We start from the raw sequence: 143,093 nt of genomic DNA, 5'->3' as shown, positions 1-143,093 counted from the left end.
TTAGCATCACATTCAAAAAACAATCAAACTCTTTTCTCTTTCTCTAAGCATTAGTTCATATAGTTGCACTACTTTGAATAAAAATGAATCTTGACAATAGTAATACTATAAACACTGGAAATGCTTATTATTTTTCTTGTGCTCACTGGAATCCGTATATAATACAAAACACTAACAGTCAGACCACAGAGGATGCCAAGTGATTTGACATAATGAGTAACTGCTTTAGCTGTCTTTGTCCAGGTGTTACTGTACAATACAAAATTTGCATGTGAGTCCAAAGAACAGCAGACATTGGTGTTGGGATGCTGCATATTCAATTGTTCCACTTCAATAATGAGCTAAGTCGATGTCAGGAAGAATTTCTCCAGATAAAACCTTAAATTTACCAGAGGAGGGACCTAATTTGGCAGACTTTTAGTTACCACTCATCCTTTGTTTTTTTCTGTGTTCCCAAAGCCTTGCTGATGTTACAGATTTTTTGCACTTGAACATGATTGTGAACAAGAGTTGGCCATCAGGCCACAGATCAATAGGCAGTACTAATGAGAGCAAGAGTCAAGTTGATGTTGGTTCAGTCAGATTAAGCTTGCTCTTTGCTTAGCATGGTAAATGTTGATCTGCATCGATCATCAAGTTGTGTTCAGCAATCCTCTCAATTCCTCAGGACCGCTACATTCAAACAGACTTTGTGCAGGAATCTTCAAACAAACCAACCCAAAACCTCCAATCCAAACAAAACAAAACTTTCATCACTTCCAACTCCCTAACGTTTGGAGATTGTGTTAAGATATTTTTAGATCTGTGGGTGAAAAATTGGCACAGTGGCGCAGAGCGTCATCACAGATGAGTTATCTTATATGTCTGATTTTTTTTTTTTTTTTTTTTTTTGGTCTGCTTGCAATTTCAGATTTTCCAGAAAGGAAATTGGTTCAGTATGTCTTCCAAACATTCTTGCTACTTGACACAGTGCTTTGCAAAGAATGATGAAAACACAGTCTATGCCATAGGGGGCAGATGATTAAAAAGAAAAGAAGCTTTTATCTGTTACTTCTGTGTCATTCAAGAGTAATACCACTGTAAATACTACTAAGATGTTACAAAAGTGTACATGAAATCAGAATATGCTACAAATATCAGAGGTAGAGACACAATAAAGCATCAAAGAGCAATGAGAAAAAGGGAAATTGATAAATGTAAAAAGAACTTTTGAGGTAGACTAATGTTAGCACAAAGCAGATTAGTAGTTCTTAAGGTGGTGGGAGAAAAGATTCTGTTTAGTAGTATAGCATGTTCCAAAATAGAAATATTTTTGTGGCTACAATTTAAACTCGGTAAAATAGATTCATTAGAGCTATTTGTTCATCTATGTAAGTGCTTTGTGAGCCACGTAATTTTAAAAAAAAGCTTGATAGATATCAAATATATCTTGAACCTATGAGTTAGTAAGATCTATCCGATAAGTCACGTGTACCTAATTGCATACGCGTAGTTTAAACCAAGCCTCATCATTGCTGTTGGGGCAATGCACAGGACCTTAACGAGCTGCAGGTGAAACCCCAGGATGAGTTGTGGAGTTTGTGTTTGCTTTACAGAGTCCATGCTGACTACCCAAACATCCCAGCTATTTCTGCAAAGCGGTGTTGGGGTACGCTTCCAACAGAAACCAGCCTAATGGGTATTTTCTCGGGTAACAGAGAGAGCGGCGTGTGCTAATCAGCCGCCACTTTCTGAAACTCATTATAGTTTAACAGCTACGTTGGTAACTGATTCCAAATCTTTAGCTGCTGCTTCTGAAATGCTGAACTGCATTTCAATCTTTTGCACCTTGTTAGCAGCTCCATCTTCATCGTGGTACAGGCCAACAAATGCCCAGATACAAAGTTAAATCTCCACTAGTAGGTATGGGAAGCATCCTTTCTTTTTCTTTTTTAAATCTGCAGTTCCATTTTTCCAGAAAATATGGTTCTTGATTTTTTATTCCTAATCCTATCAATCAAGTGAAATATTTTTCCCACTCCTTATTCCAACAATTTAAGGAAGTGATCATGAATAATTTATGCTGGCAACACACATTCCTTGACAACAGAAGTTACTGTCCATGTGCGTTTGCAGTAAAATATGTCTACCTTACAGAACACAGGAAATGAATCTTTTTCATCTTCTCACGTTGAGCAAATCTCACGTGAAATATTTAAAGAGGTACATTGGAAAAGGATCTTGTTGAAGTAATCCCTTCCAGGAGGAAGTGATCATTACCTGGAGGCCACCCCCTTTATAGAAATACCTATATAGATTTCCACATATATATATATGTGGAATATATACATATATATTACACACACACACATATATATTTCCGCAAAGAAATCTACAGGTACACACGGCTTATATCACAAGCACATATAGGCACAAAAGTTCAAGGGGACAAGGCACTCCCTCAGATTACAATAGCAATGATGGTAGCGAACCTGATTCTAAATATGTTATACTTCCTGCATACTCTAACTTTTTGTAAAACTCCATCCTCGTACACGCTTAGGCAATGTTGGCTGCTCTAAGTGACATAGTTTAACATTAGCAAACGTATGCAGGCAGAGTATGAAATTATTGAAGGGGATTCAAGGAAAGAATGGGCTACACTATGCAGAAAATGCGGAGAAGTAGGGGAAACATGCAGAATTATTCACAGGGTGAAAAGGGGAAGCTATTTCAGGCACTCTGTTTCAGAGACAATTCAGAGAAATATTTTAACAGTCTGCTTTGATAAATAACATCAAGCATACGCACATAAAAAGCACACTAAAAAAACACACTCAAACATACTCCTGGAAGAAGATGCATTTTGGACTTTCATACCTCAAACAGCCACACATACGTTAGTAATTACATATGCATTCTCAAGTTCATATGCGTTCTGCTGTGTTTTGGAGGTTTACCTGATGAACTCACTATGAAAAAAAGGTATCATATAGGGGCTGGGATCTGATCTTTATTGTTTATTGTGATAACATAGTGTATTTTCACAGAGGTGTCTGGTTTTGCACTTTCTTAAGAAAGTCTCCAAACTATTTCGACTAATTTTGTTTTTCTAATCATCCTTTGTTACGACTTGTAAACAGATCCCTAGCTCCAAACATAATTTAAATATATTGGGCTGCAAGTTCAAAATAATCATAATAAAAAAAACCCCAAACAACCAAAACCCCCCAAAAAACCCCAAAACTGCAAGGAAGGAAAATTGAATTTCAGATAGTCTTTACTTACTACTAGACAAGGACTGTTCATCCAGCTTTGAGCAGAATAGTGGAGTAGATGGCCTACTGCAGTTCCTTCAGACCTGAATTACCCTGTAGTCTTACAAGATTCTTGGGTTTGGGTATGTTTTCAGAAGTCCCTTATGATTTAATTTACATGGAATATCTTATTACTGGCTTCCTTCAGACTGAGTGGAAAGTCAATGGCTTTGTGACCTGTAAAATCACTCTCAATGTATTGTTGGAAATGATTTTAATCAGTTCTCTGGGATGTACATCTTATTTTTCTTGGATGAAAGCCCATGATTAGGAAAAAAAAAAAAAAAAGACATGGACCTGGAGGAATCAAGACTCAAAGTCTAAAACTCATAATAGAAGAATGAGAATTCTTAGCCTGTACAGACTAATCTTCAAGTGTGGTTCTCAAAGGATATGGCAATAAGAATTCTTTAACCACTGTGCCCGAAGCCAAAAAACCCCCACAACAAAACAGGTTTATTAATATGCAGACTTCCCTCAAACACTGCATTTTGATGCAGTTTACACTGTATACAAAAAAGTTATTTAAGCTATTATTAGCAGCAGAACATATATTAGTGCAATTGTATATGACTTTACCTTATCAGGAAATGCATAACTAAAAGCAGCAAAAGCTATAGTTCAGATGGCTACTTAATTACTTGCTATGAATAGATCCATAAACAGCTTTGATTCTGATTTGTTTGAATATGTTAATTGATCAATTTATCCCTGAGCAGGAATGATTTTGCAAAATGCTATGATCCCCAAGAGACAAAAAGGTGCAAAAAGTTGAGTTGCTGCACTATTTTCTGAATTTTCTGTTCTCTCTGATGCAATTTTATACAAAAGGGCTAGTCTATTCTAAGTGGTTGGTTGAACATCTGAAAGTTGTAACAGAAATGGTTCAACCTAGAAAAGCACCGGTGGTCAAGGCCACAAATGCTATCCTGACCCCAGGAAATCTATAGAGGTTTTACCACTGGCTTCAATCCAACCAGGATTCTGCTTCCTGAGGAATACAAAAATGTAGATTTTTTTTTTTTTCATTTGCTTGTGTGGGCACCATAATGGAAAAATTTATATAGAAAGCTCTGTGGTGGAAGAAGCCATATGAGCACTTGGAGCGGTGCTGTGAGATGAATAAGGTGTCATATTTAGCAAATAAGGCAATCCTCCGGGGTGGGGAAAAAAAAAAAAAAAAAAGAAACAGGTATGAAAAATTAGTTCCTTAGCTTAGAAGCTATAGACTGAAACCAAGAATACGTAGCTTAGAAAGAAAATGTATTGGCCTCTTCCCTATGAACACACAAGTCATTGCTGTACTATATGTACAAACTATTACAGGTGTTACGCAAACACTGCGGTGCAATTTTTTGTTACTGTCTAGCTTAAAATGCTTTGTTGTTTCTTTCTCTCACTTAAAGGAAAAAAAAAAAGAAAAAACAAAAAAACCCCCCACAAACAACCCATCTCAGAATGTCTCCAGAAACCTACTTTCCAGCCCAAAAAGCTGGCTTAGAAGGAGTTTCTAAGACAATTTATCTTTCCATATAAAAGGTGAAAATGTGGAAAGGTATCTGCAAAATACACCCAACCAATTCTAAGAAGCTTAAAAATGCAAATATCTGGAACTGACTATTCCTTAAAGAAATCTTCAGTAAGTTATTATTTTGTGTGCTGCTTAATTGGTCTTTTAAATCTAGAAGCTAGGGCAAACTCCTGCAATTACAGTATATATTTCTTTTATTATAATATAAATACATACTAACAAGTACAATTTGGTCCTGAAATAATAGTCTTATACATTTAGAGGAGAATCTAGAATCTAACCCTGTACTCCGTGCAAACGACGAGCTTTCTGTGAAAATCATCTCCAGCTCTGTCCCCAGGTGAATTCAACTTCTAAACACCTGCCAAAGATACATCCATATACTACTCTTTTGAAACATATGCAGGAGGGGAGCTTGTATCCATCCGCAGAATCTAATCACAATACTTCTAGTTTATTAACATGATTCAGGATCCTATATGTTAAGGCCCAAGAAAGAAGAAATCATTTTCCACTTGCAGAGTCTCTGTGCTACGCTAAATTAAGCAAAATAATAGCAACAGAGACAAAGCATGCGTTAGAAATAGTCCACAAACAGCAGGGAGGAGGGAGAGGAGTAACAAGCATTACAGTATCTCTTAACTAACGGAATGCTTATGGAAATAGGGATAAGATGCGCATGCATGCCAAATGAATCCTTATCTATAGCACCGTAAGAAAATATACCAAAATAAATCCATGAGGGACAGCAGTTTAAAATATAAGACTGTAAGCATACAGCCATTAGTTTCATCTGAAATGCATTTTAATTGCTCCCATCCCAATGAACTCATTTCACATCCATGAAAATGTGTTCTATGTTTCCACTTATAACCCAGTCTTTGTTCAGTACCATTAAGGATTTATATAACATCAAATGCACAAATACACAATTAGAGCATAGAAGAAGTACTGGGTGCATATTAAAAGAGTTTCTAAAACTGATTCCATCTTTGGCATCCCTCTTGGCCTGTGTCCCTGCTGCTCCTCTCCGTGGCTCTGTGCCTTTCCTGTGCCAGGCTGCAAGGGATGGCTTTTCCAGCTGAACCGAGGGATGCACCAGCCTGCTCCTGGCTACACATGTGCGTTGTCTTAATGCTTGTGAACACGTGCTTCAAAGCAGCTTCAAAAGAAAAAAGTCCTGCTTCTACTTGTAACCTTTCTGATTTGTGTCCTTGAAAGTGTTTACGGAGCCAAGAAACCCCTGGCATTTTAGGGAACTAACAGTCTCGTTGTTATTGAACTCATGGTGAGAACAAGGAATGGAATGGAATGGGAGTACACTAGTTGTGTTGCAGGGTACCTACAACAGCCATCTCCTTGAACTGCCTGATGACTTCAGGGATGAGTAAAAGCAAAGCACGGTGTTATATAATGGTATTATATATTAATGGGCATTATCCAAATATCTCCTAATCACTGAAAGGAATGGGGTAATGTCCACTTGGCCAGGAAGCCTGTTCAGGGGTTTAACCACCCTCTTTGTGTTGTCAACGTAGCTTTGAGCCATTCCCAGGCATCCTGGCACTGGGCACCGGGGGAAACAGCTCAGCACCTCCTTCTCCATGTCCCTTCCTCGGGCAGCCGTAGAGATCACCGAGGTCACCCCACAGCTGCCTTCTCTCCAAACTAGACAAACACAGAGCCCTCAGCCACTCCACAAAGGATGTGGGACATGCCTTCGAGCCCTACTTTGGGCACAACCAAGGACCTTAACAGCCTTCCTAAATGGGGGGGCCCTGCACACAATGCTCAAGGTGAGGCCGCCCCAGCACTAAACGCAGCGGGATGATCACCCTTTGGACGGGCCGGTGACGCTGTGCTTGGTGCACCCCAGGTGGGGTTTGCCCCCGTGGCTGCCCGGGCACACAGCTGACTGCTGCTGAGCCTCCTGTCAGCCAGCACCCCCAGAGCCCTTCCTGCAGGGCTGCTCTCCCGCCACTCCTCTCCCAAGCTGTACTTGTGGCCGGCTTTACTCCCTCCCAGGTGCAGGATCCGGCATTTGGTCTTGTTATATGTCATGCCACTGATGATTGCCCATTGCCCCCGTCTATCCAGAGCGCTCTGCAAATCCTGCATCCACGTCACTGACACAACTATTGAAGAGAACTGGCCCCAGAACTGAGCCCCGAGAAACACCGCTGGGGACTGGTCACCAGTCAGGTATTGCCCCGTGCACTACTAACTCCTTGAGCCATTCATCCAGCCTTTCACCCCATGCGCTGTGTACCTTGTTGTTGAGGGTTTTCGTGCTTTTTTTCTCTTTCTTTTTCCTTTTTTCTTTTCCTTCTCCTCCTCCTCCTCCTCTCCTCCCCTCCATTCCCTTTCCTTGTCTTCTGTCTTTTTATTGTGCTTCTTAATTAGTGGACAAGTCTATTGAAGAAGTACAATGAAACCTTTGGCCCATTGAATTAATTGGGGAATCTTTTGTGTGTTCACTGGTTTCTTTCTGCACGTAATTTTTATGTGTGCATGTTTGGAATTGTTTAGATAGTATAGAAGAAATAAATATACGTTGTCATGCAAGTTTCAGAGCTGCATTTGGAAGTCTGCAAGCAGATGGATTTCTGTAGCTACACAGTATGCAATGAAGTCAGTAGTCTTCATGAAGTTTCAGTGTTTGGTTAATGGATTTCATCTTCTGTAGTGGGTAATATTTGAAGGTAAACAATGAGGATAATTTGTCATAGTGTAGGAAATTCTAAAACTGAATGTTGAAGTGTAAATAAATACATGTCTGTTGGGCAAGAAAAACTTCAGAGACCTCTTGGATGTCATTAGTTTAATTTGATCCATAGATAATTTAATGTTCTTGTGTTTACAGAGAACTCTAGAAATCAGAAGGTTGCCTGATTATAAAAGATGGTATCATCTGTTTCTCTTGCTCAAGGAAGTCAACTTTCTATTTGTTAAATATGGGGAAAGCTAATAAAATAAATAGGAAACTTGCTAATATTTAGACGGTTTCCGTTACAGTCAGTACTTCCACTTGAGACTTATATATTTTATTCCAGATGTCATCTTTTTATATTATGATGGAGAAATCTTTTAAAGTGCTATGTAAAATGTAGTCAAACAGCTAAACGTCCAGCAAAGCTGCATGAAATGCGAGTGTACGTGCCTAGAGAAAAGATGATGTATGTGTAAAGAAGAGTCATGGAGGGAGGCCAAAGTGCAGGCCCAGACTGAATATGCTGGAGCATTTGGGGAAGCTTTTGCAGTAATCCACTTGATCACATGTGGGACCTTGCCTGATCCAGCGTAGTATTCTCTATGATCCCTAAATATCAGGCTATCTCTTGTGAATTGCGGTGTTTCATTGCAAATAAAATTTCTCGTTGCTCTGGAAAGCAGTTAGCTGTTGTCATGGTTGGCTTCTGTACTTCCTACTTGAAACCTCAGTAGGAGCAGAGATGGTGTAATGAATCTTGTCCCTGATAAGGATGGAACAAAACCACTTAGCCATTCAGTCCTCATGGAGCCAAGCTACGAAGTCCAACTATGCACAGTCACAATTGTTTTGGCTTCTCAGAAATACTAATTTAGAATATATCATCTCTGCATAATGAAATGTATGTTGAATATATTAATAGTCTGAGTATTATTGGAGTAGATGGGACAGTATTTATAAGCCTTCAATGAAAAGGAAAGCAATATTAGACATAGTAAAGCATCTTTATTTTCATGTATTCCACCCTCTTCTCCGAATTCTGTGGTCGTTTCTGTGCATGATCTGACTTCTTTATGAATGCATAAAAAGAGTATGCAGGAGAAACAGGTTTATGGAAATAACACCTTTCTCTGCTTTTCTTCCCATGAATCCTATGCCTGCTGATGCTAGAAAGAATCTGTTGGATATCTGCTAGCAGGAAGCCACGGGGCAGCTGGTACAACACTGGGGTTTCTTGGAGTGTTGCTTCTGCACAGCACTGTTGGAGGTACGTGACACTCCAGGTAGCACTTTCACAGGATGCAGACTGCAAGGGTAGTTGGAGTTTCTGAGAATGCTGATTTGTGTTTCCTTAACAGAACCACTTGTATAAAAGCACTCTGTCCCTTCAGGTGGAAGTAGTGTCCCCTGCAATGAGTTAGGGTGTGTTTAATGATGGTTGTGTAGCTCCTGAGATGAGAGGGAAAGAGGTCACATTGTTTGGTTATGTGGAAGTGAAAATTTTAAAACATTCAAAAATCTCTGGAGGTTGAAAGTTTCTTGTCAGTCTAGCATGATCTTTATTCCTTTTATCGTAATTTTAATTTTTTTCATTAAAAGAATTAAACTTGTGACCTTTACTATTCATATGTGGGACTTTTGTCTTAGGACCAAGCTATGCCTTTTTCTGTAATTTGGCATAATAAATTATGATTTCTCTCTTCTACCTTATGAGCTGACTGAGACAGAACCAGATCACAACATCCACACAAGGGAAAACTTTTAAACTGGCTTCATTAAAGATGCTTACTTTAACATGAAGTCTAATTAGCTTTTTCTTTTCTCATAATGTCATGTTTCAAACCACAGGTTTGCTAAAAAGCTATGTATAGAATGTGTTTTAAAACAATGATCGGGGTTTTTATGATAAATGAAATCACTGAAGTACCGTGATGTACTGTGGAGTTCTATGTTATGCTTCATTTGAGAGATTAGTAACAGAGAATCAAGACATCAAAAATTGTCTGTCACTCACAGTGTAACTAAACTGCATTCTTCTATCTTGTAGCATCTAATGGCAGTGGGGTTTGAATTTCCTGATGAACAAGTGCTGAAATGTCAAAACCACAAGAAACACGATATTACACTGAACTGCATATGATAGCAGTGTTTGTTATGTAGTTAGGCAATGCCTCAGGAAAACATGCTTAGGTTTACATGGCAGACTTCAAATGGGATTCCTAAATGTAAGTGTGGCCGATGTGATTTGGGATAATGATGAAATTTTTACAAACTATCAGGAGTGTTCATTATAACTTTGAACTGTAACTTCTCCAATCCGGAGACACCTTTTGAAAGCAAAATGAAAAAGAATATTGGTTAGGAATGCAATTGTCCAGATTTCTCTTTCTAAGTGTTCAGTTGCAAATGGCCAAAAAGCCAGTATCAAAAGGAAGCTACGTTCTTGAAAATGAAGCAGGGTACTTAATGAAAACATGTGGGTTTTTTAATGCCTCACACCAATATTATTTTTTTTTATTATGAAATAATTCGAAAGGCGACCTCAGTGCACTATATTCCTTTTCCTGTCTCTCCGAGGAGAGGAGTTAGCAAGATGTGAGAGTGGAGGACATTGTTCTTGAGAGAATTAAGTTGGATCAGTGAAGACTATGTCGAGGATTCAAGCACTCAAAAGCTGATGAAAGAAAAAAAAGGTGAAGTTTGTCTAGTGGTAACAGCAGTGGTAACAGGTAACTGCATTAGTCTTCTTTCTGCCTCTTCAGGAGAATAGAAATTAAAACTGATCTAATTTTTTAGTCAAGATAGTTCAGGAAACGGTTTCTTAAGGTTCAAGCTAATGCAGTGAAAGCTTTGAAGACCCCTTTACTTCAAGATAGCCTTTCAAATATTTTTTTTTAAACTGTGGTACCTTTTTTCAGTGATTCTAGGAAGCGCTGTTTAGAATCATAGCTAAAGAATTGTGCTATGTTTTGTAAAAGAAAAAAAATTAGGCACCAACTGTTTTAAGTTCATATGCTGCCATGATACGATAAAATGAACTGAAAGACACTTTAAGGCAGACGCACGCATTTCATTTTTCCAGTTGTATAATACCAGGTTATAGATTAGTCTAGTCCTCAGAAGGTAGAATTAGTCGTCGATTCTTCAGTTATTGAACTGAAAAAAAAAAATAAAAAAAAATCCAAACTGCGGCGAATGAAGAGACGGGACGCAGCTTGATGCAAGCAAGTTATCCATTTATTAGTGATTTTCTTACAATTATATACGTTTCTACCTTCTACATATTACACACTGATTGGTTAAATCTTAAGCGTAAAAAACACTGATTGGTTGACATTTAAGGCACACCGTTAGAACAATAGGAACTGATTAGTTTACCTTGTCATAGCAACAATTCCTGTTCTAAGATTAGGGGGTTTCTTCCTACGTGACTTTCTTAATTAATAAAGTTCCTTATCGGCACCATCCATTCCCTTATCTGGCTACTTGTTTCTCTGTCCGTCTGGTTGCCTCCTCAACTGTGACGGCTCAGGGGTCTGCAGTTAGCTTGCTCCTTTGTTCCCAGGGCTTGTGCCCTGCAAGTTCTAACAAGTCTCTATTCATCAGGCTATCAGTACTTGGACTCTTGTCCTTGAGGCCTTGTCCTACATCTCCCCCTTCCTGTTGCACAAAAAGAACCCCTGAAATCGAATGAGTTGTTAATTTTCGTAAGCATTGTAAAAGACAAGGTATAAGTAATAAAACAAACAAAAAAGCAACTAAAGCATATATAATCATCTTCACTAAACTTCTTAACCATCCTGAAATGCCCCAACCACTAAACAGTTTATCTAACCAATCCCAAGTATCACTTTGTTGAAGATGAGAAACTCCATCCTTCAGTCTTTGGATGCTAGCATGAATTGATTCCGAATGATCTGAAAGGTTCATGCAACACATCCCTTCAAACTCTTCACAACCGTGACCTTGTGCCAGAAGCAAAAAATCTATTGCAGCTCTATTCTGTAATGTCGCGTGGCGAACACTATCAACATCTAATAAAAGACCAGACAGGGCACTGCTTGTGGCATTAGTTTGTTTGGCAAGCCAACAGCCAAGCTTATCTAATGTCGCTAGAGCCTTTCCTGCAGCAGCTCCAGGCAACAGAAGAGATGCAGTAAAGTGTTGGCCAAAGGACCAAAATTGCATGTTATCACAATCGGAGGCAAATGCATGAACGCCACGCTTTGTCCTTCGAGAGTAGCGATGTTGTAAAATCATAGATGTGTTAGGAGTCAGGACGGAAAGTCGCCCTAAGCTACACAGACCTCCTTTTATATGAGAAGGAATGACAGGCCATGCTCGATCACCACAAATAAAAAATACTCCAGCAGGTAGTGAGAGCGGAGCATTGCTAGATTTAGACAAGTTGTTAGCAGTGTAATTACACCAGATACTTGCATTTCTAAAAACAGGATGAATAGGGGAAATGTCCCATGCCCTAGATTGATTCTTTTCCGTGTAGTTAAATTTTGTGCAAAAATCCATTTTTACTGAACCAAGGAGTTCAATTTCTTGTGGTTCCAAAGTGGCCAGTGGGAGATGGGGTATCCATACATCCTAATTGTCTGTCACATTTTTTGATACGTTTTTGGGTGGAAAAAGACTTTGAAGGTCCCTAATACAGGCCATTCATCTAATGGTAAGCCCGCAAGACAGGTGGAAAAAGGCTGATCCAGAGAGGCCATAGCAAGACACAGAGTATCCTGTCCAGTCAAGTTCGCCAACGTGACCCAAACATTTACCTTTGGTAGAAAAGGGGGATAAGAGCTACCTTCAATAGGCCAAGGTCCAGATGTGAACATCATTATCCATATTACTGACAATGCTTGTTTCTCCTTTTCTTTTTCCATCGTCTTTTTACAACCAGCCATTTTTCTGGTCGTACTGTCCATGACCGAGGCACTGCAATTGATTGTCCACACTCTAATCCTACAATAATGTTCTTGTTAATAATATAAATTCTGCTTGCTAATGCAATATATTGAAACAACAACCGTGCAATAGCCCGTACTTCTAGGCTTCCAATCAATGATAAAAAATTTGCAAACACTAAGTTTGGCAAAATCTCAGAACCTAACCCTGTAACTCCCTCTAATTCCAAAAGAGGTTTTCCCATAAAACATTCAGCCCACTGTATCTGATTAAACCTTAATATTTGATTATTACACCCAGAACACATCCAATGACCCCATCTGTCCTTTAGTCTTACAACTCGCCAGCGATCCTGATCACAGAGTTCACAATGAATCTTGATCCACGGTCGACAGAATGGTCCGTGTTCATAGCAACATAACTGTAGAAATCGAGACGCTGTCCAATCTGGCTCATGACAGTGTCGTTGAAAGTCGATGTAAGGGAAGATAATATCTGCTAGTGGTGCCGTCAGCGCGTTGGGGATCTGGTCTGGTCCAATCGTATTACCTTTGTTAAGTGGTTTAATCCAGGGCGATATTGTCCGTTCCAAGCGCTGTAAAAAGCGAAATCTAGATGCTATATCCTGAATTTGTTTACCTGACATTAATGCAAAACAGAAATCCTCACGCAGTTTTTATTTCATTCTGTAGGGTCGGTGTCGGTATCAGTTGTCTGCGGTAAAGGTTCACGGAAAGGTCGTACATTCTTCGCTGGGATCCATATGGGTCCTTTTTCTGTGGAGACGCAAGCATAACCTTTTCCCCATGTAACAAGAGGATGTGGTCCCATAATTTTACCTGTTTCTGGATCTCGGACCAATACTGGGGCTTTAACCCGTGCCTCGACAGAGGTATTTGCAGTGAAATGTCAAACTATTGGTGGGTTGTTATCTATTAAAGAACAATTTAAAAAATTAAAAACATACAATGCTTTCTGTAACCGTTCCTCCGGAATAGCCATTCCCATTCCCCCTTTTTGTTGTTGCAATAGACGTTTTAGAGACTGATGAGACCGTTCAATGAGAGATTGACCAGTGGGGGAATGAGGAATGCCAGTAATATGAGTTATACCCCATAGGGCAAAAAAGGTTTTTATAGTTGTTGAAACATAAGCTGGACCATTATCTGTCTTTATCTTTGAGGGAATACCCAAAGTAGCAAAAGCACGCATTAGATGTCTATGAACATCTCGTGCCTTTTCGCCTGTGTGACAAGAGGCAAACAAGGCACCTGAAAATGTATCAATGGAAGAGTGGATATATTTAAGGTTACCAAATTCAGAATAATGTGTGACATCTGTTTGCCATAACGGTAGGCTTTGTAATCCTCTAGGGTTAACTCCTGCAGCAACTGATGGGAAAGAATGTTTTTGACAATCAGGACAGACAGCAGTAATATTTGACGCTTGTTGAGAAGGAAGGTCAAACTGTCGTTTAAGAGCTCCAGCATTTTGATGGAAAAAAGAGTAACTTAGTTTAGCTTGTGCAATGCGGTCTGGCAGTACTTGAACTGGTAACGGCAATAGATCAGCTCGTCGATTGCCTTCTGCAAGAAAACCAGGTAGCGAGGTGTGAGATCGATCTAATATGCATAACAAAATAAGGCGCAGATCGAGAATCCAAAAGGAAAATAAGTTCCTGTAACAGGGTAAAGAGTTGTGAATGTGAAACACTCCGCAGCACAGAAGCTTCAGCTCGTGTAACAATACCTGCAACATAAGCGGAATCAGTAACAAGGTTGAGTGGTACGTTCCATTTTCGGAAAACACGAACAACTGCATTCAGTTCTACTATTTGAGGTGAACCGGAGACTGTCTCTATGTCCGAATCCCATCGTCTCCGTTGATCATCCCACCATAGGAGAACAGATTTATGTGATTTGCCTGATCCATCTGTAAACACAGTAAGTGCCTGTAAGGGTTGTTTGCTTCTTTTGGGTTTTAACATCAGACGAAAGTCAATGTTAAACAGTTTGTGTGAAGGTGGATGGGAAGTTATTTCACCTGTATAGTTGGCAAGTGCCATAACAAAGGTGTCTGATTGCTGAATTCTTCATTTACAAATATGAGGCAGATTTCCTTAGTTGTTCTTCAAAAAAAAGTGAGTGTATGTAGGTAGGCCAATGCAGTGTGGCAACAGATAAGCTGCCAGTTCACATACTAGTTGCTCTTGGGTCTCTGTTTCTGTATGTGTGAATTTTGGTATCTCAGACTAGTGATGTGCGGATATACAAAAAAATATAAAGTACACTTTTCAAAGATTTGTGTGTGTGTGTGTGTGTATGTGTTGGTCTGTATCCATTTGTTATTTTGGTGTATACGGATTGCTTTATTCCAGGGATTACCTGTTTGTTGCATAGTGTTTAGCATAGTGAGGCACGTTCTTTGTGCCTAGTCAACGTGGTGATGAAAAATATGTTATTGGTAATTAAAGAAGCAGAAAAGTTTCACCTTCTTTTGATTTTGTAATTTCATTAATAATGTGTGTGAAGAAATAACAATGTACATGATATTATCTTGGGAGAAATATTGGAGGCTTAGGAAGGTAGTATTGGAATGTAACATTTTCTTGGTATTTACAGGGAGAAATGACCTAACACGAAAGACCTAATACAAAACCTTGTGAATATAAATTGGAAGTGCTACATGTAAAGGTAGACATGCTCATAGGTACAATATATAAGTAAACACGCAGTGCGGCATTTAGAAGTACCTTGCAAGTTACAGGTGACAAGATATAGATAAATATTTTGCATTTTCAGGAAAGTAAAATGTGTTGGTGTTTATGGCAGAATTATGGGGTGGTTTGGCTTCACCTGGCAGTGGTGAGGATAGGAGCTCATGTAATAATATATCCCCTTGCTGGCGGTGCAGTAGAGAGGTACAAGCAGCTTGGAGAGTGTTGTGCCTGGAATATGCCAAACGCATAGCAATGCATATTGATGGTGTCTTGGAGATAAGGAAAGAAGAGTTAGGCCTGGATTGAAAAGTAAATATGGGAGAGGACAAGGCTTTAAGATAGTTTCATTCCAATAATCGTAATGCCTTAAAAACATGATCTGTGCAGTACTTTTTTGATATGGAACAAGTATGTACCTGCAGAAACAGCCTCGTATCGTACATTTTAATTCTGGTAGGGTGGAAATGCTGAGATGTAATAATGAAAGAAAAATTCTTAAAAAATTGGCCATTACCGCCATTTAAGACTACTTTCCGTTCCAACAGCATGTCAAAATACTGAGACAAAAGAACAGCCCCTTGAGTAGCTTGGTGCCTGGGCGCATGTCTGAATCACCATGTGTCTGCCAGCCTAGGCGTTGGTTTCTGTCAGTCTGGCCTGTTATCAGAACATTCTCATTAATAAAAATTAATATCCCTTAGATATTATGATTCTATAACTTGATTTTTAGGCTGGTGATGTAATGTTTGTTTTATCTAGGCTGGTTTTATGCCATCTGATTAATGGTTAATAAGGGCTGTTCCCTCTTTGAAATTGCACCTTAGAGGAAAACATTTGTTCCCACACATCCATCCCCCACCCCAAGGGGCTGTATGGAGTGTATGGGATTACAACTGATAAGATCTTAAATGTTATCTGTTTGTTCCTTCTCATATCTTTTAATAAAGATGGGAATTGACAGTTGACCATAAATCCATATAATTTTTTTCTTCATTAAGATTATAACATGGAATTTGTATTCATCTTCCTTTGGACAAGTGACTAATGCTGAGCAGGAATGGTTAATCCATTTTTTAGTTTCATGAAGTATATCTGCAGAAGAAGGTGGTAATTAATGGCATTCAATGTAAACAAAGATTTTAAAAAATAATTGTCTAACAACCTTTTTTGGACAGGTAAGTACCTGGCATAGCATTTGAAACTTCTTAGTAGCTGCTACTATAGTAGACTTAATACTCATTATTACGAAGCTCAAATGTTGTTTAGGTACCTTAACTGTGAATTTCAGAGCTTAATTTAAGCTTAGATTTTTTTTTCTAGGATTAAGGTTGCTGTCTAGAATCTTTCCACCATAGAATTTAACCCCTTAAACACGCAGAGTGGAAAATTTGGTTTATACTGTGGACTCTATCACAAAAGTACAGTATTGGGCTAATGAAAAGTTAAATAATGTACCACTATCCTATGAGTTAATAAGAGGAAAAAAAGCTGCTTATCAGTATGTTCTGTCTTAGCTTAACAAATGAAGAGACAGACTGAGTGACAGTTCACTTAACTAATTTTCTGTTAACTAAAGTTTTAGCTGTCATCATCGGGAAGTCCCCATTCTCTCATATTCTGGCTGCTTGTGGTTTAGCCTAACAAACTGGAAGCAACCTTTATAAAGGAAAGTAAATGGTGTATCTAAATCTAGCTTTCATCATTAAAAAAACCAGAAAACACAGGAAATGGAAAAATTTAGTAAATAATTTATATTTTCCTGGATTTGTTTTACATAATGCTGATTAAAGACATTGAGTTGACCATGGTGTCCTCTATTTAAGACAGAGGCAGTACCAGACTTGCTACTGATTTGAAGAATCAGTCAGCAATACGCAGGCGAGCGGAGGTTATCTTTATTCGGCAGCGCTGGGTGCATGGGGGATCGCTCCGCCAAAGTCATGCACCCCGAGGTGACTTTTCAGTCCCCCCTTGATACAAGCTACTCAGACCTATTCATTAGTTTTCCAAGAAATTGTTTACATATTCATTCCAATTCTGGGAATTCATTTACGTATCTCGTGCCTGCAGAGTCTATTCCTCAGGGGCCATGTTTAAAGTCTTTGTCTTCGCCACGTTGCATGTACAACAGGAATCTAAGACAGAATGTCCCTTCTGAAGATAACCAACCCAAGGACTTAGCAGTCTGTGCATCCGTCATGTGGCAGTAAGGGTCCTCGGACATCTCCCGACTTTTAACTAAACGTAGGTGCGTCATCCTTTAGATAAGTGGTACAGCATTCGCTATTCATTCCCCCCTTTTCTAACAACTTCTGCAAATTCTTTTGCAACTACAAAAATCATTATGCCTTATGATCATTCCTTGACAGCACCAAACAAAACATTGAAGTAATATACATATTATTCCTAAAACTATTACAATAAGTATTATAACAAAAGCATGCTTTAACCATTCCAAATTAGGTAACCGCGAAGTCAGTTTGTTCCATATAGTTTCAAAACTCCATGAGAAATTGTCTTTAGTAATTTCATGCAGGATCTGCACCGTGTTCCATATCTTACGGATGTCTGTTTAATCATTCCATCCATCAGATTGGGAACAAGTATTTTGTCCTGGCTTTCCAGGACATGTTCCTCCTGTCTTGTTTTAGCTTTCTAATGACAGTTATTATCACTTTTCATAACTACTGTGGTGGTTAGGTTTAATATTTGTAAATCAAACCTGGGACCCAACTTATAAGTTTTATTATCAAATAGGTAATATCCTCCACCATAGGTTGGTTTTTTCCAAAAGTCTGGCCATGTAGGCCATTTGCCATCTAGATAATTCCAGTTTTGGGAGGCCACCCCATACAGGGGTGTTATCAGGCCTCCCTTAGGAAGAGAGGTACGTATCCAGCATTCCTTAGCTTTCGTGGCATTAACAATTCTTTGGAGTGTTGAAGACGGGTATTGTTTATCCATGTTTCAGTTTCTAACATCTCTACAGCTATTACAATTAAGATCAGAATAACTCTACACAAATATCCCTGATCCTTTTGACAGTCCATTGTGTTTCTAGAAGTTATTAAAATTAAAAAAATTATTACTATTACAATTATGATCTAATAAATCGTAGTTTCATGGGTCCTGCTGAGGTGACAGCCCATGATTTCTCAGAAGCCTTCTTTGTCCAAGAGTAGTGAATCCAGGCTGGTTGTTCTCTTATCCTGACGGCGGTGAAGGTTGTCAGCAGCACCTGATAGGGTCCTTCCCACTTTTCTTCTAAAGGTTTCCCTGAAGAAGTCTTTATATACATATAGTCACCAGTTTTAAAGGAGTGGATTGGTTGATCTAACCCCCTGGCCCTTGCTCCCAATATCTGTTTATTTATAACCTTTAATTGTCCCTGGAGGGCCTTCACATATTCACACAAATATCCCTCTCCCAGCTGTCTCAGATCTTGTTCAGCAAATTGTAACTGATATGGTCTCCTGTATACTATTTCGAAAGGGCTTAAATTTTCCTTTGTCCTTGGCTTAGTTCGGATTCTTAATAATGCTAAAGGGAGAGATTGTAGCCAAGTTAGATTTGTTTCTTGCCTTATTTTTGCTATTTGTTTTTAATTAAACGGTTCATTTTTTCCACTTGTCCACTTGCTTGAGGCCTATAAGGAGTATGTAATTGCCAATCTATTCCTAACACTGTACTCACTTGTATTGTTTTGTCACAAAAGTGTGAGCCTCTGTCAGAAGAGATTGTTGCCAGTACCCCAAAACGGGGAATAATCTCATTCAACAATCCCTTCATTACCTCTCTTGCTTTGTTTGACAAGGAAAAGCTTCTGGCCAACCTGAAAATGTATCAGTCATAACTAATAAATATTGGCACCCCCCTTTTTCTTGGGAGTTCAGAAAAATCAACTTGCCACTGTTATCCTGGATAATTTCGTCTACTAATGTTCACTAGTTTTATTCTATTTGTTACATTGGGATTATTATGTAAAGACACTTCGCGTTGCTGAGTCACCTGCTTTATTGTACTGTATAAGTTTTGCCCTATCAATTTTTGATTTAGCCTTTTATATAAAGTATCAGCTCCCCAATGAGTCTTATTATATTCTGTTAGGGCTGTGGTCCATATTAAATTGGATGGTACCACTATACGGCCATCTGCCAAATAAGCCCACTTATTTAATTTTATTTTACGATTCATGTCCTGAATTAGCTTTAGGTCTTCTTTAGAATAGTTTGGTTCCTGATCTGCACTTACAGTTTGGATTTTACCGTCTGGCATTAAGGATAATTCCTCTTTTCCTACTTTCTCTGCTGCTCGTCTGGCCCCGTGGTCAGCCAGGCAGTTTCCAATCTCCAAATCAGTGCCTCAATGGGTCATCTTACGTTCTTCCTTCCTGGATGACCCTCTTATAACAGAGGGGGCCATTCCTCACATCAGGGACTGGCATGGCACATGTTCCCACCGCTCAACGCCTACTGGGTTGCAGCCAACAGCGGAGCTCAAGATTCTTCTTGGTGGCAAACACAGAGGCCAACCCAGTCTTGCCCTTGACTATGGTAGGAGGCACCTGACCAACCTTATTCCTTGTACTTCGTTGTCAATGCAGTTTCATCTGCACATCCCATAACAAGTCACTGTCATGGCAAAACACACAGATTTACATTAGTAGAACTACTACAGAGTGTATTTTATTTCAGTTTTCATGCCAATATCCCCTACAGCCCCGCTGACCAAGGGATATTGTTTTACCTGAGCTAGACAGGCCTTCCCCTTATCATTTTTACTGTAGCAGGTAAAGCATTTTTTTTGCCTTACCTGGAATTTATTTCCAGATATACCTGGTTATAGATTTCCTTTACTTCAGGGAGGTCTTCTTTTCCACTTTTCTGTTGAATTAAAGATAAGCTCAAGATTTCAATTAATTGATTATTTTTAGCCTTTAGTTTCATTTCTCCTTCTTTAAACGTCCAGATCTTCTAATAAATCTCATCCCAACAAAGATTTTGGTGAATTTAGCATTCTTATTGTTTTCTTAGTTTGTATTTTAAAGGTTTCAGAATGTTTTCCTGGTGGCCAGCAGCTCCCCCACAACTGTAACAAATACTTTTCACTGAAGTTTAACATCAAATAAGTTGGTTTTGCATTCACTAAAAATTCCACCTCATTTTTCCTAGTCCCTAGTTCACCAGAACCCCTTGCTGGTTCTTTAGCTGAGGGCAATCTCGCTTCCAGTGTCCACTTTCCCTACAATATGCACAGTGATCCGATCCCATAGGAGAGGGATTCACTCTTTCACTTCTGCCCAGCTCTTCTTCTCTCACCTTCTATACGTGTTCCCTGTTCCTTCTATCAACTTTTCTACATCACGATTACCTTAGTAAAAATCAACTCAAACCTCTATCCAGGCCTATTCACAACCAACTTTCCAACATCTAAATTTCCCCATCCATCCGAGATTCACCTTCACTCTCCTCAGACCCGCTGCCTGCCCTAGAGGGGCCGTTACCGGTCCTGTTGTGCTGCAAATGCTGCAGCAATCGGGGTGACATTGTCAGGTCCTTCTGCTCAATTGTCAGCAAGAGCAACCCCCTCCTCCCCACCATCAGAGGGGTTCGGGGCAGGAGATGCTCTTCCTGCTCTGCAGGTTACACAAGCCTGCCTCTGCTACAGCACTTCTGTTTTAACTCTTTCTGACCCTGAATGCAAATCTGCTCCTTGTTGCTTTAAGTCTGCGTTCTTACATACCATGCCTTCGCAGGCAAACAGCAAACACCCTGCCATGCGTCCCGCAGGGCTCAGCCGCACCTTCGAGGGGCGACGGGGCTTTGTACAAACTCACCCCGATACTTTAACACTTTCACAGGGTCTAGATAGCGGCGGGAGGGGAGGGAGGGAGGTGGTAAGGGCTGCTGCGGGGGGGGGGGCAGGGGGGGCGGTGGAGGTATATACGCAGGGGGAGAGGTAGGGATCTCATCCTCACTTCTATTCTTCTTCTTTTCCCCCCGTTGTTTTCTTTTAACGGGAACAAAAGGGCCCTAGTTTCAGACCCTACCCATAAGGAAGCATACTCACTTTCCTCCGGGCTAAAGGGGTCTTTTGAATTCACATATCTATTCAAAGCCCGGCATATCCAGTCTTCAGGTGCCCCGAAGACTGGTCGGTAGAGGTGGTCGCCCCTGATTTGTTTCCCACCCCAAACTTCCATACAGTAGCGTATCAATCTTACTTTACTCTTACCCTGCCTAGAAGGGTACGCATCCCAAAATTTTATCATGAGTCCTAGCGGACTCTCCGGTGGTATCTGTGGGAGCCTAATCTGGACCCCAGAACCACCCATGGGATCAGAGGGCTTGCTTTTCCTCTGTCCCGTCTTCCGAGGCGCCTTCTTTCACTCACGCACTCGCTTCCCCTGGTTCGTGGCGCAGCCCCTCGCGGGGTCTGGAAACCGCACTACTGAGGGTCCGCACTCACTTCGCCCTCCCTGGGCGTCGCACACAAGCACGCTTCAGGATACCCAGCCCCAACCGAACGGTGAACCGGCCTATACTCACGCGTCCTGCGTCTTCATTCGGGCTTCGTGCACAAAGGTTATGGGGTAACCGGTTTTATTTGCGTACTGTCACATTTGAGGTTCGTCGGTAAAGGATTTGGCGTAGAAGCACCCTGACAAGGGCCGCTTATCCAGCGGGGCGCCTCCCCTGCCACGGACCTCAGGCCAGACTGCCCTTATCCGAGTCACGGCACCAAAATTGTTAGAGTTCACCTGTCCAATGAAATGACAGAGACTGGCCAATTAGAAAATGTGATTTATTAAAGCAAGCGACAAGTAAGCAAAACAGCGCTGGGCGGCCGGGGAGTCTCCTGCTCCACCAGCGGCGCGCAAATTCAAGCAAGCTGAGCAGCTCGTTTTATCTTCCCCGAGGTCGCTTCTGACACCTTCAGTAGCCCCTCTGCTGCTTCTGTTATCCTGGTTTCTCGTCAGACAGGACGTTCCCATGCTTGGTGCAGCAAGATAACATTGTGGAAACGTCTCTTCTTGTTAAACAGGACGTTCTTAAGGCCACCACGATGGGTTCCTTCCTCTTGCTTACCTTGGTCGGTCAGCAAATTCCCTTTAGTTACTTATTACAGTACCAGCCCAGGAGAGAGGGGAGGCTGCTGCAGCCCCCCCCGGCTCCGGCCAAGGAAGTGTGTTCCAGTGGGCACACGCGTGCCGAGCGGGCATGCCCGCCACACACACGTGTGCATGCAGGTAGGGTCAGCGCTGGGTTATGCGGTGTACACACCCGCACAGGCAGGCAGAGGCAGCCCCTAGCCCCTGGTGCCTGTAAGCCCGCCGCAGGGGGCTGCGCTTTTCCAGCGCCGGGTGGGCACCGGGGCCCGGGGGGCAGCGATCTCGCTCGGGCTCTCGGCAGCGGAGCTCGGCAGCAGCCCGGGCTGCGAGAGGGGGGCGGCTCGGGGGGCGCGGGGCCACCCGGGGCGGGGGGACACCCCTCCCGGCCGGCGGGCGGTCCGGCACCGGTGCCGCGGGCTGGAGCGACCCCGCCCGCCCCTCCGTCGGGGCCAGCCGGCGGCTGGAAGCCGGTGGCCGCCCCCCGCCCCCCCGCGCCGCGGTGCGCTCGCTGCGGGGTGCGCCGGCGGGGCCGCTGTGCCCGGGCCGCAGAGCCCGCACGGCAGCCGGGGAGGGCTCCGCCGTCCCCCCCCCGCCCTGCCCGGGGGCGGCTGCGGGAGCGGCGCGGGCGAGCCGGGGGAGCTGCGGGTGACGGGCGCCCCCCGAGCGGCTGCGGAGGACGGGCACGACCGCGGCAGAGGCCGCGAGTGCGGCGTGAAGGTGCCGGTCAGCCGGAGCCGCCTCCCGCGGGGGGCCCGGGCTCGCTGCCGGGTCTCCGCGCGGTCGGGGCTGTGGCTGCCGAGGTTCGAGACGTTTCGCCGCCGCCCCTCGGCCCGACACGCTCCTGCGACGGCGGCGCTGGCCGTGCCCGGCTCGGGGGAGCCGTTTGCCAGCCGGAGAGCGGACCCCTTCTCCGGGAGAGGCCGGAGCGAGGCGGCGAGCGCCGGGGAGCGCGCAGGGAAGGGAGCGGGCAGCCCTGCGCAGGGGGCGAACCCGGGGGCTGCGCCGCGGCTCCGCACTCGCGGCTCCGCCTCAGCCGCCGGCAGCCCCCGCAGAGCCGCCCCCGGCCCCGCACCGCGCCGCGCCGCAGGCAGCCCCCGGCGCCCCGGGAAGCGTTGCGGACCGACGGCTTGCACGTCGGTGGTCAGCAGAAGGCAGCTCTGCGCCTTAAGTGGCAGCGTAGAGGAAAGATGTGTCTGCAGCGAAGCAGCGGAGCGGGTCCGGGGGACAGCGCGTGTCGCAGGCGCTTGGCAGCACACGGCCTCGGGAGGGGGAACAGACGCCATGGGGCAAGCTGGGGCACGAGGTAAGCTCAAGGAGAACCAGTTGGTTAATGGGACCAAACAGAAATTACTTGAACTGTGCATGAACACTTGAGTGAAAGTAAAGACCGCTGTGCCTTTAAATGGGGATGAGGCTCGTAAGACCCAGTGAGGATTAAGTGTGACTAAAGGTCATCGTAAACGGTTTTTCCAGGGGTATAAAGTATTTTCCTGTCGCGAAGAGCTGTGCTAGCTTTGTGGGTTTGCCCCCCAGCTCCCGTCCCCGCAGACACGCGTAGCTGGTCCCTCGGCCGTGCGGGTGCTCGGTCCGTTGCGCGGCGGGCGATGGGATCCGGCCGTTGGACGGCAGCATCAGGTCCCGAGGAGACGGTCGCTGCCAGCCCCGGCCGGGCTCGGCGCTCGGAGGGGCTGCGCGACGTCCCGGTGCGGCAGCGGCCCTTCCCGGGGCTCGCCCCCCGTCTGGGTGCGAGGGGGGTGGCGGCCCGGCGGGTGGCGGGCCTGCCGGGGTGGGAGATGCGGCTCCAGGTGCTTTGCCCGCCGGCCCGGACGGTGCTTTCGCCTCTCGTTACGCGTTCGGGGGAGGCAGGAGGGTCGCCGTTACCGTCAGCGAGCCCGTGCTGCCGCCGCTGCCCGGCGCCGGGGCTGTGTGGCATCCCGGGGTGGCGGGGAGCGGAGCGATGCGCCTCGTCCTTGCAGGGTGCTGAGCTGCCCTTCCCCGGGGCCAGGGCTCGCTGCCGCTTCCAGCTGCACAGGATTTGGTCCCGCAGCCTCAGGGTGAGGGCTGGATTTTCGCGAAACGAGGAGGAGCTGCTGGCACCTTCTGTACTGGCGGGCGGCTTGATTTCTTGCTGTGCTTTTCATAGATTTTTAATAGCCCGGTGGAGTACAAATTGTAAAGGAAACTTGATACGCAGAGTTTTAGAGTTTGAAGAGAGATTATTCACCCTCCAGCTGTCGTGAGGTTTCACCTCTCCTTCCTGGCAGGACTGATCTTCCAGTTAGAAGTGAAACAAGGTCAAACGGTTAAGAAAAAAGGTTTCCTTCTGTCAGGGCGAATCTAAATCAATCAAATTCCCGGGCACCAAAGTGTGTTGTGTAACAAATGTGAGTGCAAAGGTAAGCACGTAGCTACCGGTAGCAGAAGAGCATGTGCGAGAGAAGTTGTGGGTCTTCTCTCTAACACCTTGCTCTTTGCGCTGTTCTGCAAATTTGCCTGGATTTTAAGTATGGACAGAAGAGGGAGAGACCGAACATATGCATTTGATTTACTTAATAGAAAATACCTTGGCAGAAAGACATGCTTGTGCTGTGTATTCTGTTAGAGTTTGGCTTTTTAAAATACTCATATGTTCTGTCTAATGAAAAGCTGGTAGTATCTCCCATTCACCTAAGAATATATGTTCAAACATAGCTTGAGGTATGCTGCTAATCACGTTAAGAAAAATGTCTAGCTTAATATCAAACTAGCTAAAGTGCAGTCACTGGGGAATATCTCGGTGCTTGTAAACTTTAATTTAAAGAGTGCTATGAGGCTGGATTACCCGATAACCAGAACAATTGAAACAGCAGTATAAACCCTCTTTTTTGAAGGAAGACTGCAGGTCACTTTGAACAGCATAGAATCATAGAATCATTTAGGTTGGAAAAGTCCTGTAAGATCATTGAGTCCAGCCATTAACCCAACACTGCCAAGCCCATCACTAAACTGTGTCCCTGAGCACCACATCTACACCTCTTTGAAATGCCTCCAGGGATGGTGAGGCCACCCCGAAACTTCCCTGGGCAGCTGGTTCCAGGCCTTGACAACCCTTTCAGTGAAGAATTTTTTCCTAATGTCCAATCTAAACCTCCCCTGGGGCAGCCTGAGGCCGTTTCCTCTTGTCCTATCCCTTGTATCCTTGTTGGATCTGGTAGAAATGATCCCCAAATGGCAGTGTGTAAAGGATTAATTTAAATTCCAGATTCTGGTTGCCTGGCATTAGCAAAAATAAAGCTTTTGTGTTATTTCTCTTAACAGTTAAAAATTAGATGCAGGAAAAATAAAGAGAAACACTAAATACTGCATTTCCACCCCCCCACCCCCCCCACCCCCCCCCCGCCCGCATTTACCTTTTGGTAAAACAGAACTAATTTGCTCTCCTATCTGCTGTGCATCCTGGTGCTGAGCTAATCTTTTCTGTGCCCTAGATTGTTATTAGCCTTGCTTGCTTATTACTGAAAGATTTACTTTCTAGGACTCCTTTTAATTCCATTTGGTCCTACACTGCCTTTTGTCTTAAATGTTATTTTTTTGTAGTGTCCTTTGAAAGATTCTTGGCCTTTTCTAACCTGGGACAAATTTATAGTAGCCTGGTCGAGTTTTCCTAATCGTTAATGATCTTCCCAGCAGGATATGTTCTTTGTCTTCTTCCTAACTTGATTCAGGACACATTCTGTTTTGAAGTGCCCTTACCCTTGAGCCATTGTGCTGGGATTTAGTGTATTGACCCAAACTCTAGTAGATTTTTCTTGAGGCTTTTCTGTGTCACTTTGCACAGCACTGGTAAGATACCTGCTGTCAAAGTGCCTGCATTTTAGTAATAACTCCTTGGCATTGTTAAAGTAAGTATGTTTAAATTTTCCTTTGGCCGACTCATCTGTTTTAATTCCTTAAGTATTCAGATTTGTTCTGAGACAGGTCGAGGAAAGGAGCACTTGTTCTTTACAGAGGATGAAATAGCAGAAATAAATGTGTAAATAGGCATGACCATTAGGCCGTTAGGGGTGTTTCTATGAGTATGCCTGCTATGCCCAGAATGGTGTAAGAACAGTAATCCGCTTTGCAGATTTGGCTGTATGACCATATCACTATGTTTAGAGGTGCAGGCATCAATAGATGCAAGTGTTTTCACAGAATTAAGAAAACCATCTTGTCCATGCAGTCCAGCCATAAATGATGCAGAGAACAACAAATAATAGAAAAAAAAATGTCTTTTCAGAGGCATATGAGTAAATAGAGTATTCTGTGCTGTCCTGTACACGCATGTGTGTACATGTATTCGTAGCCAGTGAGTCGTGGCTCCTAAGCCTGATTTAAAAACTGAATGAGTTCATTATAATCCCCTCCTCCCCCGCCCTCCCCCCCCCCCCCCCAAATAAAAATCTCTGAGGAATCAATCTAATCTGCTTTGCTAAATGAACATGTGAAAGTGCTTACCAGGGATAAACCTGGGGACTCTACATATTTCTCTCTTTTTCCTCCAACAGAATGAAAACACCTTTGAGACAATAAAGGAGTTGGAAGAGGAGCCAGTGTGTCCCATTCAGTATTCTCTGTGTATCTGCGTGCACCGCTTCCCCTGTTTGGTTTCTGATCGAGACGGGAAGGACAGGGAGGGTGTAAGGACATTGCAACTCTCAGAGAGAAGATAGGCTTTTGTGCTGGCTTCAGGCAGTTCTGAGCTCTTTGGGGCTTAAATCTCCCCAGGATGGGTGTGATGTTGTCTACTCCAGGGCAAATGGAGAGGAGGAGGGGCGCCTGGAGGGAGGACCCCTGGCGCAGGGGACACCCTGAGCATCAGAAGGTGTTGGAACCAGTGATGACTAGAGCTGTGACCAGGGGGGACCTCTCAGATTTCTCTGCATGTGGTACCCCAGTTGCTGGGACGTACATGAAGCAGAGGTTGTGCGGTGTGGTGGGAGGGTGACTTGGTTTGCAAAGGGGGAGCTCAGGCCAAGCCCCTGCAAGGCAGGTAGAACTGCAGATCCTCCCTGTGCTTCGTGTTCACCTTGCCTGTGACAACGTGCCGCAGAGAAGCTGAGCACAGCCCTTTGCTGACGCCCAGCAGCTTGTGCTCCCTGCTGTGCCCCTCTGAAATATTTTGGTTGATCGTCATTTCATGGCGAGCTCTATTGTCCCCACAGCCAGGGCTACTGCAGCAGTAGCAAACCAGGGCTTCTAGTTCCTCCCCGACGCCTGCCTTCCTCCCCCTCTGCATCTCCCCAGCTCTCACAGAGGAGGGGTTGCCAGTGGTGCCTTCTCCAGGCAGGGCACATCTGCAGCTTCCATTGAATACCCTCCTTCCCTTTGAAAGCCCTGCCTCTTTCTGGCGGGTGGGGTTTGCTCATTTCCGTGAGCGCTTTTGCAGGTGGTGGTGACATGGGAAGGAAAGGGACATACAGTGCTGGAGGTAAAGAGCCGCTGCGCGTCTGGTTACACCGTGTTTGTACAGCTGAGGTGGGTACAAATCGGGGGTGGCTTTGCTGGAGAACTTTGCCAGGGCTATAACTGACCGCCTGTTTGGGAGTCCCAGAGCAGCACGTTCGGTAACAGGAGATCGCTGCGCTGCCTGCCCTTGCCGTTGCTGTTGCGCATGCGGCAGTAAACACCTCCTCTGCACAAAACTGAGTCCGGGTAGAGTCCATGGAGACAGTGTTGGTAAGAATCCCAGGTGCTGCAGAAAAGCAGTCTGAGGTCTCAGCTGAGCTGTACTGCTTCAGAAGGGAGATTAGCCATAGATAGGTACGTGCTTTCTTTCTCAGAGAGGGGGAGGATGGTGTGGGATAGTCCTTTGCTCGGTGGTCCTGTGGGCATGTGCACTGGAGAGGAGCCATCACAGGCCACCTCTTCCTGAGCAAGCCACCACTGTGGGAGGCACCGAGATGCTCAGCAGAGGCAGTTTAGGAGCGACAGGGGTGATCTGTCCCGCTGCTTGGAGGTAATCCCCTCCATACAACCCTGAGATGCAACGTACCCAGCTAGAGGGAATCCCAGTAGAGGTGGACAAAAAGATGAACACGTGCAGGTATTGCTCCCCAGCAACATGCGGAAAAACTCATCAGCAGTACATATCCTGGCATGTATCCGTTCATATGGAAGGTGAAGATTTATGGTTTTTAGTGTAAGTCACAAGTTGTTGGACAGTCTGTTTTGCCTTGGAACGAAACCATACAATTAAATTTCGCGAAGCAACCCGTGTTTCAAATCCGTGGACAAGGTGAAATGCCATGTGCATGAGAGCGTTTCTCATCAGCGCAGATCTTTGCTGTCTCTAAAGCAATGCAGGCTGGGGCTGTGGGTGCTACTGGAGATATGCAGCCCGCCTGCACTGCAGGAAGGCCATTCTGGTCTGACTGTCAGATGGAGCTGTATGTTGTACAATATTGTACGTGTTGTGCCAAGCTTTCTGCAGGTAAAGAAAGCAGCTGTCATGTATTTGACAACAGCAATCATAGGTGATGCTGTGAAGAAATTCAGGGAAAATCTGCGGCGCATGTGATTTTGACTACAACCGAGCTGTAGTTCTGACTTGTCTTGGTCACTTTAATTAGTAATGTGTCATTAATTTAAAAATAACCGGTGCAGTTAAAGAGCATGGGTGTTGGTCAGAAAGGCCTGGTTTCTCATGTGTAAATTCACCAAGTCAGAGGCACTGATGCAAGTGCCTGGATGAATCGGTAAAACAGGGCTGGGCTAGCCAGGGTGGCACGGGCAGCGTGTGCAGCCTGTAGTGGTTTAGGCAATAGCTCTAATTCAGAGTTATGGTGGAGGTGCTGAATGTGCTTGGGTTTGAAAGCACACGGTCTTCGTTAGCTTCAACGGAAACTGCAGGATTCTGCTGTGCAAATCAACGAAACTGTGAGATACAATCCGCTGTTCAGGAAAGTCAGAACATGTTTTTAAGGAAGTCTCTGTTGGGAGGTAAAACCGCTGCTGAAGCGATAGCAGCGATGGAGCGTGTGTAAAAGAGCCTGGGGAGACCTGCAGCCTTCTGGAGCCAGGCAGAGTATTTCCTGTTCACTTGAGCTATTGGTCACGACGGGAAGATGCTTCCTACAAACTGGGGTTTGTTCTAATGGGAATAGGTGACTTGTGAATAAAGAGGGCAGTGGAGAGTTGTCTTTTTTCCCCATTTTTGGAAAACGGAATGCATTATTGTTCCAGTTTAACAATAGGTGGCACTTGGTTCCAGTGCAAGTAGTTATCTCTTCATTGCCATAAAAAGAAATCCATACAATTATATCAGTTCTGATTCTGTATCAAAGAATGAAAATAGCTTCTAAACAGGGTCCTGACTACTAATTCATGTGCTGTGCTATCTGCGTGGTGTGTCTTCATTGCCTTTCACTAAAATTCCTCTTTCCTGTGAAACCAGTTGTGTTTGTGGGTTTGGGATCTTTTTTTCTTTCCTCTCCTTGTTCGCAGATCCACTTGATTTTTTTCTGGTGGTGTTACAACGAACATTGTGCAGTCCTCCTAACGCTTTGTCCATCAGTAATGTTTTCACTTTTTTGTTGTTCCTGTTTTAAGAGACACTATTGTTTTCTTTCTAAGGGCCGTATTTTTGTTATGTCTTGCATGATGAGTGAATTCAAAGTACTTTCAATGGCATAATACACTTTGTAGTGTAATTTTGTGAAAATGCTTCTCTATGAATTAAAAAAAATAATTTTATATTATTTCAGGGGTAAACCCTGAATTAATCAATCTTGGATGTGGTGTTTCTGTCTTCTAGAAATACGTGAAGCTTAACTTTGTTTTTATAGGTTAAGAAGGAAAAAAGCAAACAAAGATGTTCAAAAGTGCAGACCGTGGCAAAACAGGAATGTGTGGATAAATTAATTAACATCACTAATCGGCAAATGAAACAAAAGATTACTGTAAGGAAGAATGACTGTTTGAAAATGGAGAATGAAAACACGATAGAAGAAAAAGACAAAAAGTTTTTCATCTGGGGAGAGCTCAAAATTGATTAAAGTGCCAATGAAAGGGTAAGCTAAGGAGATAATCTCTAGCTCTTATATGTAGTGCTATGTAAGTGTCTTAGGTTTTCTGATACTGTGGTAGTTGAAGTAGTTTCCTCAGTGGTGAAAGCCATAGTGAGTAGTCCACTGCTTCTCAAAAAATGAAGAAAAATTCTTTTTTGACAAAATGAAGCGCACGATGGAGGTTCAAATTTATTGCCTGCTCTAAAAAAAGAAAAGGGGAAACCAAAAGAAAACCCCCACCTAAATTCCTGTGATTTCCATGTCAACACTGAGGTAAAATGCATCTTCAAAACCAGAACTGAAGACTGGAAAAAGCAGTTATTTTTGTAGGAAAAGGCCACCTAGAAAAGAAAAGTAGGAACTTGGGGTTTGCTACTGCTCCCTTTTCTAGGTGATTTTAGTGATCTCCGTGCAGTTGGTGTTTTCCTTTTCATTAAGTTGATATGCCCTTTGTCAGGAGAGGGGAAAAGATGATATTACCAAACCAATCTCAAAAGTCTAAAGAAGGCACACGTATTTTTATGCAGACCTAAGCAGGAGCTTTTTCTGTCTGTCCTTCAAAGGAATCTCTGCTCTAGGTGCTTTCTGTACCGTGGCTATTGGATATAGTCCAGCTTAACCTGGATCTAGCTCAGATTCCACGTGTCCCCCTCACTCCTAGGGGAAGGGTTTTAAATACTTGGGCATATTCCACGATCTTTACAGTCAAGTCTGTGATTTTATCATAGATATTTTTTGTCTCGGTTGTTTCTGGACATCATCTTAAGTATGTCTGTTTCACAGAAATATTTTTTATAAACCTATTCACTTGGTGATTTTTTTTCTTTCTTTCTGTGTAATGCAGTAAAATTGCCCTGAATGCCAAAGGTGCAAAGAAAAGTAAAAGACAGCCTTCAAAGCAGAAGGCTCATCAGCAGATGAGCTCTTCCAGTGGCAATCATGGTCAAGTACCGGATGAGAGCACTTCCAGTGAAACATCTGAGGATGAAGGAAGGTATGCATATAAGGAATGTTGAAAATAAAACTTACTTAATGATAAAAATTGGCCTGAGAGCTAGAGGCTAGTTTGGGTTTTTGTTGTGTGTTTAGGTTTTTTGTAAACCTGACGCCTATGAAGATTCTTGTTCTTTCATGTGACCACCTGATGTTCTTTCTTGTTCTTTCTTGTTCTTTCCTGTGACTACCTGATGCGCTTTGTGTTGACAAACACTTCACTTTTGTTTAGAGTGCTTTTGAACATGCTGGCCAAGTCAACAATGAGGTCACGTGCACAAATTCTGATTAATTACATGAGTGTGTGCACAGGCATAGAAGTATTTCATGTGTTTAAAAAGGGTGAGGTATCTCAGTTTTTTTCACTGCAGGTACTCAGGATTTTTTGCCCTGCTCCCCGCTCCACCTTTTCTCTTGCAGCTGTTCCCTCCTGACTTCTTGCCCACCCTGAACTTACTTGTGTGGGTTGTGGCAAAGTGCGAAAGAGAAGTTGTTGACGCTGTTCAGCCCTAGCTAAAAATCTGGTGTGTTAGCAACACTGTTTTGGTCAGAAATCTAACGCACAGCCCTGTGTGGGCTGCTGTGAAGAAAACAAACTGCATCCCAGCCAGACGCAGGACACCAGAGAATCCAAAATTACAGTTCTTTGACCTGTAGGAGAAGGATTCTCATTACTGAAGGGAGCTGAACCCCTGGTATTAAACAGGGAATGCACGTAACCGTATAGCTCCATGTCTGTAGCTGTAAGATTTCTGTCACTTTGCGTGAAGTTTAGGGAACAGTTATTTCAACTATTTGCTTAATATCTTGCGGAAAAATTAGCCTTGCAGTAGACATTAATAGCACACAATAATTGTTTCAGTCTTGAACTATATCTAGCAAAGTTACTATGCCAGATTTTAGTTTAATTCAGTTCTGCAGTTAAGTTTTCAAAGCTACGGTAGGTATTATTCATAATGCAAAGTAAGCATTTCAGTACTGAAATATATTTCTGTTTTCTAGACCTGCAGCAACAACCAGGAGTGAAAGGAACGAGGTACTGTAAAACTAGTTTCTTGGTAAACAGTCTCTATCAGCTTTTAATCACTTCGATGGGAGCAGTGTTTATGTAGTGATCAACCAGATGTACAAATTGCTGCTGGTACGCAGCTTTATTGTATTTGAGACAAATCTGTGGGCTGTGAGGGAGAGAATGAATCATTCCTGCATTTGTAATGGTCTGTAATACTAGACAGTGGAATTACAGAAAGTACTGTATTTTTTGTAGGTCAGCATACCAATGGAAGTAACTGATGGCCCTGGTTTAACTCACTCATCTGACCCAACTTCAGAGGATGTCCGGTTAGAAGCTTCAGCCTACAAGGAGACTATGCTGCTGTTGGAAGAGCTTAGCGTGGTTCATACGGGTATGTTTTCAAGTCTCTGTCTTCAGCTGTTACAAGTTCCCCTTAAAACATGATTTCTTTGTAGGCACTCCTAAGTATTTTAATTTCATATTTTGATATAGTATCTCTGTGTGACTAGAGATCCCCCTCAAAAGCTGTGAAACTGTCACCTAACCTGAGATGTTGCCTGCATTACCAGCCGATGTGCCTTACGTTATCATTGGTTCTCTGTCTAGTCAGAGCTGGAGAAGCAGTTTCTTGCAAAGTACAGTTCAGCTCCTTCTAATGCGGTCATCAAAAGTCAGCAAGAGCTTTTTCTTCTTTATATCCCCTTGATGTGGTTTAAGCCCAGCCACACCTAAACACCTAAGCACCACACAGCCACTCACTTGTTCCACCCCAGTGGGGTGGGGGAGAGCATCGGAAAGGGAAAAGTGAGAAAACTCATGGGTCGGCATGAAAACAGTTTAATAGCAAAAGCCACGCACGCACGCAAAGCAAAGCAAGGAATTCATCCAGCACGTCCCATGGGCAGGCGGGTGTTCAGCCATCTCCAGGACAGCAGGGCTCCGTCACGCATAACAAATACTTGGGAAGACAAAGTGCCATCACTCTGGATGTCCCTCCCTTCCTTCGTCCTCCCCCAGCTTTATATGCTGAGCATGATGCCGCGTGGCATGGCACATCCCTTGGGTCAGCTGGGGTCAGCTGTCCCAGCCGTGTCCCGGCCCGGCTCCTTGCGTACCCCCAGCCTGCTCGCTGGTGGGGTGGGGTGAGGAGCAGGAAAGGCCTTGGCTCTGTGTGGGCGCTGCTGGGCCATAAGGAACACATCCCCGTGCTACCAACCCTGTTTGCGGCACAACTGTAAAACATGGCCCCGTACCAGCGACTGCGAAGAAAATTAACACTATCCCAGCCACAACCAGCACCCCCCTCAACAGCTAATGACAAAGAGTACAGCAAAATAATGGCTTTGCTTAAAAATAGTAAGTACATATATGTAACAAATTTCAACTGTCATAAGATGCTTGCGTATATGCACAAGGCATTATATAAACATAAGCATCACTTACTAGGGCTCTTAAACTATGCTAAAATTTCATTAGGCAAGTGTTAACCTTGGCCGAAGGCCAAACTCCCCCCCCAGTGCTGCCACTGCCCCTCCTTGACAAAACGGGGCGAAAAAGCTGGTGGGTCAGTGTGAAGGCAGGGCTGTCACTTCCCAGTGACTGTCACTGGCAAAACAGACTCCACCGATTAAAATACATTTGGATAGTGAGAAACAAAGACCCCAAACCTGAGAAGGACACGTCGGCACCCCCCCTGCTCAAGCTCTGCTGCGCTCCTTCCCTGCCACCTCCCCAGGCAGCGCGGGGAGGCTGCGGTCGGCAGTCGGGACGTAGCAGTTTCTCTGCTGCTCCTTCCTCGTCCCTTTTCCCTGCTCCAGTGTGAGTCCTCCCCCAGGCTGCAGTCCTTTGGGGAAAATCTCCTCCAGCCTGGGCCCTCCATGGGTCGCAGGTCCTTCGGGAAGGATCCGCCTGCTCTGGCGCGGGGTCCTCCGCAGCACTGCGCTGTGGGTATCTGCTCCAGCATGGTTCTCTCCGGGGCTGCAGGGGAATCTCTGCTCTGGCACCTGGAGCAGCACCTCTCCCTCCTCCTTCGCTGACCTGGGTGTTCGTTTGCGGGGCTGGTTTTCACATGCTTTTCCCCTTCTCTGCCCGTGTGGTGGTTTCGCCCTTTCCTACATTTGTTTTTCCTGAGGAGCTGCCAGCACGGCTGAGAGGCTCAGCTGTGCCCTGCGGTGGGTCCATCGAAACCGTCCATGTCCAGCACGGGGCGACCCCTGGCTTCTTCTCACAGGGACCTTCCCACTAACCTGCCACCTGCACCTAATACAGCAAAGCATTGAACAGCTTATACATTGGGCAGTATTTGTGCAGCTTTGTGTCTTTTCTGTCTCAAAACAGGTTCTGCTACTTTGTTGAAAATGCAAAACATACTTCTTGAATATGAACAGAGAATAGAACGTCAGAAAAATCGGTATAAAGCGCTCTCAAGAGAAGTAAGGAAATTGGAAGATGAAAGGGAGGAGTCACAGTTCAGAGCGGAGAAGACTCAAGATTTGAAATCCGTGTCGGCTCACCAAGAAGCGGAATGGAAAAGGGGTATCCAAAGCCTTAGGTATGTAAATTGTGGTCTGATAATGTATTATCTTGTCAGTGGTTTTGTTCCGAAAGACACCGATGGTGCAGGCAACAGGATGAGAAGTTCCCAGTCTTTTGGGTTTGGGTTTTTTGAATCCCGTGGGCCAGTTATGCTATGAAGTACATAATGTGAGAGGGGAAAAACGTCCGGATACCAGCTCCATGTACAGTCTTCTGGATGTTGTTCTAACTTTGTTTTCTAGCAAGAAAAGAGCAAGAGAGTGTGTACGGGGAAATCAGATTTATAAGAGAGATTTGCGAGGTGGTTGGGTGTGGGTTTTTTTTTCATTTTGTCCTCGCAGCTTCAGTTGGCCTATAATACTAGGATTTCTGGTAACTCCACCCAGTGCAAGTCAAAGCAGAGCTTAGAGCATTTGTTTGCTTACCTGTTTGTTTGTTGGAAAGGTCAAGTTTGGGATTGCCCCTTTCCCCACACTCCTGAGCTAGACCCGGAGGTGTGAGGTTTCTCATCGCTGTTGACATCACGTCCGACAGGGGTGGCCAGCAGGCACCGTAGGCAGTTGAGCAAGGACAACTGCAGAGCCCTGGCCTGGGAGGGGAGATCTCCTCGTGGTGATCCCCGGTGGGATGGCGTGGCTGGGGAGCTGGCCCAGCAGGGCCAGGCGGCCCAGGCAGAGAGCGAGCTCAGCAGGAGCCACCGTGAGCTGGCAGCTGGGGCGGCCCGCAGCGGCCTGGGCTGTCTGGGGGGCAGCAGTGCCAGGGCACTGGGGGCAGGGAGTGCCCACCCCTCCTCAGGGCTTGCTGAGCTGTGTCTCGAGCCCGGGGTCCGGTTTTTGGCCGCCCAGCCCAGGAGATCTTGCCCAGCCCGTGTGAGGTCGGCAGGGAGATGCCGGGCTGGCGCGGGGGCAGGAGCACCAGCCCTGTGAGGGGAGGCTGCGGGAGCTGGGCCTGGGGGAGTTGGGCCTCCCAGCGCGGGGGGGGGGGAGTACGAGGAAGACGAGGCCGGTCCCAGCTTGGCCTGGGTTTGACTTCAGCAGGTGTTCAAAATCCTCAAGCATCTGTCAAGTATAAAGAAGTAGTATTTTCATTCTAAGTGAATTCTCCAAGCAGCGTTAAATTTATACTTTAAAAGTTACACTTTTTGCGAAATTACACTAGAAGTTATATGTAAAGCTTTTTCCTTGCAATATACGCCATTCAAATACAAACGTTTGTCAGTCTTTCAAGTAATTTTAGTGGTGGTTGATTCTTGTTTTGCAGAATTTCTAAAGCAGGCTTTCAATTGGCAGTTCTTCCCTTACGCTGACACTTGATTTTTTAAATTTTTTTTTTTGTTCACTGTTGCGAGTATATGGGAAAAAATAGTCAAAATAATGATCAAACACAAAGCTGCTTGCTTGTTTGGGTACCGTGGGCACACCATGGACCGTTTTTTACCATGTCAGTGCTTATTGCTGATTGTTTCAGTTGGTAAAGAAGCTGACCTTCCATAAGGCTTTCCTTGTAAGTCAGCTTCAAAATGAAATTGCTGTAGTTTCTCCCAGAGGTAGATCCGACTGGGGTTTAAAACTGTTTTTAATCGTATTCAGCTTAAACCCCATGCATTTCTGAATCTGGTTTTGAACACTGACATCCTTCTGGAGTAAACAGAAGCTGCTTGTTCTGCCTGTGGTCAGCAGTTGTTTTAGACTTACAGAAGGCTTGCTGAAAAATTGTTGGGTCTGCCATAGGTAAGTGGCGTGCTGATTCACCAGTATTGCTTCTGGTCACTGAATCCGTAATGTGTAGGCACTGCTCAGTATACTAAGAAAATGTATACTAACCATAGTAAAAGTTTACGATGCTTTGATCTGATGAGACAACAAACGCCTTTTTCAGCAAAATGGCTGTAATATGAAGATGGATTTTTTAAATTTTATTATAGAAGTGTGCACACTGGTGTGAGTTTCCCTATACAAACTTACAAATAACTGATAAATCACTCAAAGTTTTTTTTTCTGTATCTTGTACAACTGATACCATGCACAATGGCATGAAGTTAGAATTCTTTAAAAAGTTGAAAAGTACAGTAAAAATACGAACTCTGAAAACGTTTAACATTTTTTCTGGTTTGAGTTGTCTCTGCAAGTTCATCATGTGGAATATCTACTTTTATATCAGTGCTTTTATTTCTCAAATACTCCGTTAAATCCCAGATCTTCTTTGAAACAAGAAGAAGAAAAGAGGCTCAGAGTAGAAGTGCTGTGTGAGAAAAGGAGAGAAGACCTCCGAAGGAAAGAAGATCAATGTTGTAAAGAGATGGAGGAGAAACAGAAACTTGAGTTACAGTCTAGGAATTTAGAAATGGAGTTAAGAACACTGAGAAAGCTCTTGAAACAGGTCTATTAAATAATGAATTAAACTCTTTGTCTTATTTTCTGCTTCTTTTCAATTGTATTCCAGTATGCCTAGAGAAGGAGGCGCTTTGTTCACGGAAGAGGCGTTGGATAACAGTTGTCAAATTTTGAGGACAGTAGAGTACAGTTGGTTCACAATTGGGCTGTTCGTTTTTTTTTTTTTTTTTTTTTTTTTGCTTTGCAGTTTATTATTCCTTTTTTCCTTTTTCAAAATTTAGGTTTCATTTGTATTTCAGGCAAAGCCTGACCTTTTTTTGAATTACTACAAAACATCCTGTATTTCGCCTTCTTAAATTTTCATAAGAAAATTTAAATTTATTTATTTATAGGTGGATTATCATAACGGTGGGGAATCAAAAATGTTTTCAAGTATGCAAGGGAGAATGGGAAGATGTATTGCTAGCTCTGTTTTTTCTTAAGATGCAAGCAGTTTTATTGTATTACTGTAGGTTGAAGAGGAACGTGATGAAACACAGAGACAGCGCTCTCAGGAAAAGAGGGCCAGAGCCCTTCAAGAAGGAATTTTGAACAACCACCTTGGGAGACAAAAGGAACTAGAAGAAGAGACAAGAAGATCTATAGGAAAAAATTCAGAGGTAAGCAGATTTTTTTTCTAATAAATTACATTTCACCATGTTTGTTTTAAAGTCATAATAAATCTTACATAACTTTTTCTGTTTCTTGATGTTTATTTACTGTTTACCAGTGTAACTTATCTGGGTAAATACCTTTCTTGTTTTCTCTTATGTCTAAAAGTTCTGGAAAGCAGCATCACTCCTGTATGTACCTGAATTACTTGTGCAAGTCGGAAGCTAATAGAAGACACTATTTACACCGTTTCTTAACCTATCTGTTATTTTCCATTTCATAGACATTTTGTCATCGCTTTTTAGGCTTTCTAGCAGTGAAACACCTAGCTACCTATGGCAAGGTTGACCAGGAAGAAAGTTGTTTGACAGTGTTTGTGTTTCCATTGCTTTTATTTTTTAATTAGTTATTCCCTTATTGAACTTACTTCAAGTATGCCTTTCTTTGCCACCTCCACATAACTAAAATTTTATGATCGACTCTCAGCAATGAATTCAACTCTCTGTAAGAGTTAGAGTAACTGGAGGAGAAAAAGCAATCATAAACACTGTATTAAAAAAGATCTTGAAAAGAGTTTACTGAATTTCCTAAAGAATGTGCAGTGCCTTGAAGCCTTTTTGTTCTTGGCTGTGCTGCCCAATAAATGTAGGGTGAATGTGTTTAAGTGGGAAAAAGTTATACATACAATAAAGAGGAAATATACAGGACTATTGCATTCCGGGGGTGATTGAGTCTTATAGCTAACTTTCAGTAATACAAAAGGATAAGTGTTCAGAAGACATTTGAGAAGGAAAATACCCTTTCTGGCCTTGTTTTTACCAGATCTGTAGCACAACTAATTCAACCTTAAAGGCAGTATTATAAAGGCATGCACATACAAGAAAGCGCTGTCATTTTAAAAGCTTTGGTTGCTGGTTTAAGGGGGGAAAAAACCGTAACTGTATATTTGGGATGTTCATTTAGGTTTTAAGGCTATGTTGCACTTCCGTTGGGTACGTACGTTGTACATGTGCATGGGTTCACAGAGTAGCTTATTGCCTGAAACTTCATCTTTGAAGTCATGCTTCGGTACTAGAAATGTTAAAATGCAGTTTATTGCTGCAGGTTTTTTGTAGATTCATTTCCCAATTGGCTCTTTATTCATTTTCCCTGTCATTCAGGAATCCCGCACTGATAGAGAACAGGATCTGTTGTACAAGAATCAGTTACTACAAGATGAGATTGCTATGCTAAGGCTAGATCTCACTCAAGTAAGACTTAGGCACCAGGAGGAACAAGGAAAATATTTAAAGGAAAATGAGACCTTGAAAGAAAAAAATGAAGCTCTCAAAAAGGAACTTAAACTGCACAAGGAAGCATTAAGACAAATGTTTTTTCAGTTCAACGCGGAGCTGGACTTAGTAAAGAGAGAATCTGCAGTGCTGACTTCCAAACTTGAGCAGACAAACAAAAGCAAAGACAGACTAGAGACAGAAATTGAGTCATTGCGTTCCTCCCTGAACGCTGCAGTTCAAGAACTTGAACTTCATTTGTCATCAGAAAGCAATGCTGAACGAAGATTTCCCAGAGAACGTGATGAATGCCTTTGCTTGCAAGTCGAGCTCCATCGTGACCTCTCTGACGTGCAAGAAACCAACAAGAGCTTGTCTTTGCAGCTGTGTAAAGCTAAAAGCAAAGCTAACAGGCTAGAAAATGAGCTTCACCAGTTGAAGCAAATGCTCGGAGAAAAAGCTTTGCTTTTAGAAATGACAAAAAAGAATTAAGTCAAGGCCAGTGTCGGGCAAAGGAATGTGATCAGGCTCGACAACTTGAGAAAGATCCAGTAAGCAAACTTGTAATAAAACAGGAGTCCCTGCAGGAGCGATTGGCCCAGCTCCAGAGTGAAAACCTTTTTACTCCATCAGCAATGGGAAGAGATGCAGAACAAGAGGATCATGAAAGAAAAAATAGCGGATTATGGGCAGGAGCGTTTTAAAGACATTTTCAACAAACTTAGAGCTGATACAGAAAAGCAAGTTTATCTAATAGAAGAGCGAAACAAGGATTTAAATGCCAAGCGTACTGATTTAAGGGAACAAGTCTTTAAATACGAGACTGACGTAGTAGAAAGACAGGTAAAGTATATGCGTAGAAAGAACAATTTAAAGTTTGTCCGTTCTTGAAATTAGTTTGTTCCTCCAATGTATCCGGTGTAAGTTACATGCATGGGACCAAAGAATACTCATTTGTTCTGGTTTGTTATGTTTCCCTCGGAATTGCGGAAAGTTTTGGCAACGGGGATATTAGTCCTCAGATCTAAGCAGAGAACAGAAAAAAGGTATCCAAGTCTAAGCTTTGATCAAGAAAGGTGATTCTTCTCTAGAACTTTTTTCCATCTATTTTCCTTAGTCCATGTTATGCCCTATAGAATAGTCTAAAGTATTTGATGGTTTTGATGTAAGTATTGCACTGATGACATGAATGAGAGTGGTATAAAAGGAGGAACCATCCAATACACGAGGGCTGAGAAATGAAGATACAGAGAAGTGAAGTGGTTGGGGACAGATTTATATGAAGCTTCTATAGAGGGGAAAAAAGAGGTTCTCTGTAAGCTGCTATCAAGATTGAAGAGTATTAGTAATGTCCAGCTGTTGATTTCTGTATGTGTTTTGAGGGTTCTGAGGGGCCTGCCTGTTCCTCAAAGTTCATGTCAGACGGTGACCTTAAGCTTTCTCTTCTATGATGTGTAGCCACACTCCAGCAGTACTGTCAATCATTGTAAACTGTGACTTGCTTTGTATTCTTACTACCAAAATAATGGGTTCCTTTTGAAGATCATGTGAGAGAGTGTGTGTGTGTATATGTATATAGCTATATATATATATGAGCTATCCAGATTTTTGTAAACCTAATCTATCAGTATTTCTAAAACGAGCTGAGTAAGAAGACTACAAGAGGATGTGATTCAACATACCCTTAAAGTGTATCTCAAAGGAGCTTTCAGATATTTGTATTCATTTAATTGTATTTGTATAGTGAAGAAACAGAAGAAAGAACAATCTAACACAAAGTCCTGCCTTCAGTCACCAGAGTAATATTTGCAGTCAAACTGTGGCTCTTAGATCACAACAGATTTCTTTGGGTTTTGTTAGAAAAAAATACCCGATTGCAGTGTGTTCCTGTGTATTGTTCAAGGAAGAACAATACCTGAGCCTTTTTTATGTGTTAGGAAACAGGAATCCTCATGAACAGCTGCTGATAGTCAAAGGTGCTCAGCTGAGAAAGATGACGAGAGGTCATCATCTGTGCAGATGCCTGCTGGTGGCAGGCAAAATTTCATACTTTTGGGTTCAATCTAGACAGGTCTAACCGTATAACAAAATAAGTTAAAGGCGTATTTCGTGTTCTTAGAACTTTCTTCATGCTAATTTAACTGTTTCGTTAGGGCATGTTTGGACAACTGCAGCAGGAGCTTGCTGATGCACTTAAAAAGCAATCTATGCCAGAAGCTTCACTTGAAGTTACTACGCGCTACCACAGTGACCTGGAGAGAGACAAGCTGCGCTTGCAAAAGGAGTTGGAAAAAAAGGTGAAAACTAAGGTAGTTAATGTCTGTAACTATATGAATAAATCTGAGTGTAGCTGTTGAAAGCAGGAGCGAATGTTGTCCTTTTGCACCACCTTTTGCAGTGTTCTTAGGAAAACTGAAGTATAGAGGGAACCAGAGGAGCTTTGCAGGAAAGCTGTAGGGTGATTCTGTGTGTGTGTGCATGTCATCTTATCCCCCAAAGTTGTAACCTCATCCTGTCGCTTCTAGAGTATTCCTTCTTCCCACCAGCTCCAGCTGCTGTTCTTGGTTATGGTTCCTAAGGTGTGTTTTACACTCCACGCCAACCTTGGCCATAGGTCTTGGATGGGTGGAGGAGAGCTTAGGCCTGTTTCTGTGTAAGTTACTGCATTCTCCTGCGCTCTTGTCTTTTCCGGCCACCTTACTTTTTCTTCTGCCACTGTTGCTTTCACAGACGCAGAAGCAGAACATGCTGGCTCTGACATCCAAGGACTTGCACAGCACGTGGGAGGAGCACTTGAAGTCAAGATCCCACCTTGAAGAGCGCGTTGCTCAGCTGGACGAGGAGAAGGCTGAACTGTTGCAACAGGTGAGCCCAGAAAATTCTCCAGGCACCGAGCCAATACCCAGGAGAACCACATGCACCTTCTGGTCAGGTTCTTACGTATCATTGTTTTCTGTTATCCCTGCCATTCAGGCTGCGAGTACCTTATCGTTTGGGGGTCATGGAGGAAGCAAATAAAAGCTAGATGGGTATCCTTGTGTAAGTTCTGGAGTGGCTCTGTTGGGAAGAGTTCCCAGTGTGGTTTGCTATCAGTTGAGCACATCGAGCAAGGCCACAGTTCCCAATTCTTCCTTGGATTTTGTGTGGTCATCTTCTGACCCCTTGGTTTCTGGGCAGGTTTAAAATGCTTGATGTTTCCAGTGCGTGTGTGGAGGAGCTGCTGTATGTTTTCAGCGTAGCGGGAGCTTAAAAGCCTTGCCGAAAAACATACTGAAGGAATGCTGGGTAAATGAACGAGTGCTTGGGAAACAAGCAGCGCCTGCCAGTTGCCAAGGGACAGCCTTCCCCTTTTCTCCTTTTCTGTAGAGGGAAAATGGAAGTACAAAGTCAAAACAGCTGCCAGCTCTCCTCTGGTGTGGCTGAGAAAACACCAAGAGGAGGAAAACCAGCATGTGGCTAAGTAAATGGCCACACAGAAGAGGTGGAGGTAATGGCCGAGGGGAATAAAATGTTGAAGAACTCCAAAAGATCAGATTCCTCCACAAGCCCCTGCCTGCTGGTTGCTGGAAGATCCCATGAAAGCTTTGGATGGATCCATGTTCTCCCATGAAGTGCATACCTACGTAATCCCTACTATGAGCAGAGGCACTGCCAAAAGTGTTCTCCAGCATCTTTTCCACCTGTTATGTCTAGAAGAGGATGGCCTTTGCTTCAGCGAGGGCATCTGTTTCTGTAGTTACGTATTGGTCTGTTTGATGTGAAACCTGAAGGGATGGAATATCCTCAGGAATTCCGTCCCGTGGCATTCTGTGGAACGTGGCTAACGGATAGAGACGTCCGGCAGCTTCTCTGTGGAGAGCGCTAGATGCACAGACTGTACGTAGGTATTTTTCCTGTGCTCTGTGTGTGTGATAAATCTTTCTTTTCTCTTTTGAAAGTGCGAGAGTGAAAGAAAGGAAGTGAAGAAGCTGGTAGAGTTGAAACACCCAGCTGAACTACGTCTGGCCCAAGAAATGAAAAGAAACCTCGATCTGCAGAAAGACTGTAAGAGGGACGGCTTTTTAGCGTGGTGAAGAGGTATCCCTGCGTAGAAGTCATGTTTTATTAAACTTTAGTGTAAAAATAGGTGTACCTAACTGTGAGCAGATGCCGGCCTCGTGTTAGTTCTTGCAAGGTACTTCTGTACACCAGCCCCTAGTTTTCACTAGCTGCCAAAACAACTGCAGGTGCAGGTTGCCCTGCAGTTCTCCTGGGAAAAAGGGAGTCTTTCATTCCTCTTTTCAGGTGAAATCTGGACTCTCCAAGTGTATGTGGCGCAGGAATACTGGTTTTTCCTGGTAATTCCTGGTGTGTCAAGCACGTTAAAGATGAAGCAAGCTGTGTCTGTGCTGTTTACATGAGAGTATGTGAAAAAGTCCAGTTTTGTTCCTTTGCTTCATTGTTTTCATGACTAGTTTGCTGTGCAGGTTGAAGAGGCTGCTGAGCAGAGCTACGAAGGAACTAAGGGTGTATGAGGAGAGAGGGGGACTGTCCCAGCTTAATTTGCAGGGAGAAGTGAAGAACAGGTATTCTGAAGTGGTCAATGAAATTGGCAGATTAAGAACAAAGGTGAGCTTTGCTTTGTTTGGGTTATTGTGGTGTTTTTTCTTGTGAAACCTTTGTTCTTTCTTTATACTTCTTTTCATATTGTTGACTTTTTTTCTTGGCTGTATTTCTGAAATTATTTGGCTGTTTTTTGATGTTCCTTCTATGGTCACAGTAGTAGGCGACTGTAATACTGATGTAGCTCTTAGGGGTAAAGACGGAAGTGTTACGTACACAGCAGTATCTGCGAGGGCACATCAGGGGTAGGCTGTCCTGCAGAGGAAGGGCAAAGCAAGAGCCACAGCAAGGCTGGCAGGGTCTGTGACCACACAGGCCAGGGATCAGCCCCACAGGCCCTCACCAAGAAGAGCAGAAGAGTTCTGGGGACAGTAAGCAGAGTGCGCCAAGAGTGCAGATCACCAGGCCGGTCCATAGGGATGGGCAGGTCTGCAGTCCTACTGGGCCGTCACGTCCATGGGTGAGGGTCAGGGCTGAGAGCAGTGAAGGCCCAGCACAGGCCTGGCTGCAGCTTGAGGCCGTGGCAGCATCGTCGGGCTCTGACGGATGCATTCCCTCTCGGAAGAGAGGGGAGTAACGCCACCATCACTCGGAACAGCTCTGTGCGGTTGGCCTTGCCCAAGGTCACCCCCTGAAGCCTGTCTCGGGCACGAGTTGAGCAGGAGGCAGGTGGGGGTTTGCTTTTCGGAATGGTGTCTTTGCTTCCCAGGGCACAATGCAGTGTGAGGTGGTGCGGAAAAAAACCTGTAACTTGTTGCTTACTAGTAGCTGACTCAGTCCGTCTTTCCCTTGTCATGGAGGCCCAGAAGTAGAGTTCCCAGAAGTGCTTCTGAGGTTGCTCTGGGTGATAGATTCTAGTTTTTAATTTCGCATCCTTTCTGTCTAATAATAAACAAACAATTCCTGTTGTGCCCTTAACACTATATCCACAGGACCCATCAGCACTCCCTTATCTTCCAAGCCTGAAACTGAATTTCAGCCCAGGCAGCTACCGAAGTCCCTACCAACTAAAACTGGGTAATCACGGGGGGGTTTAATACCATTCTGAAACATTTGACATTGCACAGGAACTGTAGGGTCTCCTGGTCTTGGCTGGGGAATGACCTGTAAAAAACCCAAGTTTTTGTGGCTGAGCATGCGTGCACTTGAAAAAGGACTAGAGAAGAAATACTTCCTCCTGGAAAGAGCACAGAGATGGATTGTGTTTACTCTGTATTGCCACCTTGTAAATAAATTCCTGCCTTTCTTCTAATGTTTGGAAGAAAACAAATACACCCAATTAAAAAATGCATTTTGCTCTCCATTCCCCCATTAAATGGTCAGACTGATTACAGAGGTGCTCTTGAAATGGCTGCTGCTCATAGCCATTTCCCAAAACTCATAGAATTCGGGTTTTGCAACCTGAATTTACTTGGCTGTGTTTTCAACAAAAGTCTTTTTTCTGTCTTTTTAAAATTATTATTTATTATAGCTTTTCCTTCTAGGGATCACGTCTACAATAACAGAACGCTGCTAATACACTGAGGATCAGCTAAGGAAAGTGACTGTACATCAGCCACTTTGGTCGGCGAGAACACTGCCAGAGCGAACAGGCTTGATAAAGCTGTGAAGGCTCATTCCAGAAAGCAAAATGAAGGTTTTAGGAGCTGTACCATTATTAGCGATGAAGAAAAAGAAGGTATTTCACAGGGCTGAATCTTCTCCCTAAAAAGTGGTACCAGATTCCTGTCCTGTTGTCATCAATATTTTCACTGCTAATCACAGTGAAGTGTGTGTCTCTCTCTGATTGAGGATTTCTTTCCCATCTCTCCGTTTTTCACAAACTCATTGGCAAGAGACAGTTTCTAAGAGGAAGAAGTGTGCTGCCAAGGTGTTCCATGAGTCAAACCATCTAGGGTATACTGGACTGTGACATCACCCCAAAACCTTATGGTACTTATAATAAGGTTTCACCACGCTGAACTACCTAGCGGCATCACCGCAGCAGTAGAATAGGAGGATGGTTCCCAACTTATCTACACCAAAGGCGTGACCTGTCTTTTGATTTCTGGACCACGTTTCCATACCCTCAGTGCGCGTTTGTGTTCTTTTGTGGCAGTGCCAGCTCGGCCACATTTACTGGAAAGTAACTTTCTGACCCTGTCATGGCAAGGCAGGTAACTAGATGGTGCCTACAGCCCCCCCCAGCCCCCCTCCCGCTGTATTAACCCTTGCTGTTTGATCCTTTGGCATCCATTTGCCCAGGGCTAACGATGGCACACAAGCAGGACTGCTCAACAAGCTAGGAGGCAAACTGCTCGCAGAGCTGTTTTGGCCGTAACTCCCTGACGAGATGCCCTTGCCCTGAACGACAAGCGCTTTCCCAGTTTGAGCCATTTGCTTTTAAAACCGACTCGCCCGAGCCCCCCAGCGTGCTCGCAGCGCGGGCCCCGCCGGGGCCAGCGGGGAGCTGCTGCTGCCCGGTACGCCGGCACCCCCCGGGCTTCCCGGCAGCGGCCCGAGTGCTCTGCGGGGGGCGCAGCGCCGCCGCCACCCGCCGCGCCTCTCGCTGCCCCCGGCCCCGCTCGGCAGCGCCGCGGCCGGGCACCGCGCAGGAGCCGCCGGGCACCGCGGGGCAGGAAGGGACGTCACTCGCGCTGGACACGCGCCGGAGCAGACCCCGCCCCCGCCAGCAGAGCCCGCCGGCCGTTTAACCGCCGCGCTCGCCGCTGAGGGAGGCGCTGCCCGCCGCTGCCGCGCTGAGGAGCAGCCTGTGCGCTCGGCTTCCCGCCCTCTGGTGGTTCGCTCCGTAGACAGCCGTACCGGGCCGCTGCCCGGGGCCCCGACCCCCCGATCCCCCTGCCCCGGGGGCCCCCCCCGATCCCCCGTCCCTGCCCCGGGGCCCCCCCCGATCCTCCGTCCCTGCCCCGGGGGCCCCCCCGATCCCCCGATCCCCCTGCCCCGGGGCCCCCCCCCCGATCCCCCTGCCCCGGGGCCCCCCCCCCGATCCCCCTGCCCCGGGGGCCCCCCCGATCCCCCTGCCCCGGGGGCCCCCCCCGATCCCCCTGCCCCGGGGGCACCCCCGATCCCCCGTCCCTGCCCCGGCCCACCGGCTGCCTCCCGCCGTCCCCTCCCTGAGGCGGGACCGTGCCCGCGCCCCTGCCGCGGGATGAAGAGGTTTTTCGGGTTCTGGAGGAAGAAGAAGGGGCAGCCGGCAGCGTCCGGCAGCGCCGCCAAGCCCTTCCCCACCGGTGCCTACGAGCTCCGGCTGCAGGAGCTGGGCAAGCTGCACCGTGCGGCCGCCCGTGGCGACCTGGGTCAGGTGCGGCAGAGACTGAAGAAATGCGGCATCGACGAGCGGGACGCGGCGGAGCGGTAAGCGGCGGGGGGGCAGCAGCGCCGGGCGGTGCTGGGGCGGGGTGCGGGGGGGTTGCGGGCAGCGCCGGGACCCGCAGGTGCAGCTGCAGCCGCCGGCAGCTCAAGGGCGCTGGGAGCGAACGGCAGCATCGCTGCGGGGAGCCTCAGCCTGGGCGGGGAGCCAGGCCTGTGCTGCCAGGAGCCCTTGGAGTCGGCCGAGCATCCCCCGTCTTGCCCCGGCCCCCTCCGTGCCCTCGTTCCCGGGGGTGCTGCCTTGCCTGGGGGCGCAGGAGCGGCAGGGGGCCGGCAGCAGCCTGGCCGGGGGGGTTGCAGAAGGAGCCTCAGGGCCATTCTCCAGGCAGGCTTGGAAGGCAGAGTGCATGCACCTCCGAGGCCTCAGCGTGCGGGGTTAGTAGTTGAGCTGAGCAAGCTGCACTGCCTCAGCTGGAGTAAAAGAGGGTAAGCACTGCGTTTAGGAAAGGGTAAATGTGCTGTGTATTGGTGCTGTGTGGACGGTTGCCTGATGTGCCTTTTGTGACTGTGATGTTGCAGCCAAAGCAACATCAGTCTGATTTTAGGTGGCAGTTACTTTGCTGTTTGCTCTGTGGCCTTGGTACAGCTAATTAGTGCCTTGGTTTGGAAGATCTGGGCAGTGCCATGCAGAGGGAGCTGCTGCTTCTGGCAGGTGGTGTGATGTGTGCTTTTGAGTCAAGCACAGCAAGTACTTGGCAGTTATATCTTAGGGAGAAGCCCTGGGCTGCAGCATAGCTCCTCATGATCCACCGTAAGCATAAGGGAATCAGCTGAAGTTTTTGGGTCTTGGATGTGTCGAGCTGTTAATGCCTTTTCTGAAAAGACTCTGAGTCAAAACATCCATGACATTCAGAGGAGATGCTGGTTTAATCGGAGTACTTCAGCATCCTGGGCTGTCTTTTTCTGAAGACTGGACTTTTGCCAGCCAGCTAGCTTATTGCCCTGAAAACACCTGAAACTGTCTAGATTTGTAGGAAGGCGATGAAGAGTGCAGTCAGCACGTGGGCTGTGTGCCTGAGTGTTGCCAGCCAGTATTTGTTTATGCAGCTGCAGGTGGGGGATGCCATTTAAGGTGGTTTGAGTGCACTTTTGTGCATAATTCAGCTGCCAGAGTCAAGGTGCCCGATGGCATTTATGGAAATAGTTTGGAAAGTTTCTCTCTTTTTCTTCTTACTGCTTCCTGATTCAGTCAGCAGTCAGTCACCAGCTCTTAGCAGACCCTGGTACGAAATTTCGCTAGTTTTTGCGTTTCAAGTTCATCTTGTCTAGAAAGCTTCTTTTCCTCTGAAGGGTTTCCTTCTGTGTGCCAGGCAATTATCAGTGTTATAACAGGACAAATAAAGTCACAAACTGTAAAAAACCAAGCCGGGGGCGGGGGGGGGGGAGAGGGAGGGAAGAAAGAAAAGGCAGCATACTATGATGAGCACGGTGGTGGTTTTGCCGTGATAATGCCCAGTGCTGAAAAGCGAGGCTGGGAGCAATTCGGTGGCCAGAGCCTGCCTACTTGCTGCAGCCACTGCCCTCTGTACCAGCCATGAGAGTTGCAAGGCCACCTGTGCCCTCTTAGTGCTTGTGGGTGTGATGTGTGTTGTGAGTGACCACCAGATGCAGGTGCGTTTCAGGGCTTCGTGTTGGAAGACTTGGTATCATTGGAAATAGAGGTGAAGAATAGGAAATAATGCAAAGTAACGGCAACAATGTGTGCGTTGGTTGTATGAATATCTCAGGTTTGCTGCTCAGGATTTCCAGAAGCAAAATCCTGCACCAGGAACATGGCAAGGATCACACCAACAGGTTCCTTCCATAAAGTGGGTCCTGTAGCCCATAAGACCTCCCGAAAGTACGCTTGATACAGCATCAGTTAGGAGCAGGCAGCTTTCAGAGGTGGTCTAGCAAAACCTTCAGCCTCACTGACAGAGACGGGCAAAAGTCAGCACAGAGTTGGAAGCACTGCGGGCACAATGCCAGCTAGTCATGGATCCTGGGTCAGAGCTCATCGCTAAGGGAGATTGACCCTGTCAGCTGCCTGTCAGACTGAACTCCAGCGCTTTCATTGCTTGGCTTGTAGCTGCTGGGTTGTCGGCTCAAGGGCCAAAGTGCGTACTGCCAGCCTGCTGTTTCCCAGTGGGGTTGTTTCGTGGCTGCTCAGGCATCAGCAGTTCTCTTCTACTCTGTAGGTGATCAGCGTAGCAGCAGCAGGAGCAGGAACAGAATCTGGGCAGTGTCCCCAGGGCTGGGTGGCAGAAGAACTTCGGTGTTACTGGAGGCCTCTTGCAGGGACAGGCAACCCTGAGCACTGGTGTTCTCTGCCAGCCTGTTCCCTGAAGTGGATCTTCTGTGGAGCACAGCAGGCCTCGCTCCAAGCAGAGCTGTCTCCTGTTGACAAACTGAGAGGCTTGGTTGAGGAGGACAGCAACAAGTCCAAGTTTTCTGAAGGCTTTTCCGTTTGCAGAACTGATAGTGACTACTTGACGTCTGTCATGCTTCCTAGTGGTTGGTAGTAGCAGCTTTCAGATGATTGTGGACTCCTTCATAACCAGTTCTGGTTAGCTTTCAGATAATCTCAGTCAGTCGTTTCTTCAGAGATGAAGAATCCCGCATGTTTCCATGGGAATTTCTCAAAAAGTGGTGGTAGTTGCTCTTGAGCTACTCCTCTGTCAGTGCTCCAGTCTGTTCCCTGTCTGTAGCAAGACATTCCAAATTCTTTGAAGTTTTCTGTATTTCTCTCATCCTCATCTTTGTTGCAGTGGAGGAGGATGTCAGCTGCCCTGTAACAAGTATCTGTGTTACAGATTACTGTGTTTCTGCATCACCTGCCACTGCATTTGTGTACCTCTCCCTTTCCATTCCCCCTTAGCCAGGGAGCTGTTGTGCTCCTGTCTCAGCAAGGTACCCAAACAATTGCAAGGCTAGTTGAGCTTTCCTAAATACAGAGAAGGACCTGCCTGCAGCGATGTGGTTCAGAACCAGTGCTGGTGTTCCCCTCAGTTCTTGAGGACCTGTGGGATTGTTACTGCATCGCCTTCAAGGGAGGAAGGTCCCAGCTGTTTTCTAGCTTGTCTTCTGCTCTGTTGGGACAGGTGTCCTGCAGAGCAGCAGGTGCTTTGCTTCTGCACAGAGTGAAGCTTGTGCTGATTTGTGCCTCTGGTTTAGGGGGAAACACATGCAAGGACTTTCTGGGCAATTTCTTTCAGTATAAGTAGGCTGGTTAATTGACATCAGACCTAAGATGTTCTGTGGTTTGAAGGAGGGGTTTTTTGTTTGGTTTTTTTTCCTCTGGCAAGGCTTTAACTTGAAGAAAAGAGTTTCATTTTCTTATGCTGGTCATGTATTATGGAAACACAGTATTCCCTCCCTGGAGAGGACTTCCTCTGTAGTAGGCTTATTATGACTATCGTAGTTACGCGTATCTGAAGGGTCGGGTATTACTTTCCTGTACTCAGGCTTACAGTGTTCTGCTGTCTGGTTTGCTGCATGTAATGGGGGGCACTTTGGTGCAAGTGAGTACTTGGTTTTGTTGCAGTAGTAAGCAAGCTAGAGAAAAAGCAGAAATCCTCGAAGTGCAGGGAAACGCTGATACTCTTTATATAAAGCCCATCTACATCTCTGAGACACTTCCGGCACGTGAATAATCCTAGAACTTAGAGGGTTGCTTGCCATAGTTCTCAGATTCCCAAGCTTTGGTCTTTTTTGCTGTGCCACAGGTGTAGTCCTGCTGGAGGCAGTGACCACCACCTGGGCACAGGAATCTGTGCAGATTAAGTTCTAGAGTGAAGGAAATGGCACCTTACTAAGCAGATGCTGCGGAGGGGTTTTGCTGGCCAGTCTCGGGTGTTTGGTGCGCAACTGCTGTTACTGGTAACAGAATGAGAAATCGTTTCTTAAGCTTGCTTTGTGCAAAGTGAAACTTGTGGTCATAACAATTTACCACAGCCTGAAATTATTTCTCTAGTTGTCTGTTTGTGCTAATTTAATATGTTTAACTTTTAGGACACCTCTGCATCTCGCTTCTGCGAATGGCCATGTGAATGTTGTTACATATCTCGTAGAAAACAAGTGTAAACTAAATCTTACTGACAGTGACAACAGATCACCACTGATGAAGGTATGTGGAATATGTTATGCTCTTTCAAGTGGGGCTTGTCAACTGTGCATTAAATGAGAGGTGGCTGGAAGGATTCTGTACACAGCTCTGTGTAGAAGCATGCATGTTGTAATCAGCGGGGAATAGGCATATGTTAGCTCAGCTTTGAAGGTGCTCTTATTTTCCAGCATTGGGAAGCTGGGGCAATTGTAACAGAGTGCTGGCAGTTCTTCCTTTTTTGCGTGTTGTTCCCAGGCTGTACAGTGCCAGCAAGAAGAATGTGTAGCTATTCTGCTAGAGCACGGTGCCAACCCCCATCTGGCGGATGCTGACGGCAACACTGCCCTTCACCTTGCTGTCCGATCTCCTAATACAACCGTAGCGGGGCTGTTACTTGAGCATAATGCCAACATTGATGCTCGGAATAAGGTAAATTTTTGTATTTGTTGAAGAAGTTCTTTCAAAAAGTTGTACTAGTATTTCTCTTGTAGGGTTTTTTTTTCTTTTATTTTTAAATGTATTTATCTGTCCTTTCAGGAGGGAAACACTCCGCTTATTCTTGCTATCTCTGAACGTCATGAAGATATAGCAGAGTTTCTTCTGCAGAGAGGAGCTGATGTGCATGCTCGAGATCACTGTGAAAGGTGAGTGGTTTGTCAAAACTCTGCATGGGTCTCTTTAGTATTCTTTAGGTTGGATTAATCAGAGGCATGAGAGTGAGCTCTGAAAAAACCCGGGGAGCCACATAGCAGCTATTTCTGTGTGACTTGTGAAAGCACATCTGCGCTTGGCTGTTGTCATACCTCAGTGGGTGCTTTCCTCGTTGAGGGTTACAAGAAGGCATTGTCTGTGGTGGCCCTTCTGGCAGGAAACATGCTGTTAGCTCAGCAGCACTGCCTCAATTTGAAAAAACATCTCCTGCATAGTGGCGTAGTTTGTACGTGAGTGTTGTCTATGTGGAAGCTTTGTCTGAAGATTGAATGTTTGCTTGTTTTGACTCCCTCTTGCATTTTATGGTTGCTCTTAATATTTAATGAAAACTGCTTTTTCTTTTGCTCATTCAGTAATGAGGAAAGTAGTTTTTGAGAGCAAACAGGAATAAAAATAATTACAGTGTCTGTGTCAAATGATCTACTTCATAACATATTTTTGGTGTTTCAGAACCCCACTTATGACTGCAGCATCTGGTGGACAGCTTAATTTAATAAAAGTTCTTCTTCGATATGGTGCTGATCTTTTCCATAAAGACAGTAACGGATGGACAGCTGAGGATTATGCTGTTACTCATGGATATTCTAGGTAAATTTTTGACTTTATTGTTAGAATAGGTTGTCAGTTGTCAGTGTGGCTTTTGAATGTTTTTGGTAATAACAGCAAGGTTTAATGGTGTGTTGAAAGCTTCAGGACAGACAGTGCTCGGTGACGTCTTCTGATACATATTGTTCCCTGTGTCTACTATTAATCTGGATGTTGAAGAAAATTTCTGCCCCGAATTGTCTGTTAGATTTCAAGTTTTGATGCTAAACTTGCACCTGCCCAATACAAACTCTAAAACACGTCTGTATCCTACAGTTACCCAGAGGTAGAACGTGGCAAACTGAAATGCATGTCAGTCCTCTCCTCAGACCAGCACCATTGTCCTTACTGACTTCCACTACAATGAGCAGGAACTACCAGCCTTTTCTTTCAGAGATCTAACATATCCCTTTTGTTAAAATCTTAAGCAGTTTCACCCCTCTTATGGATAGCTTTGTACCTGTGCGTATCCCTTCTCTAAGGTGGTTATGGTTGCTTAACAGCTAGGCTGAAAATACTGTGCCGAGCTGGAGCTAATGGCTTCATAGGTGTGGATATGCACCTCTAGAGTGAACATGACTGTAGTGAATATTGAAGTAGGTAGTAGCCGTGCAGTAAGTTCTGTGTGTATTACTCTCAGTGAATGCATACAAGTATATGAATTCCTACGGCTATGAATACGTGTAGGGTGGATAAGTGGCTGTTAACTGTGCTATTAAACTGTATAAGCAAGTATGTGGTTGTTTTTACCAAATACGTTTCTTCTCTTTCCCTATATAGTCTTTGTACACAACTGGTGGCATACGCATTCTGGGGAGACAGAGACGAAGGTGGTGCACAAGGCGGCACAGTACCTGGCATTCCTCACCGGGCCGGAGCTGCTGGCTTGACGTTGGGTGCACCTGCTGTGGACAGAGGAGGTAGGATCTTGAATCACGCAGGAGCTCACGAGGAAAATCACTGTGGCCTTTTCTTTAGGGGGTTTGTGTTGTCAGCGCTCGCTGTGTTCGCCGTTGACTTTAGGGGAGGCAGCAGGTGGAGTAGCACAAGAAGCTTTGTGAATATGCTGACTTGTTGCTGGTTGGAGGTGCTTCTTGTCAGGGGTGAGGACAGCTGCGGTTTGTGTGCTACGGGCCCACGTACCGGGTTGTTGCGTTCTGCCTGCCAGATTGCCCATCTGTCTAGGTTTTCATACCGAGAGAGAAGGGGGACAGGGAAGGAACTAGGTGAGTGGTTTTGGGTTTGGGGTGTGTACTTGTACCTGTAGATGGCCAGTCAGATTGTGAAAACAAATTGCAAAAGGTTCATCCTGAGTAGTTGTTCATCTTCCTGTGGTTGGGAAGCAACAGATGAGTTAGCAGGACTGTACATGTCTTGTTGATTTCCACTGAGTTTGTGCAGTGGTGTTTTAATATTAATAGTTTCACCTGCACTAAGCTGCTTTTAGTGAGTTGTCTTATTTCTCAGCATCAGTTACGGTTGTTTCTGTGTAGGTGCTGTAGAGACATACTTAGGAAAAATCATCTTGGAAAAGTCACTTGGTTAGAAACAATAATGCAGCTTCTGTGTGTACTGTATCTTCATGGACATAGTTTGATTCCAGTAAAAATAAATAACACTTCTACTTCCAGTAATTTTATGAAATAAACGTTAAAAAGTCCATATTAACTTGTGATCCAGAAAAAAAATTGAATTGCCTTGTTATCAAAAAATTAGCTCCTTCAGTGAGTTCATTTTAAATTAAAAAAACCAAACAAACAACTCCTTAATGTTTAAGATCCAGTCTATGCTTATGAGCTCATATAGCCCTAGAGGAATCTTAGAAAACCAATCTTTTAATATAGATCAAACTTCTTGTACTTTACATCTCAGGCCCTACAGTGGGAAGTTCTATCCTTTCTGGTTTTTTTAAGGGTGTTACATCAGAACTTTGTGGCAAATGGGCAGCAGACAGTGTTCAAACACAGTTTATTACTCCTTTTTAAAATATGTCGTGAAATATGAGCAAAACATGGGATATTTTTCCGAGTTCACTTTTCCCAGATAGGGGAATTTAATTTAGAGCCAAACTTTGTTCCTTTGACTTAGGACTAGTTATTTTGATCTAGTCAGCGATGTGTAAAGTTTCTTGATAGACTGAAGGAAGTTGCGGAGGTTTTTATATTTTATTTTATTTTTGGAAAGGGCTTGGTACAGGTAGTTTAATCAACAAAATGTTGCTTTTACCCAAACAGCACTCTGTGGCTGCCTCCTGTGCACATAGATAATTGCTGTGGTACCACATTGTGATGACTGACAGGCCCGGGTTATTTTAAAATATGTGGCTTGAAGAATAATACTGTTGTGTGATTCCAAAATTGATATGCCCTCAGGGAAATAGGGGTTCTTGAACCAAGTGATTTGCTCGGTTCCTTGAAGACAGTAATACTACTAGCATAAGTCCACAATGTTATGGGAAATCCTCACTTGAAGAGGCATAGTAAGTGTGAAGAGCATATTTATGTGGGTTAAGGACTTGGGAAGAGAAAGTGTGCTGTGTTCTCAAACTGTTCATAGTAGGGCTTGTTTTTCTTGAGTAGTACGAATCTTTTTCTCCTTGTGCTCAGTCTCCTGGAAAATGACCCCGGCCTGTTGAGTGAGAGGGATTAGTAGCATGCAGGGAACACTTGGTGGCATTGATTCTGCGGTCTCTTGCTTGCACCCACAAAGCACAGGTCCTGCATCCTGAGTCCCTTTGACAGGCTGCAGTAAAAGCTTTGAAGCCCCTGTTAGAGGAGAAGCTAGACTGATCTTGAGGCAACGGAGGAATACCCACTTTGAATTCTTTGTTTTAATCTTGCTCTTCATTCCTATTTTTCTGGGATCTTCAATGTAGTCCTTCCTCCTTTTGCTACTTTTGCACTTGTTGAACATTGTTCAAAATACTCGCCTCTAGTGAGCAAGTCGGTATATTTAAGAAGTTGGCTCATGCTTATTTGAGTGTACACTTTTTGTCAGAACACGAACCTTTTTGTTGATTACAGACAGACTGGCAAAAACCTCCAAATGAATGGCTTCCACCTCTAGCATATCGAATGACAGACTTTTCAGATTTGAAGTTGAAATTTCTTTGGCAAAAAGTAATTATGCATTTTTTCTAAAAGCGAGGGTTCAGATTTCTAGTAGGTCTTCAGTGGCAGCTTTTTTTAGCTGCTGCACTGCGTATTGGTGTATTGTTCCTACAGAAACCATTGGTTTTTCGTCATAGAGCTCTTGGAAAAGAAACGAGTGCTTCAGTGTGCTTTATATCTGCTGTATCACCTTTTAAGAAAATTGAGAAATCGAGAAGGAATGAGAAACAATCTTGAGGTCCTTTTTTTCACTCTTACGTGTGTGTTTTTGATAGGAGTCCTCTTGCCACGTCCATTCCATGTATTTGTGGTAACATCAATATAAGCAGGACTCCCTGTTGCTCTGAGGCAAATGTTACGGCCTTGTCACACAGACGTTTGGTGTTGGGTAGCTGCAATAACAGAACCACACCATTCTTACTAAGTAGGATGGGTAGAGCAGGCAGATGGTGATTTGTATTCTAAAGCTTCTGTTCCACAACATAGACACGCGTACACACACAAGCACACATGCATGACACTCACAGCAGTCAGTGCACCCGTTCTGGTCCAGTTGTGGCCTGCCCTATAGCCCTGGGGGAACAGGGTATTCACTCTGACTGCTTGTCATGCCTGCGTTCTGGCTGGTGGCGTAGCTTCTCTCTGTGAACAGTTCAGCATGGTCGAATCAATATATGCAGGGCTTTTACCTCAAACTGAGGTAGGAGGGGGCTGTGTCTGCATCAGGCACCATCTGACACAACTGGCTAGCATATCTCCAAAGTTTGTTGGCACCTACAGATTTTTGGGATGCTTAGACGGAGGGATTTTAAGTGTGCTGTATGTATAAAACACTCTACAAATACGAAGGAATTGCATTGGTAGTCAGTGCTGGGCAAGGACTAGTCAAGCTGAGAGAAATGCAAAGTTGGCAGGACAGTAAACTGCCACGAATCTGTTTCGGTGTTTCAAAATATTGGAATATATGTTTTCTACAATGGAGCAAGTAAATGAAGTTACACTGTTTGACACTGTCCCTTAAGAGTAGAGTTCTGTAGGTTGTGATAGGTTTGGCTTCTACTTCTTGTAACTGTAGAGTAGGCTGATGGTCACAGTACATTCTCCCATTGCTACAGCTTTGTTAATGTACTGGTTAGGTTTTCTGCATTTCTGGGAATTCACATTTATTCTGGTGTCCTTGTTTGGTCTGTCCTTGACATGGCTTTCCCTAAATGGATATAGGAATGCCACAATCTCCTAGCCAGACATCAAGAACAGGAAAACCAAAGAAAGGTATTCTATACAGTAGCATTTCAACTGTGAAACATGTTGCGTGATGCACAAATACTAACACACCTGTGATGTTTATTATCTTGGAGGTCTCTATTCTGATGGTTTTGGTTTTATAAATTAGGTTTGAGAGCAGGCTTGGGGTGCTTTTTGTTGGCATGTTTTGCACAGGTCCTTTATTACTGAATTGAGTGATAGCTTTGTGTCATTAGTGATAGTAAATAATATTATTTAAAAAAAAAAAAAAGCTCTTCTGTTACTCCAAAATGAAAATGGACTTCAATTAAAGTAGAAACAAGTGATCCCTAGATACTACTTTTCTAGATCCCACTTCTACGGTAGGGCATCAAGATCTGTCTGAAAACTATCTCATAAACTTTCTCTCTTGCTTTTTAAAGGAGAATGGGAACTGGTTTTGATCATTGCTTGAAGTTACTATGCATGGAAAGCAAAAGTTCAGATAACTTACTCAACATGATATGCCCTTTGTTTTCTTTTCCTTTTAATGATTTTGTCTAAGACCTCGGTTTGGCTCTCATCATACAACTTTATAGAAGGCTACCAATCTCCTATTTATAAGCAACTTCATTTTGTGATGATAGTTAACGAGAACTAATTATCGAGGACTTGAGGAGTGCTGAAATAGATACGATGTGGAGGCTCTATTTGTTTTTTTCCTTTCTGTCCTGGGAATTGAAGAGGCCTTTTATTTCATCTTAGTTGTTGATAATTGAGAGGTTTTCGCACTCTTCAGGCTGGATTCCTAGAGTTCAGGTTTCTTTAGTACATCGGTGGTGTGCTAGAGTGCGCTATGGTTGAGTTTGCAACATGTGCATCTGGGCCACGCTGCCGTTCAGAGGGATCTTGACAAGCTGGGTAAATGGGCTGTCAGGCCTGTCTTAACAGAATTCAGCAAGGGCAGGTGCCAAGTCCTGCACATGGAAAGGAACAACCATTTGCTACAGCACGTGCTGGAGCTGCCTGGCTGGAGAGCTGCTTTGCTGGGAATAGCCAGAGGGTCTTGGCAGAAAGTGAGCTGAGAATGAGCCAGCAGGGTGCCCTGCCGGCTGAGAGGGTTAACGGTGTCCTGGGCGGTATGAAGAGCAGCGTAGCCAGGAGACTGAGGGAGGGGATTGTACGCTGCTACCTGGCAGTCCCTGGCTTGTGTCCAGCTCCCTGGGTATAATTTTGAGCCCCCAGCGCAAGAGAGAGTGGTCTTTCATCCGTGAGCGAGTTCAGTGGAGGGCCATCAGACTTTGCCAGGAGCAGGACTACTTGCCTTTTGGGGAGAGACTGGGGGAACTGGGCTTGTTCAGTGTAGAGAGGAGATGACTTTGAAGGGGACCCAGCAGCAGCTTGCAGCACGCGTAAGGAGAAGCCGGAGACAGGTGCCTCCCAGTGGTGCGTGACAGGAAGCAAAGGTACAAGAGGCATAAATGGAAACAAGAGAATTTCTAATGGAATGTGGGCAGCTTCACCATGGTGAGAACAGTAAAACAGAGAGGTTGTGCAGTCTCCCTCCTTGAATGGTTCAAGATCAGACTGGAAAATTCCTGTGAGCCTAGTCTGACCTCAGAGCTGAGTCCGCTTTGAGGAGGCGGTTGGCTGAGAGACTTGCCGAGGTCCCTTGTGACCTGATTTATCCTGTGGTCCTGTGTGCCAGTTGCTTTCTTAATTGATGAAAGCTTGGAGCATAGTATAGAGTGCCCTGGTTACGCCTGTCTTGCCTGTTGACTATCCTTTTTGGTGCAGCATAGAGACCTGCTGGGGATTTTTCTACCTGAGGATAGGCATTAGATCTTGGTTATGCTTTTTGATGTTTTTTACCTTTTCAGGATAACCTGTAAGTGGGTAGAGCACCAGCTAGTAGAGTATATAAACCAGTAAAATCTCTGTCAACAGTGTGTGCTTGTGTGTGCAGTATGAGTACTTCAGCAGTTCATTTATTTACTGTCTTGCTAAAGCACCAGTATTTTGTTAACTGTTTATTAACGTAGCCTATTCATGCTATGCTGGGCTTTTTTTAGTTTAGAGGTAGTTCTTAAACTTTTAGGTATAAAAGTTCAAAGGAGATATAACTCTAGTCTTTTTTGTTTTGTCAATTCAGTGTGACTTGAAAAAGCAGTTGTTTGGAAATGCATTCATTCATTCATGCTGTCTTACGTAAAGTTGACTCCCCAAAGTTTCATTCTGCTATGACATGTAGAGTTGTCCAGGTTAAATGTTTGTATGTGCTGGTTGGTTTTTAGCATGCCAAATCTAATTTCAACATGTCAATTAATGTTTGAACAGCAACAGACGACTTGTCGCAAGGAGACTCAATCGGGTAAGACTTTAAACATACCCAGCACATACCTGAGGAATGATTGGAGAGACGCAGTACTCATTTTGCTTTACTTTTTAAGAAGCTTGGAGAAAGAGGGGAGCGATGTCAGTTGGCGTGCTTCTGAGGAAGAGCTCGATTTTTCTCCCAAGGTATGGTGTATTTACAGTAAATGTCCTGTAAAAATAAGTGATCTGAAGGCAAGTTTTCTGGGGGATTGAAAGAAACTACAGTTCTAGCCAATATTGTTTTCTCCTTAGAAGCAGTCTCTGACCTGCCAGCCTTTTTTCTGCTGTGAGTTTTTCCTAAAAGACCTGTAGCTGTGGCAGAGCATGCAGCAGATTTGTGGTTTGAGGCAAAAGAGCCATAGGCGACGAGATAAACCCCCACAGTTTTGTTTGTTCTTGGTCATTTGAGTCAGATTTTAAGTTTGTAAGTTACTAATATAACCTGCTCTGTTCTTCCTCAAACACTGTTAATGTTTCCTGTAGATTTCGTGATAGAATCCTAACTGATAAAGGGCACTTTTTAATGAAGATGTACTGAAATCCTTCATCACCTAGTTCTCCTCTCCTCCTCCTCAGGTTACTCAAGAGTGCTCAGCGGATGAGTTACTCAAACGGGTCATCTTTTTTTCTTCTATTGAGATGGCATTCTGTGCTTGCATGTAATCTCACACTGCATGTTTTCCCTCTTTTTTTTTTTTTTTTTTTTTTGAATATGCTTAGGCAGTATTCTTTTTGTCAGCTACAAGCTCTCAGGCCTATTTTTTTTTTGCTAGTGTTCTGAAGAATTATTAGCTTCTGCAGTGATGTCTGGAGCATCAGTTCTGTTGCTCTGGGATTCTGCAGCGATGAGGAACCGGTGTTCTAATTCAACCTACTCTGCAATACTGGAGATGCAAGCATGTTTAGTTTTAACATGATTTCATTTTCTTGCACTGATTTAAATATAAATTATGCATTTTTTGGGCATGTTTTTGAAATTTCAGGATATTCTGGTGAGTGTACTTGCAGGGACTAATTAACGCAGTAAGTCTAGGGTTCTTAACAGTTACTTCCCTTGTGCACACTTGCAAGTAAGCATCCAGAAGCTGCGATCTTAAATATAACTGAATTTTACTGAAGTACTACAAATATTAAACCCAGATTTTTTAGAACTGCTATGCATGTAACCATAGTTTTGGGCACAATTTTCAGAAGGGTGCCTGCACGGTATTTTGGGGGGTGAAATACTCACTGAATTGCATACGTGAGGAGTGTTTTTGTACTTAGAAGTACAGGATGGAGCCAGCACCTGACCATTATCAAAAGGACAGCCTGATGACATTTAGTGTTCAAGATTTGATGTGAACAAAAGATTTGTTGTTGTCGTTAGTGGTTTTTTTTTAAAAAATAATTGTTTTTTGGCTTCTTTATTTACAGAAGCTGCAGAAGCCAAACTTGACATTCTTAATGAATGTTTCCCAGCAGTTCAGGAAAAACAGTAAGCTATTTGGAAAAGATTGCATAGTATGCTAATATATAAAAGTAGATTTGCTAAGTCGTTTTTTAAACATTTCTTTTCCTATGGTAAATGAGAAAAGTAGTGTTTTGAAAACACAGCACGTAGTCACTTCAGAAAACATAAGTCATGTTGTTAAAATGAAGCTATTAATCCCCTCCTAAGCCTTTGGCCCTGGCCAAGTCCTTCCTCCATCCTGCCCATCCTTGACTTGGTTCCTTTTCCAGACACTCCCAGATTACTCCATTAATCTGGTAACATGCCTGTTGCCATTTCCATAACTCCTTTTGTTGTTTTGACATAACTGCCATGTCTCCAAAGACGGTGAATAATGAAGTATCTTGCAAGTCGGTACCAAAGCAAACTGTCTTTCAAAATCTAAATAATTTGCAAGATAAACGAGAAAGTTGGAACAAGAAAAGCATGATTCGGGTGAAGTTTCACAGAAATGATGACTCTGAGATGACAAACTGGAAAAAAGAGACACCTCAGCTTCTCTCAGATAGTTGTGGTCTTAAGGAGAAAAAGTCAAGCTTCAGTAATGGCTTTGAAAGTGATAATAGTTCTTTGTCAGCAGGAAAAAAACCAATGCTTGAAAGTCAAAGACCAAACTCTGTCTTTCTTGAACATGTGGATGATGAAGATACAGAAGAAGAGCAATGTGAAGTAGATAATAAAGTGTGTGAAGCGCTGAAACAAGGAAGTGAACACTTGTGCTTGAATAGGCATGAAGAAAACGTAAGAGCAGCATTTCACTCGAGCACCAAAGTAAGTTATATAAGGATGATTCAATCACAAAGGTATTTTCTAAGGGTAATAAAGGTAAGAACCAAAAGGTAAACTGGATTTCTGTTAATACTTCACGTATATCCATCTTTTGATCTTCCTTTTTTTATATTAGAAAATGCCTTTACTCCTAGCCAAAGCAGTTTCTTAGGTATAAGAACAGTGTTGGGCAGTATTTTCAATATTTTTTTTTAATTGGTTGCAGTGGTTTTGCAGGAAAACAAATAGGCAGTATAATTTTTCTGAAATAAATTCAGTTTTTCTCAGCTGTATGTACAGGTTTTTATCTGTCAAGATTTATTGCCATTTAGTAAAATACCTGGTGTGATGGCTGAAAGTGAGGAACCAAAAAGTTTGAGTAAGATTGAGAGCAGGAAGTTAGTGATTTTCCTGGAGCAAAGTAGAGGAAAAGGAGCGTGTTCCAAAACAATGTAACTGAAATGAAAGCTAGAGTTAGGCTGACATGAAGAATTGCTTCTCAGGAGCTTTGCAGAGCCAGGGCTAATGACTTAGGGCTAATGTCATTGCTGTCTCCTCAGAGATTCCCATGGAAAAACTGAAGGTGTTGTAAAACAAAGCTCGACAAAGTTTCCCTGTTGTCTTACACAGGAAAAGCATTTTTAAAGTTGTCGATGGGTGGCTAAGAAGGTGCTTGTTTCTGCTATTTCCAGCTGTTTGGTCAATCTCTTCTAGGAAAAATCACCTGAACGGGAAGAAGAGGAGAAGGAGCAGGAAAAGGAAAACACTGGTGAAGAGCTACGAACTGCCGTTGTTGAGGGTGTGAAAAATTCTATTTGTAATGATAGCCATCAAGTCCACAGTGCTTCCAAAGACGACACTGGTGAGAGAAGTGAGTTAGTAAATACTGATCCCAGTTCTTCCTCTATAAATATTAATGCACAGTAAATGAACTGAAATGGTGCTTGACTTCTGAAACAGTAAGTCTTTCCCTTGCCTGTGAACCCTAGTGGGCATTGGCAAGGAGGAAAGTAGCTTTTGTTCCTTTTCGTTCGTTCCTGAAGAACAAATTGTGGCCTTGGATTCCAAACGATGCTAAATGGAGCAGGTGTCATTCTTGGTTTTGTTGCTGTGTTCTCCCTGAAGCGATCAGAACAAAACGCACGGTTGAAAAAGAGGAGGATTAGAGAGTCTTGGTGTGACAGTAGTATTCCCCTTTCTGGCCCGTGCTGTCAGACTGAAAAGTTGTGATTGCTCTTGGCTGAAGCCTGGGAAAGATTTGAGTCAATCTGAGAGAAAGCTGTTCTGTTCCAGTGCCTCACCTTGTCCAGTTTTAAAACGTAGAAAGTCTCTCCAGTGCCACGCTTGTGTGTGCTCGAAAGCATTGCCCCGTCAGTCAGGGCTGAGCACTCCGGTACTCACCTCGGGTCTTGGAGCAGGAGGAGAAGGCACACTTTGCATTGTCTGTCTCCAGAGAGTAGAGTGGTGTGGTAGATGTTACCAGAGCGTGTGTAGCTGCTGATCAAATGCTACAGAGCGGGCCTGGCAGAACCTGCTGTATTCCAGGTGTTGTGCCTATACGTGCTCTTCTGTCGGTGCATTTTACCATAAGCCTGCATGTGGCACAGTGTAAGTAGTCCTAGCTGAGGCTGGAACCAGCAGTTCCCCTCTGCTAGGACGGGTGCCCTCACTGGTCTCTAGCTCCTTTCCCGTTTTTGTGTGCGTGTCTCCACGAGAGCGAATCCTGAATCAGTTTTACCTAACGGACTAGCTTAAAACAGAGAAATGAAGATAGTTTAATCTGGCCAGGAACCTACTGAGACTGAGCCTTGCGTGTGCCTAGTAGAGAAGAGATTGGGATGTTGGCCCCTGAGATAGAGACAAGTTGTGTGTTTGGGGTGAGATTTTGGGCTGTGAGCCTCTCCTCTTTTTAAATGGCAATGCTTAGGTGTCTACCTTCTGGGAAGGTGCAGGGTAAAAACTGCTAGGCAAGGAAGATCTTTTCTGGTAGCGCTACAAAAGGAGCATTGTTTCTTGCTGATCTTAGCGTGAAGATGTGTCGGGTGGTGTTTCTATGGTACTTCTTGTACAGTGGATAGTGGTAGTCAGTGGAAAATTCTGGAGCTGTAGACTGGAGAGCAGGTGACCTAGAACACTATGCCACAGGGCTGCAGCGTGCTGGAGCCTCTTCCTGAGCGTGACACAAACCCGTGTTCAGTGCTGCTTGTAGCTGTGTCAGCTGTTGTGCATAGCCATCTCCTGCTGGAGAGGAGGCAAGAGAGGTGGCGATCCAAAGGAAATACCGTGGTATGTTGTGTGCTGGGTGTGAAGAAACCCTCGAATTCAACACTCGCTCCTTAGTTTGTCCTCAGCAACAGAACCGCTGTGCACCTTTTGGGCGCAGGGGTGATGGGGAAAAGCAGAGTGAAATAGAAGGGCTCAGTGTCTCCCCTCTTCCTGCATTTGTAGGTGCCCTGACTGCAGTGGGAGCAGAGGAAGAGGAAGATGCTGAATCTCCCTGGGATTCTGAGGTATTCCCTGTGAAGGACACCGGGGTTCCCAGTGGGGCGGGGGTGGGGAGCGAGATCCAGAAGCACTCGGAGCTTGGGCCCTGCCGCGGCTGAGGCTTATTTCCCCTTCTCCTGGTTCTGCTGTATGTTTGTAACTGGGGGCCCTTGAAGTACTTGTGCTGTGTGCTAGCTGCTCAGCGAGGCTTGGGGTGAAGGTAGGTCGAGCTAATGATTTGGGTCTCGTGGCAACTGGCCCTTGCAGTTGGGTTTCTAGTACAGTATTGCGGCAGTGAAGTTTCTTGCTGCTTAAAATAGCCTGAGCTTCTCAGCGGGGCTGGCGGGATTGTTGCTTTTTCACCACACAACTCTGTTCCGCTGACGTGTTCAGTGGTTGCCCTTAGGGTCTGCAGCCTAGACGATGAGCTGCTTTGGGAAAGAGCCTTTCTACCTTTTTGGCCCTTTTTGAGAGTAATGTTCAACAGAGATACCGCACGTGCTGGCTGTGTTGGCCCTTTTAGTTCTTCCTGTCTGTGGTAATGGGTTAGAAGAAAGCGAGCAGAGTCTGTAGCTTACGCCCTCTGACTTTTCTTGTGAGGAAGAAGGAACTCTTCCCCACCCGCTTCTTAAAGATACAAGGCTCAAATGCTGCTGGGTTGTTTTGGGGTTTGTTTTTTTTTTGTAGAGCCTTGGTTTCTGTAAGCTTTGTCTTGCTTGTCTTTGTTCAGCCCTTGCAACCGGGAGTAGCAATGTGTTCGCTCCCCACTGCAGGACGTGTGCCTGGGGAACATCAGCACAAATTTGAGTGTCGGGTACGAGTTCAGTCGAAAGTTGGGCCCCCCCCAGACCTGCGGTTACGGGTTCGCAACCCACAGCTCGAGTTACCGTGTTAATTCTCTCTTGCGGCTGTGCAGTTTGCCAGCGTGACAGACTAGTTTAGATGAGTTGTGAGGTTTTTGCCCAAGATCTGAAAACACACAAGTCTGCTGTGATTTTCCAATATACTGTGTCTTGACGTGCCCTTTCCAAGGGGCTGATCAAAGGCTTTTGTGATTCCATGCTGTGCAAGTTGGCTTAGCAGGAACATTTTGCGTAGAAATGAGTTGAGAAATTGTACCGATGCTCACGCCCGTGTGTTATGCTCTACAGGCGGATTCTGAAAGTCCGGAAGAAGGATCACCTGGTGTGTTGCTTCCAGCTGCAGACAGACACGGAGCACGCTCGCGGATTGTTTCAGGGGAGCGCCACACCGGTAACTTCGTGGTGGACTAAATGTTTGTCTGTAAACACGTATAGGCTGAAGTGAGCTTTTATCGATGTCTGCCTTAGGAATGCGCTTACGGTGTGGGTGCGCGCTATAGCAGTGAAGTGCTTAGTATTTGTTAATGAACACCAGCTCTCACGGCGCTTGCTGGCAAGTTGTAAGGGAAGTTACCTTGTTTGCGTTGCGTGTGTCCTTTGGATGTGTTTGTATCTCCTTGGGTTCGGGTTCTTGTGGCATAGTGCTGAAAGTGTATGTGGTTTAGGGCTGACCTGTCTGAACACCTGAACGTTCTTGGATGATAACGTAGCAGGAGAAAGCTATGATGTGGCCAAGCACTTTCCCCCCGTCTTAATTTTTGATACCTTGCTGTTATGCTTTGCCTAGGAGCTAAAATGTGACTGAAAGTTCAGGGTTTGTTGTGAAGGGCTTCTGCCTGTAGTTTGTGCCGCTGTCTCTTGAGCATCTGGAGTGTAGAGTGGCAGGGAAGTTTTGCTCTTTGGCGTAGAACTCTCATCTGAAGGATTTCTCCTTTACTAAACGGTCAGTCCTGCTTGTAGTGTAAGTATGATAGAATAGCTGAAGAAGCGTATCCAGTTTTAGTTTAGTAAGCTGGAAGCAAAACTTTAAAAGCTCCTGGGAGCTTGTAAATCCCCTTGCTGAGTAGTTGTCATGCTTTGTATGATTCTACTAAGAGAAGTTTAAAGTCAGCGTAAAAAGGAGGTAAAAGGTGATTACGCTAATCTTTCTAAGGTTTTTCTGTACTGCTAGACCACCAAGTTTACTGAAATCAAATGCTGTTTGCTTTTTAACCGCTTTTGTAAACATGAAAATTTTGCTGTGGAGCCCTTCTTAGTAACATTTCGTGCACTTCTTTCATGAGAGGACTCAAACTGTAAGATGACTAAAGCAGAGGACTTGAGAAATATAGGTGGGCCAGTAGATTGTGTGGGTTTGTAAATGATTTCCATGTTGGACAAAAAATTTTTAAAAAAATACATATTTGGAACTGTGCTATAAATGCAGATTACAACCAATTGTAAGGTGTTGGTTTTTTTCCTTTCCACACAAGCTAGACCCGAACAACCTGATAAGAACTAGTTTGCTTCTACCTCATTGAATGATGTGTATGAGGTGTCTGTGTCCGCACCCACGTTTCCTCTGTCCCATCAATGGAAAGGAAAATACTCCTCAACATTAAACACTTGTAGGATAATCGCAGTCGTAGTGCTGCTGGCCTGTTTTATGGTAATTCGTTACAGCAGACCAGCTTTGGCTTTTGAAATAATCTTTGTAGAAGGCAGGATTCAGCTCCTCAAAATAAGTATTTTGATCTTGTTGTTGTGTTAACAAGCATGTCCTTCCTGCTTCCTATGGATTGTCCTAGTTCTGTGAGTAGTATTTCTTAAATCCAAGGCGCACGATGGGAAGCGTGCGTTGTCCATTTCTTGTATACCGATACAAATGCTGGATGTTGAAGTGGATTGAATGTTAAGTATCGCAGTCTCGATGGAATAAAGCTTGCGAGTAATACTTAGTTGTAGAAACTGCTGATGTTGAATGGAGTGAAAGGTACCTTCAATTAAATGAAGTAACACTTCCCAAAACATTTTTTTACCTCCAGGCATTTTGGAGAACCCCGACAATTCCCAGGTAAGTATTTGTTTGTGTCAGACCGACTACTTGTCCTGCTCGTTAAATATTATGTAGTTACTTTAAGTTTGATTTTATTTTTTTTTTTTTTTATTTATTTTTTTTTTTTGTCGTCATTGGGTTGTCTTTCATAGCTGAAGACCCCTGCATCTGTTTTGGAAATGAATGAAACCTCTCCTAAAAAAATGCAGCAGAAATCAGGTAATGTTCACGGCATGTAGTTCTGGGTTTAGCTTCGTAATCTTTCTAGACGGGAGTATTTAATAAAGCATCTGATTGATTTGTTTTGCGGATCTGTTGGAGGAATTTGGTTTAGGACACGCAGAAGATGTTGAAGGTGTTCATAACAATCTCTTCGTAGTGTTCTTTTATGAACAGAGCCATTGTACTTGCAATTTTCTTTCTAATACGAAATTAATGGCTCTAGCAAGGCATCCCGGGAGCAGGTGGTGTGCTGAAATATACCTCGGTGTATGCGTTTGCTCCCTCCTCTAGCCTGCTGTTCAGCACTGTCCATACCCTTCCATGATGTACGCTTCCTACACCGTACTTGCTGTCATCTCCCCTTTTCAGGCAGTCCTGAAAGTCTGCTTTTCTTTCAGGGGCTCAACCCCCCCCCCCCCCCCCCCCCCGTTCCTGATTGTCTTGGTCCTTTGAGCATGTGCTGTGGCTGATTCCAGGCTAGGGGGCTGTAGGCTAGGCTGTCCAGGAGCTGCAGGTGAGCCACAAAGGGGAATTCTTGGGCTCGTGCCGTAGCTGTAGTTTGCAGGAATTATTACTTGCCTGGCTTTATCTCTACCTGTCTGGCAGTCGTTTTGAAACATGTACAAACACGTTCCTCTGAGGCTTCCCTCTCTTGTTTCATGGAAAATGACCGGCAGGCTCAGAGGCAGGGGAGGGAGGTGAGGAAGAGAGGCAAGATGGGAGGAAATGAGTGTCAGCGTGTTGTCAGGAATTCTTTTTTCTTTGGAAACAAGGCTAAAGTTGAGGCGGCTAGCTGGTCGGCTATGTATTGGGGAGAGGGTATGTAACCTTAATGGGGTTTTTTTGTTTCTTTGTTCTGAGGTTTATTGATTTGTATAGTTGATAATTTGTGTTGTATTTTGTATTAATCACGCTTGTTAATCGGATGAGAAACAATTTGCCATTCAGGTTTTAGAGTTTCTACAGTTGGCTATTGACAATATAAACCAGAGAGAGGTGAACAGATATGCAGAAAAGTAAGCGGACTTGGAACTATTTGTATTCTCTACTTAGAAGTTACAAGTTCTTTGGCATCTGTGCTTTAGGCGAAGAAAAAACCAGTATTGTTGTTCTTTTGACAATAATAGAGATGAAACTTCTCTCTAGGAGATGTATCTTCCTCCTTCTCCTCTCGCTCTTCTCCCTCTCCTGTATTTGCAATGGGTAAGCGACAGGTCCTCTCTTGCCCTTTATTTTGCAGTGACGGTGTTCTGGTAAGGCACACAAATACTTGTTAGAGGTTGTTCAGTTAAAACTTGAGTTTTGGTTATGCGTGTATTCCACAGTAATGTGAAGCGTAGCCCCACAACGGACAGGTATGTTACGATATTCCCGACACAGAAAAGTTGCCTTTTCGTGGCTCATTTCATGTCGGCTGTTCTTCCTGCGTGGCTTCATTCAGCTGCGTCATGCTGGTTTTTAGCCGTATGTTACCTTGAAGGTCAGGTGCCAAGAAGTAGGTGTAGATGTAAAAATTTCTTTCTTTCAAACATTTTATGTTTGGATTTGGGTTTAAGGAATTTAGGTTGCTTCGGCAAAGCATCGTGATTCCTGCAGCACAAATATTTCTGACTCTAAAAGGGTTGAAATGCCATCCTTGACAACTTGATTTCATAAATCTGGAGAACAGGTACAGTATCTTTCACAATTAAATGTTCAGTGAGGGCTGGAATTTCCCATTCTATTTACTTTGTTACTGTCGCATAGTAATACATTCTTAAAATCTATTTTTGAGGCAAAGTAGTGGTGTTCTCGTGTTTTCTGTATAGAAGAGTAGCTGCTGTCCACTGCAATCTGCAAAAAGTCATTATGTAAGACAGTTTATGAGGAGGGAAGCCTCAGAATAGAGTGGAGAGGTGAGGACTAATTGGAAAGAACTCAGATGACCAGAAGTCATTTTTCAACGCTAGCTAGAAGAGCAGACAGAGTAAAAGGTGGGGGATTCGCATCTTTTTGTGTGCGCTGCACTGCAGGCATCCGTTAATAAAAATGCATGGTAGCAATAGATGACAGGCAACAATACTGGAATCTGGTTTACCCTGTGAATTTTTTATATACGTTTTTTTGAATGGTGGTCTCTTCAGAAGCCTTGGAGTAGGGTTCTGCCAGTGTTTTAACTAAGAATTTCTCCCTGTGCTAAAAGTGAAGAACTCTTGACAGCGAGGAGTCATCCTCTTTCACAATGTTGACAGAAGCCAATAGAAGCCAGTGTTGGCAGAAAATAGACTCGTGAATTACTGCTCCAAGGAAAGAAGAAATTTTACTTGCAACAGCTAATGGGAGAAGTCCTTATCTTTTTAGTTGATGTTTTTGAGTTATTTTTCCAGTGGTTGGAGAAAATAATTACGGACTGGAGTTACTGACACGATGAGAACTGGAATTTTGCAGGTAGAAGAACACTGTAGCCTTTCATCTTTCCTGCTTCTTCCTTGTTCTGTACCCATCATACAGAAATGTCAAGATTGATTAAACCCTATGGAAAAGGGTTCTTAGGGGCTCCAACGTTGTTAAAATCTTACCTAAAAAGGGAGACTTCAGGCTCAGATAGCTGCTGCTGAAAACTTTCCCGTTGACCGTGATGGGCAAGGCTGAAGAGGAGTTAAGGCTTGCTTTTCATTCTAGCAGCATGGCGCCTGATTTTGAAGTGACTGCACTCTGAAACAGAATCCGAAAGACGAAGACACCTACGTACTCTGAACAGAGAATGTGACTTGCATCCTTAGAAGGCCCGTACAAAAGAAAACCCTGGGTGCTCGCAGGTCTGCTTTTATCCAGCTTTCAGGCCGATACAGTTGACCAGAAAAGCTGGTCATTCAGCCTGTGCTGTGCACAGGGGAGGTGTCACAGCTCTCCTGCATCCACAAAATATCTAAGTCTATCTTCTAAGCAAAATTGTGGTGCCCATGTTACATGATGGGAGTGATGGCGCATATCAAGTTGTATGGTAGGAAGCTGCCTGCATTTTTCTGTTTGTGACCTGAGTGAACACTGGTGAAGTGACAGAAGAAGTCTGGTAAGCGTACCTTCATGGAAGCAGAGTAGGAGCAGCCCCGTCTGTCTGACCGACTGACCACCCGCTGCTGTACTTGGGTGGAGAGGCTTCTAGGAGTAGCACATAGACAATGAAAGTTTGTGAAAGGAGTCACCTACAGGAGAAAATGCCAAAAGCGAGGTTGGCCCTGTGATTCATCAATAGTAGACCCTTTTGTATTTTTATGATCTTCTGGATTTTCTTCCTGTCTTGCTCGCTTTTCTTGTGCGAAGAATGTTGCGTCCCTCTCTAGCAGCAAAGCTTTGTGCATAGCCATCTCCTGCTGGAGAGGAGGCAAGAGAGGTGGCGATCCAAAGGAAATACCGTGGTATGTTGTGTGCTGGGTGTGAAGAAACCCTCGAATTCAACACTCGCTCCTTAGTTTGTCCTCAGCAACAGAACCGCTGTGCACCTTTTGGGCGCAGGGGTGATGGGGAAAAGCAGAGTGAAATAGAAGGGCTCAGTGTCTCCCCTCTTCCTGCATTTGTAGGTGCCCTGACTGCAGTGGGAGCAGAGGAAGAGGAAGATGCTGAATCTCCCTGGGATTCTGAGGTATTCCCTGTGAAGGACACCGGGGTTCCCAGTGGGGCGGGGGTGGGGAGCGAGATCCAGAAGCACTCGGAGCTTGGGCCCTGCCGCGGCTGAGGCTTATTTCCCCTTCTCCTGGTTCTGCTGTATGTTTGTAACTGGGGGCCCTTGAAATACTTGTGCTGTGTGCTAGCTGCTCAGCGAGGCTTGGGGTGAAGGTAGGTCGAGCTAATGATTTGGGTCTCGTGGCAACTGGCCCTTGCAGTTGGGTTTCTAGTACAGTATTGCGGCAGTGAAGTTTCTTGCTGCTTAAAATAGCCTGAGCTTCTCAGCGGGGCTGGCGGGATTGTTGCTTTTTCACCACACAACTCTGTTCCGCTGACGTGTTCAGTGGTTGCCCTTAGGGTCTGCAGCCTAGACGATGAGCTGCTTTGGGAAAGAGCCTTTCTACCTTTTTGGCCCTTTTTGAGAGTAATGTTCAACAGAGATACCGCACGTGCTGGCTGTGTTGGCCCTTTTAGTTCTTCCTGTCTGTGGTAATGGGTTAGAAGAAAGCGAGCAGAGTCTGTAGCTTACGCCCTCTGACTTTTCTTGTGAGGAAGAAGGAACTCTTCCCCACCCGCTTCTTAAAGATACAAGGCTCAAATGCTGCTGGGTTGTTTTGGGGTTTTTTTTTTTGTAGAGCCTTGGTTTCTGTAAGCTTTGTCTTGCTTGTCTTTGTTCAGCCCGTGCAACCGGGAGTAGCAATGTGTTCGCTCCCCACTGCAGGACGTGTGCCTGGGGAACATCAGCACAAATTTGAGTGTCGGGTACGAGTTCAGTCGAAAGTTGGGCCCCCCCCAGACCTGCGGTTACGGGTTCGCAACCCACAGCTCGAGTTACCGTGTTAATTCTCTCTTGCGGCTGTGCAGTTTGCCAGCGTGACAGACTAGTTTAGATGAGTTGTGAGGTTTTTGCCCAAGATCTGAAAACACACAAGTCTGCTGTGATTTTCCAATAGACTGTGTCTTGACGTGCCCTTTCCAAGGGGCTGATCAAAGGCTTTTGTGATTCCATGCTGTGCAAGTTGGCTTAGCAGGAACATTTTGCGTAGAAATGAGTTGAGAATTTGTACCGCTGCTCACGCCCGTGTGTTATGCTCTACAGACGGATTCTGAAAGTCCGGAAGAAGGATCACCTGGTGTGTTGCTTCCAGCTGCAGACAGACACGGAGCACGCTCGCGGATTGTTTCAGGGGAGCGCCACACCGGTAACTTCGTGGTGGACTAAATGTTTGTCTGTAAACACGTATAGGCTGAAGTGAGCTTTTATCGATGTCTGCCTTAGGAATGCGCTTACGGTGTGGGTGCGCGCTATAGCAGTGAAGTGCTTAGTATTTGTTAATGAACACCAGCTCTCACGGCGCTTGCTGGCAAGTTGTAAGGGAAGTTACCTTGTTTGCGTTGCGTGTGTCCTTTGGATGTGTTTGTATCTCCTTGGGTTCGGGTTCTTGTGGCATAGTGCTGAAAGTGTATGTGGTTTAGGGCTGACCTGTCTGAACACCTGAACGTTCTTGGATGATAACGTAGCAGGAGAAAGCTATGATGTGGCCAAGCACTTTCCCCCCGTCTTAATTTTTGATACCTTGCTGTTATGCTTTGCCTAGGAGCTAAAATGTGACTGAAAGTTCAGGGTTTGTTGTGAAGGGCTTCTGCCTGTAGTTTGTGCCGCTGTCTCTTGAGCATCTGGAGTGTAGAATGGCAGGGAAGTTTTGCTGTTGGCGTAGAACTCTCATCTGAAGGATTTCTCCTTTACTAAATGGTCAGTCCTGCATGTAGTTTTTTTCTTATTTTGTGTTAAGATTGTTGTCACAAGTAGGGTGATTCAAGATGCACTTTAGGTGTAAGTAAGTAATATGAAGTCATGCTGTTTATAAAAATGTGTGGTTTTTCACTGCAGGTGAGAACTCAGGATCTACCTTTCATATGTCATCATCAGGTGAAAAAGAAGACATGAAGGATGGCATTGAATATTATGGTGTGCAGGTATGTAAACCCAAATATTTTGGATTGCAGTCTGATTCAGTAGGCTGTATTATACACTAAGGTAAAGAAAACTTACCAGTCAGTGAATAATGCTTATGGGACGTCCTGTAGGTGAAGGCTGCGTTACAGTCTGAAGGAAAGCTGGATACAGTCTTCTTATGGTGGGGTAAAATCCTTGTCACTATGTCGGATGCTTGCTGTTACACTGATTTTTTTTCAGTTGGTTTGCTTAAATTTTGAGGGGTGTTTTTCCTCTTGTGCACTGCTGAGAAACAGTGCGGGCAAATGCGGGTTTTATTGCCTGCGCAAAATGCACGTTCAAGTGAAGAGGGAGATTTGTCTGTAATAGGCTGATCTGTTTGATGAAACATGCCGGTCTTCCTCTTTGTAAGGCAAGGATCAAAGAGAGCGCCTTGAAATGTGGTGACCTTTCTGAGGCTTCCCCAGCCTCTGCAAAATACGCTCTTGTTTGGCCACGCGAAGTGTTTGAAAAGGGTTTCTCAGAGGGTATCCTAGAGGGGAATAAGGCAGGCGTCCTGCTTGTGTTGGGCGTGCGGGGCAGGGCTGCGCAGCGGGGTCTGGCGTCCTCTGGAACACCCGAAGGGACAGCGTAGCTAATGATTTCCACCCCACAGCCGGGCATCACGAGAGAGGGACGTGCCTCATTCTAGCAGGCAAAGCGCAGGACTTAAGGCTGTTGCAAGGCGGTAGTAGTTGGCCAGTGAGCTTGGGAAGGGGGAGGGTGAGACAGGTGGTGTCTGGCTGAGGTGCTCCTTCCCTCTTGTGAGCGGAGGGGTCTTTGCCGCGGGGGAGCAGGGCCTGGCTGACGAGAGGAGCGCGAGGAGCGTGAGGGTCTCAGCCCGCTGGGACACCAGGGCTGCAGGCCCTGTTCAGAAGGCACCACGAGCCGAGGAGGCGTGTGGGCAGGACTGTGACACGGGGCAGAAGCAGTCGGAGCTGTTGAGAAACAGAGCGTGGGGACAGGGGCTTGAGGGGGCTGGGTAGGGTTAAGGCATGGTGCGGTTTTCCTGCAAGCTTGGGTTCCTGATTTCTGGGGTGAGGGCAGGAGCAGGCAGGTTTCCCTAATAAATCCTTTCCTTTGCACCTTGGAGTGGAATTTATTATTTCTGAAGCTTGGGTGAAGAAATAATCCTCCCTTAGCCAGTTCTCTGTGTGGTGAACGGTAAAAAGCTTGTCATGTTCATTCCCCTTGGGTTAGCTTAGGTGGCCGGGGACTGTGCGATGCCAGACGGTAGAGCGCGATGGCGGGAGGAGGGTGGGTGAGGAAAATGTTGGCAGTTTAATGAAAAATGGTATTAAAGCAATAAACCGTGAAAAATAAACATGCTCTGTGACAAATGCCGGCAGTTACAGAAAGCAAGCAGGCTAAAAGGTAAAAGCAACCCTAATGCCTAGGCAAACCTAACCCAAGAAACTGCTGTCTCTGAGTCCTTCTCTTGTTAAGAAGATGGTGTGCAGCGAACCTTTCATTTAGTGTCCCTTGATTTTTGTAGTGAAAATGGCTTTCAAAATGCCTTATTTCTATTATAGGATGAGTTTGCAACAGAAATTGTAGATTAACTGTAATATTATTTCTTGATAATCTTTCTGTCTGTACCTGTTTACTTAAGGATAAATATATTTTAGAAACTACCAACTTGACAGAAAAAACGAGCACATGAAAATCACACTGATAAGGCAGAAATTTTACATCAGAAATTTCACAGCAGAAAATGAGGAATTGCACAGTGCTGACAAGCAGTTAAGTCCAAAACCTTGGGAAGAAAGATATGCAAGAACGTGAGTTGAAAATGAGAAAAGGGAATTGAAAACAAATTGTAAAAATGTTACAGCAGAGCTAAAGCAGCTGCCTGGTGCAATTCATGAAACTGGGAAAACTCCTTCCCTTGTGGAAGAAATGTCAGAAGATGGCTTCAGTGCTGAGCTGAAGAGTTCTCATGTTGTTTTGTCTCATGCAACAGAATCAAGTAACAACTTAGAAAGTAAAGGTGAATTTGGAGATACTAAACTTATGCTAGGTGGAAAAGTACCCAAAATGGAAACTGTAATCCGAGTCTTGGTGTCCTTTCTGATCAAGATAACTGAAATGCAAACATGGAAGATACCTGGAGTACAGATGAAGAAGATTGCACAACCAATATCAGTGATACAAAGATGCCTCTAGCAAAAGGAGAGAGAGAAAAAAATGCCTTCTATGGAAACGGAAGAGAATGAAAATGGAAGTAGTAGAAATGCAGTGGGAGGTCCTGAATACTCCCCGAGATACAGCTTTAAAACAAGTCTTTTGGATGACATTTCTAATATTATTCCTAAAATAAGACAGTTCCTACACGTGGTGAAAATGCACTTCTTGTAACAGAGAGGGAACTTGGAAAAGACTCTGGATTTAGTGATGATGTTCCCAGGGACTGCTTTATCGACAACAAAATAGGAGAAACAGGAATGGAAAGTCTTTTTGCAAGTGCTCAGCAATCATGTGTCATGCTGAAAAGGAATCTTGATGAAGAACTAAACCAAGATACGGGAAGATTTAAGGGTAAGGTAGGAATGCTGCAAATAGTATTCCTGGCTTTGGAGAAAGAGAAGGTACAGCTGCCAGAAGAGGTGGTTCACCTGCTACTCTTTAATCTCGCTCCGGATCAACGGTGCTGCTCACTTTAGCTATTCGTCACGAAGGGGAGATGGTTCCTACAAACTTGGGGTTTGTTCTAATGGAAATAGGTGACTGGTGAATAAAGAGGGCAGTGGAGAGTTGTCTTTTCCCCCATTTTTGGAAAACAGAATGCATTATTGTTCCAGTTTAACAATAGGTGGCACTTGGTTCCAGTGCAAGTAGTTATCTCTTCATTGCCATAAAAAGAAATCCATACAATTATATCAGTTCTGATTCTGAATCAAAGAATGAAAATAGCTTCTAAACAGGGTCTTGACTACTAATTCATGTGCTGTGCTATCTGCGTGGTGTGTCTTCATTGCCTTTCACTAAAACTCCTCTTTCCTGTGAAACCAGTTGTGTTTGTGGGTTTGGGATCTTTTTTTCTTTCCTCTCCTTGTTCGCAGATCCACTTGATTTTTTTCTGGTGGTGTTACAACGAACATTGTGCAGTCCTCCTAACACTTTGTCCATCAGTAATGTTTTCACTTTTTTGTTGTTCCTGTTTTAAGAGACACTATTGTTTTCTTTCTAAGGGCTGTATTTTTGTTATGTCTTGCATGATGAGTGAATTCAAAGTACTTTCAATGGCATAATACACTTTGTAGTGTAATTTTGTGAAAATGCTTCTCTATGAATTAAAAAAAATCATTTTATATTATTTCAGGGGTAAACCCTGAATTAATCAATCTTGGATGTGGTGTTTCTGTCTTCTAGAAATACGTGAAGCTTAACTTTGTTTTTATAGGTTAAGAAGGAAAAAAGCAAACAAAGATGTTCAAAAGTGCAGGCGGTGGCAAAACAGGAATGTGTGGATAAATTAAATAACATCACTAATCAGCAAATGAAACAAAAGATTACTGTAAGGAAGAATGACTGTTTGAAAATGGAGAGTGAAAACACAATAGAAGAAAAAGACAAAAGGAGTTTTTCGTCTGGGGAGAGCTCAAAATTGATTAAAGTGCCAATGAAAGGGTAAGCTAAGGAGATAATCTCTAGCTCTTATATGTAGTGCTATGTAAGTGTCTTAGGTTTTCTGATACTGTGGTAGTTGAAGTAGTTTCCTCAGTGGTGAAAGCCATAGTGAGTAGTCCACTGCTTCTCAAAAAATGAAGAAAAATTCTTTTTTGACAAAATGAAGCGCACGATGGAGGTTCAAATTTATTGCCTGCTCTAAAAAAAGAAAAGGGGAAACCAAAAGAAAACCCCCACCTAAATTCCTGTGATTTCCATGTCAACACTGAGGTAAAATGCATCTTCAAAACCAGAACTGAAGACTGGAAAAAGCAGTTATTTTTGTAGGAAAAGGCCACCTAGAAAAGAAAAGTAGGAACTTGGGGTTTGCTACTGCTCCCTTTTCTAGGTGATTTTAGTGATCTCCGTGCAGTTGGTGTTTTCCTTTTCATTAAGTTGATATGCCCTTTGTCAGGAGAGGGGAAAAGATGATATTACCAAACCAATCTCAAAAGTCTAAAGAAGGCACACGTATTTTTATGCAGACCTAAGCAGGAGCTTTTTCTGTCTGTCCTTCAAAGGAATCTCTGCTCTAGGTGCTTTCTGTACCGTGGCTATTGGATATAGTCCAGCTTAACCTGGATCTAGCTCAGATTCCACGTGTCCCCCTCACTCCTAGGGGAAGGGTTTTAAATACTTGGGCATATTCCACGATCTTTACAGTCAAGTCTGTGATTTTATCATAGATATTTTTTGTCTCGGTTGTTTCTGGACATCATCTTAAGTATGTCTGTTTCACAGAAATATTTTTTATAAACCTATTCACTTGGTGATTTTTTTTCTTTCTTTCTGTGTAATGCAGTAAAATTGCCCTGAATGCCAAAGGTGCAAAGAAAAGTAAAAGACAGCCTTCAAAGCAGAAGGCTCATCAGCAGATGAGCTCTTCCAGTGGCAATCATGGTCAAGTACCGGATGAGAGCACTTCCAGTGAAACATCTGAGGATGAAGGAAGGTATGCATATAAGGAATGTTGAAAATAAAACTTACTTAATGATAAAAATTGGCCTGAGAGCTAGAGGCTAGTTTGGGTTTTTGTTGTGTGTTTAGGTTTTTTGTAAACCTGACGCCTATGAAGATTCTTGTTCTTTCATGTGACCACCTGATGTTCTTTCTTGTTCTTTCTTGTTCTTTCCTGTGACTACCTGATGCGCTTTGTGTTGACAAACACTTCACTTTTGTTTAGAGTGCTTTTGAACATGCTGGCCAAGTCAACAATGAGGTCACGTGCACAAATTCTGATTAATTACATGAGTGTGTGCACAGGCATAGAAGTATTTCATGTGTTTAAAAAGGGTGAGGTATCTCAGTTTTTTTCACTGCAGGTACTCAGGATTTTTTGCCCTGCTCCCCGCTCCACCTTTTCTCTTGCAGCTGTTCCCTCCTGACTTCTTGCCCACCCTGAACTTACTTGTGTGGGTTGTGGCAAAGTGCGAAAGAGAAGTTGTTGACGCTGTTCAGCCCTAGCTAAAAATCTGGTGTGTTAGCAACACTGTTTTGGTCAGAAATCTAACGCACAGCCCTGTGTGGGCTGCTGTGAAGAAAACAAACTGCATCCCAGCCAGACGCAGGACACCAGAGAATCCAAAATTACAGTTCTTTGACCTGTAGGAGAAGGATTCTCATTACTGAAGGGAGCTGAACCCCTGGTATTAAACAGGGAATGCACGTAACCGTATAGCTCCATGTCTGTAGCTGTAAGATTTCTGTCACTTTGCGTGAAGTTTAGGGAACAGTTATTTCAACTATTTGCTTAATATCTTGCGGAAAAATTAGCCTTGCAGTAGACATTAATAGCACACAATAATTGTTTCAGTCTTGAACTATATCTAGCAAAGTTACTATGCCAGATTTTAGTTTAATTCAGTTCTGCAGTTAAGTTTTCAAAGCTACGGTAGGTATTATTCATAATGCAAAGTAAGCATTTCAGTACTGAAATATATTTCTGTTTTCTAGACCTGCAGCAACAACCAGGAGTGAAAGGAACGAGGTACTGTAAAACTAGTTTCTTGGTAAACAGTCTCTATCAGCTTTTAATCACTTCGATGGGAGCAGTGTTTATGTAGTGATCAACCAGATGTACAAATTGCTGCTGGTACGCAGCTTTATTGTATTTGAGACAAATCTGTGGGCTGTGAGGGAGAGAATGAATCATTCCTGCATTTGTAATGGTCTGTAATACTAGACAGTGGAATTACAGAAAGTACTGTATTTTTTGTAGGTCAGCATACCAATGGAAGTAACTGATGGCCCTGGTTTAACTCACTCATCTGACCCAACTTCAGAGGATGTCCGGTTAGAAGCTTCAGCCTACAAGGAGACTATGCTGCTGTTGGAAGAGCTTAGCGTGGTTCATACGGGTATGTTTTCAAGTCTCTGTCTTCAGCTGTTACAAGTTCCCCTTAAAACATGATTTCTTTGTAGGCACTCCTAAGTATTTTAATTTCATATTTTGATATAGTATCTCTGTGTGACTAGAGATCCCCCTCAAAAGCTGTGAAACTGTCACCTAACCTGAGATGTTGCCTGCATTACCAGCCGATGTGCCTTACGTTATCATTGGTTCTCTGTCTAGTCAGAGCTGGAGAAGCAGTTTCTTGCAAAGTACAGTTCAGCTCCTTCTAATGCGGTCATCAAAAGTCAGCAAGAGCTTTTTCTTCTTTATATCCCCTTGATGTGGTTTAAGCCCAGCCACACCTAAACACCTAAGCACCACACAGCCACTCACTTGTTCCACCCCAGTGGGGTGGGGGAGAGCATCGGAAAGGGAAAAGTGAGAAAACTCATGGGTCGGCATGAAAACAGTTTAATAGCAAAAGCCACGCACGCACGCAAAGCAAAGCAAGGAATTCATCCAGCACGTCCCATGGGCAGGCGGGTGTTCAGCCATCTCCAGGACAGCAGGGCTCCGTCACGCATAACAAATACTTGGGAAGACAAAGTGCCATCACTCTGGATGTCCCTCCCTTCCTTCGTCCTCCCCCAGCTTTATATGCTGAGCATGATGCCGCGTGGCATGGCACATCCCTTGGGTCAGCTGGGGTCAGCTGTCCCAGCCGTGTCCCGGCCCGGCTCCTTGCGTACCCCCAGCCTGCTCGCTGGTGGGGTGGGGTGAGGAGCAGGAAAGGCCTTGGCTCTGTGTGGGCGCTGCTGGGCCATAAGGAACACATCCCCGTGCTACCAACCCTGTTTGCGGCACAACTGTAAAACATGGCCCCGTACCAGCGACTGCGAAGAAAATTAACACTATCCCAGCCACAACCAGCACCCCCCTCAACAGCTAATGACAAAGAGTACAGCAAAATAATGGCTTTGCTTAAAAATAGTAAGTACATATATGTAACAAATTTCAACTGTCATAAGATGCTTGCGTATATGCACAAGGCATTATATAAACATAAGCATCACTTACTAGGGCTCTTAAACTATGCTAAAATTTCATTAGGCAAGTGTTAACCTTGGCCGAAGGCCAAACTCCCCCCCCAGTGCTGCCACTGCCCCTCCTTGACAAAACGGGGCGAAAAAGCTGGTGGGTCAGTGTGAAGGCAGGGCTGTCACTTCCCAGTGACTGTCACTGGCAAAACAGACTCCACCGATTAAAATACATTTGGATAGTGAGAAACAAAGACCCCAAACCTGAGAAGGACACGTCGGCACCCCCCCTGCTCAAGCTCTGCTGCGCTCCTTCCCTGCCACCTCCCCAGGCAGCGCGGGGAGGCTGCGGTCGGCAGTCGGGACGTAGCAGTTTCTCTGCTGCTCCTTCCTCGTCCCTTTTCCCTGCTCCAGTGTGAGTCCTCCCCCAGGCTGCAGTCCTTTGGGGAAAATCTCCTCCAGCCTGGGCCCTCCATGGGTCGCAGGTCCTTCGGGAAGGATCCGCCTGCTCTGGCGCGGGGTCCTCCGCAGCACTGCGCTGTGGGTATCTGCTCCAGCATGGTTCTCTCCGGGGCTGCAGGGGAATCTCTGCTCTGGCACCTGGAGCAGCACCTCTCCCTCCTCCTTCGCTGACCTGGGTGTTCGTTTGCGGGGCTGGTTTTCACATGCTTTTCCCCTTCTCTGCCCGTGTGGTGGTTTCGCCCTTTCCTACATTTGTTTTTCCTGAGGAGCTGCCAGCACGGCTGAGAGGCTCAGCTGTGCCCTGCGGTGGGTCCATCGAAACCGTCCATGTCCAGCACGGGGCGACCCCTGGCTTCTTCTCACAGGGACCTTCCCACTAACCTGCCACCTGCACCTAATACAGCAAAGCATTGAACAGCTTATACATTGGGCAGTATTTGTGCAGCTTTGTGTCTTTTCTGTCTCAAAACAGGTTCTGCTACTTTGTTGAAAATGCAAAACATACTTCTTGAATATGAACAGAGAATAGAACGTCAGAAAAATCGGTATAAAGCGCTCTCAAGAGAAGTAAGGAAATTGGAAGATGAAAGGGAGGAGTCACAGTTCAGAGCGGAGAAGACTCAAGATTTGAAATCCGTGTCGGCTCACCAAGAAGCGGAATGGAAAAGGGGTATCCAAAGCCTTAGGTATGTAAATTGTGGTCTGATAATGTATTATCTTGTCAGTGGTTTTGTTCCGAAAGACACCGATGGTGCAGGCAACAGGATGAGAAGTTCCCAGTCTTTTGGGTTTGGGTTTTTTGAATCCCGTGGGCCAGTTATGCTATGAAGTACATAATGTGAGAGGGGAAAAACGTCCGGATACCAGCTCCATGTACAGTCTTCTGGATGTTGTTCTAACTTTGTTTTCTAGCAAGAAAAGAGCAAGAGAGTGTGTACGGGGAAATCAGATTTATAAGAGAGATTTGCGAGGTGGTTGGGTGTGGGTTTTTTTTTCATTTTGTCCTCGCAGCTTCAGTTGGCCTATAATACTAGGATTTCTGGTAACTCCACCCAGTGCAAGTCAAAGCAGAGCTTAGAGCATTTGTTTGCTTACCTGTTTGTTTGTTGGAAAGGTCAAGTTTGGGATTGCCCCTTTCCCCACACTCCTGAGCTAGACCCGGAGGTGTGAGGTTTCTCATCGCTGTTGACATCACGTCCGACAGGGGTGGCCAGCAGGCACCGTAGGCAGTTGAGCAAGGACAACTGCAGAGCCCTGGCCTGGGAGGGGAGATCTCCTCGTGGTGATCCCCGGTGGGATGGCGTGGCTGGGGAGCTGGCCCAGCAGGGCCAGGCGGCCCAGGCAGAGAGCGAGCTCAGCAGGAGCCACCGTGAGCTGGCAGCTGGGGCGGCCCGCAGCGGCCTGGGCTGTCTGGGGGGCAGCAGTGCCAGGGCACTGGGGGCAGGGAGTGCCCACCCCTCCTCAGGGCTTGCTGAGCTGTGTCTCGAGCCCGGGGTCCGGTTTTTGGCCGCCCAGCCCAGGAGATCTTGCCCAGCCCGTGTGAGGTCGGCAGAGAGATGCCGGGCTGGCGCGGGGGCAGGAGCACCAGCCCTGTGAGGGGAGGCTGCGGGAGCTGGGCCTGGGGGAGTTGGGCCTCCCAGCGCGGGGGAGGGGAGTACGAGGAAGACGAGGCCGGTCCCAGCTTGGCCTGGGTTTGACTTCAGCAGGTGTTCAAAATCCTCAAGCATCTGTCAAGTATAAAGAAGTAGTATTTTCATTCTAAGTGAATTCTCCAAGCAGCGTTAAATTTATACTTTAAAAGTTACACTTTTTGCGAAATTACCCTAGAAATTACCTGTAAAGCTTTTTCCTTGCAATATACGCCATTCAAATACAAATGTTTCTGTCAGTCTTTCAAGTAATTTTAGTGGTGGTTGATTCTTGTTTTGCAGAATTTCTAAAGCAGGCTTTCAATTGGCAGTTCTTCCCTTACGCTGACACTTGATTTTTTTTTTTTTTTTTTCTTGTTGACTGTTGCGAGTATATGGGAAAAAATAGTCAAAATAATGATCAAACACAAAGCTGCTTGCTTGTTTGGGTACCGTGGGCACACCATGGACCGTTTTTTACCATGTCAGTGCTTATTGCTGATTGTTTCAGTTGGTAAAGAAGCTGACCTTCCATAAGGCTTTCCTTGTAAGTCAGCTTCAAAATGAAATTGCTGTAGTTTCTCCCAGAGGTAGATCCGACTGGGGTTTAAAACTGTTTTTAATCGTATTCAGCTTAAACCCCATGCATTTCTGAATCTGGTTTTGAACACTGACATCCTTCTGGAGTAAACGGAAGCTGCTTGTCCTGCCTGTGGTCAGCAGTTGTTTTAGACTTACAGAAGGCTTGCTGAAAAATTGTTGGGTCTGCCATAGGTAAGTGGCGTGCTGATTCACCAGTATTGCTTCTGGTCACTGAATCCGTAATGTGTAGGCACTGCTCAGTATACTAAGAAAATGTATACTAACCATAGTAAAAGTTTACGATGCTTTGATCTGATGAGACAACAAACTCCTTTTTCAGCAAAATGGCTGTAATATGAAGATGGATTTTTTAAATTTTATTATAGAAGTGTGCACACTGGTGTGTGTTTCCCTATACAAATTTAAAAATAACTGATAAATCACTCAACGTTTTTTTTCTGTATCTTGTACAACTGATACCATGCACAATGGCATGAAGTTAGAATTCTTTAAAAAGTTGAAAAGTACAGTAAAAATACGAACTCTGAAAACGTTTAACATTTTTTCTGGTTTGAGTTGTCTCTGCAAGTTCATCATGTGGAATATCTACTTTTATATCAGTGCTTTTGTTTCTCAAATACTCCGTTAAATCCCAGATCTTCTTTGAAACAAGAAGAAGAAAAGAGGCTCAGAGTAGAAGTGCTGTGTGAGAAAAGGAGAGAAGACCTCCGAAGGAAAGAAGATCAATGTTGTAAAGAGATGGAGGAGAAACAGAAACTTGAGTTACAGTCTAGGAATTTAGAAATGGAGTTAAGAACACTGAGAAGGCTCTTGAAACAGGTCTATTAAATAATGAATTAAACTCTTTGTCTTATTTTCTGCTTCTTTTCAATTGTATTCCAGTATGCCTAGAGAAGGAGGCGCTTTGTTCACGGAAGAGGCGTTGGATAACAGTTGTCAAATTTTGAGAACAGTAGAGTACAGTTGGTTCACAATTGGGTGGTTGTTTTTTTTTTTTTTTTGCTTTGCAGTTTATTATTCCTTTTTTCCTTTTTCAAAATTTAGGTTTCATTTGTATTTCAGGCAAAGCCTGACCTTTTTTTGAATTACTACAAAACATCCTGTATTTCGCCTTCTTAAATTTTCATAAGAAAATTTAAATTTATTTATTTATAGGTGGATTATCATAACGGTGGGGAATCAAAAATGTTTTCAAGTATGCAAGGGAGAATGGGAAGATGTATTGCTAGCTCTGTTTTTTCTTAAGATGCAAGCAGTTTTATTGTATTACTGTAGGTTGAAGAGGAACGTGATGAAACACAGAGACAGCGCTCTCAGGAAAAGAGGGCCAGAGCCCTTCAAGAAGGAATTTTGAACAACCACCTTGGGAGACAAAAGGAACTAGAAGAAGAGACAAGAAGATCTATAGGAAAAAATTCAGAGGTAAGCAGATTTTTTTTCTAATAAATTACATTTCACCATGTTTGTTTTAAAGTCATAATAAATCTTACATAACTTTTTCTGTTTCCTGATGTTTATTTACTGTTTACCAGTGTAACTTATCTGGGTAAATACCTTTCTTGTTTTCTCTTATGTCTAAAAGTTCTGGAAAGCAGCATCGCTCCTGTATGTACCTGAATTACTTGTGCAAGTCGGAAGCTAATAGAAGACACTATTTACACCGTTTCTTAACCTATCTGTTATTTTCCATTTCATAGACATTTTGTCATCGCTTTTTAGGCTTTCTAGCAGTGAAACACCTAGCTACCTATGGCAAGGTTGACCAGGAAGAAAGTTGTTTGACAGTGTTTGTGTTTCCATTGCTTTTATTTTTTAATTAGTTATTCCCTTATTGAACTTACTTCAAGTATGCCTTTCTTTGCCACCTCCACATAACTAAAATTTTATGATCGACTCTCAGCAATGAATTCAACTCTCTGTAAGAGTTAGAGTAACTGGAGGAGAAAAAGCAATCATAAACACTGTATTAAAAAAGATCTTGAAAAGAGTTTACTGAATTTCCTAAAGAATGTGCAGTGCCTTGAAGCCTTTTTGTTCTTGGCTGTGCTGCCCAATAAATGTAGGGTGAATGTGTTTAAGTGGGAAAAAGTTATACATACAATAAAGAGGAAATATACAGGACTATTGCATTCCGGGGGTGATTGAGTCTTATAGCTAACTTCCAGTAATACAAAAGGATAAGTGTTCAGAAGACATTTGAGAAGGAAAATACCCTTTCTGGCCTTGTTTTTACCAGATCTGTAGCACAACTAATTCAACCTTAAAGGCAGTATTATAAAGGCATGCACATACAAGAAAGCGCTGTCATTTTAAAAGCTTTGGTTGCTGGTTTAAGGGGGGAAAAAAACGTAACTGTATATTTGGGATGTTCATTTAGGTTTTAAGGCTATGTTGCACTTCCGTTGGGTACGTACGTTGTACATGTGCATGGGTTCACAGAGTAGCTTATTGCCTGAAACTTCATCTTTGAAGTCATGCTTCGGTACTAGAAATGTTAAAATGCAGTTTATTGCTGCAGGTTTTTTGTAGATTCATTTCCCAATTGGCTCTTTATTCATTTTCCCTGTCATTCAGGAATCCCGCACTGATAGAGAACAGGACCTGTTGTACAAGAATCAGTTACTACAAGATGAGATTGCTATGCTAAGGCTAGAACTCACTCAAGTAAGACTTAGGCACCAGGAGGAACAAGGAAAATATTTAAAGGAAAATGAGACCTTGAAAGAAAAAAATGAAGCTCTCAAAAAGGAACTTAAACTGCACAAGGAAGCATTAAGACAAATGTTTTTTCAGTTCAACGCGGAGCTGGACTTAGTAAAGAGAGAATCTGCAGTGCTGACTTCCAAACTTGAGCAGACAAACAAAAGCAAAGACAGACTAGAGACAGAAATTGAGTCATTGCGTTCCTCCCTGAACGCTGCAGTTCAAGAACTTGAACTTCATTTGTCATCAAAAAGCAATGCTGAACGAAGATTTCCCAGAGAACGTGATGAATGCCTTTGCTTGCAAGTCGAGCTCCATCGTGACCTCTCTGACGTGCAAGAAACCAACAAGAGCTTGTCTCTGCAGCTGTGTAAAGCTAAAAGCAAAGCTAACAGGCTAGAAAATGAGCTTCACCAGTTGAAGCAAATGCTCGGAGAAAAAGCTTTGCTTTTAGAAATGACAAAAAAGAATTAAGTCAAGGCCAGTGTCGGGCAAAGGAATGTGATCAGGCTCGACAACTTGAGAAAGATCCAGTAAGCAAACTTGTAATAAAACAGGAGTCCCTGCAGGAGCGATTGGCCCAGCTCCAGAGTGAAAACCTTTTTACTCCATCAGCAATGGGAAGAGATGCAGAACAAGAGGATCATGAAAGAAAAAATAGCGGATTATGGGCAGGAGCGTTTTAAAGACATTTTCAACAAACTTAGAGCTGATACAGAAAAGCAAGTTTATCTAATAGAAGAGCGAAACAAGGATTTAAATGCCAAGCGTACTGATTTAAGGGAACAAGTCTTTAAATACGAGACTGACGTAGTAGAAAGACAGGTAAAGTATATGCGTAGAAAGAACAATTTAAAGTTTGTCCGTTCTTGAAATTAGTTTGTTCCTCCAATGTATCCGGTGTAAGTTACATGCATGGGACCAAAGAATACTCATTTGTTCTGGTTTGTTATGTTTCCCTCGGAATTGCGGAAAGTTTTGGCAACGGGGATATTAGTCCTCAGATCTAAGCAGAGAACAGAAAAAAGGTACCCAAGTCTAAGCTTTGATCAAGAAAGGTGATTCTTCTCTAGAACTTTTTTCCATCTATTTTCCTTAGTCCATGTTATGCCCTATAGAATAGTCTAAAGTATTTGATGGTTTTGATGTAAGTATTGCACTGATGACATGAATGAGAGTGGTATAAAAGGAGGAACCATCCAATACACGAGGGCTGAGAAATGAAGATGCAGAGAAGTGAAGTGGTTGGGGACAGATTTATATGAAGCTTCTATAGAGGGGAAAAAAGAGGTTCTCTGTAAGCTGCTATCAAGATTGAAGAGTATTAGTAATGTCCAGCTGTTGATTTCTGTATGTGTTTTGAGGGTTCTGAGGGGCCTGCCTGTTCCTCAAAGTTCATGTCAGACGGTGACCTTAAGCTTTCTCTTCTATGATGTGTAGCCACACTCCAGCAGTACTGTCAATCATTGTAAACTGTGACTTGCTTTGTATTCTTACTACCAAAATAATGGGTTCCTTTTGAAGATCATGTGAGAGAGTGTGTGTGTGTATATGTATATAGCTATATATATATAATGAGCTATCCAGATTTTTGTAAACCTAATCTATCAGTATTTCTAAAACGAGCTGAGTAAGAAGACTACAAGAGGATGTGATTCAACATACCCTTAAAGTGTATCTCAAAGGAGCTTTCAGATATTTGTATTCATTTAATTGTATTTGTACAGTGAAGAAACAGAAGAAAGAACAATCTAACACAAAGTCCTGCCTTCAGTCACCAGGGTAATATTTGCAGTCAAACTGTGGCTCTTAGATCACAACAGATTTCTTTGGGTTTTGTTAGAAAAAAATACCCGATTGCAGTGTGTTCCTGTGTATTGTTCAAGGAAGAACAATACCTGAGCCTTTTTTATGTGTTAGGAAACAGGAATCCTCATGAACAGCTGCTGATAGTCAAAGGTGCTCAGCTGAGAAAGATGACGAGAGGTCATCATCTGTGCAGATGCCTGCTGGTGGCAGGCAAAATTTCATACTTTTGGGTTCAATCTAGACAGGTCTAACCGTATAACAAAATAAGTTAAAGGCGTATTTCGTGTTCTTAGAACTTTCTTCATGCTAATTTAACTGTTTCGTTAGGGCATGTTTGGACAACTGCAGCAGGAGCTTGCTGATGCACTTAAAAAGCAATCTATGCCAGAAGCTTCACTTGAAGTTACTACGCGCTACCACAGTGACCTGGAGAGAGACAAGCTGCGCTTGCAAAAGGAGTTGGAAAAAACGGTGAAAACTAAGGTAGTTAATGTCTGTAACTATATGAATAAATCTGAGTGTAGCTGTTGAAAGCAGGAGCGAATGTTGTCCTTTTGCACCACCTTTTGCAGTGTTCTTACGAAAACTGAAGTATAGAGGGAACCAGAGGAGCTTTGCAGGAAAGCTGTAGGGTGATTCTGTGTGTGTGTGCATGTCATCTTATCCCCCAAAGTTGTAACCTCATCCTGTCGCTTCTAGAGTATTCCTTCTTCCCACCAGCTCCAGCTGCTGTTCTTGGTTATGGTTCCTAAGGTGTGTTTTACACTCCACGCCAACCTTGGCCATAGGTCTTGGATGGGTGGAGGAGAGCTTAGGCCTGTTTCTGTGTAAGTTACTGCATTCTCCTGCGCTCTTGTCTTTTCCGGCCACCTTACTTTTTCTTCTGCCACTGTTGCTTTCACAGACGCAGAAGCAGAACATGCTGGCTCTGACATCCAAGGACTTGCACAGCACGTGGGAGGAGCACTTGAAGTCAAGATCCCACCTTGAAGAGCGCGTTGCTCAGCTGGACGAGGAGAAGGCTGAACTGTTGCAACAGGTGAGCCCAGAAAATTCTCCAGGCACCGAGCCAATACCCAGGAGAACCACATGCACCTTCTGGTCAGGTTCTTACGTATCATTGTTTTCTGTTATCCCTGCCATTCAGGCTGCGAGTACCTTATCGTTTGGGGGTCATGGAGGAAGCAAATAAAAGCTAGATGGGTATCCTTGTGTAAGTTCTGGAGTGGCTCTGTTGGGAAGAGTTCCCAGTGTGGTTTGCTATCAGTTGAGCACATCGAGCAAGGCCACAGTTCCCAGTTCTTCCTTGGATTTTGTGTGGTCATCTTCTGACCCCTTGGTTTCTGGGCAGGTTTAAAATGCTTGATGTTTCCAGTGCGTGTGTGGAGGAGCTGCTGTATGTTTTCAGCGTAGCGGGAGCTTAAAAGCCTTGCCGAAAAACATACTGAAGGAATGCTGGGTAAATGAACGAGTGCTTGGGAAACAAGCAGCGCCTGCCAGTTGCCAAGGGACAGCCTTCCCCTTTTCTCCTTTTCTGTAGAGGGAAAATGGAAGTACAAAGTCAAAACAGCTGCCAGCTCTCCTCTGGTGTGGCTGAGAAAACACCAAGAGGAGGAAAACCAGCATGTGGCTAAGTAAATGGCCACACAGAAGAGGTGGAGGTAATGGCCGAGGGGAATAAAATGTTGAAGAACTCCAAAAGATCAGATTCCTCCACAAGCCCCTGCCTGCTGGTTGCTGGAAGATCCCATGAAAGCTTTGGATGGATCCATGTTCTCCCATGAAGTGCATACCTACGTAATCCCTACTATGAGCAGAGGCACTGCCAAAAGTGTTCTCCAGCATCTTTTCCACCTGTTATGTCTAGAAGAGGATGGCCTTTGCTTCAGCGAGGGCATCTGTTTCTGTAGTTACGTATTGGTCTGTTTGATGTGAAACCTGAAGGGATGGAATATCCTCAGGAATTCCGTCCCGTGGCATTCTGTGGAACGTGGCTAACGGATAGAGACGTCCGGCAGCTTCTCTGTGGAGAGCGCTAGATGCACAGACTGTACGTAGGTAGTTTTCCTGTGCTCTGTTTGTGTGATACACTTTCAAAAGAGAAAAGAAAGATGTGAGAGTGAAAGAAAGGAAGTGAAGAAGCTGGTAGAGTTGAAACACCCAGCTGAACTACGTCTGGCCCAAGAAATGAAAAGAAACCTCGATCTGCAGAAAGACTGTAAGAGGGACGGCTTTTTAGCGTGGTGAAGAGGTATCCCTGCGTAGAAGTCATGTTTTATTAAACTTTAGTGTAAAAATAGGTGTACCTAACTGTGAGCAGATGCCGGCCTCGTGTTAGTTCTTGCAAGGTACTTCTGTACACCAGCCCCTAGTTTTCACTGGCTGCCAAAACAACTGCAGGTGCAGGTTGCCCTGCAGTTCTCCTGGGAAAAAGGGAGTCTTTCATTCCTCTTTTCAGGTGAAATCTGGACTCTCCAAGTGTATGTGGCGCAGGAATACTGGTTTTTCCTGGTAATTCCTGGTGTGTCAAGCACGTTAAAGATGAAGCAAGCTGTGTCTGTGCTGTTTACATGAGAGTATGTGAAAAAGTCCAGTTTTGTTCCTTTGCTTCATTGTTTTCATGACTAGTTTGCTGTGCAGGTTGAAGAGGCTGCTGAGCAGAGCTACGAAGGAACTAAGGGTGTATGAGGAGAGAGGGGGACTGTCCCAGCTTAATTTGCAGGGAGAAGTGAAGAACAGGTATTCTGAAGTGGTCAATGAAATTGGCAGATTAAGAACAAAGGTGAGCTTTGCTTTGTTTGGGTTATTGTGGTGTTTTTTCTTGTGAAACCTTTGTTCTTTCTTTATACTTCTTTTCATATTGTTGACTTTTTTTCTTGGCTGTATTTCTGAAATTATTTGGCTGTTTTTTGATGTTCCTTCTATGGTCACAGTAGTAGGCGACTGTAATACTGATGTAGCTCTTAGGGGTAAAGACGGAAGTGTTACGTACACAGCAGTATCTGCGAGGGCACATCAGGGGTAGGCTGTCCTGCAGAGGAAGGGCAAAGCAAGAGCCACAGCAAGGCTGGCAGGGTCTGTGACCACACAGGCCAGGGATCAGCCCCACAGGCCCTCACCAAGAAGAGCAGAAGAGTTCTGGGGACAGTTCTGGGGACAGTAAGCAGAGTCCTCCAAGAGTGCAGATCACCAGGCCGGTCCATAGGGATGGGCAGGTCTGCAGTCCTACTGGGCCGTCACGTCCATGGGTGAGGGTCAGGGCTGAGAGCAGTGAAGGCCCAGCACAGGCCTGGCTGCAGCTTGAGGCCGTGGCAGCATCGTCGGGCTCCGACGGATGCATTCCCTCTCGGAAGAGAGGGGAGTAACGCCACCATCACTCGGAACAGCTCTGTGCAGTTGGCCTTGCCCAAGGTCACCCCCTGAAGCCTGTCTCGGGCACGAGTTGAGCAGGAGGCAGGTGGGGGTTTGCTTTTCGGAATGGTGTCTTTGCTTCCCAGGGCACAATGCAGTGTGAGGTGGTGCGGAAGAAACCCTGTAACTTGTTGCTTACTAGTAGCTGACTCAGTCCGTCTTTCCTGGTCTTAGAGACCCATAAATGGTTTTGAGGTTGCTCTGCGGCGAATGAAGAGACGGGACGCAGCTTGATGCAAGCAAATGTCAATTTATTGTACAGAAGCACACGTTTTTATACACTTACAGAAGCTGCGCGTTTCAAACTAATTGGTTCTTGAAGCTAAGCCTTGCATACTAGGCAATCACTGATTGGTGGTTAACTACCAGCAATTAACAGCAAGGTGTTACCTTTCCTTGGCGCCATCCGTCTCCCACTCCCCTGTGCTCTGCAAACATGCCTCATCATGTTAATTGTTGTCTAGACAAGCTCGAGCACATTCCCCTCAGCTAACTGCCACGCGTGGTCCTAGTTTCCAGCCCGCTCCTGCATTGCTCTGGCCGTTCGGTAGCATGTGACCTTTAGCTGCTTCTCCGCTCATTACTGAGATAGCTGTGTTTCAAAGTTATGCTCCTTTTTAGAAGATATTATTGTAGAACGAGTCAACTGCCTTGAGAGTGGCTCATTTTTAGTTCACAGGTTAGCAGCATATTTGTGTTCCTGTTGGAAGAGTTATTTTGAATGACAGGGAATGGAATTACGTTTGGGCAATTTTAAATAAGTGTAAAGTTTCTACGTATTTTAGAGACTTTCAAGTGTTGACTCTGCTGGTTTCCCCCACTTTTTTAAAAATAAAAGATGATGGGATATCATGTTTTATGGTTAATAGGTATAGACGATGGATGTTTCTGGAGGGGGAAAGAAGGGGATAGAGCTGTAGTTGACCATTGGGACCTATGGGAAGTCTGATATTTCCTGGAAATCTTTTGAAAACAAACTGCAGCTTTGACCTAAAGAGACTGTCTTCTGCCACCACTGCTGCAAAAGCGGTGTTCTGAACCGCTACTTCCAGATCGTTTAGCGTAATGGAAGAGAAGGGTACCCGTTTCTTGCCTTGTCAGTTCTGTGACAAAGCTTTGACCGTGTGACAGCATGTGACAGTTCCTCTGAAGCGTGACACATGGTTCTTTTTCTGATGAAACCAGAATGTGGCTGTGATGTAACTGGGTATGGGTGTGTTTGATTTCCTATGATCGTATGAACACCTCGCAGAAGAATAGCCCTGGTGCTTTTCAGCATAGCCCTGCGGGTGTCATGCCGCTGGTTTGGTACCTCTCGGTCCGTGACCCACTGCAGAACTGAGGAAGGATGGGAACCTGAGGAATGCTGTCAGAAATTATGTGAAAGCTGTTCTTGTTTTAAAAGAAGAGCCTGGTTTCACTTTTGTGATAAATAGTCTTGATGGCCAACTCCTTTACCAATTTTCACAGATTTGACTAATTTTAGATCCCTCTGAGTTCCCTGGTTTTTTCCCCTTTCCTGTCTACAGGTTGATGAACTTTCCCAGCAGCTGGAGATAGAGCCTAAAAAAGGCATGCAGCTAGAAGCACAAAATCATGATTTGCGAGAGGAGTTGTCCACCATGCGTGGGAACCATGAAAAACTGGAGAAGAGCAAAAGCCAGCTGAAAGAAGAGGTGGCTAATCTCAAACACCATATGGAGACTAACATGGTGGATCGCAGCCAAATAGAACAATCCAAAAGAGAGGTGGAAGAGTGAGCTGAACAAGAAATAAGACAAAAACGGCAAGAAGTCAATCTGATTTTGCAGGTAAGTTCATTTCTTATGTGTGTCTGTTATAGACTTCTGTTTTGGTTGTCATTTTTAGGGGCGGGGGGTGGTGCCTGATTCCATGTGTTACGCTGTACTTCTGTTTTTCCTGAAGGGCAGTGGGAGAAGGGAATATGGTTGGGCAAGATGCTTTCATGTGCGTGCAGTGTGCCTGCAGGCCCTGAATCAAAAACTTGCCAAGGTAGAATTTCATTTTGCAGTTCTTGGAGGGGTATCACTGTCCACTGGTCTTGTTCTCATTGTTTATCCTTGAATGGGTATTGCAACTTAGAGTTGTCACAGCCAGGCATACACATCTTCCTTAGTCATTGCACAAGGGGCAACGCTCAGAAAAGAAGTCACCAAAGCTGCAGGGTGGGGGCTGGGGGTGCGGCATCTCCATAATTTCTTTGAGGAATGCTATGCCCTGTCCTACAGAGATTGTGTTCTTCCATCAGTAGCTTTGATGAAGAATAGTGCTAAGATGGGGGTTCTTTCTGAATGAAAAGAATCATTTAGTGTGGTAGTTCCAGGGTTCTGCCCTGGTCGCTGATGGCAGTGAGGAGGCACAGTTGCCTCGCTGAATAGAGCTGGGCCCTTGAAACTGGGTACGTGCAATTGACTGGCGAGGGGAGTTCTCTTTTTCTTTGCGGTGGTTGAAAGTGTGTATCTACTTCAGATGCAGGCAGCCTCCCAGGACAGATTAGAACAAATCAGAGCCAGTCGTCATGCTTTGCTGACAAGCCAGCTAGAACACAGAATTGGAGACCTCGAACGTGAATTGGACAGGATAAAAAATACCCAACGAGACAGTATTTTTCAAAAAGAATCTGTACAGGCAGAAGCGGAAAAGTACAAAGACCTGTATCTGGAGGAAGTTAAAAATGGAAGGTGCCTAGGAAATAAACTGGAAGGGTAAGTCCATGCATTTTTGGCGTGATAATAAGATACTACTTTTTCCTCAAGCAGTTTTCTTCGTTAAATACCTTTTCTACATCTGGTCAGCATTATGCATAAGAGAGCATATTTGTGGTGAAAGTACCTTAAGGCTCCCCCCTGTTCATTGGAACTATCTTCGTTTCTCTTCAGTGTTCCAGCAGTAACACCACCGATCATGGGCATTAATAGGATATTTTTGAAGTTGAGTTTGTTTTAACAGGCAGCCTTTTTGCCAGTCTCTAATCTCCTCTTCTTATTCTAAGTACGGCAGAAAAGAGAATGTCATGTCCTTTACTGCTTGAATAAGGATAGGCCCTTCAGAGAACGGCATTTGGTGCTATGAAGAAGAACAACAAAAATCTTATGGCTTCCATTTTAGCCGCATGTCATAGGTTTCAGCTTGCTTTGGGAAAGGAAGGGAAGCCCAGAGTTCTTACGCCGGTGATGTACCTTTCAGGAAGAGCTATGTAAACACACGGTGTGCACAGACTGCTTTGAGGCCTTAATGCTGAGAAGTCCAAAGAATTGGTTAACTCTTGCTGCTTCCTGCAGGTAGTGTGGCTACCTAGAAATAGGCTCTTCAAAAAACCTCAGATCAAATTATGGACATTTTTTTTGAACTCTCTTAATCCCTTCCACTTTCAGAAGTCAGATAATAGTCAAAGACCTGGAGGGTAACTTTGCGGAAGTGTTATTACCAAAGATAATTCTTTGTATGCTTCTGAATGTTTCAGAGCTAATGAGAGATGAGCAGAAGCCAACGCTAAGCTCCTTCAGGAGTGCCATGGAAGCAAACCTTTAATTGCAAGCAGCGCTGTCAGTGGTCCAGTTCTGTATTCAACTGAACTGGGACATATTAGCAACAATCCGGCACTGAATAGAAGTCTAAATCTAGGAGGAAGCTTCCTAACCCCGACCGGGAATACGTTACCATCAAGAAACAGAGTTGAAGCCTATGTGGCTAAGGTAAGCGTTTTTAAATACTGGTCTCAACTAGTGTTGAAGAGTATCTGTAAGCAAGGTTGTGCTTTTCAGTCTAAAGTTAGAATCCATTTCTAGTTCCAAACCATATGCTCTAATATGCTAAACCAAATTGCTCATCAAACCAGTATACAACTAGGTGGTAGAAATGAAGACTTCTGGTCATTAGGGTTATAAAATTTCCAGAAGCGCTCAAAGACCAAAAAATACTGAGTTCTAAATGATGAACTGCGTAACAGGTTTTTTTTGCAAGTTCTCTTTTGCAAGAGAAACTGTGGTGAAGAATACTGTGGCATAGGAAGCTCCCAAATAAGCTCTTCAGTAAAATTTAATGCGGATGCCCCATCCCTGGCAGTGCTCAAGGCCAGGCTGGGTGGGGCTTGGAGCAACCCGGTCTAGTGGAAGGTGTCCCTGCCCATGGCAGGGGGGCTGGAACTGGATGATCTTTAAGGTCCCTTCCAACCCAAGCCATTCTGTGGATGACCTTTTTTAAAACAGCTATCTTTATGATGAGTGCAAAATCCCATCAGACTTCTTTGTTTGAGACACCTTTTCCCCCTTCACTGATGTTCATGCTAGCAGTTTCTTCACCGGAACTGGTTTTAGTACAATACCAACAAAGGGATGCTTCAAAACTAGGATGGTATGAACAGGGCACGTTACTTCTCACTTGAGTGCGGGACGAATGCTGTGCCTCGGAGGCATTTGATTTTGTGGGTCCTGCTATGTGGTGTTATATGTAACTGCTCCTCAGGAAGTCTACAGAGCTTTCTAATTTGGTAAAAAGCTGCAACCTCTGCAATACCTCTGGTCAAAATATGCCCTGTAATTAGCAGTCAGCATGATAGCACATCCCTCAGAATGGTAAACGTGATATCATGAGACTTGGAAACAGATGTCAGTAGTTGTAATCGGTTTCCCACCTAGCATAGGACTGAGGCATGGGCAAGCTTGCCTGTTCAGTCAGTGTCTGTCCCTCGCACATTCTGTTGTTGAATGGATGTGAGAAGCATTTGGTCACCTTTAGGCCTTACCCTGGTTCAGTGGTCCCACCTACATTGGAAAGAATCCATTTAAAATAACGTGTCTACATACTGCACCTGGTTTAAGAAAAAGAAAAAAACCAAACCAAACAACAAAACAAAAATAGACAAAGCAGTGTGTAGGTAGTGCGTAGCAGCGGCAGTTAAGAGATGAACTTTTCTGTATCGTTGCGAATGTGGTGTTTGTGTCAGAGGGGTGGACATAACACTACCTAAAGAACGTGGGAGGCAATTAGTACTGTACCACCTGCAGGGATTATTCTGCACGCAAGCAGCAGAAAGGAGGCGAAATTCAGGGATCCACTGCAAAACTGAAGTAAGAAGAAAGCCAGGACAAGGGAACAAGAGGGACAGGGAGCAAGTGAGGGCAGGGAAAAAAGAGAGAGAGACGGGAGCGAGATGTTACAAGAAGAAAAAGGCAAAGGAGGAAACCATCCCACTTCTAGGAAAAAAGCTGTCCTAGTTTAAAAGAAAAGGGTTTAACAGTTGTGGTTTCTTTTTTTGAAGAAGAAACAGGAAAAAAAAATAACCTCCCTGTTACTAAATCCAGCTGCACATCTTTTTATGGTATTTCTTCCTGTAATCACCAGTTAGGGAACGACTGAGACTAATTGTAGTGTCACTGCTTGTAGCCTCGAGTCACCTGACGTTCAGTGTATTCAGGGAAGTCTTAAAACCTGATCTTCTCTGGAGTCCTTCAGAAGAAAGGAACTGAGTTCTCAGAGGTGCAGTAGTTGCTAGAGGACTAGGTGAGTATTTCGCTTAGAACTGCGGGCTTAATTGTTCTCAGTCGGGTGCAGTATGTCATGTGCATAACATGCATCTGAGAAAAGAGGATTGAATTGCAACATAAGACTTTGAAGTCAGGAAGTAACAAAAGGGAAAAACTGCATGTATCCCTCTGCATACAATAATGGGTGGCAAATCTCAATCAGTTTCCAAATGCAAAATCACCAGATGCACAGTCTGTGCTGTCATTTCCGCAGGAGTCCCGTGCCATTCAGGAGGCAAGTTGGAGCATGAGGGAAGAAATCAGAGATTATAGTGTTAGTCTATTTTGAAATGCTTTGCTGGTTGTGCTGCCTGGTATTCTGTCTGTTCACCAGACTGTTTCAAAGCAGAAGAATTTCTCTGACTCTAAGCCTTTTCTTCACTTCACTGTTTACTTCAGTTATGCCTCAGCTTTGTTTTGCCACTAACCTGGTTCCCTTCTACAGAATTTGCCTTGCCTTTAAATTCAGGATGCGCAGTGCTGCCTTGGCTGGAGATGGCAAATGCTTCTGCCACTGAAGCTCTAAATGACAGGGAGTTAAGAAGCTGAAATTGCAGTGTGCCTCAGGCAGTCCTTTTGCACTACTTTTTTTAGTCAAAGCTCTCTGCAGATTTGGTGTTCCTTGTAGTAGCTTCCTCAAGGTGAGAAAGGCTATTGGAAGTAGGGAACATGCCAGCCATTCTGAAGAGGAAGATGTTTGTGTAAATTTCGTTTGTGCACAAGCTTTGAAATAGCTTCAGGGGCAAAGAGGTGAAAATAGTTCACACTGCTCTTATTCAAAATGATGGTAATCATTGGTCCTGCAGCTGTTGGAAAAAACTGGTAAATGATGCTGACAAGAGGAAGGAGTGCTCCACTAGCAAGTGGACACAGTTTCTTCTTTAGACTTAACTAAGGAATTTGTTGTTTAAAGGCTTGAAAGATTGCACCGCTTTCCTAAACATGAGGCATGACTATCAGTGATTACACTTAGAGCCGTACATGTTGAAGATGGTAGTATCACATGTTCAGTAAAAAATGAGCGTGTTATTCTTAAAAGAGCATAAAGAAATGTGTTCCATTCCAGTATAGCCCCTTCCCCTTTATCAAATATATACGCTACAGAAATGAATAACCTTGAAGTGCAAAAGGATCTTTAAAAATAGAAAAAAGTTCATATTGGCACAAGCTTATTAACCAGTAGAATCCCAATCCCATGCAAATGTCTTCGGGGGTTTTTGGTGGTTTTTATTTGTATTAGAGCTTCAGTAATGTGGAATAAATTACAAGTACTTGACAAATTCTGTGCATGTCATTAGACAGTGACTGTAGCAACTAGCAATTCAGCATTTCAGACCTGCTCCCTTAGTCCATAGACTAAGGCAAGGAATGTCTCCTGCAAGTGCTGCAAGGAGGTTTTGGGACTGGAGTCCTGCTGTTAGGTTTAACAAATGTCAAGCTTAAATCCTAACAGCTGTGCCAAAGGCTGGTGAAAATGAACGTGCGTGTCTTGACAGACAAGAACAGTGAACTCTGCAACCAGGGTGAATCAGTGGGTAAATGAAACCAGTTTAATGTGGGAAGGGAAATGTCTGCTTCCTCTTCATCTTTCAATTTCTGTTCCATTTCTGATTTGGCTTTCTGCACTCTTGTAGCAGTCTTTGTTGTTAGCTTTTTTACTTGCTTCATTTACATGTAGGCCACGTTCTTGTTTCTCACTGAAGACCTGTGAACATAAGGCCATTTTTCTTTCTTCTTCAGCTCCTTCATCAAAAATCTGTCCCTCTCTCTTCTCTGCAGCCAGATACATGGCAAGGTTTGCAGCCAGCATTGTTTAATGTTGGGATGGTATTTTATACTGGAAGTGTTGTCTGTTTATGCTGTTAGGTTTTGATTTAAAACTTACTGATGTATTCACATTTTCCTAACACTGCGCATATTTTGAACTTTAGTTTGTCCAAGTGAAAGAATGACTGCTGCAGGGGACTTCTCTGCTTTATGTATTTGTAGTGCAAGGGCTTCGGTGGTAGTTAACCGTCTGTGAGGTGTAGCGCAAGGGCTTCGGTGGTAGTTAACCGTCTGTGAGGTGTAGTGCAAGGGCTTCGGTGGTAGTTAACCGTCTGTGAGGTGTAGTGCAAGGGCTTCGGTGGTAGTTAACCGTCTGTGAGGTGTAGTGCAAGGGCTTCGGTGGTAGTTAACCGTCTGTGAGGTGTAGTGCAAGGGCTTCGGTGGTAGTTAACCGTCTGTGAGGTGTAGTGCAAGGGCTTCGGTGGTAGTTAACCGTCTGTGAGATGATAGTCTATGGATTTAATCTGTTATAATGGAACTTTGAGCTCTAGGAGTAGGCTGGTTTACCCTCCTTGCCACTTCTGATATACAAAAAGTTCTTGGTGGTCGCAGCAGTTGTGTCTAGGAACTCAACTTCAGAACAGTACTGGTACTCCAGACTCGGAGCATCATTTCACGGAGTCTTACAGGATCCAGCTTACTCTGTGCTAAAGCAGCCTGTGTGGATAAGTAGTAAGTCAACACCACTTTCTGAAAAAGAACTGTTGAGAAGGTGCCTGCTGCAAATGAACACCTGGTGTGTTACCGCCTGAAGAGGTGTGCAGTGAGGTGAGAAGTACCTGCTCAGGAGGTTTGGGACACTCAGCTGTGATGCCTTTCCCAGGGGTTTGGGGGGAAGGAGAAAAGTGGAGGCAAGTTAAGGTCCTCGGAGGTGTATTTTGCCTGGCTCTTCATTCATTCCCTTTTCAGAAATCAGTGTGTTGGCTTTATTTCCACCTATTTCTCTTCCCTCAGACATGGATGAGAATCACAAAGACGTTGATGGAATGAATAAGAGGAAAACAAGACCTTTTTCTTCTCTTGATTGATTTGTACATGTTGCGGAGGGTCCTGTGGACCTTCTAGTCATTGTGAAGACTCAGGAAACCAGGGAAAGTGGTTTCTTCTAACACCACTAAGTACTACGACTTTGCTTGGGCTTGGTCCTGGGTTTGGGCCGTATTTTGGTCTAGGCATTAGTTTTCCGGCTTTTCTCTGTTACCTGTGTCTCGTCTCAGGAGTTAGGGGGTCCTTTCTCCCCGGAATTTTGCTTCTGCTTGTACCTGCTTGAAAACAATTAGAGATTTGGGGGGTCCTTTTCCATTGTTCATGCAGCTCTGTTGGCACAGAGTATTTCAATGAAGTATCACGGAGGGGTGCTTCTCCTGCAGGATCCGGTGAATTTGGTCCCAGCTTTCCCTGTGTTCCTGGAGAGAGAGCCCTTCCCTCCGCTTCGCTGGTTTACAGCCCCGCTCCTCTGACCCTTGCAGTTACTGCCTGTTACTGCTGCTCTTGTGAGGGTAAGCAGAGTGGTTTCCTTCCTGAGGCTCTTGCTCTCTCTGTCCTGTCGAGTACCCTGTGCAGTGTTTCCGTTCTTGTTGTTGTTGTTATGCTGCTAGGTGGGTCTGCTCATTTCATGAAATAAATGCTCCTTCCCCCAGGAATTCAGTACTAAAATCAAGAGAGTCACAGAAGGAGTGAGGGTGGAAAGGGGCCTCTAGAGATGATCTAGTCCGACCTCACCCCTGCTCAAAGCAGGGTCAGCCGTAGCAGGTTTCTCACTGTTCTGTCCAGCCAGGTGTTGTACATCTCCAAGGATGGACCCTCCACAACCTTTTCTGAGCAACTTGTTCCAGTGGCTGTCCATGCTTACAATTTTTTAAAAAATAATAATTATAAAAATCCTTGTGTTAAAATTTCCTCTATCTGGATTTGTGCCTATTCCTCTTGTTCTTTTGCTTGGCACCGCTGAGAAGAGTCTGGCTCCATCTTCTGTACTCCCCCCACCAGGTACTTAGACGCATAGATAAGGTCCCCCTGAGCTTTCCTGTTCTCCAGCAAAGAAACAGTTGCAGCTCTCAGCCTCTGCATATAGCTCACAAGGTCCAAGCCCTGCAGCATCTTCATGGCCGTCGTAGCCCTGGAAGCTGTATGATACGTGTTTGGAAATTCACTTCTGTGTGTCACAAATTTGATGGGAAAAATGTAGGAGTAGCAAGTACCATCAAACGTAAACAACAGCATATAGCGCTTGGACTGTGACTCTTAAATTAGGAGATGTGATTCCTTCTTGTGAAGGCTTCTGAAGGCAGAATCATAAGTGAGAATAACTTAATTGGTAACAATACCCACTTTCTAGGGGAGAAGAGGCGTAAGTGCTCCTTTGCAGTGATCCAGGCTGATTCCAGCTACATAATAAACCCCACAGCACTCGCTGCGTAGAAGCTGTAGCTGCGGTTGTTTTTCTTAGTACACAGTTTGCAAGAAAAAATTGTGTGTGCTTTTATATTTTTATAAATGTGTGTCGTGGTATTTGCAATAACAATAAAGAAGTTTTGGCGTCATCTGTAGGAGCTCTTTCAATTTCCCATCTTAAGGTGGAGAAAAGAAGAATATTGGCACACGCTTTTTTCTGTACAAATGGTGTATGTCAATCCTGCAGCAGCTGCTGGTGCAGCTCTTCTCTCTGTGAAGTTGCAGAAGCCAGCCTCAACTGGCTGATTTGTCCCTGTGGGTGGCATTTGTACATATCTCGGCATGTAGCTGACATCCTGTTTGTGTGTTTGATGATAAACTTCAGCCGTACCTTCACTGCTATAACTGCGCTAGGCTTTCTTGCTTTCTTCCTGTGTATTTTGTTAAATGCCCAGTAATAATCCAGCTGGCGAGTTACAAATTGTTTTGTTAACGTTGCTGAGCAATGAGGCAGCTGCAGCCCGACTGACCAAAAGTTTCTCTTCAAGAAAAATCAAACCCCAAACCAAGGTGTGTCTACTTGGAATTATATTTTTAGGTTTTCTCTCATTATGTGTGGATTTTAAGAATGTTTTAGAAGTTTAATATTAGAAAAATGTGACTGTTAAAGTATTAACTATATTTTCTGTATAATTCTAGGTACGGCAGGAACTAGATGAAAGAATCGCTAAAGAACTTAAACAAGGTAATGTGTCACTGTTAGGGGCATTTTTAAGGAAAAAGAGGAGTGTTCCTAACTCCTGAATGTAATGGCTTGAAAGCTGTCAAGTTCCTGTGCTAAGCACAGGGAGGTTTTTCTGCTAGCTTTCCAGTTTAGACTTGAATGTGAAAATTTCCTGCTTACCAAAAGATTGTGTAGAATGTTATGCAGTTGCCTGAAAAAGACAAGTGCAGAGAAAACTAACCCGCTTCCTCTACACGGGTGCACTTGGCTTAAGCTGAAGTCACGTTTTTCTAGAGTGAATCCTTGAGCACAAACATCAAACGTAAAAGAAGCCCTGAGAGAAGACGTTTATAGACTTCAGCCATCACTGCTTCTTCCATGTGCGTCGGTTGCATTCCGCACTACATCATACCGCGCCCATTCTCTGCTGTTGGGTCTGGATTTTTGCTGTTTCTTGTCCATTGCTTGTATTTCTAGCTTATATGTTGCAGTCTTTTTTGAATAAGCAAGAAAAATATAATCAGTGATGAAAGATACCCTTTCTTTGGGAAAAGATCATTTAGTAGCACTTAGGCAAACATCAGATGAGTTGAATGCTTTTAACACATAGCATGAAACATGCTCTATAATATGAGGCCAGGTGTCGAAAGAGGAATTCCACCTGTTTCAGGGTAGTCGTTCCTCCAGAGTCACTGCTTTGCTTTGCAGTGACTGGTGCTATTTCAAAGCAGGAAGCCCCTGCGAGAATTTCCTTCTGTTCCTGCATGCTTTTGGTAATACAGAGAGTGTTCAGCTGTAGCTTCACAGCTCGTTCCATGTGTCCGAATGGACACAAAGCCGTTGCATTTCATCCGTGTGCATTTTGAACCTGACTGTGCATCTGCTAGGTGTCATAGAGTGCGTTTGGTTTCAGGACCTTGTCTGAAAAATGTGGCTGGAGAAGAGCAGGAAAGGTGGGCTTGCTTTCATTGAGTATGTGTTTTTGTGGAGGAAAGAGGGTTTTGCCAGGGTGAGTTACAAAGACGCCCCTCAAAGAAAGTGCCAGGCTAGGAGACTTGTCCTGGCCTGACTGCATTGCAAAGGTGTTTGCGTTTTCACCGGCGGATTCTTTTTAAGTTTGTCACAGAGAAGGCAGAAGCTGGTTTTTAGGAGCAGAGTTCCAATAAATCACTGCTTTGAACATTCAAGGAAAACAGATACTGGAGGTTCGAGAGGTCTGCAGGGGGGCTCAGTTTAGCACTGGTGGAAGCAGGAGTCATTTGTGGATTCCCTGAAGATGTTCAGTGTGTGGCCTATAGAATTTCTGTCACTGGCTTTAGAAATACTGTTGGCTGGTAGGCAAATGTGGAAAAAGATTGTTTCTTCCTTTGTGCCTAGCCCTTTGATTGTTATGTCCCCTTGGAAGTTTTTAAATCTCTTTCTGGACTGTAGTCTCTCCAGTTATCCATGATGTTTTCATAGTGACTGATTTGGCCCTGTCTAGGGTAAAAGCAACACCGGAATGTTGTTTCTCTTCTCCCTAGCCACTGCTGAACTTGAAGCTGGATCTGCTGGAGCTTCTCCCATGGTATCTTCTGACGGATCTTCAGAAAGTATCCACGTTGACAGGATCCCCTTTGCAGGGCAGTACAGGAGCACCGCGATGTTTTAACCAAAAATTACCTGATTTGAACAAAATGCTGGGAAAAAAGCTCCGGAAAGGATTTTGTTTACATAGTGCGTCTATAGTTTCTCATCCCACAGTTCAGATGGGGAAAATGTGTTTATTGCAGTCCGAATGTGAATTCTAAGTCTATTAAATGGATGTCAAGCACATTGCACTTGCCTGTTGGTTTATTGATGCATAGGTGTTTTATTTTGCACTCGCCACGAGAAGCACACCTATTTTTGTCGGACTAGCAGAATGACTCACCTTGATTCTTGAGCGTGACAGAATTGTCAAAATGTTTCTTGTTAACGTAGAAGCATTATTTTTTCTCCACTGATGTTCTGTGTTTTAACAAAAGCATTCCCTTTGTTCTGCTTAATCCTTTCACCCTATGTGTTTTTAATGTTTCCAGTGTTACTTTAATGCTTAGGACATCATTTGATGTGATTTGAGCCTGCTGCTTCAGTCCAGATGCCGTGACTGCTTCTGCCGATAAAGTGAAATCTTTACCAGTGGTCATGCTGGAGGACGGGGCACTTCACGTTGCTGTCACCTTATGCGCCTTAGGTTTAACATTACTGTGAGTGTGTAGCAGTGCAGAGAGAGCTATGTGGTGGGTTTGGTATGTTTGTTTTGGATCACAGGACCACGGAACGGGTGAGGTTGGAAGGGACCTCTGGAGGTCATCCGTTCTAGCTCCCCCGCTCAGGGAAGGCCGCCCAGAGCTGGTTGCCCAGGACCATGCTGGCTTTTGAGTATCTCCCAGGATGGAGCCTCCATGGGCAGCCTGTGCCAGTGCCCAGTCACCCTGATCGGAAAGAGGCATTTCCTGACGTTCAGCCCCAGCCCTCTGTGTTTCCGTTTGTGCCCGTGGCCCCTCACGGTATTCATCTTGGGGTTTGTGTTAAAGGCCGCTGCAGCTGTAGACGTTCCCAGTTACTACATCGGCAGCTGCGCTGTACCTGAAACACTTCATGTGCGGGAAAAATGAATGTTAAAATACTAACTTCCAGTCTCCTCAGTACTTTCCAAACCTTGTATGATAGGGCAGCCAATCTTTTTGTTGCTGCTAGCAGCTGACGATACGGTGGCGGTAGCCCAGATGGTAGCCAGTGTTCTGGGACATTTGTGTCAATAAAAGAAGCAGGTTTACTTATTTCAGGGAGTTACCTGTTACTGAAGATCTGCGTTGTCATTTCCTGTGCACAGAAGTCAGTAGTGATCAGAAGATGACAGAACAAAGTCCCAGTTCTGGGAAAGGAAGAATGGTTGTCCCGAGATCAATTAAGACTGGAAAAATCTGGGGGGTTTACCCACTAATTCAAGGACCTGAGTTAACAGGCAGTGAGGAAAGCAATGAATGTTGCTGTGACGCTGTTCCTCTTTATATGAATACATATTTGTGAAGTTAATATACTGTATTTAATTCCAGGTATTCTGTTTCAGCTTGAAATTTAATAAACTTTGTCGTCTAATATATGTCTTTGTTTTATCGTTCCCCTTCTTGACATCGCTTTCTACCCCTTTCCCTAACCGTACAGCTCTCCAGAGCGCTCTGCTCCTTTCAGCTCTGTTCGCCGCTGCACCTTCAGCCTGTCCTGGAGGCCAGGCAAAAGGCCAGCATGTGTGTATGTCCTTTTCCACAACTGTGTTAAGGCCACAGGCTGGTGTTGGGGTACTCGTGATCAGTTCCCAGACTTTCCCTGTATTTTAGAGCAGTCCTCCTTGTGGTTTGGGCAGAAGGTAGCAGGTGAGCTTCTGGTGGCCGTGGAACGCTGGGAAATCGCACAGGTTTTGATCCCCTGCAAAGGAAAAAGGTGTAAAGAAACTTCTCCAGCCTGCACCAGAGTGGTCAAAGAGAAGTTCAGCTTTTGCTGCTTTCTAGTGTCTCTCCACAGAGGAAGCAGGGACAGAACATCTTGACATTCACGTTGTGTTGTCAGTCACTGTGATAAACTCAGACGTGGCCTGTGCTCAAGTTTCTTCACCGCTCTCTGCTGCCAGCTCTTAGTGAGAGGGGAGAGCTCTTGGCTGGTGGAGCAGCAGAACAGAAATTCGGTGTTGGCATCTGCCATAACCGGCATTGATGGCAGTTATGGTGAGGCGTGAGGGCGGTACAGAGAAGGCCAGGCAATTCCTGCGCTCGAAAGTCCATCCCCGGTGTCACTGTGGGGACACTCCTGATGAAGCAGGAGAGGGCATGGCACTTAGGGGAGGCTCTGAGGCCTGGAAGACAGGGAATGTCTGTCCCATCTTCAAGAAGGGCAAGCCCGAGGAGCTGGGAACTGCAGCCTCACCGTGCTGCCTGGGAAGGTGGCGGAGCACGTACTCTGGAAGCCGTTTCCAAAGATTGGGGACAAGAAGTTGGTAGGGAGGAGTCAGCATGGGTTTGCACAGGGTGAAATCATGCCGCACTAACCTGGTACCTTTCTAGCGATGTGTGAGTAACTGAGTGGACAGAGGAAGAGCAGTGCGTGCTGCTTACCTTGGCTTTAGCAAGGCTTTCTCTGGCTTGTGCCCCAACAGTCAAGTTCAGGTTCAGGAACTTCCTGATCTCTTTCCGAAGAAGAAAGCAAGCGTGTTTCTTGATTTCTTTGCTCAGGTACATTAGAAACCCTTTGGGGTCAGTAGCTCCAAGCAGGTTGCAGATCTTTGCAGTCAGTTGTATGGAATAAACAACTCTGTTTCAGAAAACCTTATTATGCCAGTTGCTTTTTCCTCATGAGCAAATGTGTCAGGAGTTTCCCAGGTTTTGCTGTCTTCAAAATACCACGTTGAATTGTGGCTACAAAACATGAGTTTTTCAGTTTCTCATTGGCAGAGCAGTGGTTGAGTAGTGCTGCTGCAGCACTAGTATGTCTACCCAGCAAGGCCTGACTCCTGAAACATCCAGGCGTTTGCTTATGATTCATTGCTGATCGCTGCCACTCCGTTCCACTGATGCTCTGCAGAGGGAACAGTTTAGAAAAGCCTTGAAAACAATTCATTAATGCAATAAACATAAAGGACAAATCAGAGACAGGGCAGCTGTCTTCTCCTTTTTGATGTTCCAGCACAGGCACTAGAAATGGGTAAGCCCTTGCTGAATGAGGGATGGGTGAGCTGCAGCTGCTTGTATTGTCTGTGACAGCCATGAAACACTACATTCTTGAAATACAAACGTGAAAATCTGGTAACTCATTTCTTTTTTTCTCTATAAACCGACACCTTCCTGCTGAAGTTCATCATTTTCATATTGACCATCTTTGTGATAATAGAACCATGAACTTGACCTGTCTTTGCCGTGTTTGATCACACAGTCTTATGATTGGATGAGAAGAAAAATCACGGTTACCTCAGTCATAACCAGTGGGGATTAATGAAAGGGGAAAAGATCAGGTTATTGTATTTTCTTGAAGAGAAACCTTGGGTCGTTCTCTGCTTTCTGTTGCAATACAAAGATTCCACGAAAAAAAAAATCTCGGGAGGGGTGGAGAGAGGAAAACTTTGAGCTCATGCAGCTGGTAGGACAGCTTGACCTACATACCACTGAATACTCCATTGGAAAACTCAGGAGAACCGTCTATTGCTAGAATTCTCAGTTATAGTAGCTGTAATACTTTTGTGACTCTGAAAATGATAAAATAATTCTTGAACATAAACCAGATTTTAGCTGAGAGAAGGAAAGATTTACACAGTTAATTTACTACTTCCGTTTATGATACCTGCTTGTGTATCTTTTAGCTACGTAAGGGTACCAGAATGGGTTTGACTTTTACATAGCAGCCGGGGGGGAGGCAGCGGTGTGTTTTGCCAGAACATATTTTTCATTGGTAAAGCTGCTCTGCTCAATGAGAGACTATCACCAGAGCTGTCCGTTGTGTTGGGTTTTTTAAAGTGATTTATTAATCAAAGATGTATTGTCTGGCAATTTTTTATAGTTATGTGTTGGCTGCAGCAAGTGCTTTTGGACAAAAAAGGAACAAGAATATTTTTTCATTCTCCATTTTATTTTCAAGACTAGAATTCTTCAAAGCTAATTTTGGTATTTTTAGTTTCAAATCAACATTTTCAGAGCAAATTAAGTTGTGTAAAATTAAGCAAACGGGAAAGCAAAACTGTTTGCAGTAGTTTGCTGCTTTTCTTGGTGTGGTTTTGGCTTTGGGCAGCCTCAAAACTGTTTGGGTTTGCTTTGTATTGTTCTCCACCTCTTACTTTCCCCCAGACATACTCATTGAGCTTGGACAATCAGTGACTCCTACTGCTCAAAGGCTGTTGTCTTACGCAAGCAGCTTCTTTCTTACAGACTTCCATGAAACTCAATTTTATCTTTTTTTCTTTGTCAGTACTCCAGATTAAAAGGTTAACAGGAACTGTAGAGTTACATATAGCTTTACAAGCAAGAACTTAAATAGTTAGGCATACTGACTGCAAGGGGGAAGTCAGGATAAAGAAAAATGTAAACCAAATAATACTGTGGCTAAGAGATGAAAAACATATTACTGTTACTGCATTTGCGAAAATGGTAGCAATTTTTATGGTAAGTAATATTTTTTTCTCAAAGTGACTACAGTTGAATGTGATTTACAGAAATGAGCTGTGGTGTTTTGTTGGGTTTTTTCCCCTTTTCCCTGTTAGTGGGCAGGAAAGAATCAAAGTGCAGGGAGTTTTTTATTGCTGCATTTGAGTATGGTCTTTTCGAACAACCTGCCTGCCAAGTTTGTTAGGAATCTTACTTAGATGGCACTGTTTGTTACACTTGTTAGAATATTGCCAAATAGTAGCTTGAAATGTGTAGGTGAAGTTGCACTGATAGCTGAGCTGATTTAACAGCTCAACAGTGCCAAACAAAAATCTTCCTCTTTTCTGCCGGTGTGCCTTCCACCTCCCCTTGTATAAGTTTCATTCAGAATGCTCTGAGATGCTGCAGCTCACTAGACTGTTGGACCAAAGAAAAGTTCTTTGCTAGATTGTGGAGCTGGATCAGCTTAGCACAAGGGCTAAAGAGCACCAAAAATGGCTTAATGCGGAACTAAAAGTTGGTGCATGGGGACGAAGGAGGGGTTTAGGTTTTGAAGAGGATCTGATTCTTCATCCTTTAGTGGACCTGAGCTATTAAGTTGGCTCCAAGGTATGCAATGCTACCGTTTGAGAAGCTGAATTGTACAACATGTTTTTCAGGAAAAAATGTTGTGCCCAGAAGTTGTGGTAAATTCTTCTGAGTCCCTGTCATGTGTCCGCCTGCCCCCCCGTCAAAACTAAATGCATGATCTGAGTCGATCTGTCCTCTTTAAGACTATACATATTTTCTTCTGATCTGTTTCTGTTATTTTTTAGAAAGTCTTGTCTTTTTTTGTTGTTGTTGTTTGAATTGCTGATGCAGTAGCTACCAGAAGGCGGAAGATGACCTCACCAAAAGCCAAGAAAGGCACAGCATCCAGAAGGGGAGTCCAGAAGTAAATTATAGATGGAACAACAAATTAAGTTGCTCTTTGCCTTACCTCTGGGTTGTCTTTTTTTTTCAGTTACTGTAGCACTGGAATCTGTTTCTTTCCTTTTAAAGTGATGAATCCTGAAATGTTGTTTGTACCTGTTTTGAAGAATACATGTTTTATTAAAATAGATGTTTATTAAATAGCTGTTTTATTAAAATATTTGCATGATTTATGAATACTTCAATACGAATGCAAAGTTTTGCCAACTTTGAAGTGAGGATGTGTTTTCTTTATATACACAAATTCATGTCTTAAAGGCAAACTAAAGTGCTTTTTTCTGCTTTATAATGTAGAAATAAAGCTTTATTTACTTTTGTTGTGGGTACTTTATAAAGAACAGTGGTGTTGCATCTGATTTCTTCTAATTTTGAGTGAGTCCTATTGAGGGCCACTTAGATGTACACCAAGAGGAAGTCTGAAATGGTAGAGACACCTTTTAAATATTTTTCAAGCGTTTGAATTAAAAAAAGAGAATGTAAGACAAAAGTCACGTCCTTGCATTCCAGTTTGTTACAAAATATGTGTAAACAATTATTTGGAGAACAGGTAGTGAATGTTAGTTACTTTTTTCATAGTATTTGTGTTTGTGTCACTTTTCTAATTACTCAGATTTTCTCTGGAAAGGAGGAGACCAGCATTTCAGACATAGGGCCCAGGGCAAAGAAAAGCACAAACCAAAACCCAAGGTCCATTCTCAACTGCCCCCTCAGGTTTTCTTTTTATGTTAGTGAAAAGCTGTAATTATTAATAATTTTGTAAAGTGTCTAGTTCCAGTGGAAGCTTGACTCACATGTGCTTCTCATAACAAAATAATGGTTTACCTTTTTTTCATAGTTGAGAAGCATGTAACCTTCCAAAAACTTTCTTAAAAGTACTTCCTTGCCTGGCTTTGAGTCGTTTTCAGAGTTGGAAGTAAAAAAATGCAGTGTTTAATTTTGGTGTGAAATACCACTACTTTACATTTAGATACTGCAAAAAAAAAAAAAAAAAAAAAAAGTTAGGGCATGAACATTATCCTTATCAGGGAGAGTGCTTTATGAAGTTTGGCAAACCAAAATGAATGCATGTGAGCCAGTGGGTGGTGTATTTGTGTGGATGTCCAGTGCTCTGCTAGCTTGATTTTATGTCTGAATCGTTACTGAAATAAATATGTTGTAGCATAAAATGTTGAATGAATGCTGAGGTTGTGTTTTGAAAACAAGGGAATCCATTTTTTCTAAATAAAACTGGAATAACATATTTAAAAGTTCGTTTCTACTCTGACTGCTATACAGACTCAATCAGCAAAGTGTGGCTGGTGACTTTAAGCATAGCATTCTTTTCATTTCAGATGCAAAAACAGGACTGCTAAAGCCTCTCGCATATTTAAAACTCCTCAAACCAAACTATCATTTTAATGACTTCGTTTAATCATTTTGTTCAAAAAGTATTTCACACTCTTCCGAAGAACTGTTGTCAGGAAAGCATATGGTATTCTCTTGCTGTCTTGCATACTCAAAGTTAATGTCATCCTTTTGTACTTTAGTTGTTTGACATTTTAATTGTTTTAGTAACTTATTTACCAGTAAACTTTCTCTCTTTATTTTGAAGTTTACAAGGAGTGTGTTTTCTTTTGAGACTGCCAAAGCCAAATGCAGGAAACACAGATATTTCCATATATTTGAAATGTATGTTCTGAGGTGCAGATTTCGTAAGCCATCCCTGCCTCTTCCCACCCCAAAAAAGTCCTGGAAAAAGTTTGTACTGGCAAGTGTTCTGCGAAGAAAAAGGGTGCTTTCCACCCTAGGTGAATGTTGTTTCAGGGCTTGCCGTTGCTCACAAGAGACTGCAAAACTACAGTCTTGGCAAGCAAGAACGTCTTTGGCTCACTGTGAACTGCAATGATGTTTTAAAGTGTGGGATGGTCAGGATAAGCGAAGCGGAAGGCTGTGATAATCCCTGCAGTGCTACTGTACATACCGCGTGCTGTATGTGCTTGCACACGTGTGTGTTGTTTTGCAGAACAGGGATAGGGAAACAGTAGGATTTTGTTGCCATCCCTGTTTGAAAGTGAAGCCCCCAACACAAAAGAAGCAAGCTGCCTTTAGACTGCATCTGCTGCTCCTGATGGCTCCAGGTGTGTGTAAATATTAGAGAACAGCAGGGTCCTGCATTCCCAGAGCCACGTGAGCAGTGCCGTGAAGACAAGTGTCCTTACTGGTATTGCAGTCATACTCCCAAGCTCTCCTGCTGTTTCCAATCTGCGCGCACAGCCGTGAAAAAAACGGACTGACATTTCCAGCACAGCAGGGAGACTCTTGAGTAGGGAATGTAAAAGACTCCGCTACCTATGTTTCAGAGTGGCCACTATACATGATAAATCTTCACAGGAGAGCTAGTCGGCACTTCAGCTGATGGTGTAATGAGGCTATTGATAATGAAGCACGGAATGCTTCTTTTAGCGCTTGAACGCTTTGCAGACAGATTGTTTCTATTTTTTTTCCTTAATCGAAAATATCTGGCGAAAGAGTCAAATTCAGGATGGGTATAAGATATTTTTTAGATGGTGCTGCTTTGCTAATTTTTACAGGAATATTTCCCAATAAGTTAATATAAAATGATAAGGTAATTCCCGATGTCTGTTACAGCTAGCATTCAGAAGGGGGTCAGTTGCTTTCCTGAGTAGTTTGACAGACTTTACTCACTGTTTTATCCTGGTGAGCTGCCAGATTTGGGATGCCATAATAACAGTAATGCAATTAGGTTTTCTGCACATTGTCTGGTCGACTTCTTAGTTAAGAGTTTCTTTCCCTTTGGGAATAAGACTAGACAGACTGTCATTTGCTATTACTAATTCTGCTTAGCATTATCACTGGAGCTTTTTTGTAATTAGCTATCTTAGTTGGCTCTTAAATTTTAATAGCCAATTGAAGCTACATTTTAGCCAAGTTCCCTATCTAAATTGCATTCAGTCCATTAACAAAGTTGGTTCAAAGGCTCTTAAAACAAAAGCCAGTAGATGTGGTTAGCACTCCCATGTTTGCAGCAGTAGCAGTACCAGCCTCCAATGAACATTCTCAAGAAATGGCACTTCCTTCTAGCAAAGGAAGTGAACAAAGAATGACCAAAGTTTGTTTTGGGAAAAAAGGCTGATTATGCAGAATACTTGTAGAAAAAAAATAAAATTGAAGTGCGTCATTTCTGGAAGAAGGTGGGGGAGATGCAGAAGGGGGAAATTAATGGTTCTGCTCAGACTTGACAGGTTCTGGAAAAGCCAAATAAATGAAGTTATGTTTTTCTCCATTTCAGCTGATCAAAATTATTAGCAAAACCATCTGAAGCACCTTCTGGTGGAATTGTCGTCTTGCTGAGTTTAGTTTGTAAAACAACCTGCCAGACATTAAAAAAACTGTAAGCGTGCCAGCACATAGGCTCAGAGCACCGCTTCTCTAGTTGATAGACCCTATAATTTTCTTTTATACTGAAGACCATGGCTGGATACCTTAGCCTCCCAAATAATTTAATGTAACATCAGTCTGATTTTTTTATCCCTAATAACACTTGTTTAAATTAGATTTTTCTCCTCTTTTCTTTCTTTAAGGTGTAGACAGGAGATTAACAGCCTTTGGATCATCCCGTGACAAATAATGGCTTTCTCAGACTTTTCTGCTTTTAAAAAAATAAATAAATCTTTACTGTTGTGAAGACATCAAATATTAATACTGCTACAGTTTTAATACAGAGTCTACTAGTTGCTGATGAGTTTTTTCAAGGATGGTTTGGTTTGCAATGCCCTGTATGTGTGATGATAGGTAAGTATCAGTGGCTTCATTGCAGGAGGTGTGAGGCAAACCCCAGATTATGTCTGAATAATCAGTGTGTGTGTGTGTGTATATATATGTGTGTATATATATATATATATATGCTTTTACCAGCATATATAGTGGGACATCTAAATTAGAGTTTCCAGAGTGCACCACTTCCATTGTTCAATAAGACGTAGAGCTGGAGCTCTTTGAACGTGAGTTGGATCCTGTTGCTTGTAGCTGACCTGCAGTATCAAACCGACTGGAGATGCTCTGTGGCAGTAAGTGCCGGTTCCTTCATCTCTCTTGCTGTTCTGGGGTGCTGGGCTCTCTGTGGTGATGCAGTACTCAAAGGGAGAAGGAATCTCATCTGTCTGAAGGTTGATTTTCATGATGTCCTTTCTCACAGGTAGGGAGAAAGCAGATGTGGTGGGATCAACTTCTCTGGAAATTCCTAGAGTCCTAGTTGATCTCATGGATAGCTTTATGCAACCGCATGCTAACTCACATGCATTTCAGTTTTCTTCCCCCATATTTTCAAGACTGAGCAACTGAAGATTTAGAAAGGTGATTCTATGAATTCTTGCTTCATTTTAGGCCTTCTTTATCTCTGTAGATGATACCTCTATAGCAACAGTTTTGGGGGTTTGTGTGTCTTGTTGTCTGGGTTGGTTTTTTTTTTCCTTTTCTCCTGAAGTGATACATAAAAAAGGGAATATACTATTTCTGTGAACTGTTTTGCCTGGATGCAGAGTAAGCCGGACAGCTTAGAAAAATGCAGCAGCTCTAATTGGATGCTACAGACTAGTTTTTCTCTGCACTGATGTGCCATGTTTTTAAACGTGAAGTCAACCCGCTGTATTGCACTTGTACTTCTTTCTGGTTGTCTGTGTTTCATCTTATCTCAATCAAAACCTGTCTTCTTTCAGACTAGAGCATATCCTGCTCATATAGGCTTTCATGCCAGATTTTAATGCCCTTGCATCTAGGTCTACTGCATACAAATAACTGAAGCATTTTCAAATGGACCTCAAGTTCCACAACTGCCTAAGCTGCTGACAAGTGAATCCTGACAGCTTTTTCTCCATCATTGTGAATGCTGCAACAAGCCAAAATTGAGGCTTTGCATTTTCTCAGGGATATCCCAAACAGTAAAAGGGTTGTGGAGGAACTGTTATTTGATGGGAGAAAGATTGCCTCCCGTATTTCTGCCCCTTGTGTTGGCAGGTCAGCTTTCCAACCCTGCAGACCTTAGCTGCTGTGATGGGTTTTCATAAGTATACTCGAAAGAAAAGTGACAAGAGCACAGTGAGACAGCTGTGAAGTGTAGTAGAAGTGAAAAGAAAATAGACGTTTATGAACTTTCCGGAACTAATTCCTTTTGCCGAACCACTCCAGACAGGAAGAAGCTGGCACAGTGGTAATCTGCATCTGCAGCTCCTGAGAGAAGGAAAATGCTTCTTTGGCAAATGGAGCAAGAAACCTAGAAAATTAAGGATTAATATGTTCATTTATAGAGAAGCAGTGAGAACACAGTAACATGAAATACAACCAAGGAGGATGCATTTAGAAGACAAAAGAGCCCTGGAAGGGAAGGTACTTAGCTTTGTTAGAATGCAAAGTATAACACACAGTCCTTGGAACTGGTGAGTTGCACAGCTGAATGTTAAAAGAAATTAGTTCATACCACAAGAAATACACGATCTGTGCCTTGAAAACCTGAAGGTACTTTTCTTTTCTGCCAGGAGAGGAGTGGAACACTGGATCTACTTGAAAGTAAGTAACCCTCCAGCTAATTTTGTCTATCTGCTGCTAAACTTCAACAAAAATAGTCTTATTAATAAACTGAATTCCTTTCTGAAAACAGATATATCTATAAAAATGCCTTTATTCCTGCATTCTCACTAATCTGTCGTTATGGAAATGTTTCCTTTGGAATGGTGAAGGTGGATCTGCACTAGCACATGTGCAGTCCCTGACTCACTTCTAATAATGCTTGGTGATAGCCATAGAGAAAGGTATAGAGTAAACGGCACCACATTCAGAAGACAATATGGTGCTGAAAATATCTGGTCATGGTCTAACAGCTAGTTCCTTTTGTCACCGATGGAGCTGATGATCAGTAATTTGTAGGATTTGGGGCTTTTTTAATCAGTGTTGTCAAACCTGGGATGAGGTGGAATTTAAAACTCTCTCTTATCCAGACCAAATGTTATTTGATACACCACTTGAGAGACTGACAACATTTTTTGCCTCTGTTATCTTCATACATTAGCTGGTTCCATGTGTGGCAGTGAGTTACCTCACTGATTGCTTATTTCCTTTCCTCAAGTCCAAGCCCTCCTAAAAACAGCTTTGAAACTTGTCATCCATTTCTGGTGTAAGTGCAACACAAGGTTTTCTCGAAATCTGACCAGAATACTTTTTTCTCTGTGTGGAAACTATTCTGTTTTGGGGATGAATTCCATTGTTTCTGTGGAAAGCTTGAGTTTTCTGAGGTGGTAGTGCCCAAGATATCATTTGAAGCCAGTAAGAGCTGCAGTTCTCCGGTATCACTGAAAATCAGGTTTATGTTCCTCTAAAAATACACCCCTTGCCTGCAAGAAAGATGATGATATTTTTGGCTGTTTAGCACACTGCTGATGTATCTTTAAGAGCAGTGATAGAAGCAAAATTGCAAGAGAGGCCCTAAAACAGAATGAGCAATTTGTTAATGAAATTGCATGCTGCAAGACTGTAACTCTTAAGCTAACCCACAGAACTTGTGCTTGAACTTGACATTCCAAAATTAAAGGTACTGTGAGCAAGGCAATGAGGAACCACAGGCGTGAGAAACACATGTATTGAAATGTGTCATGTTTTTGCTGTGTTCTTCACAGTTTTTGCCTGTTGGCTTTGTTTTAAGCTCTTTCAAGAGGTGGTTGTCTTCTTACCCATGTGCATAGTACCTCGGGTACTAGGATGTGAGATGTTGAGTGCTGATGGTGAAGTGAATTTTCTTTTATCAGGTATTTTGCTTACTTCATGTCAATATACTTCTTCCTTCTGCCTTCCAAGAGAATTTTTTGGTTATTCCAACCAGTAGTTTAGCTTTATTAGACTAATTATTTAGCCTCATTAAGCTAATTATTAGCTTTATTGAAATTGACATTGCCCTGAAGAGCACTGAAAATGAGAGGAGCCATAGCAGACCTGAGGCACTGGCAGGCATTGAAACAGGCCAGGTCACACCAGAGCGTTGTGCTTAGAGCTGAGGAAATGGAATTGCTTTCCTGGACAGGCTCTCTGATTCTTGCCTAGGGTTGAAGTTCCAAGGTGTGGGCCTTTCCCACAGCAATGGTTGCCTTCTTGCTTCCTCTTCACCACAAAACAAGACAGAGCCATCCACCTTGGCTCTTCCCTTCATCTCTGTCAGTTCTATTCAATCTGATTTCTTCCCCCTTTAAGTGCAGACAATGTTAACTGCTAGTTGATGCACTTGTGATCATACAACTGATGTCTAATCAGAGGCGTGCTTGCAGTGTTCAGAGCCCTGGGACCAGAAGTAAGAGTCCTGCACAGGTACTGGGGAAAAAAGGTGGAGGAATTAAACTTCGATATGTCTTTGATCATTCAGACTCTGAAGAAACTCGGAACAAATCATTGCTGCATCTTTCTGTTTTCAGAACAAGGTTTTTGAGAGCAGTCAAATTCAACGTTTACTGTTCTGGAAATTTAAACAGATCACTAAAATACATTAATATTTTTGCTTCCTCCTCATCAAAGTATTTGATTACCATTTGATGGTTGGAGGACTTCACAGTCAGAAACCTTTTGCCTCTCACTGTTGTATCGTTTGCAAAGAAAAAGTAGAGTTCAAGACCTGCCCCAGCATTCATGCCTACTTTCTAGCTCCTTTTGAGAGGTCGAGGGGTGTTAAGAGTAGCACATAGCCTACAGAGGGCATACACAGAAGTGATACCAAAAGGAATGTGAACTGTTTCTGAAATGTCTAAGAGCACCTCTGATGCGGAGCACAGTTCTGAGAATTAGGGCATGCTCTTCTTCTACAGTTCTTTGCTGTGGAAGAAATGGACAAGTCAGTGGATTAATTATGTAAAACTTGTATTTAGTTTTGCTTCCCATTAATGTGATGAGGATAGCATGCATGGGAATTTATTTTTACATTCAGGATGTCTCACAGTGAGCCTATTTTACCAAAGTTAAGATTCAGTCCATTCTCCGTCTGACTTTTCTGTTCTTATCAGCAATCCTGACACTTTACTGATGAGATATAAATATGAAATGGAAGACTCTACAAGCTCAAATGCAGCAAAAGAGCTTTTTATAGGGCTATTTTCCCCCTTAAGCTGCTCTGTTCTGCCTACCCTAAAAAACAAGCAAGCACCAGAAGAGAAGAATTAACAGCAAACAAAATGATATAAAGGGAGACATTTTTCACCTGTCCTTTTTAGAGGGGTAATTGAAAGAGACAGAAGTCAACTAAATTTAGTACACTAAACCAATGTACAGTGCTGTGAGTTCCTCAACCTAGTGGATCAAATACAGTTCTTTAAATCCTTCCCATTGCAAATGCAAGGAGAGAGAATAAAAAGAGGCTTTGTTTTCAGAGTTGTTATTCAGTTAACTGTAAAATAATTTCCAAAGATAAAAAGATGTCCTTAATGCTTTACACAGTGTGGATTCAGGTTGGAATCTTTTTGTTCTGCAAAAAGTTTCCATCACCAGAATCTCTTTTCTTCCTTGTTCAGGCATTTGAAACCCACATTCAGACCTGTCAAGTCTTACACTTGGAGAATGAGACTCATTCAGTTGATTCCTGTCTCACATGTTTCTATAGATAGCCTGGATACCAGTCAGAGAGCAGATTTGCTTTACAACAAAGTTAATCTAATGGGTTCATGGGGTCAGTAGCACAGTCCTGCTTCCTTCTGCTGCTCCCTAGTTACGTGTTCCTGCCCCCTTTACCGTGCCAGTGTTGCTCATTCGAGCCTGTGGTGAGCTGGCTAAACCTGCTGAGTGTACATCCCTTTTTTTAAACAGGGGTCAGGGTGGTGGTGGTGTTTGTTTTCAGAAGGAAATTTTAAAGGCCCTTTTTATCTAAGAAATAAGTATTTTTCCCTGGCCCGTAATACTTTAATGTCATCTGTTACTGGACTGGACGTGAACCATTCTGGTACTGGCCAAAAGTAGTTGTTGGGCAGCTCTGAATACATGTTCTGTCCTAAGAGCCCTACACTCTCTGAGAAATTCCCTTCTGCCTTCAGACAGTAGAGAATTAGCCAAATACCCGATCAAGCTGCATCATTGCCCCTCATCACTGGTATTTGCCTATTGAGAAATACACATCATAAGTTGCATGTGAAAGTCAATTATGGAAAGCAAACTTAGGCAGGCCAAAAGAAGAAATGAAATCCCCTCAATTACCTCCATTTTCTGGCATTGCTTGTAGTACTGGAGCCTCAAGCATCACTAGGTGTTGTCACTCTCAGCATGGCACTCGCACCACACTTTGCTGCTCTTCTGCTAAGCAGGTCACAGGGTTAACTCCAGAATGTCCATTTCAAGCCATTAACTTTGTAATCAGAAGTGTTGGGGAATATGATGAACTGGTTTAGAAAAATTTCCAGGGCTGTCAAGATGCACTTGGCTTGCCCCATGACTCCTAGAGACATGCAGTGGAAGCTGAATGATTGGGAGGGACAAATTGGAACCAGTTTGCTTCCTGGCTACCCTGTATGGGTTCTTGTATTACAATAAATGTACGCTTATACAGTGGGTGGATTTGATTTTTCATGAAATGGATTACCAGTAAGTCTATGAGGTGGTCATGACATTATCTTTTACAGTAACATTGAAAGGAAACAAAATACACATCCCTTCACAGAAAAGCAGTGGTCCCCAGGAAAGTCTTTTTGTGTTGGAAGGATAATGAGATCCTTCAGAATTTTAGGCCTTCACCTCAAATGTGCATGCCTGAAGCTTTGTGTGTTATAGTTATGAAGGGAAGGCATTCTTCCCACAAGTGTACTACCTGTTGGAGAGAAAGAGAAATTACAAAGAATGTGGAGTGTAAAATCAGTCTTGATGTTTTAAATAGTATTGACCGGGGACTCTAAAGATTTCCATGGACTGCTTGATAGAGTAGAAGGAGACAATAGAGAATTTTCTGCATGCTGGCTTTGCAGAAACATGTTCTATATTTGAGTGTTTTATTGAGTGCAGCAACAGAGTATACAAAACATTTGGGATCAATAATGATTTCGTACACCTTTCTTCCAACGTTCCTAAGCTATTTTTCAAACATTGAGCCTTATGGCCTTAGGAGGAGGAACTCATATCTAGCTCCCAGGTACCCTCTTCCTTTTAAAGGCAGGGAAACGGGACCAGCAACACTGTTCATATTGCGCAGCACTACATGCTAAGTCAAGTGGTAAACTGCGTATGAAATCCCCACCCAGCACGTGCCACTTCATCTCCTGGTCCTTCATACAAGTCCTGAAAAGCATTTGTTCCTTGTTCACTGACCAGCTAAATTATTTAGGAGCAAAGTGTGCCCTGTGGAGGCCTTGTGGAGTAAACCAGCCTCAGTCTGTTCAGTCAAAGCTAAGGAGCTATCTGTAGTGGAAGTTATACAGGTTCTTCTCTAAACTCCTTTATCTGCCACGAATGAAGAGCAGTGTGGGTATGTCCTGCATTATTTCTCTTGGTCAGTTGCTCTTAAATACCAGGGGTTGCATTGAACTCGTCATGTGGCCTCCCCTGGGCTGGGAATTACATTAATCACCTTAAGATAGTAAATGCATGTGCTGCATCAACCAAGCATTCACGTGGCTGACAATTTCCCTTTACAAAAGCCCTTTAACAGTTAAAATATAATTACCTGGGCAGACATGAGATGATTGACTGACTAGGTTGTATCATCACCTTAACTGTAATTCTAGGACTCCGCTAGCGTTATGAAGGGCAGAAATCAGCACATTTCTGCCTCTTTATCTGAGGGAACTTCCTAATGCTTACAGCAGGGTGCTGGGAGTCAGCATGGTGCTGGTTTCAGTGTCTGCCTCTGTTGCTGAGACTGGATTTGGTTTGGAGCTTTTCTCAACTCTCTTTAAGAAACAGGGAAAACTCAATAGTCTGTTTCCAATAACTTTGTACTTTATAGTGCAAAAGCAAATTCTGATTCTTTAATTATTTGCAACAATAAGTGCAATCTCTCTCATTACATTCTTGAAACCTTCCTCTTTGTATGAGTATGGACATTGAGCTGGTGTATATTTTCTTGGCATTTTGAGGATCTAGTCTTTTCAAAATGATAGCTGTTATTTTATAGGAAGCTGCTAGTACATCATTAATAAAAGATCAGGTATGTTTACCTTTCGAAATATTTATTTAAAATTTGTCAGTTTTCTAGTAATTCTATGATTGCAATAGGTTCATAAGTTTGTGGGAAGAATTCTAAATATATATTTATAGAGGATGTTTTCTCAAAAAGGGAAATAACAATGCTCAGCATAAGGTTAAAAAGCAATAAAGGTCTTCCGTTGTTTTTACAAGTCTGATTTAAATGAAAGGTGTTTTGTAATGCTAGTAAAAATAGCTTGAGATGTACGCAGTCTGAGCCTCCTTCTCCACAAGGAGCATTTACAAAAATGTAGCTGTGGGCCTTTGCCTGCATAAAGAAATTTCTGTCATTGCTGGACTACTCCCTGACCTTGTAGTCTTCTGTGCCACATTGCAGAAAAAATCTTCACGTGTATTCAGGACTTAAAGCCAGGTCCCGCCAATAAACCACAGGCCTCGACTGACTCCAGTGGGGACCAGTGGTGTAGTGGAAAGACCTTTCAGTAAGCTGAGAAGAGCCCAGAGCGGGGGTCAGGGCCGAGTGGTTGTACTGACGGGAGTCTACATAAAGCTGTAGAGATGTGCCACGAGTCGGGTCTGCAGAGAACTCCACTTGCAGCCAGTTTGTGGCAACGAAGAAGAGGAATTTTGCTAGCAAGTAGTAAGAAAGGAGCTACAAACTGTTTTCAAAAGAAAAGCAAGCTTTAAGCAAGAGGTCTTAGTCTTCCGCCAGAAGGAAGAGGGCTCGGTACCGGGTTGGCCCGAGGCCTCAGGCCGGGCTGCGCCCCCCTGGCACGGCGCAGTAAGGGGGCACACAGCTGCAGTCAGGAGCTTCTTGCAGGCCTGGACCTGTCGTGGTTTGAAGGTGTGTTTTTGAAAGAATATTTGCGCTCGCAATTAACCTTCTCAGCTTCTTGCTTCTCTGTTGCGTTACCTCTGAAAGGGTTAACAGGGGAAGGAGCTACACAGCTGAGAGACTTCAGAGGGAAGGGGGCCCCAGGGCTGGGAAGGGCTGTGCCCCCCAGGAGGGCCTGGGCAGAGGTGGGGCTCTGCCAGCTGGGTCACTCATCTGGGAGTATGGTTCAGAGGCCCCAGGCCAGAACGAATAACCGACTGCTCGTCCCGTACCCCCTCCTTTTGCCTTTTCAGTGGCGCTAGGGACCTGTTGAAGCCCTGGAGACTGAGGGGTGTCAGCGCAGAAGCCCGTGGGCTGAGCGACGCCATAGGCGGGCAGCATCAGAGGCCTTTCAGCCTTACCCCGCACACATCCATGGAAGAGCTCCTTCTCTGAGGCCCTCTGCACCCTCCCTGTGCCATGGGTCCCGCCACCCTGCCATCGGCCCTGGACACCGTGTGGGAGAGCCAGGCTCATGGGGGGACTGCTGCGCCCACAGCCCCTGCCAGCTGCTCACTGGTCCCTTGGCAAGCACTGCTGTTCTGGAGCTAGTTTGGGGGGTTTGGGGGTTTTTTTTCTTTTGTCTTCGAATGCCTTCAAAAGATAATTACAAGGAGTTAAGGCCATTCGCTCAAGTTACTTTTAATCCTCACAGTGGTTATAATGAAGTGAGTACTGCACATCCATTTTACTAAAATAGAGTACAAGAACACACTTGACTTTCTCTCTGCAGACGAAAAAGGACAGATCGTTAAGAAAACAGATTTCCTTTGGAAGAGCTGCAGACTGAGTCTTTTAGACCAGCTGAGATCTTCGGTAAAGGGCTTTTGGATGCTTCCTTTCCCCCCGTTTGGTGCTGATCCCAGCGTCATTGCAGGTTTTATCTCAAAGCAGACGGGCTTACTTCCACAAGAACACCAGTAAAAGCGTGCTAGTGAATAGGAGAGATGTCCATAAGAGAAAAGGAGGTAGAAACATCCCTTACCATGAACAAACACTTTTCTGAAGATTTCCACTTTGCAATACTGGCAGGTGCCATTCCCTCATGGTTCAGGTGAGTGTTGGGGATTTGGGCGTTTAGGTGCTGGCTGGCTTGCCTCAAGCTGAGTGCCCAAGGTACTGGTAGAGGACAGATGTTTTCACATTCAGATCCTCCTTTCCCAGTTCTTGACTGCTCAGAAGTGGCAGCACACACGCAGATGCACACTCACTCACTATTTCCTGAAAAATTGGCTTCTCAGAGCTGCTCTTGAAGGAAGCGTTGTCGTGCAGTCTCTTACAGAGGAACCAACGACAGGGATTTAAATCAAGCCCTTCCTGTGTGTCGGAAGAGTACGTAACTCCCTATCCAGAGTGCATTTTGAAGCTGAGATTACATTGCAGCTTTCAAGCTAGATATGTTTTATATAAAATAATTATGCGGTCTTGTGTTTAAGATACTCACTCAAGTTTCAGCCTTTGGTCTAGGAAATGCTTATTTCCCAAAGTGGAACAATGTCCCTAGGAGAGATTCATACCTCAAATAGCCTTATTGCTTCAGGGCTGGGGTGCTGTCCTGGGAGACTGAAAACAGGGCTGTTCCGTTCCAAGTGATCTACCCAAGCACTGCAATTTGTGAATAGAAGTCAGAGGTGACAATGGGGCAGGTTGGCATCAGCACTTTTGTAACAATTTAGACTTTCATTTTCTCTGCTCTCTTTTTTTTTTTTTTTTTTTTTTTTTTAAGGGGGTGGGGGGAAGTTACCATAATGATTCATTTCAGTCCAAACAAAATGCAGTGATTTTATCTTTGCTACAGAAAACACAAAAATATATTTGGTTCGGATGCATTTGATTTTTGTCTATTTATTCTTTTGTTTTGGTTCACCTGGTAAATAATATTCTCAAATATGATTAGAGGAGTTATGCAGAGATTCATTGAGCAGAAACTGGTTCATAATTTCATAAATCTTTGCTCAATTGACTTGGAATTGTCTGTCAAAGCTTTGATTGACATGACAACATTATGATGCATTTTTGTCCATGGTGACTCATCCAACATCCTTTGCTAGGATGGAAGAGAATTACATTGCTTTTTCATATCTACTGAGGGGTACAAACACCAGGAAGGGATGGGGATAAATTACTAATATGCATGAATCTTTTGCTTTTGTGTCATCCTGCCATCCATCATGTCTTTCCCCAAGTTTCTTAATGTCAGGACTCACTAGGATGAAAGTCTTAAGTTAAAGGTAACTGGGGATTGAAGCTCTTGCATCACCTTAACACAAAAGCACCATCGATAAGGTTTTGCTTCACTGTTCTGCAATTCAAGGGGACTTTGAAGTCCACGTATGTAAATGACCTAAGTAAACTCTGAATGACCACTAAAAATAAACCTGTTTGCTATTTATTATTTTATAGCACTACTGAATATGTTTGTTACTTCAGAGATGTGAAAAGAGAAGACCTCATCCTTAGTTGTCTCTGCAGAGCATTTGCAGACAAAGAAGTCAGCATGCACTGGTACGATCCTTATTATAATCATACTACTACTCCACTACATTTTCAGAGTAATGAAAATATATTCTCCTTTTGGAATGACGGGATTCAACCCTTTGCCCTGTGTTAAACAGATAGTAGCTCAGACTAAGTGGTTTTAGTAATCCTTCATCCTTTGAAAAATGTTAACCAAATCTACTACTCCGAGTTACAAAAAATGCCATGGCTGTATTAAGGTGTTTCACAAAAGAACTTTTGAACTCTGGATTATAATGAAAAGCTCATTCAGAAAAGAGCAAAATAGTTAATTTTGCAGTGAGAGTGAAACACGTTCTTTGAATTTCCCAAAGAAGGTTTTCCTGTGGTAAACTCAGCCAGGTGAGATCTCAGGAGGAATAGTAACCAGAAAGTGATTCCGGTGATGTTTAGACTTGCAGTTTGCTGGTTTGAAATGTGCCACATAAACTGACTGACAAAAATGTTTATTTTCAATTAGGTGTCACTGATGGAGCATCTGTACTTCTTTGAGAGGGTGCAGTGCACTCCAGTCCTGCATTGTTATGTTCTGCCACCGTTAATTCAGAAGTCAGTGCTGATTTCTGCTTCACGTTCTCCTATGGCAGCCTATTTAAGGCTTTAATTTGCCATGACACAAGACAGGTATCAGTCTATTTCCTTTCCTTTCTCACTGTATCCCAACTTGAACTGAGCTTTTGGTGGGCTCACCCCGTGCTTCCCTTATTATCACATTTAAGGCATCCAGGTGGGGAGACAGAATGGAATAAGACACCACCCCTCCATCTGTTAAAAAACAAGAAAAAAAAGAGAAATGAAATACAAGGGTTTATTGTTCTTTAGGTAAGAACAGATACTGTCTGCATGTCAAGGCCAAACTATATGCTACTAAATCTATCCTTTGAAGTCTTCCATTGGGCTGACCAAGGATAGATGGTAAACTGTTACCATTCGATATGGGATTAGGTCAAGTCGAAGTTCAAGTTTGAAGGTAACAGCGAGAGTCTCAGTTCAGCTGTCAAATGTATTAGTTTATATAATGAATAGCACATAGTCAGCATCTTTGCTACTGTTCTGCTAGTGGGGAGATTCATTTAGCCACAGATCTCCACACTCTTTAGAAGTCTAAAATGGCAATACGTATCTGTTCTAACTTAGTATCTGAATATCAATGCAATCTTTATTCTTTTGGAGAAGAAAAGAATTTAGGTCTAGGATGTACTGGCCTAAAATAGAAGACAATTATTTTTTGATGCATTTTCATCAGTTGCCTCTGTGTTTCTGTTTTCTTTGCCTATTTGCTAAACGCCTATCACGTGAATTTATCAGGACATTTAAGCTTTTGAAGATACTTCAAGGACAAAATGCTTAAAAGTTTTTATGATGGCTGGATGAAAAGTGGGATGATGCAAAAAACAAGGGTTCCTTTTGTCACTTTTCACTAAGCTTGTAGAATGTAAGTTATACAGAGATATTATAAAATGGCGCATATGCATAGCGTCTTAACCATAATGGAAAATGTGTGTCAAGGTAACACAGTTGATTTGGTAACACATCTGTAGCGAGAATGATGTTGCTGTCTGCTGGGAGAGGGAGGGAAGAGAGTAAGACATTCTGCCCCTCTACCCCTTGCCCTTAACATATTCTTATCATGTCTGAGACATATATATATATATATATATATATATATTTAACCTAGGAATAAGGAGATTGAGGTCAAATCTCTATTCTGTGTGCTACTTTTTAAATCCCCAGGGAATCTGTCCTTTTTTGAGTAAAACGGTGAGTCTAGCCTATAGCAGGTCAGGGAAAGGCTGCTGAGTACTTCCTTCCCTTCAGTTTCTCCTGCCCTTTTCGACTGTGGCACTGAAGGCCGCTGCTGCTTGGCAGCCCCCATCTCTAATACAACAGCCCAACATTCTTGTTGAAGCTGAGTAAGCTTGGTTTTGGCTAGCTAACGACTATGAAGTTGTTCTCCTGAAGTAAGTAGTGGAGTCATAGTATACTACCATGTGTGGGTGAGTGTCCCATAATCCAGGGGAAAAGTGTGTCTGAGCTGCAGCAACAGCAAACTAGTTGTCCGATATAACAGTTGAAGGGCAAATCTCGCGTTTCCCCTGTTCCAGCCCTGCAGTCCTGCTACTTCCTTTGCTATTTGGTGAGTACAAGGACCGTTGAGCTGACTGGACTGACCAAATAGTGAGTCTCCCCTTGAAAAAGACCGTTACTATAGTCAGAGGGCAAACACCCTAAAAATCATTCTTCTTGTTTAAGTTTTATAAGAAATATATATACATATATATAAATATAAAGAAATATTTAAAGAACTGTATAGATCTGTGCTAGAAAACCTAGGACATCTACTTACAGGTAGTACAGTAGAACTCTTTCTTAGTGATTCAAAACAATCCATCCAAAACACAAGCCGAGGAAAAACTTCTGCTGTTTTTGACTCAGTTACTGTACTCTTGTCAGCAGCACATTGCTGGAGACAGAAGAGAAGAATTAATGTCTCCTGGAAGAACACAGTGTCCAAAAGAAACGCAAACCCAGCAGCACTAAATTTGCACCCCAATCTAGAATGTTAACTGTGTCCTCAGCAGCATCAAAACAGGTTTGCAAATGCATGAAATTTATAACTATTGCATGTATTGTTGTGATGACATAACAAAAATAAAAGGCATACCCAGTGACTAACGTTCACTCTGATTGAATACTTATTTCCATTGAATTTTAAACTCGCTGGGGTAAAAACTTGGGAAAACAACTTCTTTCTGGAAAGGATCCCTTTAGCAAGTGTTGTGACCACTCCTTCAATGGTTTTCAGTTCATTGGTCCCCCTAAAGAGTTCTCCAGTTAAGCTCATTCTATTATGCACGTGTGAAATAGGGGTTTTTTCTAGCCTGAAGTTTTCTTTTAACCTAAATGTAGATAGCTTAAATTGATATCACCTAGGCTCTTTTACCTTTATGCTACTCTCCAATAGCCATGATGTTTTGTTTGCCTGTCAGATGGGCGAAGTGTGTGGTTGTAGAATGGTAGTGCTTTTTTGTCTGTGGGGCACGAAAACAAGGGCGTATTGGAACCCTGCAGTTACAGGTCTGAACGTTAAAGCTTGATCTGTTCATTTAATGGCAGCATTTAATCCTGGCACAGAAAGGCAATTCTGAAGTCCCTGCGTAGGTGATAGTTCAGTTGAGTAGCTTAGCAGCAGGCTACTTCTAGATCTAACAAAAAAGAGTCAACAGAATAGTGATTTGAGTTTGAAAAAAAAAAGGGGCTGACACACACCAGAATACAGCAATATTATCCAGAAATCCTGTGTCTTTGCATCTCACGTACATTCTCATTGTTTCTTCACTCCTTTCCTGTTTGCACAGGTGAAATGGACCAGCACTTCATCTGGCAAGTTGTTTTTCTTCCCTTCCTCCTGAAGGGGAGGCAACTCCCTGAAACTCCTGGAGAGCAGACAGAGATAAGGAGCATTAGATGCAGGAGCTGGAGCAGTATCAGAAGACTGAGGCCTATGAAGTCTTTAGCAGGAGAGCACAAGACAGACAAAAAGGCAAATCACACAGACAAGGTATTGAATGGGACAAAAAGATGTGCCTGGAACACCACAAGATTCCCAGCTGGTTGTGCAGACTGACGCTCATTTACAGCCTTTGATGTAAAGGCTTGTTAAAACGTGGATGCTCATCTCAGGGAGCTCAGCTGTGGACATGCAACAGAACAGTTTTCTTCCTGCAGATCCAGGTTTCATAAACGTGACATATACACTAGAAACAGCAATTGTCATCAGCAGTGACCAAACCATTGATAATTGTTCTCCATTGTTCTGGTATTGCTTGTTAAAGAAAATGTGTTTTGAATTCAGAAATTTAAAGTGCTGAAGCAGCTAAGTGGCAGAACCAGGCCTCGTCCCCAGTATAGCCCTAATCCAATCCAAGGCTGGTTTAACACCCAGTCCAGTTAATCAGTGGGAGAACAGAGAAACAACAGATGATCAATTTGTGCACACAGGTGCTTGCAGAAACGCAGGTGTTTCTAGAGAAATCAGTAGATGTGACTAGGAATTGCTTGTTCAAAGACTTAAGTGTGCTTGAAGGAGTGTGTGAGTTAAAGCAGGCAGAGATCAGGATCCGAGGAGGAGCCTGGAACCGAGGCAGAGACTGGAACCGAATAGATCAGTCAGCTGGGACAGGGTCAGGTGGTGGATTTGCAGAACTGACAAGACCAAAGGAAACTTCTAAAAACTTCGGACATTGACTAATGATTTGATAAGTGTATATAAGCCGTGCTGTATCCCTTTGCTCTCTGCCACTCGCTGGGGTGGTGGCCCAGCTCTGAGTGGCGATTAAAGCAAACCAATTATAACAAAGTTGTGACTATACCAAACCAATGCTGCCAGCAACTAGGTGAGATCACCTGATGAGACTTGGACATGGGTAATTCCAGACACAGAGCTGAAAGTGCTCTTGCGTTTAAATTTAAAAAATCGCATACTGGTGAGGAAGGTAATGAATTCGGTAAGAATGGAAAGTACACCCGGCATTGAAAGGGAGGTTGAAAACCTTGCTGAGGTTTTAGAGAACTGGGAAAAGATACCCCTGGCACAGGCTTTGCTGAAATGAAAATTCATTCTTTTGTGCCAGGAGGAATGGCCATTCCTGACTCGTACTAGAGGAGGACCCATGGATGTGTGGCCTCCTAGAGGAACTTTTAAGCCTCATAAACCAACAAATCTGAGAATAATTTTAGAAGACTTTGGCAGCCAGGATATTGATTATTGGTATATACGGTATAATTGGGCACAGCAAAAATGTAAATCACCTAGAAGAAGGGTCCTAGCTAATGCAACTGCAAATTATTTTTTTTATTTGTTAGTTGTTTAACTTAATTCTCACCCTCACGTACCCTTCCCCTGAGTTGTTTGCCTCAGTATCATGTTTGGAGAGATTCTGTGGATTAGTTAATAAATGTTAACTAGTTATTTTGCCCCTTCCAAATCTTTCATCTTTGTGCATTACATGCCCAAAATGTGGGTGAAAGGACAGGATAGAGGCTTTTCTATTCTAATGTACTTTATAGGCTTTCTTTCCAACTAATCGCCACCAACAGAGAGAGGAACAAACTCCAAAGCAGGGAACATCTTGAGATTTGCCTGTGGCACACTGTGAGCTCACAGGAATAACTTAATCGCCACTCATCCTCTTGGCTTCATACTACAACTATAGCAATCTCTGGACAACACTGTTTTCTTATGGTACATACGCACAGCTGTTCCAGTGCTTCTCTCTCCCCAGATCAGCGTGTCCCTGACATCAAGTTAGTTTCAGTTTCCCTTCTGGAATTTGACTACTACTTTTAATTAAACAAGGACCTCACGATGAAGACAAACTACAAGAAGGAGTGTCAAATGCATCTATCAAAAAAAAAAACCCCAAGCCACTTTCTTGTAGAACTTTAGTTCCTTCATGTTTTAGTCACCAGGAATCAGTGTGGGATGGCACACGACGTATAGTCTAAAGCAGTAAGCATAATGCCTTGAAAGACACCATGTACTCCCAGAGGAGTACAATGTCACTTTCCTGACTCACACGGGAGAAAATGAATTGTGGCCGCTGAACATCCAGCCTTCAGAAAAAGACGGAATGCAGCACCAGCCTGCAGACAGGGCTGGCTGACCGGAGGGACGCGTGCTGCACTCCGTACACGAGGCCAGCCAGCTCTCCCCAGCCAGCTGCGTGCAGCTGTGCAACACAGGAGAAAAAACACAGAAGCACTCCAGAGATGAAAACAGCAAATGGATGAAAATTTGTGATCCTATGCCAAAAAATCTGAGTAGGTAAGGCATACTTCAAGGACAAACCTCCATGCTTTTGCTTCGTTGACAACTCACTGTTCCTTCATCTCCCCTCCTCGGGCTTCTGCTCAGCGTTTCCAGCAGGATCAGAGGGCTCATTCTGCAGCTGCCGAACCTGGGACAGCTCCTCCGCCCAACGTGGGTTATTCACTGACTGTCAAGTTCCACCACCGAACGAGCTCGTCTGACAAAGCCCGAACAGCAAAACCCTTGAACCGTCGATGCCCTGCCTGGCAGCCACCCTGACAGCGGCAGCTGCATTTTACCCGAAAGAAGCCTCCTGCAGCATGTGCGCTCCCGTGAGGGGCCCGTTCTCTCTAATCCCCCCCGGAGCAGTTTCCCCCCGTGCCCGGCCGACCCCCCCCTGCCGCGGGGGCTCCGCAGGCGCCGCTCCCTGCCCGCACCGGGGCTACCGGCACCCGCGCCAAGGCAGCGCCCGGCGCACCGGGCCCGGCTGAGCCGTCACGGCAGGGCCGGGGGCGGGGGGCGCTGCGGGCCCGGCTGCGGGGGAGGGGCTGGGGCGGGGGGCGGCTGCGCGGGGCGAGCGGGGCCGCGGCAGGCTCGGGGGGGCTCTGGGGAGGCGCCAGCCGCCGCCCCCCCGGCTCTCGGGACCCCCGGGCCGCCCCCCCGGGGGCGCGGCGGAAGGAGCCCCCCCTCGGCCCGCTCGCCCCCCGCGCCGCGCCGGCAGCCCGGGCCCCGCCGCTCCGGCCCGCAGCGCCGCCAGCCCCCGGCACGGCCCGGGCAGCGCGGCCGCAGCCGAGTGCCGGCAGCCGGCACCGCCCGGCGCTCCCGGCACAGCGCGGCCGCCCCCCGGCAGCGCAGCCCCGCGCCCCCCAGCGCGGCTCCGGCCCCCCCGGCCCAGCTCCCCGGCCCGGCCCGGGCCCCGCCGCCCCCCCGGCGCTCTCCCCCGCGCCCGCCGCTCGGCGCCCCGGCCCCCGCTCACCTGCCCCGGCGCGGCCGCTCCGCTCCCCGCCCCGGCCCCGCCGCCGGCAGCCGCCCCGCTACAGGGAGGGGCCGCCGCCGCCGGCCCCGCTGCCCGCCCCGGGGTCCCCCCGCCCCGGCCCTCAGCCGGAGCCCCGCGGGGAAAGGGGCCCTGGCCCGACCCCTCCCCCGGGCTCCCTCGCAGCCCCTCGCCCGGCGCCGAGGGGGCGCGGACGCAGCCGGGGGGGGCGGCGGGGGGTTACTCGGCGCACGGGGAGCGAGCCCCGGGAGCGAGCCCGCTGCGGGGCTGGGGGCCCCCGCGCCCCCCCCTGCCCCGGGACGCCTCGGCCGGCGTTCCCCGAGCCGCGCTCGCCGTTCCGGGGGGCTCTGCGACGCTCCCCTCCGTGCCCGCGCCGGGACGGGCTCCCCAGGGCACGGACGCCCCCGGCCCCAGACCCGCCCCCCCCCCGGCATGTGGGCACATGAAGGAGACCCCAGCGGGGCGCGGAGGGGCTGGGGCGGGGGCGGGGCAGGGGGCAGCTCAGCTGAAGGGGGCGCCGGGAGCCAGGTGAACTCCTGAAATCCCCGTGGGGCCGCGGGACAAGGTGGCACCGTCATCGCAATCCAGGCTCACCGACCCCAAAAGGGGGGTCCTAATACCTGCTGGTCATGCAGGAGGTATTGAGGATGCCTTTTCAGGGTGGCCCGAAGCACGCCCTTGCCGAACCAACAAAGCTAAAGAAGTAACCAAAGTACTATTACAAGAAAGAGTACAGAGATTTGGGGTTCCAGCAGTAATCTCATCAGACTGGGGGCCACACTTCATTGAAAAAGTCATTCTGCAAGTTATTAAATTTTTAGGAATAGACTGGCAGTTACACCCCCCATATAATCCACAAGCAAGTGGTCAAGTGGAAAATGAACCACCTAATTAAGCCGCAAATTGTAAAACCTGGACAGGAGGCTGGTTTATCTTGGCCTCAGTCGTTGCCTCTGACGCGCCTGAGAATTAGAACCAAGCCCAGAGCTAAAGAAGGGCTAAGTCCTTTTGAGATACTGTATAGGAGACCTTATAGTATACAAACAGGAGCGGAGCGTCAGCCCGAGTTGAGAATGAAGTACTTACTGATTATGGAAGAAGCATGCAGAAACAGCTTCGAGACGTAGTTTTAGGAACTGGATGGACCTGTGCATAACATGGAGCCAGGAGATTATGTATGTGTCAGACCTCTTTCAGGTTCACCTCTGGAACAGAAGTGGGAAGGTCCTTTCCAAATACTGCTTACATCCCATACCGCAGTCAGAGTTAAGGAACAAGCATCCTGGATCCGCCACACCAGAGCGAAGGCAGCCCCTAAGTCGCGATGGGAATCAACACCTACCAGACCTCTGCGGCTTCGGATCCAACGGAAAGACCGTTGATCGTTTGTATATTAACAATGTTCTGTACAGTAGGAACTCATTCTTGGGACCAGAATCAGTTTGTAAAAGTAACCCATAATGTAACGAATGCTTTGAATCTGGCAGATTGCTGGGTATGTTCAGCATTTTCCAGAGGTAGTAGAGAATTTCCATTATACGGTGTAATGGTATCACAGGCAAATTGGAGCTGGCCATTTAATCATAAAGGATTTGGTTGTTACAAATCTCCAGATAGTACAGCAGGACCCTGATATGAAGTACAGAAATCAGGAAATTCTACGATAATTAGAGGGAATGATGGGAATGAATGCTCCACTGACAGGATGGCTCAGTTTAAACTACACTGCTCTGAACTGGAGTGTATGTGGCCCGCCAATTCTAACACCAACTAATACAAAAGGAAAATATAGTATTACCCCGAAATGTGGGAAAGTGCATCTAGATATGCTCGCTAATCAGACCTATAGCTGCTTACATCAAGGATTATGGTGGTTATGTGGAGATGGCAGGGCCAGGAAAAACATACCTAAGTGACGGCAAGGTGAATCTGGGGTAGGATACCCAGTTCCCCAAGGCAGAATATTTAATCATTCGCATCCTCCACCGGGTGTTTTGAGATCCCCGTGGAAACTGGTTAAATGAGGAACTAATAAGCCCCCGATGACCCAAAAGCCCCTCAGTATTCCATAGTTTTGCGAGATGGCATCTTCCTTCATTAGGGGTGAGTTAGAAAAAGCAATAATAAATATTTCTGCCACAATAGAACAAATGGAAAAACTCACCATAGGCGCTGTACAGGGAGTCCTACAAAATTTCTTCATTAAGAAATTTAGTACTTCAAAACTGAATGGGTCTGAACAGACTTTTAGCAAAAGAAAGAGGATTGTGTATGGTTATTAATCAAACTTGCTGTGTCTATGTTAACCAAGAAAAACGTATTGAAACGGATTTGCAACAAATTTGGATAACCCCCAAAATATTACATCAAGTATCCCTAGATGACACTTCCTTTGGATTTTCTGACCTCTGGGAATAGTTTACTTCTTGCCTGCCTCATTTTATGTGGCTGAAGCAGCCCTTTGTTGTAGTTATCATAATTATTGTATTAGAATTATTGATTTGTATTACGTTACGATGCTTTCTGTGCATGTGTAAAAAAAATAATGATAGCAGTTATGAAGAATGGAAGAAAAAAGGGCTAAGGCAAAGGCTACAAGATGGGAAATATTTTACCAGAATCCATACTAAGAATGGTATTGTTTAAGCAAAAGAATTTGCTAAGGGAAAAGAAAAGGGGGGAACTCGATGCGAGACAGCGCGGTGCCCCCCGAAAGCCGGGCTGCAGGCAGGAGCCGCCCCGGGGCCAGCAGCCGTCGGCAGGCGGGCAGGAGCCTCCCTGCCTGCAGAGAAGGGCTGGGGCTCGGCCCGCTCAGCGCCTCGGGGGGCAGCCAGGGCAGGGGGAGCTGAGCCCACCGGCGTGGGAATACGGAGCCTGCTGCAGGGGCCTGCGAGCCGCTGGAAGAAACGGGCTGCTGAAGGGGTAAGGCTCAAGGACACCGGGGTACAATCACTGTGGTGGGGGAGATCCCGACCCCCTACTCAAATGGGCCCCCGAAGAGAGCGAATCCCGCCGCCCGGGGAGCACGGGGAGTAAATTTAAAATGAACTCTACCTTTAAACTGCAGCGAGAAGGCAACTAACCAATAATTAGCTCGTAGGTGTAGGCTTTGGGCGGAACTAACCAACTTCACTGTGTAAACATGTATTGTGAGTAAAACTACGTGTGCAAGTCAGGAGGAGCGACCCCCCTTGCACCCGGCACCGCAATAAACACCCCGCTTTATAACTTACCCCGAGTTACGCAGTTTAATTCCGCACGTCAGACGGAATAAGCAGCCTTTTCACTAAGCAATTAGTTCTTCACCTACCATTTCCCCAGCCACTCTCTCACCTGAATGCGCTCAAACATCGACCTGCAGTAAAACTCTCCTGCAGAGCCTCTCTGCCTGCTCTGCAGCCTCAGGATTTCAGGCAGGGAGAGCAGTTCGCTGCTGCTCCTCTCCTGCCCCTCCAGATGCCTTTGCTCCTGCTGCTCCCTGCCTGCTGCCCGGGGGGGATGGGGGGTGATGGCTCGCTCCCACCCACTGCCTTGCAGGACAGAGACATCCACCGCATCACAGACAGGGTCGGCCCGGCGAGTCTCTGCCTCCTCTGTACATTGCTTTCCGGATCCTGCTTCCCACCTCAGCCGTAGGGCCACGAGGCACCAGCCTGGAGCAGGGGTACCCAGCCAGGCCTGGGGGAAGGGGTGCATCTCAGAGGCAGAGGGGCTCTAATTGCCCCGTTTGCAGTGAGGAAGTAGCTTGTGCAAGTGAGTCCACATCACAGAGCAAAATCCTGCCACAGGACCTGGGCTACCCAGGAGCACACAGCTAAAATGTACGGAGAGTGGGATACTGCACTGCCTGGTCCTCCTCCCGCCTCAGGAGCCCTCAGTGGGGAATTCCCCCGTTTTCTCGCAATACCCAGTATCCCCATCATCACCTCCACTCCAGCCAGTTCACACCCCCATGCCCCTTCGATGGGTGTGCAATTGCACCCGCAGCCCAGCAGCAGCACAGTGAAGCGGTGCAGTACCCAGGTGGGTGGATGCCCCCTCCGTGGGGCAGATCCGTCACACAGCTACAGCACAGCACTCCCACTGTGCCCGGTGAACAGGCGTGTCAGTACTCATTTCTGAATTTGCTGATCTTTTTAATGTGCTCTGTAGCCCAAGGCCTTATTTATCACCCATGCTATCCTCTGCACTGACAGCAGTGTGGATCTTCCTCGCAGGCTGTTGTTTTCTCATCTCACCCCTGACATCAGAGTGCATCAGAAATAACTATTTTTTTCCTCTGTGGCCTCTTAATGTGAGGGCAGCTCCCTGGCATCCCTGTCTAACAGCTAGGCACTGAGGCACGGGGAAATTACAAACCTTCCTTAGATCCTGGGCCAGGTGAGCCGTGGGTTTTGCTGGCAGACCCGAAGTGCGCAGTGCAGTGAGTATCTGGCTCTGCAGCCACAGAGGCAGATCACCAAGAGGTGCTGTGCCAGTGGAAAATGAGGGACGCACCCTGGCACGATGGTGGGGAGACTGGATGAAATGATCTTCCTATAGGCCCTGTGTAGCCTCTGCCGGTAACATTCAGTTACCCAGAGTGATTTAAAGAGTCAGTCACCAAGATTCGAGTGAGCGGAGGAGGTTATCTTTATTCGCCAGCGCTGGGTGCATGGGGGATCGCTCCACCAAAGTCATGCACGTCGAGGGGATTTTTCAGTCCCCTCTTTATACAAGCAACTCAGACCTATTCATTAACTTTCCAGGAAATCGTTTACATATTCATTACAATGCCAGGAACTCATTTACACATCTCACTAAACTAGTGACCATGATTTAAGTCCTTGTCTTTGCCACCTTTCATAAACAACAGGAACTTGGGACCAGATAGCCTTTTTAAAGATGACAAATCCAAGGACTTCGCAATTAGTACATCCGTCATGTTAGCAATAAGGGTCCTTGCACGTTTCCCAACTTTTAGATAAACATAAGTACATCATCCTATAGATAAGCAGTACATCATTCATCATTCAAGAGCATGAGGAGGGGAAAGATACTCAGCTGCTTTAAGGTTTCTATTCTACAGCACCTTATCTTCTCACTGCCTGTCATCTAGCACCCACAGCAAATAAGCAGGGGACCCGCAGAAGGCACCTTCCTTCAGTTTACAAACCCTGACCCATTCCTTGGGCAGATCGAGCATGAATGAGTGTCCCTGAGTCCCAGAGCAGCTGCATTGTAGAGCCTTCACTGCAATGCTTGCAAGGAAAGGAGCACCTCTCAATTCTTACTGCACTGTTTTACCATAACTAGTTGCCCCCAGCACCAAATCTTGTGCGTTTCTACTTGAAAAGCAGTTTAGAAAGCCCTAAATGATGACAAAGTTTCTTTCTAATTTTTTTGCTCCCAAGTAAACAAAGTGTTTTGTTTGTCTTGCAATAAAATGTTTTTGATTCATATCCCAAAACTGTCAGGGCTTGGTGAATCCAACATGGATTTTTTCCAGGATACAGAATGAAAAGATTGAGTTGTTCTCACTGCTCTGGTCTCCAGGAGGAGCAAAGAAAAGACCGAACTTGCTCCGTACAGGAAATCTGGCCCAGCTGTAATAATGATGAGGGAGAAGCGGAGCGGCACTTTCCTAAGAGCTATTCTTGGGCTAAATTCTAATATATTTTGCAAATGCTGGAAAGTAGTACCCCTGAAAGCCAGAAGGTCAGTCTTTCTGATGAGTGCTGGCTTCTTACCACTGTGCCACCACCAGGCACAAACAATACATATATTTCTCCTAAACTAACTCTCAGAGGCAGCTGTGGAAATAAACCATTGTCAGCCCAGCCTGAGATGAGCACTTGAAATGTTATCCCAAATTACTGTTTTGGAGGCAATGGTGGGAAGTGCCAAGTGAGTTGGAACTAGTGCAACCAGTTCTGCCTCTTACACAAGAGGTCATTAGCATTTGAACAAGGTAGTGACATGACACTTCACAGGCAGAAACCTTGCTTTGAAGAATACACAAAAGCACACACATCTCTCAGTTATTTGAATGGGGGAAAAGGTTTCTCTTGTCCATCCCAGATTTTCCAGGACACCGCTATGTGTGTTTACTTGTCTGGAAGATGTGTGTTGTATACCCACCCAAAAGTAACTCACACTCTGGTGTGGAGACAAACACACACACGGGTTACTGGTGACAGGTCTTTCCCAGTGTTGGTAGACACAAACTGTTGGGATGCTGTCAGGTACTGCAGTGCTGTCCCTGCTTGCCACGATTGAGAGACGGGACACAGCTTGACGCAAGCAAATGTCACTTTAATTAGCCGGATATCATGATTATATACACACAAGCAATTGTTACATCTAATTCTGATCGGTTCAAAAACTTGCTTATTCAATAACTATGTGGCAACTCCCGCGAGGATCTCACACTAGCTATTTAGCAATTCAGCAATAAAGACAACAATGTCTGCAGCTTTTGCACCACGTCCTTGAGCAAACTGACAAACCGACCACCTTATTCCTTGTATAGTCTCAACCTGATGATTAGTCCCTGTTTCTATACCCTTCAGAAATTTCTCATGTCCCTTTCACCAGGGCTTGTGACCCACAAGCTCGAGCACATTCCTTTCAACTAACTGACTGTTACTTGTGGTTCTGCTTCCCAGGCCCCCTCCTGCATCTGCTCTCGTCCAGCGCATCTGTGTGGTTCCCCCATTCCCAGCTGATCTGGTTGCCCACGTGCCAGGACCTGTCCAGAGCAGTTTTTCCCCTGTGATGGAAAGTGCAGCACAAGGCTGTGCTGCAAGTCTGGAAACCCCTCCATGCCCCAGCAGAGTACGGGACAGACTACCACAGCACAGCCCCTTCCCTTACCTCCTCCCACCCTTGGGGTCTGCAGCTCAGAAACGATCCCTTCCCCTCACGTGCCCTGCAGCTCAGGAGTCCTCATCTGAAATTTCAGGGGCAGAACTTATGAACGGAACTTCATCAGTCCATCTGCCTGGGCATGCTGGACTGGCAGAAAGGTATCAGTCCAGTGTCCAGGGCCTTGGTGCAGTTTGGTCCCTCACAGCACAAGGGTTGTATCGGCATGATGAACATCCGACGTTAGGGGCAAACTCCATCTGCTCCTCCTCAGGAGAAGTTTAAAGTGGTTCCCAAAGTCAATAGGAGTCACGTGTGCATATCTGAGGGTCTTCACTAATCCATCTGCTAATTAAATAATAGTTAAAAGCCATGCTGTCCACATGCACTGCAATCATTACTTTTCATAATTAGCTAAACGTGTAAGTCAGAACCACTGCTTCAATTTTTTTTTTGTCCGCTGCCTCAGCCATCGCTTGCTTTGACTGCCTAGGCTCTTCACCAAGGCAGAAAATTGGTTTAGCTGGCATTTAATGGGTCTGTGCTAAGTACCACTACATGCTGTGAACGCCTTGATGCCTATTTAATGACTCTTGCCTATTAAAAGCATTTTCGATTGAGAAAAAGAGATGATTTCAGGATGACATTCAGCAGTGGTCTGGAGCAGCAATTGAACAAATCCAACGAAACCCAAAGAAAATGGTCATGCCGCCTTAAGGTTGCTACAGCAGGTGCTTACAATTAGAAAGCACTCAAAGAAACCCTGGGTGTGGGCCAACACTGTTTACTGCGTATTGACACGCTCTTTCTTCAGCTAAACACGTCTGTTGGACCACTTGCATTGGTGCTTTCCCCAGCTTTGGAGAGAGAACAGAAACGGTGTGAGCAAGACAAGAGAGCCACGGGCACAGGGAGACTCCTACCTGTGTGTAGAACACTGGCCCTTGGGCTGCTTTTAAGACTCAGCCCAGTCCTCACTGCCTGGAGCACGTTTTCCAACAGAATTCAACTCCAGTTCAGATAAAAGTCTATGTTTTGGGCATTATTTTGATGTGGTGTAAGGAGACAGAGACACACACACTAAAATTAGGCTATGGCTGGTTATCAGCCCAAAGAGGCTCCCTAGCACCAAAGTAGGGTTGGGTCCTCTGCTAAGCTGAGCAGAACTGCCAGTTGGACAACTCAAGCTCAAACTTCTCTGGAATAAGGCCCCACGTTTTTCCTGAATGAGTATTATTCCCTTGCCAAACTGCAGTTCTACTCAGACCTCAACCATTCTGCCTGCAGGCTTCTCGGGAACAAACATAAGTATTACTTTTATAATGGGGAAAGTTTCTTTTTTCATGCTGCCCTAACTCAAAGCCAGCCAATGCAATTTTGCTCAAGCTTTCAAACAATAATGCCATCTCAGAAAATGTCTACAGATTGTATTTTTGAATGACTCCAAAACCTGGAAGCCTGTGTCTACGTTGCAGGAGAACAGACTGCCCAGTTACACGATTGCTTGAATACTCCCAGATCATCCCATCACATGTAGGCTCTCAGCTTCAGCATTGAATTTAAAAGTGCAGCAGCTTTAGGCATCCCTGGAGGCCACAGTACAGGCAGGGACCTCAAGCAGAAATTCAGATCTTTGGTGCTGAAAACGGTCTCCTGGAAGTGCTCACCTGCCTCCATTCCCTAAAACTGGAGCCTAAAGCAACCATACTCCTAATGCAGGTACCACACCTAAGTGACTAATGGGTAACTGTTGGGCTCACGCTGACTGTGCAGCTCACCACCCGGGGAAGCCGGGGGTCTCTTTGCCTGGGAGGGGTCCGTGTTACATGGCTCCCAGCAGCAAGCGGCAAGGTACAGGTGTCTGGCACTGCACTGAATGATGATGTGCACATATATATCTCCAGGGCGACCAGGCAAGGCCAGAAGAAACTGACGCTCAGGCTGAACACAGGTAAACGAGCCCAGCGGTGGATCTGGAAAAAATCTACACCTAATCCTGCCCAAGCCTGAAGGTGCTTAAATTCCATAAGTATATTCTTTTTCACCTGCAAGAGCCCCGGGCATTCAGAGCAGTGTCAGTGCAAACCCCCAGCCGGCCTGGTGGTGCAGGGGAGCTGGAAACACGAGGCACAGCTACGCCCGGCAGGACTTGGAGAGGACTCTGTTAAATAAAGTCCCCTGAGGTGTTCAGTTCAGTAGGCATTCTCAGGACAGATCTAACATGCACCAGCTGGATGAGAGTCATCTGAAAGCTCAGCTGCAGCAGCCGTTCTCACTGAAAACGTATCCAGAGGAGACACAGGAGGTATGCCCAAGCTTCCAGAATTCCTTCAGCAAGTTGTGAATGAGGCATGAGATGAAAAATCTCTCCCCGGTGGACAACACACAGACAAAGCTCAGCATACACTGCCCTTCCCTTTTTTGTTCCCCTCTGCTTTAATCAAGGACACTCCGCAGTCAGCTTGAATGAAAAAAAAAAAAAACCAAAAGGAAAAAAAAAACCCTTTACAAATGCCCATCAAGTCCAAAAGTGTCAAGACTATAGAAAAATGGATGGGGAAAACCCCTTGAGAAGGTATTTAAAATATTCAGTACATATTAAAAATTTCCCTTTTTTTAAGTTCACTGAAGCTCCCTCTAGCAAGATCAGCTCCTGCTTAGGGAAAAGTGTGAACTGTGGTTATTTGTTCAAAGGTAACCTTTCCCACTAATATATATAAAAAAATAACTGAACCAAGTATTTCAGAAGTTGTAAAGACTGTTTGAATCTGTGCTTTGGGTTTTGTTGGTTTCTTTCATCCTAGTTAACACTGAACGTTTACTCTTGCCTCTTCCAGACGTAGCCAAACAGGCAATCAGGGATATTCTCCAGACCTTGGGTCCCACTGCTGGTGACTGTCTGCCTGTTTTACAAAGTACTTGGAACACCAGGTTAACCCGGGACGGTACAAAATACATGGGCATCAGGTGAACCAGGTCTGGACCTCAGAGCCCAGCTAATTTCCCAGATCAGTAAATGGCTTTTGAAACAAGCACTACCTGCAAGTCCTTCAGGGTTGTCTTAAAATTTGCTCATTTTGTCTCAGGTTTAGTGAATAAATAAGCTTCTCTAATTAGTGGCAACATTTCCTTTAATGTTCTCTATACCTGCTGAATGTAATCTAAATGCTGAGATAATGTTATTCTAACGTCTTCAGGAGCTGGCACCTCTGTAACAGGGACACTGACTGATCTGTGGTGAACAGCAGGAGTAGGTAAGCACTGTGAGAAAGCAAATCTCTTCCTTCATCCAACGCCTTTGGTTGACTAAATGCATGGATTGTTTTTGCATTTGGTCACAAGTATCAAGATCTCAGCTACACTTTCCATTCCAGCTGTAGCAGTCGGGGACTTGTACTTCTAAGTTTGTGCATTTGCTTTACTCCTAAAAACATCCTGAAACCCCTCCATGAGAAATACTTCAGTCACAATTCTTCCTCTTCCAAGTTCCTGAACCTTGATTTTCAAATACATGGCATCAAATTACGATTCCCTCATCATCAGAACTGTTGCAAAGAAATTACATGCTTTTCTCCCAAGAACAAGGTTTCAACAACTGTGGAATAAATCTGGACAAGTGGCTGGTGTAAAGGCAAAGTATCTTTCCAATGGTAGAAAATACTCATTGCACTTACCTGCCTGAAAAAGTGCTGTGTTGTTATAGCAAAGACATCAAAGCCACAGCTGGCCCTTTTAAGGTCACCTTGAATACTGCTTAATTTCTGGGACTGCTCATCACACTCTTCCTTCAGTCTCTGAATGAACTGCTTTTCAGCATCTCGACTCTCTCCCGGTTTGGGGGAGAATCCCCTCTTTGGGGTGGTTGGCCTCTGCTTGGGATGTCCTACAAAGGAGAGAAGAAAAGACCATCAGGGTCCCTTTATATGTATGGATATGACCTTCCTGTGTTTCTAAGGCCCTTGGGACTCAGCCCTATAAAAGAAAAAAAGGTCTGTAGCATTCACACAGATCTGTAATGACTTTCAAAAAAAGCAAGAGCACAGCGCAATATGTTTCTGTAGGGGCCAAAGCTCAAACCTTTGTAACAGTCATCTCACCGCAGGCTCTGAGCCTGAAGGTCTGCTATGAGCCGGGGAGAGCTCTCCTAAGAACGTCTTACTGAGAACTGAGGTTGTTAGAGGAAGGTTCCCTCTCACCTATGTTAGACATCGACAACAACAGAGGTCTGCATCTTGATGCGTGATGCTGGACCCCCTTGGATAACAGTGAGAGAAATGGGCACGTCCGGACTGAGATTCAGCTTATCCCGTTGTGGATGTGGGAAACAGTAGGATGATGTCTACACGCTACACATGATTTCTTTGGCCACCTCAACCCCAAGTCTGGTGACTTGACAGAGGTCCCAGATGGCCTTTGTAGATTTCCTTTTGCCTCCAAATAGGACAATGTGGGACTGGAGTTGTCCTTCCCTGAATGCAAACACAGCATGGGTTGCTTGCTATTGGGATTCGCGACTTCTTTTCCTCAGCAATACTGCAGTCTACCTTGCCAGTCCCCCTTGCTCTCCCCTTTGTAACACTTCTAAAGTTGCAGCACAAAACAGATCTGTACAGAAATGCCCCCAGGTGCCACATGGTGATGACCGTTACACCACTGGCCCTGCATGGCTGCTCTCTCTGCACCGTCGGTCACAGCAGCAGCGCTGTACGGTTTGCCCGCAGAAATGGGCCCCGACCGACTCTGGCTCCTCTGACGTGCTCCAGGTTGGCTTGAAGCAAGTCTGATCCTGTATAAAGATGTGGAACCGCTGGTGTAGCTTGTGTTCAGGATATCAGCTCAAACACGGTGTCATATTCACGTGAATGGCTCAGGAACTAAAGCTCGCTCACGATAAGCCACTTCGGGGAAGTGAGGCTTTTATCCTAATTTAAGGTCATATCCTGCCTGGGTCAGCTACTCATTTCTCTGGAGATACTCGGGAGGATGAAGCAAGAAAGGGCAGTGTTCTGGTGGTGTCAGGTTGCTCAAGCCACTGCTTGGACCATCTGTTTTGTCTTTATCTTCTCAGCTTCCTGAGAACTGTCTGCAAACATCAGGCTGGGGCAACACCTTTGATTTAACGGTTCTTGTTGCTACCCTTGTGTCTCCTCAGTTGTTGCTTTCTAGCTCCTTCCTGAATACTGGCCAGGAATCCCTGGTTCACTTCTTGAGCTCCTCCCACTAGTATCAAGCTTTTAGCCGAGGAGCTCGAGTCAGTAAGAAAGGGGCAGAAAACAGCCAGACACCTTGTTCCCATGCGTTACTAGAAATGGAGGACATTGGTCTGGATAGATGAAAAACGAACACTGCTGTGCTGGCAGCAGGGGTTGGGTATGGAAGAAACTGGGAAAAAAGAAAAGACAAAAAAAATTAAATAATATATTGTGGTCTTACAGTCTTGTAGCACGCAGTTCCTGCAAAACAACACAGGAACAATGTCTCCAACTAGTTGTCAGCAATGAAGGTAACAGGGGACAGTCTTCCACTGTGGATGCTACCTACCCCTTTCCCAAAACCCAGAAGAATCTTTCCACAGAGATGCACCTAACTGTATGAGTTAGAACCAATTTATGAAGGTGAGCATTGTTCCAGAGGTAATCTTGTTAGATGTGCTTTAGATATTTTAGATTTTTCAGACTGTGGCCTGGGTGTGCAAACAGACCCTTAGGGCAATTTTACTACATCAGGCAGGGAAGCAGCATAGCTTTTCCAGAACAATACAGCAGGAGCATATTCCTACTTTTTTAGATCCCTGACTTGCGTGGAGCCACTGGGAGCATGTCTTCCAGTTTGCTGGACTGTGTCCTGGCTCCAGGCTAAGCTTACGGGGAACTAGCTCCAGAGATGCTCCCTCATGACCCCAAGTATCTCCTGCTGCAACCGCAGAGAGTCACGAGTGCAAAACAGCCTTTGACACAATTTCTGCCCATGACTGGCATTTGTAAGGAGGAATACCAGGCTTCCCAACATGTCAAAGCTAACTTTATGATGTTGCAAGTCCTAAATACTACAATGCGGGATGAGAGAGAGAGGACTTTCTGTCATTAAGAGAGTTCAACCAGCACAGCCATTGCCCTCTATCCATTTTCATGTCGGTTAAAGCCTGTACACCTCTTTGTTCAGGAATGCTATTTTCTTACAGATTCTTCCATTCATGTAAAGGGGCTCTCAGCTGGGCAGTAGGCAGTAGGTACTATCACAAAATAAGAGATTCATAGGAGCAACGGCCACAAATACCTGACTTTCTAGTATAAAAATCTTGGGTTGTTGAGGCAGCATGGTGATGTTACAACAAAAGGCATAGGGAGAAGTGTAAAGGGAAGCTCTTGAAATCAGTCCAGTTTTAATGAAAACAGAAACCCATCAGGTTGCTTTGTCTTTCTAGCTTTCCTGTGCACTGGAACATTTGAAGCACACATCTCTGTGTTGTCCTCGTCAGTATTATAAGCTGTCCTTGTAAATGAAATTGTGCTATTCTCCTCAGGGATGAATCTGAATTTCTCAGTTCATTTGGGTCTGAAAAGAGCTTACTAAGCTTACTCTGCCATTCGTGTCTCCCTTCTGTTGCTCTGCACAAAACAGGGTATGTATTAATGATGCTGGCCCTGATCCTGAATGTCCTTTTTGCTGATGGTGGGACCAGGGGGGAGACCTCGTGTATGCTGGAATCACCGAACCCCTTTGATCCACTTCAAAACTCCCAGGTCTTTTTTATCTACTTGTGTTTGAACTAGGAGACATGACAAGTATATACTCACAATTAACACAGTCCATGAGGATTTAGATGGGGAATGCAATTCGTTTGCCTTTTAACTGTCCAATTTTGGACATTTTCATAAGGGAAGTGAGAAAATTACTTTCAGAGGACTGATAACAAGCAATCTGTAGAGTGACAGATGTCAGAAACAGACGGCACCATCCT

At 44.4% G+C, this 143,093-nt stretch overlaps 1 protein-coding gene, 1 long non-coding RNA gene and 1 pseudogene across 5 annotated transcripts; all 3 read left to right on the top strand.

Moving 5' to 3' along the window:
* The first annotated feature begins 23,506 nt into the window (after nt 1-23,506).
* On the top strand, nt 23,507-26,848 carry LOC129783602 (uncharacterized). Its single transcript, XR_008745380.1, has 2 exons — nt 23,507-23,584; nt 26,808-26,848. It is a non-coding gene; the product is annotated as an uncharacterized LOC129783602 (long non-coding RNA).
* A 12,816-nt stretch (nt 26,849-39,664) lies between these two features.
* LOC129783595 (ankyrin repeat domain-containing protein 26-like) lies at nt 39,665-45,302 on the top strand. Of its 4 annotated transcripts, none has more exons than XM_055793530.1 (6): nt 39,665-39,949; nt 41,260-41,415; nt 41,837-41,971; nt 42,473-43,183; nt 43,561-43,714; nt 45,193-45,302. In XM_055793530.1, exons 1-4 carry the CDS (start codon nt 39,752-39,754, stop codon nt 42,527-42,529), a joined length of 546 nt encoding a protein of 181 aa, XP_055649505.1. In that variant the 5' UTR covers nt 39,665-39,751; the 3' UTR covers nt 42,530-43,183; nt 43,561-43,714; nt 45,193-45,302. The 4 variants fall into 4 exon arrangements, with proteins under 4 accessions (XP_055649505.1, XP_055649506.1, XP_055649503.1 ...); XM_055793528.1 differs by having other exon boundaries at nt 39,667-39,949; nt 43,045-43,183; XM_055793531.1 differs by lacking the exon at nt 42,473-43,183 and having other exon boundaries at nt 39,666-39,949; nt 43,573-43,714.
* Nucleotides 45,303-46,775: 1,473 nt separating this feature from the next.
* Nucleotides 46,776-103,932, top strand: LOC129783605 (ankyrin repeat domain-containing protein 26-like; annotated as a pseudogene).
* The last annotated feature ends 39,161 nt before the right edge of the window (nt 103,933-143,093 follow it).

The sequence above is a fragment of the Falco peregrinus genome, unplaced genomic scaffold, assembly GCF_023634155.1.
Source record: "Falco peregrinus isolate bFalPer1 unplaced genomic scaffold, bFalPer1.pri scaffold_58, whole genome shotgun sequence".
NCBI lineage: Eukaryota > Metazoa > Chordata > Aves > Falconiformes > Falconidae > Falco > Falco peregrinus.
This window is presented reverse-complemented; position numbering and strand designations above follow the sequence as displayed.

Coding starts and splice junctions, on each gene's coding strand:
- LOC129783595 (XM_055793528.1), top strand. CDS start 39,752: ATGCAGAACAAGAGGATCATGAAAGAAAAAATAGCGGATTATGGGCAG. Junction 39,950..41,259: donor CTGACGTAGTAGAAAGACAG/GTAAAGTATATG, acceptor CTGTTTCGTTAG/GGCATGTTTGGACAACTGCA. Junction 41,972..43,044: donor AGGCTGAACTGTTGCAACAG/GTGAGCCCAGAA, acceptor CTCTTTTGAAAG/TGCGAGAGTGAAAGAAAGGA.